Source organism: Prosopis cineraria, unplaced genomic scaffold (genome assembly GCF_029017545.1).
Source record: "Prosopis cineraria cultivar Desert tree isolate PC_DT_omini unplaced genomic scaffold, ASM2901754v1 PC9, whole genome shotgun sequence".
NCBI lineage: Eukaryota > Viridiplantae > Streptophyta > Magnoliopsida > Fabales > Fabaceae > Prosopis > Prosopis cineraria.
In genome coordinates, this window is record NW_026555340.1 from 30,076,302 (window position 1) to 30,184,507 (window position 108,206).

Here is a 108,206-nt window from a genome sequence, read left to right on the forward strand (position 1 = left end):
CTTTGACTCTCTCAGTTAATCAAATACATACATTTATATATTCGTATGCTCTTCATAACGAGCTAGTATGGCAATATAATGTTTCCATAACTCCTAAACTGATCTGGGCAGACTGAAAAAGCTAATTCGGAATCTAAACATTTTGTTTAGATAACAAAATTTTAGAAAAAGCTTTTGACCAAAAAGCAAGCTAGGTTAGGTTTGAAGCCGTTAACCTCGAAGCCGCTAAACCTCTCCTCTCTTCACTTCTGTTTTCTGGTGCATGCAAGCAAGTCGTGGTGTCTCTGAAATCGCTCCGTCACCGTCCAGGGGTTCCATCGTCTTTTCTTTTTCATTGCCAGAGTTCTTTTGTTCGTTGAGCTTGCTGGTTCTCTTTCATCCACAGAACCAAACAATCGCTGCATCTCTCCGTTCTGTGGCCTTCTTTGGTTCTGGTCTCTCCCTCACCCTTCCTCACTCTCCTCTCTTCATTCGTCCTCTCGTTGCTGTCGTCCACTAATGGTTATTCTTTCTTCCGGCAAAAGATTAATGGTTATTCTTCGGTTGTTGCTTTGCTTGTCAAACATCTAACTTTCTGTTTATTTACCGAGGGGCCAAGCATGACTATTTTAAGGATATAGAAATTGACCACTGGCCTAAAATCTTGCATTTAAAAAATATAAATTAAATTTTTAAAAATTTATAAAAGATTTATCATTGATATATAACGATATATCATTAATAAATATAATAATCAATTATAATATAAATATAGTAAATATTAGGCTATTTTTTGATTTAGTCCTATATCGTGCATGGGTCACATTTGCAAAAGCCTAAATCCTAAACCCTGGTTTTAATTGTAGATATACTTTTTTTGGGCTGTTTTGCAAATATGATTTTTTTGGACAAAATTTCAAATATTATTTTAACATATATCTATGGGATAAGATTTTGTTTTAGGATAAGACTAGGTAAGAATTTTTTTAAATATGTTTTTCTTGATTTTTTATGTTAATAAATAGATTTTTGATGATGAAAAATTATTTTTCTCTTGCTAAAAAATTAATTTAATTATAATCATGTTTCAGTCATTATAATTTATCATTTCACTTTACCTTTCTAAAAAACGATTTTTAATTTATCAAAAAAAGTTATATTTTTAATTATTACCTTTTAAAAATTTTAAAAAATTCAATTTAAATTTTATTATTTTTTCCTAAAAATATTAAATGAATCACAAAATTTTTTATTTTCATTATATGTCTAAAGTAATTTTTGAATCAAATTATTTAAATAAATTTTAATTTATCCAACTGACTTTTTAAAAAAAGTATATAAACATAAATCACATTAAAATTACATACTTATATTTTTTCCTAACTTTAATTTATAAAACCTTTATTCATTTTAATCTCAGTTAGAAATATTTATAAATGAACGAAATTTTTTATATGCCGTGTCACTGTCACCATAACCCAGTATTTAGACTGCTCTCTTGCCACGTATAACATGTAAATATTGATTCATGTCCACCAAGTTACAACGGTTTTCCCCCCAATCATTTCACCAAAAAATAGTAGTATATATGATTACATCTAAATGTTCATATATATATATATTGATGCTGATTTATTTGTCATTCATAAAGATGTATTGTTAGTTAAAGTAAAATAGTATTTATGATATGAGATATTAAGGTTTAAATAAATATATACCATAATTTTTTCGGGTACAAAAATACCATGATATTTAAGGCATCAACATTTGGAACTATAATATTTGAAAATTTGCACCGGAAGAAAAGCTAATTAATGTAATTTAATGAAAAGTAGACGGAGTTAAAAAAAAAAAAGTTGTAATTTTGGAAACACTCATCATTTTTAGACGATACCCTACGAGGATGGTCTTCCTAGCGAGATATTGATTTTAGACCACTGGGTCCAGGATTCAAATGCTAGTACCGTTATGTTGTGTTCAAATAATCTTTTTTGGATGAAAAGTTGATGTTCAAAAAACAAATTATATAACATGTATACGAGAACCATTCATCAAGATAATTTTATATTAAGATATTTTGATACATATCTTGGATAGCACTCGCACCTTAAAGTTTAAACATCAAATACCAAAATACTAATATCTTGAATGCATGTCTGCTAGAATGAAAGATGTCAAGTTCAAAATAACGATACGGGGGAAAATGATTTACGTAGCCCGAAGCTAAAATGATTTACATATATATGTTGTAGGTGACAAAATTCAAATGTGGAGGATTTACTTTGGGGCTGTGCATGAACCACTGTATGAAAGATGGACTGTGTGCTATGGAATTTGTAAACGCATGGAGCGACACTGCAAGAGGCTTGGAATTAAAGATCCCTCCATTTCTTGACCGAACCATACTCAAAGCACGCGAGCCTCCTATTATAGAGTTTCCACACCATGAATTTGCAGAGATTGAAGACGTATCAGATACCACAAAACTATACGAGGAACAAGACATACTCTACAAGTGCTTCTGTTTCGATCCCGAGAAGCTGAAGCTCCTCAAGAAAAAGGCCATGGAAGATCGCGTTCTTCAAAGGTGCTCTACTTTTGAAGCCCTTTCTGCTTTTGTATGGAGATCTCGAACTGAAGCCTTGAGGATGAAACCTGATCAACAAACCAAGCTTCTCTTCGCTGTTGATGGACGGTCCAGATTCGTCCCTCCAATACCAGAAGGCTACTTCGGAAACGCCATGGTGTTGACAAATTCACTGTGTGAGGCGGGTGAGTTATTGACGAATCCTCTATCATTCACTGTTGGGTTGGTTCAGCAGGCCATTGATATGGTTACAGATCGGTACATGAGATCAGCTATAGACTATTTTGAAACGACGAGAGCTAGGCCCTCCTTAGCAGCGACGCTTCTGATCACAACTTGGACTAGGTTGTCTTTCCACACCACAGATTTTGGATGGGGACAACCTCTGTGTTCTGGGCCTGTGACCTTGCCTGAGAAAGAGGTCATCTTGTTCCTGTCTCATGGGGGAGAGAGGAAGAACGTAAATGTTCTTCTGGGTTTGCCTGCTTCTGCCATGGAAACCTTTGAAGCACTGATGCAGTTATGAAAATCTGCGAACCGTTATTCTTGATTGATTTTCATTATAAATGTTACACGTGCGTCCAATGAAAGGCATCTGCTAGTTTAGTTAAGCCCATGTTTGCGTCTGCTATAAATTAATGTTCTGTTGTTCATAATTGTGCTGTTGTTAATTATTGGGGAATAATCCTGTTCTCGTGGATCTAATTGTTAAACTTGGAATATGAAGTATAATATATAGAAGTGGTGTTCACTTCACTTGAATTACCATATTTGTATTTAGTCCAAAAAAAAAAAAGGAATTACCGTATTTAATTTGTATTTCTGACCTAGTCCATCATTTTTAATAAACGTTAAATTAAACTAATCTTAACTCTCTCGGACGATTTAAAATCCTCTAGAATTATTCAATTTTAAAAAATCATATCTAGGAAATAAAAAATGAACAGAATAGTGACATTTATTTCATTTTTATGCAATATATTGATTAAATTAACATTTCGTTTTCTCTGATTTGAGGTTTTTTATTAATTAATTTGAAACATATCAGAATATTTATTCATTTATCTCGTTTAAGAAATACACTAAATTGTCATGTCCAGTGTCCGCAGTCCATTTACTCAGATATTCAGATTGACACATGGAGCAATGTTTTTATTTTTTAATAGACCTTTCCATCCGAACGGGAAAAAAAATCTATTTTAGAGAAATAAGTCCTTGTAAGATAAATAAAATTATTAGATTTTAATTTCTGGTCACATCGAAGTTCAATTGATAATTAAGCGTGAGTTAAAAAATTTTAAAATTATGTTTATCGACGTTCAAATTTTGTTTGGAAAAACCTTATTTTATCGATATAATTAATTGCAAGAAAATTTGGAACAATTGAGATACAGAAGAATGTTTGAACAATGTCATCGATATTAAAGTGGGGGTGCACGTAGCTAGATTTCCCCTCCATATCTTTGGTGAAGAAAAGCTTTGCTAAGTTCTGCATGAAAAATATCCTTTTTAGACCAATTATCTATATTAACATTATCAATATGTATAATAAAATGTCTAATAAATTATACTGTTTATAAATACATAAATTAGCTTGATTATCTTAAATTTTAAAAATTGAACTATTATATGTGATTACTCAAAAATTTGAAGAAGGATACACACATGCACTAACTAATCAGTATATCCTATATAAACTTCTTTTTTTTTTTTTGCCAAAATATCCTGCAATAATTTGAAAGGAGAAAAAAAGGTAACGAATCAAACCAATATGTACGAACTTTAAAAAAGCAGATATAGAATTGTCTTGGTAACAAATTAAATTGAAAAATTAAACATTTAATTAGAACTCTATGCCAGAGAGAACTCGGAGAAGGAATTAAAAAAAAATCAACTAAGAAAGACTTGGCTTCCTATCAATGACTGAATTAATGAAAACTTAGATCTTATTACTTTTAATCATACACCTTCAGAATACAAATCCCTCATAAAATTTGATATGATCTGATTTTCATTCATCTATCACGTGGTTTTCCGTGCACTAATATTCAAAAAGAAAAAAGAAAAAACAAAGAAAATCACCTTGCAGACCCAAGAATCGTCAATGTCAATCTAAAATGCCAAAAATATAAAGAAATCGAACCTTCAAAGTATAGAATCATTAGCCAGTCACTCATGAAATATGAAAAAGAAAATCGATTTCTCCAACGTATCTACAAGGACATCTAAGCGCCGCGTTTGAGGTTAAGCTTAAGAACTCTTTGGAATCTTGAAAAGCCGGCTTTCCCAACTCCGTTTACAAGACCGACAAGATGACGTAGAACTATCGGAAACAGAGGAATCAAAATCAGCAATCATTATCTCAGCCAATGCCTCGCAGAACACATCAACGTCGCAAGGAAGACATATAGGGCCACCATTATTATGGATCGACTTGCCATACTCATTCTCAGCATCTTCGAGCAGAGCCATGAAGCGTGGGTGATTGGCGTGCCCAATCTTGATCGCGAATCTCTGCCTCTCCGGACCGACGCAAACTGCAAAGCAACCGTGTGGAGCCACTCTGCTTTGTTTCGTCTTCGTCGACTGTCTTTCTGGCACTATCATGTTGTGATTACGTAACAAGGTGTAGCCACCGCGCTCATCCTCGACGTGGTGTTGCCGGAAGCAGCAACAGTCACCCCAAATCTTCTGAAACTTTCTTGTCAGAGTCTCCATTGAATATAATATCAAAGAGATAGTGGTGAGGACATGGAAACGTGAGGGCCTTCCATGTGTGTTTTATATACATACATACATACATACATACATACATATATATATATATATATAGGATTTGCGCATTAATCTTCTATTGAGCCTTGGACAATATTATTTAAATTTTATATTTTTAAAAATGACTTTTTTTCTATGAGTTAATAATTCTGTATATTTTGCATTGTTTGGGATAAAATATAAGACTCAGTAGAAAATAATAAATTTTAATTTATTAAATTATCTCACCGTCTGGAAGATTGAAATAGGATATGTACTGTGTATATATCTTTTTGGGCCCCTTTTCCAAGACGTGCTCTAGATTTTCTCCTTTTTTTTTCGTATATTCCAGCAAGTATATGATTCCCGTTGGTGGCTTCTATATATATGTATATATCAGTTTTTTTTTTTTTTAATCACCATGTCCTAGTACGCTATTGGATTTTGAATTGTGAATGATTTTAAGCAACTGTTATGGTGTCGGCACTTCCTATTTTTAGGAGGAAAGGTTAACAGCTGATAGATATATATTATATATCAGGCCAATTGCAAAAAGAAGATCATGGGATATATATATATATATATATAGATAGATCATTGAGCTAATTAATACCTTGTTTCCAAAAAATATTTAGATCAAAAAGAATTAATATTATCCAACAAAAACTGTCCTGTCTGTCTTTATTTTTTAGGGGTAAAAATTATGAATTCATATTATTTTAAATTTTAGATGTTATAGATGTTAATCAATTATCGATACAATATTTGCCAATACAAGAAAGTATGATTAATTATATACTATACAAATAAAATCTATATATAATAATAATAATAGGTCTTGCTATGAAGTAAAATTACATTGGATCATTGGCCGATAATGGAGGCAAAGCGGGTGCTTCCCCCTCCAGGAATCTCAGAATCCTTTATAAAAACATGCAAATTTATTTATTTGAAAAAAATGTTAGTACAAATTTTTGCCCCCAATTTTTTATCATTTAAAATAGGGATGAAAATAGGCTAAGTCAGGTTAAACTTTAACCAAATAGGGTTGAGCTTATGTGAGGCTTGATCCTAGCTTAAAGCTTAAATAAGGCTTTTTTCATGATTTAGGTTTGAATCTATTTAAAACCTAACTTGGCTTAAAAATTTATTTAAAAACTTAATTAAAAGTAAGCTTTTTAAATAGGTTTATATTTTAGTTTTCAATGTTTCAAATATACTTTGAGACTATTATATTATATAATATATAACATATATCAATTACAATATATAATAATTAAAAGTATTTACTAACATTAAAATTAATATGTTAGTCCAATATGATTGAAAATATAATTAAAAATAAAAAAATAGATTAATTAAAAATCAAATTGTGAAATCGATGTGTTAGTAATATACTACATAATAAATGTGTGTGTGTAAATAGGCTGACTTGTTAGGCTCGTAGGCTAGGCCTTAAAAAATAGGCCTGATGTATTTAATTAAACAGGCTTAATTAAAAACCTAATCTTGACTTGAGTTTATTAAGTAAATAGTGTAGGCTGGGCTTGAAGTAGGTCAAGTTGTAGACCCCTATAAAACATATTTTCTCAGCAGATTTGGAAGAAGATTCAGATGAGTTTGACACATAGGCAGAGTTATTAAGCTACAATTTGTGATATTTTCATGCACTATTAATTAATATACTAAAACAGGGCACACAATGCAACCATATATAGCCCATTCAAATTGTTTTGATGCAACCATTGTGGATTAGATCTACCGGAAGGCTAGTTCCGATTAGTCGAATATTTCAGTGCAAAAAGGATATTGTTAAATGATACGTGTGGATAAAAATCAATATTCAACATGCATCATTAACTATATATAAAGAATTTACACGAGCACTGGCAGATAAAAGGGGATCAAGGGGTCAATTCCATTGTTTGTTTTGTTGGTAAACATTGCCTCTCTCGAAAGAAAGAAGAAAAGAAATAATTCTTTTGCTGCTTTTATGCAGTGTTTGCTTTGTTGGTGCATGCCATTCCATTCTATTAAACAATTCCACTTTCATGCAATACTGTTACAGCTTCTAAGTCTCCACACCTCTCTAGCCAGTTTCAATATGTAGTTTTATATAAAGTATAGTTTATTTTTTAGAAAATGGCCCCCTCCCTCCCTTTCCAGGTCCGCCCAGTGATAAAATTCATTCGATATAATTCACTGATTGTTTAATTTATCTCCAAAAAGTTGAACTACTATATATATATATATATAGATAATGATTCCTTAAAAGTTAAATATAATATGAGACTTACATTGAAAAAATGTACAGAATCAGACTGATGAACTAACAAGCTTTAGTTTAACCACAGATTGAACTATTTTAAAGGATAGTTGAACGGCAATACAGAAGACAGTTTAAAAAAGCGATATGTCTAACTATACAGATATTTATGAGTGATGGTTGATCCTAAACTTAAGAGCTGCTGTGAGAATATTGAAAAGCGGGCGAGCCCAACTGCGTTTATCTGGAACAGAGGTCTGAATCTCAGCCAATGTCCGGCAGAACACATCAACGTGGCAGGGAAGGCATATAGGGCCATCGTGATGTACGGAGGAGCACGAACCATATTCATTCTCAGCATCGTCAAGCAGAGTCCTAAAGCGTGGGTGATTGGCGTGCTCGAGCTTCAAGACGAATCTCTGCCTCTGCGGACCGACGCAGATGGTGAAGTAGCCGCGTCGAACCACTCGGCTCTGTCCCCGAATCTTCTGGAACATTCTCCTCGCAGCCTCCATCGAACAACAAGCTAAGCACGAGCACTGACGATAGATTTCGGAGACGACGGTACGTCCATGTATGGGAACTAGCCCGGAAGGGAGGATAAAGCTGGACAGAAAAGCAATCAGAGAGAGCCTTATATCTTCCCATGTGTGTAATTTATATATCTAGCGAGAGAACATGAGGAATTTTGATTCACACTAGTTGACCTATTCTTCCATATTTGGGATTTTCCTTCTCGTATCCTGGATGTTGCTGGTTTTTGAATGGTTGATCCTTCAACTTGCACCTCGTGCGTTTAGATGTATTATGATTGAGTTTATCAATATCGTTTTTTCCTCCCTGATAAAGTTTTTATTTTCAAAACAAGTTAGGATATTGATGTCATTCTTCGTTAGAATCTTTATAATATTTCTTTATCTTTAGGGTAAAAACTATGAATTCAGTTCATTTTAAATTTGATATATATTATTAATTACTTGATGTTAATCAATTGTATTATTATGTAATATGTAACGTTTTCATATTATCAAAGTGAGATGTAAAATATATAGTCATGAATAATGAAAGAAAAATTTATCTAATCTAATTACATAAATAAAATATATACTCCCTCTATTTGATATTATATATAAGTCATTTTTAATGAAATTACACTCCAATGAATTATTTATCTGTCCTTAAAAATGTATTCTCTTTTCATATTTACCTTTTTTTAATATGATGTCTTAATTAGTTAGAAAATCTTATTAATTATAATCCTTAATTAATAATATTTTTTAAAAAAATATATTTTTATTAATATCTTATCTTATAAAAAATGTTTTATATTTTTTAACGAATAGTACGTAGTTTTACTCATCTTTTATCAGAAAGAGGTTTTATAATATATCTTTAGATTTTAAAAATATTTTAAGGCAATTTAAATTTTTAAAACAAAAATATAAAATCATAAGAGTAAGAAATACGTATATAATTTAAACGTCCAAAAATTTTTAGTGACCCCGGGGTTTTACCCCTCATATCCGTGGGGAGTTATGGCACAGCATGATTGAAAATTAAAGTCAAATGCTTGGATGGGATAGGAGAAATATACGTTGGCCGTCAGTGGTCCCGAAGCTGCTGAAGAGGAATAATCAACGAAGAACAAATAATGGCTGACCCACGACGGTTACATTTTGTTAAATTGTGAATGAATATTAAAATACACATGTTTTTTAGTTGGTTGGCTAGTCAGTTTTCTTCACTCCTCTTGTGGTGATGGTCAGCTTCAACTGCTAATTAAAAAAGTAATAGTATTATAAGAAATAAATAAATATTTTTGTTGGCCGAAATTGTAAAATATGCTATATACGCCAAAAAGATGCGATTAAGGACCCTGAATAGTTTCAAAATTTGGATCTTGAAAATGAAAATTAATAAATCCGAATGACCCATTTGTTTTCAATGAGCGGGAATTTGAATTTTCGTTTAACAAGGCATTGAAATTTTCAGTCAATAAAGATAAACATGCTTGTTTTTTATTAACTTTTTCCATGACTTTTTAGTCAAAGAGAGCATGCGTGTTAATTGATCTGGGAAAAAAAAACATGTGCTAACTAATTCCTTTTGCAATTTTTTATACGTTTATCTGCTATCGAGTGCTATTATACCGAATTTTAAGTATCATTGTTGAGCTTAGTTATTGGTGCTTTTTTCAACATATGCTTTTCTTGCTTTTTTTGTTCAAGCCTCCGATCCTACTTATGAGAATTTACTTCTATATTCTATCCAGCTATCATCATTCTTTTTTCCTCCCCAAAAATATCGTCATACTAGGTACTTTGATTACTTGTTTTGAACCAATGTGGATAAATGGAAGAATTAAAAATAACAAACTCTGAAATAAACAATTAGCACATATACCAAACCAAAGAAACGAAAAGCTAAATGCTCATTTCTCAAGCGTTTTTCTTGAAGTTGCACCTGACTTTTCATTTGAAAATGATAGAAGATAACATGTGAGATCGAACATCTCAATAGTATTTCTAATCATTTTTTAATAAAGTTTTAAAAATTGAACTTGTCATTAAACTGGATGAAGTACTAGTTTGAGAGCCAGTGTTGTTAAAATGTGGTTAGATTGATTGTGATTAATTTAACATTTTTAATTTTTTATGTTAAATATGCATTTTTTTGTTAATAATGGATATGTTAAATATTAATTAGAAGCAATATTTTATAAAATATTATTTGACAATATTAAATTTGTAAAATAAGAATAAATTAAAAAATCAAGGAAAAATGAAGAGAAAAGGAAGAAACAAAATATTAGACACTTCGAAGGGGTTGATTGGAACTAAATTAAAAATAAATAAATTTTGAGGCAAAAATATAGGTAAATAATTAGATGTATAAAAATTAAAAATATGTGCTCACATAAAAAATAATGATAAAAGATTTAAGTAAGATACGCGAGCAGATACTCCTGGGAGGAAACCAAACAAAAGAAAGGCGCCAATAAAAGTGAGATTAAATCCCACATCTAATCTAAATTTTGAAAGAGTGGGTGGGCGCATCTCTCCTCTAGAATGCAATGGTATTAGAATAGAGCTGATAATTTAGATAAATTAAATTTATTTAGGTTCAATTTAAAATATGCTCGATCCAAGTACTTTGTAAGGAATTTGAATGATTAAAACTGATATGAATTTATTCAAAATTCGGCTGTATTTTTATTTTTTAAAATTAATTATTTTTATTTTATAAAAATATAAAATATATTTTTTAAATACTTAAATGATGTATAAAACTTTTTTTTTAAATATGGGTCTTAAAATCTAAAAAGTAATATTAAAATTAATTTTAAATATTATTTTGAGATATATTATCGATTAAAAATAATAAAAATATAAATATTTTTAATTTATTTAAAAAATACCTATAGTAATACATTTAAATATATGATATTTTAGTATAAAATTATCTAAATCTTAAAAATTAATTAATATTTTTATATTTTTTATTTGGATATTCTGTTCAAGCTCGAACCCTATCAAGATGGCCTGAACATTAAAAAAATATTAATTTATCAAATCTAATCTTGTTTTATTTTGAATTTATTATTTAAATTTGCACCTTTTTATATTTTAATTTTTTTTTGTAATTTTTGTTACTTAGTCTAGTTTTTAAGTGCAACCGTTTGGCGGCTTGTTGATCTAATTTATTGGTTTTTGACTGATTCTTTTAACATTTGGATTGAACCAAGTGCCAGTTCCCAATTTAAAAAGTTTTTGAAGATCATCAACGCAGGTGGCCAAAAAAGTCATCGAGATATACACTTTTATAGATGCATGTTAGCCCAAACAAGGGCCAGCTTGTATTTGACAATTTTTTAATTAACTTCAAATTCTTAAAAATATATACGCTCTTAATATTTCAAGTGAATAATTAATACTTTTTGGGGTTGTTTAATCTGGGGAAAGCGTATAAAGAACCGTGAAAGTTATATAAAAGTTATAGGTGTTGGTCAAAATATAAAAGTTCCAGGTGAGAATGAGCTCGGCGTAATTAAAAGCAGGAATTATAATTATTATTACATGTATCTAACCTGAATTTACATTATTGATTCTAAGAGGACAACTTGACAGAATAGTCAAATTTTTGCTGGTGGCCACCATTGAATGTACACGGATGCCTTTATTCACATTCACACTGACACGTGTATCAAGTAGATTAAAAAGTCACTACCCGGGGTCCAAATACCACGTGCAATCATCAAATTGAATTGAATATTTGAATTGTATAAAACTTTGAAAAAATGACAATGAAATCCTCCAAATTAAATATATAACAATTTGGTTTCTCAAATGTTATAATTTTATTAAAATCTTTAAAATTTTTGTATCAATATATTTTAAAGTGAAAAAGTTCATTTTACCCTTATTAAAAATAACAAATGCTAATCACAACTTTTAATTAAAAAATAATAACTTTTATTGTGTGAATCATAAGAGTTGAATAGAAAAATCACAACTTGTCAAGTGTAATTTATGCTATTAAAAAAAAAATTTACTTTTGTTTAAGGAATAATAACTTTTATTTAAAGAATCGTAAGAAATAACAACTTATCAATGAAGATAAAATGGTATTTTCAATTCAAAACACAGAAGTCCATAAATACTTGAATGGAATTATGGAATTTCAAAGGATTATATTATCATGTATGCAATTCGAGGAGATTTGGGTGTCATTTTCCCTACAACTTTTTAAATTTTTTTTTATAATATGCTCACCTTTCTTGTATTTTTAAGGGTTAAGGGGCAAAAATGTTCAAATTTTTTTAGTTAGAACAACTTTATCTTAAAATTTTTTAAAAAAGTGCAATGTTTCCCCGACATTAATTTTGATTATAAAATAATTTAGTTTGACTGATAAAGGTGATGTGGCAATTTTTTTTCCTGATGTGGTGAGGTAAATGAGATGGGTGGGGAAAAAAAGTCATATCCACCCTTATCAACCTTCTCTTCTCTATTTTCATTGACCTCCTCCCCTTCATTACCCCATCGTCAATCAAACACAACTAACAAAGCACCTATAACTGTCCTCTTCTTACTCTTATATATTTTCCTTCCTTATCGAAGGAAATTTTATAGAAATCATAAGAAAAAAAATTAAATCTAAAGCAAATCACAAATTGCAAATCAATCAAAGTAAAATAGGGAAAAGAAGAAGGTGCTCAAAACAACAATCTAGAATAAGTCAGGGCTAGAAAATCAACCAAAACTAAATCACAGAAACAAAAAGCATGGAATATTGGAATACTATTAAATAACTAGTAACATTACATTACAAAGATGGAGGCCGAAATGGAACCAATATGAGCAAGTAAACTAGCAACTAGAGGACATGCTAGTCCTAACTATCAAAGCCTTATAAGAACCCAGCTTGACTCTACTAAACTAAAATGAATAGGAAAAGGCATATAATAGATAAGATGAGTCTTTATCCTCTCCTTTTTTGCTATATGCTCTAGGAGTAAGGAGTAAAAGCTGCTCGACATGAGGTTTGAATAGAGAAAATCATGTTGCTAGAAATTGACATAGATCTTACAAATAGGTTGTCGGAGTAGCCTTAAACACTTTCAATATTGAATGAGAAGCACATCATGAATTTATAAGTAGATAATCAAAATGATAGCAAGCAGACGTTAGAGGAAGTGGAAATGGCAGGTTAATGACCATCCCTTCCAGCATCTCCAACTTCTCTTCTATTAGCATTTCTCATAGAAATTCTCCCAAAAAAACTCACGCTTCCTCTAAAAAGAGTAGGATCTAGACCTTCCTCAAAAGAGATAATAGAGAGAGAGAGAGCAAGATTTAGACCTATTCTTAATTATTCACCAATAAGGAAGAGAGAGAAACCTAATTTGAAGCCCTCATGATCCTGTATGATTAAAAGCCCCTATTCTTGATTCTTCATCATTAACCCAAACCTTGACAATAAGGAGCAAGATATGGTTACATTGTGTTCCTCAATATCCAAAAACCCAGTTTGATGAAAGCTTCGTCTTACCTTTAAGAATTTTTTTTTGCCATGTGTGTCTAGCTCATTCCATTTAACTTCTACTTGTATATTTTTTTAGTCAAACTGAATGACTTGACAGTTAAAATGGGTGGCCGTTAAAGGCATGATAGCATTGTACTTTTTTTAAAAGTTACAGGGTAATGTTATTCCAACTAAAAGGCAAAAATACCCAATGTTTTTTTCAAAATTCTTTCAAGATATTTTTGCCCCTTAACTTTATTTCTTTTTATTTTAAAGTTATTTGAAGCCACTTTCACAAAAGAAAATCCTAATAACTTCAGTGAGTTCATATAGTGGCATCAAGGGGAATATACTTAAGTAAGGTTTGGATAGATTGATTTGAATTAAATTTTATCTTGCATTCAGATTAATAGAAATTTGGATTTGAATTTAGTCTAAATCCCTCATTTTGATATACATAAACTTATAAATTTTGATTTGATTCAAATCTAAATCAATTTCTTGTTATAATTTATTTATAAGTTCAAATTCTCTCTGTACTCTAATCATTTGAAAGCCCAGAATCACTTAAATTATTCTATTCTCTTCATTTTCACAATTAATACCTTTATAACTTTTGTATTTTTTCTCATCCCTCATCCCTATCTCTTGTCAATTAAAAAATAAAGATAAACTAGTCATTTTTTATTTTTTTGAAATCTCAACTTATATATCTTCTTCATGTAAAATTGTTTAAATTGTCTAAACAAATAATTTAAAATAGATGAATTTCAAATGTGATATTTCAAATATAAACTTCAAATCCAAATCTATCAATCCCAATACTTCCTTAGATTTTAAATCTTGAAATCTCACATTTAAATTCTATGTATTTAAAATATTTTGGTTGGATAGTGTAAAAAATTTAAAGGTAAAAGAGAGATGAGTCAAGATTTAAATGACAAATAGAAGATTAAAATTGATGAGACCACCTCTATTATTCAATCGAATGAGAAACCAAAACAAGAGATGGTGAGACTAACAGAAGCACCAATAGCAAAAACACAAGGAAAACAAAGTTGGAATAGGTGGAATTTCAAAACTATGTTCTATAGAAAATTTGAATTAAAATATGAATTTAGATCACATCCAAAGACTTTTATATGTCCAAATGGAAGATTATGTTTAAATCAAAATCCAAATTTTCATGCATTTAGATCCAAACCCACCCTTAATTAAGCCCAATGTATGACCATATACACACATATATATGCAACCCTATGTATTCAAAACAAGTATGAATTATTTATTAAGAAAATATATTATAATTATGTCGAAACCAGTTTACTTCAAGGAGTGCGAATCATGGAGAAATTCATGAGCACAATGAGGTTGATCATTATCATCATGACGATCATAATTCATATTGAAAAGACAACAAGAAGGATAGCATAGAGCAAAAAAAGAATAATTCTCCTTTAATAAGCTTTCACTCACTGGACTTTGATCTTTTACCTTGTCCATCTTTGCCATCACCTTGAAGAACAAATCCACATTGAAGGGAAGCCATATAAGGCCATCACTTGTGAACCCAAGCTCTATTTCTACATCATATAGTAGATTCTTGAACAATGGTTGATTCACCAACACAGTTTCAACCTCAAACCTCTGTCTCTCTACCCCAACATACGTTAAGAAATAGCCTTCAAGTAACCCAACGTTGCCATACCTTCACAATCTCCGTTAATATTGATTTTGCTTCCTGCCTTAGTTTGAAATTCTCAGGGATGTACATTAAAAAAATTATTAGAGGAAAAGGGTGACAGTACTGTCAATGTGTAAGAAGTGAATTATACTCTTTAAATAATTAGAGTTTGTATTGTTAAGGGTCTTGACTTTCATCTTAGATTTTATGAAGCCATACCTTTTTGTCTCCCATACATGCATTACTTTTATTGGTTTACCAAAAAGAACATTACTTACTTTCATTAGACAAATCGATAACTAAAGCATGAGATGCATGAAATCATTGGCTCAAGATGTGACGTATGAAGAGAATAAGTAATCAAGCTTGTTAATCATTATATGTTATATAAGACATGTCAAGTTGTAAGATTTTCATCTATGATTAATTAGATAGTCAACTGCATTGAAAAAAAATGTCAAATCATAAAATGTTATTGATCAATGGCTTTGATCACACTTATAACCCCGGGCCATTAGTGCCCATCTTCTAATTAAAAAAATGATGCATTACCAATACATAATATTTAATGAATAATAAAATATAGCTTGGAAAAAACTAGAGAGGCATTGTAGTTATGCTATTACCAGAATGATGCATGTATCACATGAAATATGCTAGATTAGTTGCACATTTAGATGATTCTACCTTTGTCTTTTCAAAATTCCAATAATCTTGAATGTCATTCCTTGTTTTTTAATTATCGATGTTTGTAGGATCTAGAAATACATTTTTGTGAAAGTTAAAAGAAGTTCATTATCAAATTCCTATAGGAAGACTAGGCACACGATCATTTAATGAGCCAACTTGACAAATTGATTTGTCTTACTCCCAAATTTAGGATCTTAACTCCTCACCTAATATGGTTTCACTAATATGGTAATTAATTATATTTTATAAACTTTAATATAAATAATTTTTAACTAGCACAAACCATTTAACTTGCCTATGAGAATGTACTTTAATGCAAGCTTACTTCAATTATCACCAAAACGGGGTAGCTTGCGTAGCTCTTAAGTTACTTGACACTCACATAGAGAAGTAACTATTGGATATAAGGCACAAAAAATGTACTTTATCAGAGAGAGAATGGGAGGGGAGAGTATTATACTATGATATAGCTTTTGACTTGAGACAATCACTTCTATTTATTGTGCAAATGAGTGACTTATTTTATGAAACTATCAACACAAATCATATTACATCATATTTACATTTAAGATGAAAAGATTGTGGTTGATATATTCATTTTTTTTTGCCAAAATAATTCCATTTTTTAATAAAAAAGAAAGTGCAAGCATCAACAGTCAAAGCAAAAAAAAATTAACACTAAAAAAAACCTAGAAATACAACCTAACACACCAAGAAATTCACCAAAAAAGAACAAGAATAAAAACAAACAAACTATTAAAAAAACAAAGGAATGACAAACATGCATCAGAACAAAAACCAATTTAACCAACACCATAATGATTTAATTTTAACATAGACCCAGCAGAAACACAATTTGAAATAGAATTAAAATTCCACAAAACATCATAATCTTGTTAAAAAAGGATTGATCCATATCTATCAATACCACCTCAACTTCACCACTTTTGAAGCAATTCATAGGCCTAATCTCTTTGTATGATTGATATTCTAAGAGGGAAGAAGAAGCCATCATCCAACAACTATAACCCATCCCTTTTTTTTTTGCAGGATTGCTAAATGATCAGCATGTTTATCACCTTGATGAGAAACTAAGGAAAAACTAACATTAGACAAAGAAATTTTTAGCTTTAGTAGCTCATGTACAACATTGATGGTTTAACATTCACAACCCTTCCAAGGAACCCTGCAAATCAAACTAAATAGTTCCTAACAATTGGTCTGAAAATGAATATGAAATATAACAAACTTCAATTGAATCATAGAAGCCTTCTTCGAAGCCAAGCACTTAATCATGAAAGGGTCTTAACATTTTCAATTGAATCATAGAAGCCTTCTTTGAAGCCAAGCACTCAATCATGAAAGGGTCTTAACATTAACCTCCCTGCACAACCCCCTAATAAACTCACCCATATTATTTCTATAAACCACACTAACTCCTGCCATCAAATAAGAGTTACACCAAGCCCATCAATATTGAATTTAATGCTGCCAACTTGAAGAGTTTCCCAAATCACCTTCCTCAAAGCTTTGCTAATACAAGGGGCTTGTCTGGTCCTATCCTCAAACTTCTTGGAATCTTAAAATTCATTTATGAGAGCTGAAACCATCCTAATCAAACCTTGATCATCAATATTGTCATTATTGAACACATATTTACATCAAAAATTCCAAATCTACCAACACATCACTGCTACCGTGGCTTTCTTATATTCGTCAAAATTACCATTATCCAATAACACATCAAGAAGCCAATACTTGCCATTTTAAACATTCTCAGTATTAAAACATAAGCCTAAACTTATATCCACACTTGCTTATGAATTTGTAAATAGACTATGATCCTTAACTTTTTGTAACCAGTCTTTTGTAATATAATACCCAATCTTAATGATGTAAGCACCATCTTTTGCATCCTTCCAAATAGGGCTAGCAGTGATGGCCTAGCTATCAATGGTGGTAAACTCTCACTAGTAACAGAGCTTTTGCTGCTAGCAACAATGGCGCTTGTTTTTTTTTTAAAAGAGATAGACACGGGCTTTTTGATAATTGACATATAAAATCTTATAGGAAATAACTTTTAAATCTAATGAGCTTCAATTGCAATTAAATTTTAATGTGCATTTACTAAAATACCCTTATTCATTCTACCTTTCATTTTCTTCAATTTTCAAGGTCATCTCTATTACCTTTTGGTGCTTCCTTACCACTGAATACTAGCTGGATGTCATGTCTTCCTTGAAGTCATTTACCATTGCATCGTGTTTAAAGGTTCTTACTATCATGTTTGGGGAATATAAGGAAGATCCTGAAGAAGAAAATGAGCATGAAGACTAAAGAGGATGAATATGAGGAAGGAGAATTAGACCTATCAGCATTCAGCAACTTGTGCATTAGCATCTTTCAATCCTTATGAATATTTTTAGAGAGGTAAATCCATGAATCATCCTTAGAACAATTTAACCTTAAAGAACAAAAACAACAGCAAGTATATTGCTTGTAAGGCAATTAATCAAACACATTATGAGCAATAAAAATTGACGATTTTGAGAAGGAAGAGTGGCAATTACTTAGTTTACAATTTGATAGTTGCAAGGACTCTGGAAGATTCTTTCTATTTTGGGAACCCCATTGTATTACCACATCTCGAGTCATACACCATAATTACACAATTAACTATCACAAGCCCTATACGGCTTCATTGCCAATTCACAACACAATCCACTTGCTCTAATTATTAATTTCTCCATTCATTTCTCCTAACCCAGTTCCACTCTTTAGGGAGAAATCATTAAGTGAAAGATATGGAGCAGGAGATAGAGAGAGGGAGTGAGTGAGAGAGAGATCGATACTCTTGATTTGTTAGATCAAATATTTATGAATTCATCTTGCTTCTTTTGATTTTTTTTAGGAAGTGTTGTATTTTTTTGAGCTACTTATAGGAAGACACTCATCTAACAGTGTTCGATGGTGAGGAAGCTTTGAGCACTAGGTCTAAGAGACAGCAAAGGTAACTTTAGAAAATTTAAAGGAGATGAAAGGTAGAATAAAAAAGGGCGTTTTGGTATATGCACACCAAATTTTTTTTGATTACTCATAGGTATCCTCCAATATTTTAAGCATAGTGGGACACTAAATATGAATTTATTTGCAATTAAAACTCATGGGATTTTAGAATTATTTTTGTATGTTGTGGGACTTTGCGGTAATTAGAATTCTTACATAGGATCTTTGTGTGATTTTCTTAAATTTTGTTACATAGAGGATCTTGGGCATGTAATGCATATTTTGAATGCATAAGGCCTTTAATGAACATTGTTACTATTGAGATTTCTGTAATTAGAACAGGGTTGGAGGTTTGCAAGATGCTTAGATTGTCTAAAGTGCATTTATTCTCCAATTTGCTTGGAGCCACAACACATTGATGAGGGACGTAGGTGTCGGGTTTACTAATAGGGAGATTTCAGAGCAGATAAGAAAGATTATTTTTTCTAACTAGAATATTCAAATTTCACATGCCTATAAACAAGTCTTGAACTGGTTGATATGCTTGGTAAGAAAGCTCATGAAGTGGGAGAAGTTACTATCATTAATCATGATATGCCTGCGAACTATAATGGGTTGACGTAAGGTATGTGTCTTGGTTGCTACTTTTGTGTTAGGCTGAGAGTTGTGTCATGCATGCCTCTTGTACTCACAAAAAAAAAAAAAGTTGTATGGGGCCCTAAAAACAAATAAGTTGATTTTGACGGCCTGAGTGAAAATTTCCCAAATTTCTCGGCGCCGCTTTAGTTTCCGGCCCACGTCTGATAAAAGTGAAAAAACAAAATCAAACGAAGCGATTTGAGGTCGAAGGCCGCGAATCGTGCCCCTGTTTCTGGATTCACGATGGATTCCATAATACCCCGGTTTAGGTGCTTTGCTGAAAGCGCTTTTTAGTTTTCTACTTCTTCACTGCCTGCCTATTTTCTGCATCTGCTTCTTCCTTCGTGCTTGCCATTGCAACAATGGACGATTGTATAAAGCAAGAACCTTGTGATACTCCCAATGTGCATAACTCCAGGCCGAAAACCAACGTTGCTTCGACCTTCCCTGACACTGTTATCGAACTCAGCAGCAGCAGCAGCGACTCCGATTCAGACGTCGATTTGGATAGTTTAATCGGCACCAACATCGTCTCAGCTTTTTCAAGAGGGGAAACTGGCACGCGTGGGGCTTCAGTTGCGAACCATGGAGGTATTTTAAAGAAGCGCAAGACGAATGAGGGTGGAATCGTTTTACCCCTCGGATTTCTTAGTCCTCTTCCCTCGGAAACATCGCAGCCGACGCTGAGATTGCCAGCTCCTGAGTTGCCTTCTACTTCGATACATGCCAATGGGAGCCGAGACTTAAATGTGCGGTCCAAAGCCCAGAGCTGCAAGCAGTTCTGGAAGGCCGGAGACTATGAGGGAGCGATTAGTGATGGTTGGGATTCTTCATCCGGTACGGCAGTCTCTGCATATCATGTTCTATTGTAAACGGATTCTTTAGATTTTTTTTTTTTGGCGAGAAACGGCAAGTGACCCGAGGCATCCCCTATTTCAAGCAGCTTGCTTCTACATCACTTTCTCGTTTTCATGTTTGATTTACGTTTCTGTTAAGTTCTTAGATGTTTTGGAAGCACAAGTATTGAAATGGACACATTTTTTTTTGGGGCGGGCCCGGGGGGTTTTAAAAGGAATGGCCGTATCGTTGAATATGTTTTTGTGACATGTTATTAACTTGGCTTTAGTTTGCTTTGTGTCTGGTTTGGGTTTAATGTGTATAGTTATTGACGATTTTATATAGGCTCTGGAACAGGGAAACTTTTGTAGATTAGAAAGGTTGGGAGTCATTCTCATGGGCGAGAGACGGACGTTCATATTTACTGAGGAAATGTTTGCATGCGGGTATTGGATGGCGGGAAAATTGATGGGAAGGGGGCTATTCCCCGCAAGAATTAGAAGATTCGGAGGAGGACTGGGATTTTAGAAGAATCTTTCCCCTTTAGACTCTGCTTTTATTACAGATGGGGTTTAAAACTTTTCCTTATCTAGGTTTAATAATTCTCATGCAGGATCAAGGATTTTGGCCTTGTCACAGTTTGCATTCTAAAGTAGATTTAGGGGGAAGACAATCAGCATCCTTGAGCTTAATGAAGCTGTTGATAAATTAAATTAACATTTAGATGTTTATTTTTTAATTATTTTAGTCACTTTTTGTGTTATTTGACTATTTTAAGGCTGTCAGGCCTGAGGTTCCTGGAATTTCTGTGTTTCTAACCCTGCAATTATAATTTGTTATTTATTATAATTCTACAGTTGGCATGGATCATGTCAGAGTTCATCCAAAGTTTCTACATTCTAATGCCACAAGTCATAAATGGGCTCTTGGAGGTAAACTGGCGTGTTTATATGAATGTTCAATCACAGGAATGACGTGTCTGTGCCTCTCAAAGTGTTGGGTGAAATAAGAGATTTTTGTCCTGGGTTTCAGTATTTTATAGTTAGTAATTTTTATTTATGCTTATATTAATTATTTCTTTGCAGCTTTCGCAGAGCTTTTGGATAACTCATTGGACGAGGTATGTACACTGCTTGCTATAATATTGAGTTGGATGCTGCTTGCTATAATTTCACGTCTTCACTTATTTTGAATCAGGTTTGTAATGGGGCTACTTTTGTTAACGTTGATATGGTTGTCAATAAAAAAGATGATACAAGGATGCTGCTGGTTGAAGGTATTTTCATTCGTTTTTTAAAAACCTGCTATAGCACCTAAATTGTCGATTTTTTTTTTAAATTTATAGAGCTATACAAGGAAAAGAAAAATGTACATGGGTGAATTAGATGAGCTCCTGTGATTAGCTTGCCACTTCTTCCCCTCTGGCTACTTCACACCTCAATTCAAGCTGCCCACTTTTGTCACCATCACTGTTGCCTAGTTCTTACTCCTTTTCATTGAAGTTAAACAGAAACGTATAAGGTGAGCAGAGTGGCACTTTTTGAATTACACATTGGCTAAGTGCACTGCCTATGACTCAAACGAGATTGGAACAGAATAATAGTAGTTATGATTGGTAGCAGTAATAGGAGGGCGGAATGAAGTGGACTGATGGAAGGATCCTTGCTTATATGAGAAATCCCGTGCTAGACTCCATAAAATTATGTGGCTTCTGTGGTTTCAGGGAGGAAAGAATTGCTTATGGTCTGTTCATGAATTTTTGCATAAATGGTTTTAGGTTTGCTGGGTCACAGTCTGGTTTTAAACTTGTAAATGGTGATGAAGATTGGCACCATGCAACTCATTCCTATTCTTTTAGATGTGTTTTCCAACTAAACTTCATCAGTCACCACTAATCTGTTATAGGTCTTTATTTTGATATCTGAAACTTAAGTATGACTAGAACAGCATAACTTATCGTTTAGAAGCTAGAGTACTAATGAGTCCATGGTATTTTATAAAAAAAAACAATGGCACAATAAGCTTACCCCTGGAGACCAATAATTTTGTTGCAGAACCAAATGATTCTGATATTACTTTGCAGGATTAAAGGACCTAAATGTAATTAAAATTTGTTGTGAAAAGACAAAATTACCGCTGATGTATTTTTGTTGTGATGAGGGAATTGATTGTTGTTAAAATGAGAATGAGACTTCTTCTTTCTCAAATGGAGATTTGTTCATCAGATTATAACAATTCCTCTACTAAATTAATTTTTACAGTGGTTCATGAAGGAATTGATTGTTGTTAGAATGAAAATGGGACTTTTTTTCTTGAATGCGAACTTGTTTATCAAATCATAACACTTGTTCCTCTCCACCACCAAGCTAATTTTTAGAATTGTAAATAAGGGAATTGATTGTTGTTAAAATGTGAATAGGACTTGTTTTTTGTTTTTCTTGAATGGGGAGTTGTCATCAAAACAGTATATAATATACACATGAGGGGTGTTTTTGTCTTTTCACGACAAAGTTTGTTACTTTGATCCTGTAGAGTAATATTATATCATTTGGCCTTGTGGCGTAATTAATTGTCTTCAAGGGTCCTTGATTGTGATTTTCCCAAAAGACAATGGCACAATAAACTTATATGGAGAAGGTTCAAGAATTTGATTAGGGATTAGATATGATGATTGCATAGTATTATATAAAAAATATGGCACAAGAAGGTTATCAGGAGAAAGTTTAGGAATTTGATTAGGGATTAAATATGCTTGCAGTCCTGATTGAAGCATTGCTAGCTGCTTGAATCAAGATTTTAGGAAGTTTGTTCAATTTTAAGGCCCTGTTTAGTATGTGGAATTGTTTTTGATAGAATGCGAATGGGATTTAAAAACACACTTGGTATATCAATGAAATGATGATATGACTTTTATTTAATATTTATAATTATGATAGCCAAATACCATTTTACCCTCAGACTAGTTACTAAGGGATCTACTCATGAAAAGTCTAAACCCAAGCATAGCCTTAACCACCAAGCACCACCATGCCTGGCCTCAACCATCATGCACAAATCCTTGCCAACAAGGGAGGGAGGAGATGACTAGAAAAACCATCAAAACATCATTAAAAAAAAAACAGGCACAACAATCAACAATAAAAAAGCGCCAAATCGAAGAATATTGGAGAGAATGACGGCCTTAGGAAGTCAGATTGGAGAAGAAAAATCATTGTCAAGGTGGATTCCATCATTTCCTTTAACACTAGCAACCCAGATTCAAGAAGAACAATGGCCTTAGGAAGTTGTGATGGTCATTGTTGTTGCCTTAGGAAGTCACAATGGTCATTTAGTGACAGAGGAGAATGATGGTAAGACTGTGGACGTTGCGAAAATGGGAGTACGATAGTGGGAGTGCAGGAGTCACGCAAGGGTAGGACTATCCAAAAATTCAAAACCAAGGATAATTTTGTCACTAAAAAGTCATTCCTAGTAATTGATGTGCATTCCTCTGGTCGATTCATGTAATGAGGATGACCTCAAATGGGGTGGTGGGCCATTCCAGTGGGATGGGCTCTCCCAGGCACTAAAAACCCAAAATGGTCATTCTTTCATCCATTCCTTCTTTAAATGAAAACTCATGATCTTTACTGCCAAACAATGGGGAGGGCCTTGCTCCAATCCCATCTTTCCCCCCCTTTTCTTGATTTATTTATTTTTTGACAAATTATACCCTACAAATATATTAAACCCCTATTTCTTTGCAGTTGCCAGTTTTGATATAGTACTCCACTTCAGCTGTATATTTATTTGATTTCGGCCAAATTGTTCTTCCCTCTTTCAAGATATCCCCAATTAGACACCCCCTCTTCTTTGTCCTGAAAAAGGGCGTTCTCCATTTTCTTTGTCATGCTCTATTCCCCTTCCCTGACATGACAAAAATATGCTGTGTTGATTACTCTTTACAACAGAATACTAGTCATAGTTACATTTATCTTGACCAATAACCTGTTATGCAATAAATAAAATGAGAAAGTTAGTTAAAGGGTTTAACGGTCTATATAAAGAGTTTGTTGATTGGATTTAGGAACTATGGTGTGCATAAAGAGCATGGAGGGAGTAATGGCAATCAGGTTTTTGGAATAATAGAATTGAGCCTCTCTCTGTTCCTGTTCCTCTCTTCTCTCTCCTTCCCTCTCTTCTCTTCCCTTGCTCCTGATTATCATGCAGCATAATCTAATATTAATCACATATATAGGATAACAAGTACTTCCTCTTGTCTTTATTGTAAGACACTTTCAACTGTTTCACGTATTTTAAAAAAAGTTAATTTTTTTGTTCTTGATACCATTAAAAAAGAGATATACTTCCATTCTTACCCTTGGTTTTAGATAACGATATAACTATATTAAATACCTTCATACTGATTAAGAAAGGGTTAAATTGAAAAAAGTAGTTTAAATATTACAAGGTGTCCTACATTTAAGGCCAAAAATTATTTTTAGAAGTGTTCTACAAATAGGACTAGAGAGAGTATTAAATAAATATTTAACCAAATAAAGGAGTCACCTTTTCAAATTTAGAATAAATGAAATCTGTACTTCTCAATACGAACTAAATAACATTGAAGTATATTTTTTTAAAAAAATTATTGATAGAAATACATTTTCCAATAAGTTATATTTTTTATTTCATTAAAAAATTTATATTTTTTGTCTTTATTTTGACCTCAAGATTCATAATGGAGAGTAGAGTGAGGGGAGAGTAATTAACCCTGTAATTTTTGTGTGTTTCATAGGATTGATGGATTGGCAACTTTAGATGTTTGATTTGTAGTAATATCGTTGTCCTTATACTTATCCCATCTCATTGTCATTTTACCTTTTCCCTTCCTGTTTAAAATCTACATGGTGATCTTTCTTTTGGCAATCTGTTTTTGTTATGTTTGTTTACTACTTTTCCAGATAATGGAGGTGGAATGGATCCAGATAAAATGCGTCAATGCATGTCACTGGGTTATTCTGTGAAAAGCAAATTAGCAAATACTATTGGGCAATGTAAAGTGTTACGTTCCTTCTCTACATGCAGAAATTTAACTTACTGTCTACATGCAAATATTCTATTGAAGAGGGCATGCTGATCCTTTCCTGTTGATGTGATAGATGGAAATGGTTTCAAAACAAGTACCATGAGACTTGGGGCTGATGTAATTGTGTTCTCACGCTGGCAAGGGAAAGAAGGAAAGAGGTTTGTTCGATTTTCTCATTGTTTCCCCCCCTTACAAATTAAATTGTAAAAATTAGAGAGAGAGAGAGAGAGAGAGAGAGAGAGAGAGAGAAACCCTGTTGAATAAAATGTAATCATTGAATTCTGAATGTATGAGATTTTATATTGTCAGTGTTGGGGGAACACAAGTCTATTAGAACTATTCTGTTGATTGCTTTGTTGCTGGTACAATCATCTCCCTGTTGGTCAGATTACATGTTTATACTTCAAACATCAAATCTTTTCTATCAAAAAAGGGAAGAAAAGAAGAACTTCAGTATTTATTCTTCTTGCCAATTGTTTATACGGTCTATTTTTATTGTCTTCATTATTGATCATGGTGCTTCCGTAACTGTGACATGGTTGTTGCTATTAGCTCTACGCAGAGTATTGGCTTGTTGTCCTACACGTTTTTGAGGGGTACGGGGAAGGAAGACATTGTAGTACCCATGGTAATTTTTCCTCCTTATTCTATATTTTCCATTTAGATAAAGACTTAACCTAAGATATATAATTCATATATGTTGACTTGCGTTTCACTTTAACCTAAGCAACTACTTATTCTTTTTCATTGCATCTAACTATTGTTTTTTTTGCCAACTTAACTGAAAGCTTGACTACGAAAGAGGAGGTCAAGGCTGGAATAGGATGATACGATCTTCGTGGGGTGATTGGAATAAAAATGTTGAAACAATAATTCGGTGGTCACCTTTCTCCAGTGAAGAGGATCTTCTTCGTCAGGTGATCAATTGGTACTTCGGGAAAATGATTAATCATGATACGTATGCAGAGATATTGATGCCTGTGCAAGAATGGACACTAAACCTCTCAGTATCATATTGATCTAACCATTGGATTAGAAGTGATTATCATATTGATCATGTTTATAAAATTTTAGAAAGAAGTTGGTAACAACAAGTTGTTACATTATATATATATATATATATTATTTTCATAGGTTGATAGATGTAAAATTTGTGACTCTGATCTTCATGATTAAAACATCTAATCCAGTTGTGGATTTTGTAAGAAACTTATCCTACAAATTTTATTCAGTGATTTAAAAGTAATTCTAGTTGACATCAGTGTGAATTGATCCTTCATGCATGGGTATACACCTATATGCAGTTACACACACAATGTATGTAACCATGTATTTTATGTGCTTTTTCCCCCTTATTCTATCGGTTCTTTTTCTAGTTTTAAGCAGTCAGTTATTGACAATGGATAACTGTGTTAGCTTTGCTCTTTGCTGTGCATGAAGGATGAATAACTGTGTTAGCTTTGCTCTTTGCAGTTCAATATGATGAAAGCTCAGGGAACACGGATAATTATATACAATCTCTGGGAGGATGACCAAGGTCAACTGGAACTTGATTTTGATGCAGATCCACATGTATGACTATGATATTTGCAATGCAAACCCCCCACCCACCAAAAACAAGGGGAAAACAATCCTTGCATGTCTAAGCAAACTTCATGAAATATTAATATTAATAATTTTATTTTGTTAATTATGTATGGCAGGATATTCAAATCAGAGGTGTGAACCGTGAGGAGAAACACATAGAGATGGCTAGAGAGTTTCCCAACTCAAGGCACTTCCTTACGTACCGACATTCGCTGAGGGTTAGTCAGATTTTTGTTTGAATATATATATGTAGATGATCATATGTTTCTCACTATCTTTCTGTATCCAGAGCTATGCGTCAATTTTATATCTGAGGCTTCCTCCAGGCTTCAGAATTATTCTTCGTGGGAAAGATGTTGTGCATCACAATATTGTGAATGATATGATGATGTCTCAGGAGGTTACGTACAGGCCACAGGCAGGCATAGATGGAGTTCCAAAGGATTTAAATGTAACATGCGTGTTGAACACTGACTTTACTCTTATAACGTGCCATTTGCACAATTTCATTTAGATCTTGTTACAGATGGTTGCTGTTGTGACTATCGGATTTGTCAAGGACGCAGTTCATCATATTGATGTTTCCGGTTTCAATGTTTATCACAAGAATCGACTCATAAAGGTAGTGTTTATCATGGTTGGCAAAGACTGGACAAAATTATGGAGCATTTTATTTTGTCTGTGGCTCTCTTATGTGAAGTTCATTGCCTTCACTTCATGAGTTCCTGTAGTCTAAGCATTTGAGATAGTTTGTTCATTTCCTGGTGGTAGAGTTGTGTCGATGTTGATTCTATGCTATTGTTGGTTGTTTTAAATGGATATTTCAGTTTTATAAACTGGCCAAAGACTACAAATGCTTGCCTATTAATAAGTAATGATGCTAGAATAGTCTTTCCTTGAATTTTTACTTACATTACACATTTCCCATTCATTTAGAATGTACACAAACCTCTTTTCAGACAAAAAGATGCCCTGCACTTTAGTCCCATTCTATTATTATTATTATTTTTTTTTTTTACCAAAACAACTTTCATTTCTTTCTTTCTTTTTTTTTGAAATATATATTTAGGTTAGTGGAGGGTATTTTAGTAAAGAATTTTAAAATCATATGAAAGTTTAGGGCATATTTTTGTTTTAGGGGAGGGCCATGTATATTTTTAACCAGCGGAGAGCTCGGTGTAATTTCAACAAAATGTAGGAGGTTTGTGTAAAACCTTTATATCTTGAAAGATTAGAGCACGTTTATTTATTTACTTTTGTGGGTAAAAATCAAGGCTCCTGATCTCTGTATGGTTTAGAAGTATACGCTGGCTGTTTCATCATCATTCATGATAAATGAACCAATACGGACTGCTTTCTGTAGTGGGTAGTTGGGACTTGAACAGTAGTGGTGTTTCTGTAAAAATTGGTCTTACAGATGGTTTTGATTGCTTTCAGCCCTTCTGGAGGATCTGGAATCCTGCTGGCAGTGGTGGGCGAGGGGTCATAGGTGAGTGTTTTTGCCTTGTTCTTTTTACCCCTGCCAAATTGTCCATGCTCCTTTCTGGTAAGCTTTTCACCATCTAAATGCAGGAGTTTTAGAAGCTAATTTTGTGGAACCAGCTCATGATAAGCAAGGCTTTGAGCGTACGATAGTTCTATCAAGACTAGAGACGCGATTAATACAAATGCAGAGGAGTTATTGGTAATTCTGGATTATTCATGCAATTAGTTTAGATGATTGCTTATATGGTCAGTTCTTGGTTTTTTTTTTTTTGGGTTTAAAAATAATTTAAATAAATCTGTTGCATTCTTCTCTGATTAGGAATTCAAACCGCCATAAAATTGGTTATGCTTCAAATCATAGTAATAATCCACAGGCTGAGAGGGCAAATAGAGGTCAGTTACGAGGTCTTGCTTTGGTTTTATTTATTTGATGCAAGTCTTGGTATTAGTTTTAATTATGTAGTTGTTAATCCTTATCAGTGTTGTGTTGGAAAGGATAAACTTGTGAAGTTTTGCTTCTATACTTTGTTTTGCAGAGACATCTCCTGATTATACTCCAGGATCATCTCAATCAAAAGGAAATACTCTGCTTCAAGCAGCAAAGCCACACGAACTGCATCAGACAAAGAGGAACAGAAAGGAAATATTGGCGTGTTAGCCTCTTCTAAAAGAAGTGGAAAGAAACAAGGTTTATATGAGCTGTCAATTTCCGAAGAGGAAAATAGTGATGAAGATCAAGTTGTTCACCCTAAGAAACTAGCAAGTGAAGAGAAGCAGAAGATATTTCAGGCCGAGAAATCTCTTGATAAAGAGGATAGTTTTCTACAAGATATCACATCAAGTGGAAGAACCTTTAAGTTCCCAAGAGGATCCAAGCCAAAGGTAATGCTTTTCACGCACTTTTTTTCCTATAAAAGTACGAATGCCTTCCTGTTTGCTTAATCTCAAGTCTAATGAGAAGCATTGCTCTCTTTTTTTTTCCCTTAATGTTATTTGTATACAATATGAACATCTGCAGTGTGGTATATGTTGGAAGTGGTTGAATCACCTGTGTCGTGACTATCCTAGATTCATCTTTTTGAATATTTGGGTTTGGGTTGTAAACTCAAAATAGTGCCTGTTGCGGTTGATTTGCAGGGAAAAGATGTCAGTGAATGCCATTACCGAACTTCTGATCCTGATCTATGCACTTTGGAGCAGTTGAAAGAAGAGAATCGGGACTTGAAAGAAAGGTGTCTTGAATTTTTGAAATATGTTTTACTTTTTGCTCACTGTTTTTGGTTACTTTGTTGGACATTAATTGTTGATTCTTCTTATAATTTGCAATTTTTGTGCCATAGATTAAGTAAGATGGAGGAAGAAATTATCGGAGAATTAAGGCGGGATTTGCAGCGCGAAAGGGACAAATGCAAGTCTCTTGAAACTCAGGTTTGAGCTGTGACCACCTATATTCTATTATGGAAAGAAAGAAAATCGATCAGATTGATGATCAGTCTGTTGTAGATTCATGTGATGACGTTGCTCTTCATTTAGCTTATATGTATTTGAACTGGATTGTTCGTCTATAATTTCTGCTTTTATATACTTTATTTACATCTGAATTATCTTTCTTTTGTACTTTCATCATTGGTGTGCTCACGGGGATAGCTGCGGATCTAATTCATGGTTGAAGTGAATTAGAAAGGAAAATATTTCTTTCAAATTGGAATGGAATGAGGATTTGGAATATGTGCCATAATGAATTATCTAACTAGTAAAATTGTAAAATTGCTGGATCCTTTTGTCAAGGATCGCTTAAAATCCAGAAGCGTAAGCTTTTGGGCAAAAACATTGATTTTATTAATATTTGACACATTCTGCATTTTTCTTAACATCTCTTGAATATTACATCACCAGCTCCAGGCTGCAGAGAAGACGATTGAAGAATTGAACAAGGAACAAGAAACTATAATTGATGTATTCACTGAAGAAAGGGATCGACGAGATGCTGAGGAGAAAAAATTGCGAAAGAAGCTACAGGTTTAACTCCCGCATTCATCAAACTGTCCACTCGTCTCTCCAAAATTGAAGTGGAAAAGGAGAATTTGCTATCTGCTTGTTTTTATCCTGTAAAAAGTAAATTCCCAACTCTAAATGATGAGATCTTTTTAACCTCTTTCCACTGTAGGAAGCATCTGATACCATCGAAGAGCTTCGTGACAAGGTAAGGCTGCAAGAAAAGAGGCTTTCAAGTGGTAAGCTAGGACGATGAGATCATGGCTTCTGACTACGAGGCTCCTGACACGATTGGCGGATATTACTAATTTGTTCATCAACTTCATTGGCTGCCTATGGGTTGATCCCCCGTATATAGACTGACTGACCGACCGACCTTGGTTATCAAATGTTGCATAGCTCAGGTCATGGGTGGCCGGTTTTGAACTGGAAAGTTGATGATGCTCACTGGTATAACTTCTGTATATATAGATTGATTTATTGTTTTGCTCCCCTGGCGCTGTGTTCGTTAGCATTCATTTTGCGAAGTAAAAGTAAATGCTGCCTTTTTCTTTAGTGTCTGTATTCATTTGATGGTCCATAGGGAAAGATGTCACAGCCCTTAGCCCACAACATTCTAACGCTTCATTCGACAGGTGGATTCTCCTTTTCCCCCCCTTTTTGTTTGTAGAATGGGGAACTGAAAGCTTCATCAAAAATCAGTTCACACTTCACAGTTGAGTTGAGGCTCATCTTTCATGTTTTTTTAATTACTCTCTTCTCGTCGCTTTTAAATGCAAGAGCTAGTTGGCGAATTTATTTTGATCTTGAGAATAATGCTGAGTCCAATGTAATGACGTATAAAAGGATAGTGTGTGTGTGTGTGTCAAAGGAGAGTTCTAAATTTACATTATTAAATAGGGATTTAATACACTTTCTTTTATATAAATAGCTAAACTAATACATTACTCCTTCCTGTTCTAACTGTTTCGAGTTAAATAGCTAATTTGAATATATTAAAAAAATTAGTTAAATTGGTTACTTGTAAAAATATCATGTTTTTTCAAAGAGTTAAATTGTAATATTTTAATCTATAGGTTTGGGGAGGCTTTAAATTCTGAACTCATTTCATATATTTTAAATTCTGAACAATTAAATTTAAGACCATCTGATATTTACCGTTAATTTTAAGGAAAAGGTCAGTTAACCCAGTCTCTCTCCTCTCTCTCTTCGATTCTCTCTCATCTGTTGCTCCCCCACCCTTTCAAAGATTTTATTCACGAGCTTTTCCTTGAAGTAGTGAATGGGAATTTTTGCAATTTGTCACTTATGAAAGGTGTTTGACTAGAGAGAGAAGTTGTGGGAACTGCATGATGCTGTCGACACACAAGAATTCCTTTCTCTGTGTGTGTGTGTATGGACCCTGTTTGATAGAGTTGAATCTTAAAGATAAAATAAAATTGGAGTAAAAATTTTAATAAAGTGATATTTGATACATAAATAAATTAGGATTCTCATGGATCCAAATTTCATGAAAAAAGTTAAAATTGGATTCTTGCTTAGAGCTATGAAATCTGGATTAATTTCATATAATCCTATTTTTCAAAGCAATTTTATCCTTGTAAAAAATTAAATTCACAACTTTGCCCCATAAGTCAAAAGCGCAAGCCTTGTGTGCTTAAGAAATTTCTGGTCTTTCAAGTGTGGTGGCTGACTTTGCCAAAGGAAAAACAAAAAAAGATGGTGGCTCAGTTTGTTTCTTTAGCTTTTTTTTTTGCCGCCGTTTTTATTTTGTTTCTGTGTTCTTTAGTCTGGTGCTGTCATTATGGAATAGGAGTCTTTATATAAATTATATTTATATATATATATAAATAATATAGCATTATATATAGGTGTATATTATAATATTCTTTTTATAAACTATTTTACTTATATATAATATTTTATTTATATACTAAATACATGAGGACATTAAAACACAATCAAGCTTTTAATATATACTCCTTCCATTAAAAATTATAAGACATTTTTAACTGAATCTCACCCCCAAATAAAATAGTTATCTACTTCAAACTACTCTATATATTTACTCTTATTAAATACCATATGCTAAATATAAAGTCATTTATTAATAAGGACATAAGATTTAAAAAAAAATAACTACATCTCAAAAAATTTAAAATATCTTAAATTTTTTAATATCCAACTTATCAAAAATAACTTACATTTTTTAACGGGGAGAGTAATTATTTTAATTTTAATTTTAAAATTAGGGGTATTTTTGTCTTTTTAAGTATAATTCTATCTTCCATTTCTTACCTGCCAAATAAAAATATTATGAGAATTTCATCTATTTTTTTTAACATATCAAACTCACTTTTAAAACTTAATTTTATTTTAAGTTCAATTTTAAATTATTGAAAATTCTTTTATCATACCAAATCAGGCCGTTTTCCTCCTTTGAGCGTGTCAGTCTCACGTTGTGTTTAGATTAACATCACTCCCATCCCACCGGGCATCAAGAGAGAAAGCGGAAACTAATGGGATCCAATCCAACCCATCTTCAAAGGCACGGCACAATTAATATTCTCAAGAACGAAGCGATAATCCCAACTTAAATGGATCAAGAAACTGCCAAATTAGAATGGACTGAGAAAAAGATCACAAGTTGATGAGCTGTTCATTTAAATCTTATCCAGGCATACATGTTCCGAGAAAATGACGAGGGGATGTGAAAGTCAAAATTTTGATGCCACCACATGCGCTTTGATTCCCAGTTTTGTTCCTTTGAGTACGATTGTTATTTTGTAGATTCTGAGATGTATTTTCGAGTCTCATCGCCCTCGGTGGCACCAACGCAGGTACACATTCTTCAAGCTCTCCCGCTCCCTTGGATCTACGATTGAAAAATGTGGAGATGGATCTTTGTCTTCAGGAGGAAGCAGCAGCCAGAGGAGAGAGAAGCGAAGAGAGAGGGAAGAGAGAGACTGGTTTAGGGCTAGTTCAAAATACATTGAATGCAAGATTTAAACCTTGGGCTTATAATTTAAAGTCCTATTACTATTTTTTTTATCATAAGTTCTATTAGTATTTAACCTTTAAAAAATATAATACAATCAATAAGGTTACAGTTTAGAAAAATCCTTAGGAGAGAGTAATTTATAATTGGCATGAGAAGCTTTTTCTTTTTTCTTTTTTTCTTTTTTTTTTTTTGGTTTTTTTCAAGGTATCTCATAAGAGAGCCATAAAACTAATCTTTTAAAAAAATTGAGCATATTTAAGAGTTTTTTTTTTTTTTTCAAGTAGCGCTCTCCATATATATCTTTAAAAATCAAATTTCTTCAATAATCTTTAAAGAATTCAAACTGCTAATACCTACGCTATATCCACTTAATAATTTGGCATAAGAAGTTGATGATAGCCTTTACACAGCTGCATTTATTTAAACCAGCTTTCGAGTGCCCAGCCGTGACACCACGCTGTTCAAAATGCAATCGTTCAGACATACTGCAACAATTATCTTTTTTCTCTCTTTTATTAATACCTTATACATATAATTTTGGGGTATATGTATGATTATATTAAATTATATTCAATTTTAAGGTCAAACGAGGAGAATTAGTTGTCTTAGTATTTAATTTTTTTTTTTTCAGAGAAGGATTTTGATCTTTTGGAATAATTTTATGGAAAAACAATCGTTAAGTGCAATTTTTCCAACTAATTTTGTGGCCCTCATTAATTTTGGCGGACAGGGCTGGTGGATCAGAATCTGTCACATTAGGTATGCAAGTATGGGACCGTGCGTTCCAATTGCCCTTCATTTTATTGAATGTCCCTTTCTCCAGTTTGCTTTTGAAGGGAAAAATATTAGAATTATTTTTTTCATCAAAAGGAAAAAGTTAGAATTATTTTTTTTAAAAAAATTATATAAAAAATATGATACTCATATTATTCATTTCAAAATTTGGTAACAAATAAAATTTATTAAAATAATGACAATAAAATCATAACAAAGTAGGGGATGAGAAGCGACATAAAATGTCTTATGTATGTATATATAAAGTATGAGAGAAGGCAAGGGAAAAGATTCAAAACCCACGTGTATATATATATATATATAATATAATTTAAACATGTTTTTGGAGATGTTTTTTTTTTTTTTTAAAAAAAAAAAGAGTTAGAGTACCCCACTGGAAGAAGGACAAATTGAGAATCATGGTGCATTTATTCAAGGATCATCCAATTCCAAGCACAGCACGAAGGCTCGATGGCTCATCTCCTAACTGTGAACTAGCGGTGTGGGTGTAACAGCAAAAACATAAAGAGTGCAGTTTTACGTTGGCCTTATAAAATATCGATATCAGTATCCTGTTGAAGCCATTGCTACTTGATTTTGATATTTGTTATCTAAGCCATTCGCCTTCCTCTGTAGACCGTATTAAACAAAAATTGATACTTTGTAGTTCAATTATAATTTAACGTGCCCCATTATCTTCCTCGCACAAAATGCAAGTTTAGCATTTAGTCCAATCATAAATCTAACATTTCAAGTTAGTATTCCTTCACACAGTTTAATAAACATGTAAACATACGATATATTTTTATCAAATTTATTCCTCATTTAATTGCGTTGGAATAGGTGGAAGTTAAATAAACTAGTCACATTGTTAAATTAAATTAGAAAAAAAACAAAAAATATTGTTTTAATTTACTTTGAAATTCTAAATAGACTTATAATATCCAATAAAAAATTATTCTAAAAAAACCAATATAATGAAGGGACTTAGGCAAATTTAACCCACATCATAGGACCAAATGAAAATAATGGCCTAACCTGTCTTTAATTTGAATAAATGGCCTTTAATATTTATTTAAAACTTAATTTACAAAATTGCCTTTTTAATTATAATGTCTGGCTTTTGCAAATGCTTGAACACTCTAAACGCAAGAGAGCAGAGTAGACGGACAGAGACTTAAATTGTTCATAATTTTTTATTTTATTTTATGTATTTAATTCTTCGTTAAGTTAAAAGTTCATAATTTTTATAGATTATGTTTAATTTATTTTGGACAAATGATTATGTATCTTTCATGTTACTAATGTGTGATACTACATTATTGATATATGAATATATATCAATAACAAATAAGTTCATGTCTGATAATCTGGTTATATTAATTTGATATAGGATATCAGTGATATATTATTGTATATCATTTATATATAAGTGATATTTGTAAAAACTTACAAATACCATTTTATCTTATAGATATGAAGATGTTTAATTTCATTATTTCTTGTAATGGAAATATGATTCAAACAACTGTTATATCGATGATTCATATTTTGAAGTGCTTGTGGAAGATACAACTTTATATCTTAATATCACAGAAATTGTCTACGAGAAATTGCGATTGAATGCAAGTCATGAGATTAAATTGATAGTTTCTTTTGATATTGGGACTTCAACATATAATTATTTAAAGGTAAAAAATAACAATGATTTGATATGATATTTTAATTTGTTAAGAAATTCTAACATATTTAACTTTTCATTGATTGTGTTTATTTCTAATGGACCTTTGTCCATATATAAGAAGCGTTTGAATCTTGTCATAAATGAGCTAGTTTTTTAACTCTATGTTTTTATATATTTATCAATAATAAGCATTATAGTAGAGATAATGAGCTTTTGCAAATAGATGATATTGAGGAGGGAGATGTATTTTTTGACAAATTGAATGTTCAAAAAGTTTTGCAACTTTTAGCTATGAAAGAGAATTTTGAATACAAGACTTTCAAATCAAATGGTTAGAGGCCTGTTATTTCTTGCAACGTTGATGGTTATAAATGGTATATGAGGGCCTCGATGGTTTATTTTACTTGGGTTTAGGTCATTAGAGGATATGTTAAGGACCATACTTGTGCTACTAATATTGTGTGTGGTGATCATAAGAAAGCAATAAGTCTTATCATTAATGAATGTGTGAAGTAAAAATCTTCGACAAGCGCTTGAATGTATAAACCACTCACATGATGATTGTTTGAATCTCATTCTCCATTATAAGAAATGACAATATTAAGCATTCTTATATCTACAACATAAAATGGTGTTGGTAAGTTTTCATTGATATGGCTTATTTATTAGTAATATACAATAGTATATCACTGATATACTATCACAAATTAACATAACAAGACAATCAGATATAAATTTATTTATCACCGTATATTAATAATATAGTATCACAGATTAGTAATACAAAAAACGCATAATCATTTGCTTAAAATTGATCAAATGCAATATGTAAAAAATTCTAAACTCTTAACTTATCACAGACAATCAAATACTTAAATTAATAAAATAAAAAATTATGAACAGTGAAAGTAATAATCCAAACAAGGTTTCATAATCAGTGAGAACAAATCACATGTTATGAACAAATGAATAACTATTTGGTGAAGATATTATCAAGAAATATAATGATAGCAAATGATAGATAATAGATTCCAACCTATTGTTCAACTTCCAAAAACCAGAATTTAATGATTAATCCTGCAAATATTGGATAACGCTATTGAAAAATATTTGATAGTGATCCTCTTGGGGCAAAAAAGGAAAGAAATGATTGTAAAATGAGAAAAAATAAGATGATTGTGTGTACGTGAAATCAATTCAATTAGTTGAAGGTTAAATAATTTAGTTGGATATTATAATCATTTAATTACACAAGATATATTCTTGGTCCAATTCATGAGAAAGTTATTATTGCATGTTTTATATGTTTGTTCTGTAAATAGAAAAAAAAATAACTTTCAACTAATTTTATGAATGGAATATATTTTAAAATATTTAAAAAATATATTCATAATTTTTGAAAATTCTATTTTCCACATCCATTGGTCCAATATTCTCTCGTGGGAGTATTGGTTGAGTCGCATGAAAATTTGAGGAAATCTCAATCTGAATGTGTTTAAATAAAAACAAAAACCCGCCGCTTACGCCACTATCACCAGTGCAGTGAAGAGAAGGAGAAGACCGGCAGCATTAAATTCAAAGCGGTGGTTCTGGTGAGATCTGGGTGACACAAAATATGCGGAAAAAGATATACATGGACATAAAGTTGAGCTCTTGGACGAAAACGGAAAGATTTCAAACTGAGACTCTGGTTGTCTATAAAGTGCAGGAAAATTAAAGCAGCAACACCACCAGAAATTATGGCTTTCGAGGAAGAGGTAGACGATAAGAACATCTCTGAGACAGAACTATCTAAGATTCCTCTCATGAGAGCTTTCGTTGAATCCAAGGATCCCTCTGCTAAGGTAATCATTTTCACTGTCTATTTTGCTGCTTCTATTTCCAACAATTTTGCTTCTTTTGATGGCTTCGATTTTTTTCCTCTCCGATGGTTAGATCTCTCTGAGACTTTGTGAAAAGAACAATTTGTTTACTCGGATCTCGAAGTGATTCTTCGGCCCCCTTCTGTTTTTGACAATGCCTGCAGCTTTATTGGACATCTTTAGTAGCCATGATTTCGAAAGATATTGTTCATTTTCTTACGTTGAGGCTAACTGGTAAAGTGGTAATATTTCAGGAATATGATGATTTGACGATCAGAAGATTCTTGCGCGCTCGTGAACTAGATATAGAAAAGGCTTCATCAATGTTCCTGGAGTTCCTGAAATGGAGAAGCTCATTTGTTCCAAATGGTTCTATTTCTCTATCAGAGGTTCCAGATGAACTTGCCCAGAACAAGATGTTCATGCAGGGATTCGATAAGAAAGGACGTCCCATAACAGTTGTCTTTGGAGCAAGACACTTTCAAAACAAAGTTGGTGGTCTGGACGAATTCAAACGTGAGTTTTCAATCACGAAATCCTCTGACAGTTTTGAAATCTGCCACCGGAATTCAATTCTTACGTACAAACTAAATTCGCTTGTACAGGTTTTGTAGTGTACTCTCTTGATAAACTGTGTTCAAGGTAATTCGTCTCCCTTTGTTGTTATGATGCTGAACCTGTACTTAGAACAGTGAAACAGCACAAGTTTGTAACTTTTAAAGTAAAATACCATTTGGTGTTTCTCAGGATGCCAACTGGTGAAGAGAAGTTTGTAGGTATAGGAGATCTTAAAGGATGGGGATACTCAAACTGTGATATCCGTGGTTATCTTGGTGCTCTAAAAATTTTGCAGGTAAAGTTAAAATTATTTCGTCCTGACATACGCAGGATAAGTAGTTCAACAAGACAATAGAATTCTATCAAGAATTTAAGATGGGTATGTTAGTTCATCAACTGCATCTTGATCAAGAATCATATTTTGAATATTTTCATGGTGGGTTTCTTGTGGTTGCAGGATTATTACCCAGAAAGGCTGGGTAAGTTATTCATAGTAAACGCACCCTCCTTATTTATGACGGCTTGGAAGATTGTTTACCCTTTCATTGACAAGAAAACCAAGGAGAAGGTGACATTTTAGAAATCTGCACACACACACACACACACACACACACACACACTCGTGCATGTGATTATTTTATGATTGGACAATGTTTGCACAGATTGTGTTTGTGGAGAACAGTACGTTAAAATCAAGATTGCAGGAAGATATAGAGGAGGATCAGCTTCCGGAGACATACGGGGGAAAGATGCCATTAGTCCCCATCCAGAATTGCTAGTTAATAACAAGCAATCTCAATTAATGTGGGGGAAATCAAAATAATCATATTTTGTTCCTTTGTATTTATGTGGGCTTGCTAATTTCTTCTTCCTTTACATAAATCTGTGTTGTATGGGATGCCATGTGAGGATATGATATACTAGAATTATATAAAAGTGCCGGTTTCTTTTATTATTTGTTAACAATAGACGTTAGAGCCCAATTCATTGAACATGTAATAAACTGTTCGTGCTGAGCATCAACTCGTCTTTTTGTCTGTTGAAGTGTTGATTCAGGCAACCTGACGGAGTAGGAAAAATCAAGTACCTTCCATGACCCGACTTTAAATTCAGAAGTACAAAACGAGAATGCAGAAAATATGCATATTAAAAGGAAAATCAATGCTCTCTTGATTGAGTATTATAAGATTTTTCATGTCAAAAAATATAAAATATTTTAAGTTTTTTAAAATATAATCAATAAAATATTTAATTAAAACACTTTTAAATAAAGATATATTTTAAAATATTATATAATTTTAAAGGAAAATGACAATTACAAATCTCAAGAAGGCATTAATGATAATTTAAAATTAGGGGTGGGAACAGGTCAAGTTACTATTAAAGATTTATCTAAAGCTTGATCTAGCTTATTTATTAAATAAACTCAGGTCAGGTTTGATCATTTAATTAAACTTATTTAGTTAAATAAATCATGTTTAATTTTAAAAAACCTTAAAATGCTCTCATTTCATGTTACTAATTTCAATAATTATAACACTATCAAATCAATTATAGGCCTACGTTTTTAAACCAAAAAAAAAAAATGGATTATAAGATGATCTTCTTAGTCGAAGACCAAGACATGAGTTACAAGACACTCCCCACTTTGTTCGAAGACCAAGATTGAAGGCAAACCGAGCATCTTCGGAGCAATGCAAAGGATTTCCTACTAAAAAAACATAAGACTTTGATAAGCTATTTGTTGCACTTGCTTATGAGGTAATTTCATCGATTTATTAAATTTTTAATTGTAAGTTAAAACCATAATTTTTAAAAGAAATTTCGCTTTTTTGAAGATTTGAAATTGTCATTAATACTTTTTTGGGTTTATAATTGTCATTTTTTCTAATTTTAAATGTTATTGACTAATAATTTATTAGAGAATATAAATTAATTAAAAATGCCAGAAGCATGTCAGTTTAAAACATCCTCATCTATGTCATTTATATGGGAGTTAGAGAATTTATTTTGACTTTATTTATAAAGTATTTTTATTAATTTTGTATCCATTTTTATTTCATTTTATTTTTATCTCTATTAAATGCTGCCGACAATCAAAGCAATTTATTAAATGCATTACCTGCGAAAAAGGAAGGCTCACCTATTGGCTGTTGGCTAGAAGTTGGCTTCACACAGCTATAACTTCAAGGCTCAAAGGCCCCACATCCAAGTACCTTTCTTCTTGTTTTCCAGCAAAAGGAAATTACATATAAGTTTCAAATAATACAACTACATAATTAAAGAAAGAAAAATGACAAGTAATTTTGAACCTCAAAATAATTCTTCCTTCAAAGTACCTTCTTGCAGTTGTTACTTGTCAGAAATACCAAGGGGCATGAATGGATCATGGTTCATAGATACTCTCTCTCAGAACCCCCTGCGTGGTTCTTGCACTTCTCATGGACGCCTTTCGTGTGGATTATTCTTGCACTTCTCTCTCTCTCTCTCTCTCTTCTCAACAAATTTTTTTCGACAGCCTCTTCCGGAGTGCAAACCACCGAAAATTCATCGATTACATTTTTCTCTTGCTTCATTATGGGAGACTTTAACAACTCTACCTGCATGATTTGATATGGCACGGGAATTCAATGGGTCATCCATATTACTGCGCAGTCAGAGACAGCGACTGAACCATGGGGGCTCTCAAGTGGGGCAGATAGTACTGTTTGTGTAATTATTCAGTAGCTAGCATCAATCCAAATCAATTTCTTTGACAACGCCTAAGGTTTTGTTTGTCACGAAGGATTGAAGGAGTGAGACTGGAACTGAGACTAAATAATTTTATGTTTTTATATTTGATAGGTAGGATTAAAAAATTTAATATCAAACCCAATCTTATCTAAATGCGATCACCCACTACCACCTCTCCTTGTATTGGAAAATTAATTTTAAAATTAATTTTTTTTGATTAAATTACCCCGTTCTCTCACTCTCCTCTCTCTCCCTGCCTTCGTCGTCCCTTGCCCTCTGGTCCCTCCCCCCGTCCTCTAGCCATCTCGTCTCTCTCCTAAGTAAATAACCTCCCTTGCACTTATGGCGTCTGACGACTAATGGGTTGGAGCTTGAGTTTGAGTTTTATCCATTCGTCTTCCTCCCTTCCCCTTCTATTTAGATCTAATGTCTTTCCCTAGATTTTTAATTTAAGCTTCATAAATTTTTGGGCGGTGATTATTTGTTTTTTTTTTTACAACTTTTTCAAATTGCAACAAAGTGAAGCATGATGTAGATAATGGAAGGAATAATGGTTCAGGAACGATTGGAAGATTTGGGTGGAAGAAAGAAGACGAGGGCATTTATATTTTTTTTATAATATTTTTGGTTTAATTTCAAACTCATTTTTTTAATCCCTTATTATGCCAAATATTATTTTAAAATTTATTTTCACTCCTAATCTCACTTTCAATCTGGTTCTCATTCCCAATCTTTCAATATGTAATATCCCCTGTCAAATAGGGCCTAAGGCTCTTGTACAAAAAAATAAAATAAAATAATCCACAGATTATTGGTCCAAAACAAAAATTTATCTTATCATAAAATTTGAATAATCACTCAGCCTCAAATTATATAACATTCAAATTGTAAATAAATTAGATGGGTAGACCCGACTCATGTGAACCTAACACTTAAGGGCTCAGGCTCTTAAGTCCAATTTTTTAAAAATATCTCATTTTTAAAGCTTAATTTTATATAAAAGGTTTAAGATTAGGCTCGTAAATTATTATTATTATTATTATTATTTTATTTTTTAAAATTTTTAAAAATTAACATTTTTAATTATAATATTTCATATATATTTAAAAAATACAAATTATAATGTTTAAAAATTAAAAATAAATAATATAAATTTTAATTTTAAAGTATAAACATATATTTTAAAATTTAAATTTAATTTAAAAATTTAAAATATTTTATTTTTTAAGAGAAAAATAAAAATAAACTTAAAAAGACCGCCAATCCGTTTTCTCAAACTCAAAAGTCCAATTTTCTTTAAAAATTTTATATTTTCAAGTTTTTAAATCCTTATAAAAATAGACTTAAACAAATAACTTTTCAAACTTGACTTTTATTATTGACTCTAAAAATAATATGAACAAAATTATACAAATTAATAAAATACAATAATAATACTTTACAAATTTATTTTTTATAATAAAATTATAAACTCATAAAAATATCCTACATCTTTATTCATTACATTATAACATCATTTAATTTTTTCTTTACTTAAAGAGTAATGTTAATAAAATAAACATTTCTTCCAAAATTATTTTATAATTGAGAACAAGTGAGTGTCACATAATCTCCTTTTGTTTTCTCCCAAGTGGATAAAATACAAACACCACCCCCCCCCCCCCCCAAAAGCATATCTAATAATCTACCCTCGGCGTAGTACAAAATTGTGTTCGGCGGGAAGAATGGAAACTTTTGTAATATTAACTTTGGGGGGACCAACCAATCCCAAACCCAAAACACACGAGACGAAATGCGAACCAATACCTCATCATCTTACAGGTGAGATAACAGGTTGGCTATGGTGAAAACCTTTACCCCTTTTCACAAAGATTAACAGAGTGTTTTCAACCCTACAATTCTGAAAAGGACCTTGAAATTGCACAACGATCAATGAATGGAGAATTTTATATGTACAGTCTTTACATGACTAGAAACTAGCTCGGTTGGATATTTCTGGCTCGCACGTAAGTCAAAAATTGCGTAGGTAATTCCGCTAGAAGTGCTTGAACTACCGAAATCTCTCCACCTGCAAGGGGCATATAACATTTAGAGGCGCTTAATCAGCTAGGAATACGCTGCAAACGTTTCTATTGTAATTTGCAAGCTGATACCTACTTTGAACATCCCGAAATGGAACAAATTGGACTATATCGCGCGAAGCAACCCGACCAGATGAACTTTCAAGCCTCTCTCCCTTGTCAGCGTCCAGAACCTGCCCAAGAAACGGAAAGTAACACTGAATATAACAGTGAATTACACTCGATAAATTACATTTGCACCTATATGTTCCAAAAATATCATCTGACTGTTTGACATTTGATTTATCTTCGCAGAAACATTATCTACATTTCGGCCAGTGAAATCAACTTATTGTACGCACTAATGTAATTTTATCCTTAACCGACTTGAAAAGGAAGCTGTTTTGATTTTACACTTCAACATGAGATTATGATGCTATTTTTAACATGAAAATAAGGGTAGCTCCACAATTTCGTTTTTTAAAAGAATACACTTTTTAAAAAAATAACTTCATTGACAACAAAAAACCAGAATAAAAAAGTTTTCGCAATATATATTACATGCCAGGTTGAGCAATATTTTTAAAGAGAAAAGGTATCACGTACGATTTATTTAAACTTCAAGGGAAGTAATGAGATTTATTCAAATATGGCAATATCAACTTTACACGTAATGAGAAGAAAAGTTGGATCTAATACCTCCATTTCTTTGAAATCAGCTCCACCAACTCCAAAAATAAGAATTGACAATGGCAGATCAGATGCTTTAACGAGAGCGTCTTTTGTTTCTTGGAGATCTGTAACTACTCCATCCTGGGATGATATCAATTAAATCTCAGAAGAGAAATTGAAAATCAACGAGGTGGAACAATCGTAAACTTTCTTGTCACTTCTCAGTATAAATTATCTGTAGTGTGGAGGACCGAATATAAGAACCGTCCTTTACCACACCGGGCCCTAGAATAAAATCGATGCATGTAATACATGCAACAAGCAAATAATAAAATAAGCACGGAGTTATAATTAAAGTCACATTAACTTCCACAGATAAATAAGCAAAAATAGTATAGTTCTTACGGTGATAATTAACAAAACAAAATACTTTCGTCCACCATTTGCAAGAGATTGGCTGGCCAAAGAGCAGCAGCGCTTATGACAGGTCCAAAAAGAGTTGGCCCAGCAAGTGAAACATTAAAGAGGGCACTTGTGTATGCTGCCATAATTCCTTGGATCCCTTCCACCTGCAATAGAAAGACATGAATAAATATTGAGGAACTACAACTATCACGTTGTGGTGAAAACCCCCGGGGAGTGGGGAGGATCAGGCTTTGCAGTTCAACCTCACAGTAATGGCTGCTTCCATTCAAGTTGAAACAATGAGAAACAGGACCATCAATTGGTCGTGCTCCAAAACCCCATGTAGGAAACCTCTTGTCCGAATCATAAAACTTAACACGTCCCCAACCTCTAAAATTGCCTGATAAAAAACGTTCATAGCTCATGGATAAGAAAAAAAAAAAAAACAAGTAGAATAATGAATCAAATTTGGAATCAAGAATCATTTCTCACCTTTTGGTATGCATTGGGCCGACCTGAAGGATCTATATAATGTAAAGAATCAGGAAGACGTGGATTTCCATTTGAAGCTGATAAATGAGAGAAGTTAGGCCACTACAACATCTTGACTCTTTGGTATCGCATATATAACCAGAATGTCTAGAGGATATATAATTTTACTTTGAAGAATGGCCATGCAAGGTAAACCCTACACAGCAGCCTCCAAATTATACACATGTAACACATCACAATATTTCCTAATATAAAAGTAATAAAAAAACATTTTTTATTAAAAAAAAAAGATTTAAAAAGCATGTCAAGTTTTACACCAGTGCCATATAATATACATTGAAATTTGACACGTGTATTGGGTTGGCATGTGGAGTACCTGTGAAATCAACAGCCACCATGAAGTTCAATTCAAATCCCGCAGCCAAGTAATCAAGGAAAGTATGTTGGACACTTTGAGTAAGCCTGTCCACATATAGTTGGCTCTTTAATACCTGTATCATACTTGAAACACGTACAAGCATTCAAGATTCAAATAATCCTCACTAATAAAAGACCTTGTTATGATTAACAGAGAGAGGTATTCATGCGGAAATAAGCTTGATTAATATTATAGACCTTGTTATGATAATTTTGTCCACCAGCAGTTGGCAAGAACAAACTTTCTCCTAGACCACCAGAATGAAGCTTTTCCAGCTCCACCAAAGATTTCTGCACTTTTCTGTTATTTAAGAATAATCATAATTACCCTACATTTTGTCTTGGGCATGGAGATAAGAAAAAGAAAAAGGACAGCTATGAAAGAGTTTATTACCCTATTAAATCATGTTTGCCATTGCTATTGAAGTTGTAGCATTCTATTATTAACGGATTATCCTGTGTGTCATAAGAATGGAAAATAATGAGGGGATTTTATGATCAAATCCCAAATTTATTGTCACTATTATGGGTCCCTGTTTTGCATGAAGTCTTAGAAAAAAGTCACACTATTTATGGTTCACGAATAGTACAACTTGTTAAAAGTTTTATATTATATATAGATATGTAGAATAAGTCAAGTGCCAGCATATAATTGTGACAAAGAAACATACCAGCACTATTTTTTTATTAAAAAAAAAACTAGCAGTACTCTTTAATTTAAGCTATGTAAAACAGTTAGTAAGATAAAACAAAAAACTGAACAAAAGGGTATCTACACACACACACACACACACACACACACTTTTTAATGAATAAAGTGCTCATTTTGAACTCAATAGAACATGAAGCAATGACCTTCCAATAAATAATACCTAAAAAAACACAAGGAACATGACATGTCTATTTATTCAAACATGACCAAAATCAGAAATATCTTCACAAAAGTAAGATAATCATGCCAAATGATAATTGTCCTTTGTCATTAGATTTCATACCTTGCTTCCTACTTGCTGAATATTCAAGAACACTGGCTTCCAAATTGGATTGAGATCATTCTTTATAACTTCTGTTTTGCAAATGGGAATTTGGGTACCACCTTCCACAAATTTTGAAATTAATAAAAAGGGATCCTGCATGACAAACAAAATCATGACTGGCACCAAAACTCATGATCCTCACATACTAGCAAAAAAAAGGGGGGGGGGGTATGCCCATACGCTCTTTAAGAAGAGATCTTTATTTTCCAAATCTGAACACCGGAATGTCATCTCCATTGTAGTCTTTGAGCTGACACATTCCTCTGCATGCACCAATAGCTTCCCACAATTTTGAGAGTGGGTTGATCTGGTGGCATGATCTTTGTACAGATCTAATGTCAATGATCGATTGGATTTCATAATTATCTGCACAGGCCGAACTGCTAATGTCAATGGGTTTAATTGTTGGGATGTTAATTTATTATTTTTGTAACAAATAGGGCAGCCTTTGATAGAAAATATGGCAAATATTACTTTAGAAGGAAATAATTTATTACTTCTTATTGCTTTTCATAAGTTTATTAGTTTGTTGCTCTTCATTTAATTTTTGTAAGATTCCTTCTTGTAAAGGAAACCAGGCAGCAAGTGGACATTTCCTTGTTAGGAAGGAATTTTTGTAAGTTTCCTTCTTGTGAAGAAAACCAGGCAGCAAGTGGACATTTCCTTGTTAGGAAGGAAACCTCATGCTTATAAATAGCATGACTTGTGTATTCAGGAGGCAATGAATGTTTGAAGCATTATGATTTTTTGAAAGCTCCATCTCTCTCAGTTCTATGTCTCTCTTCTGTTCTCCCTCTCATATTTTAGTCACTTCTCTCTCTTTTCACCTTTTCTGTTCTCACTTCCCCTCCACCTCCCACTCTCTGTTTCTGTTTCTTCTCCCTTATCCTATTCTGTTCAAATAAATGTGAGCGTGAGTGTTTGTGTTTTACATCAGCCTTATTTCTGTGAGAGCCTCTAGCACCAAATACATTATGCAATGAACAATGGCAAAAGGATAACTGGAGTAATACGGTCAACTCGATTGGGCCCCATGCATTGCATTTAGTTTAAGAAGAGCCGTCCTTGTGAATAATATGGCCTTCTAAGGATTATACACACACACACATGGAAAAATGTGTCTAGTTATTTGTAAATAAGGAAGTAGGCCATCAAAGCTTACATCAGGAATGCTCTTATCCTAATGTTTCCTCCATTTTTTTAAGCGTGTATTATCTATTTCCTTCATAAACCCTGCATGTACACTTTTCTTGGTGCTTAAGAATGGAACAAATGATCAGAAAGATCCAGGTTCATTGACAGAACTTTTCTCCGTCTTGCACATTTCAAGTCACCAAATAGTATAGACTTTTCATCTACTTGCAACACATCACAAGAAAAAAAGTATATTAGTCTTCATGTTACCTCAGATAATGCACAGGTTGCTTCACCCAGAAATTGCTGCTCTTCTAGTTTAAGCATCTGCCCAAGTCAACCAAATTGTTACAATCTGGAGCATCTTAAACTCTTATGCTTTGCCAACTTGATAGGACATTGCCATCTAATTAGTAAGCACATCAAAAGTATCCACTATAGGTACTATTATCTTTTCATGAAAAGAAAAGGAATATAAAAATCATTCATCATATCTTAAGTTATTCAAGGGAATAACTTATAAGCATAAATGCATCATAATACTGTACCTTTACATCTACATTGTGAAATTGAGTATCAACATCATAGACACGAAACCTGTGATGGAAAAATTTTAACAGAGATACACTTGGTCAAACAACAAGATGGTCATATGCTTTATTAGAAGTAAAAATATCAGCATTTAAACTTACACTAAAAACTGAACAACCTCAAAATGATACATGAGATTATGCTTTGTAATCCATGTGGGATTCAAGGAATTTAGAACTACTTCAGTGCGGCCAAGTTCCTCAAGTGCTCCATTTTTCCCTCTTAAATAAAGAATCATCATTGGATCACTCTGCAGCAACAAGAGCTAAATAAATAAAAATAAGACATGAAATGTCAACTTTCTAGATATAGATGCAAGAGATGACTAAATGTTGAGAATATTAAGCATAAAAATTATGACATGTTTTTATAATAATGTTATCAAGCAGCACAACTGTTAAAAATTAATCTGCAACAATGAAATATGACAGTCTCCCTTGATCCATATGGCATATAAGCTGAACTACATTAATGAAGCCCAGCTTAAATTCCTTCATCTCTCACTTGAGAGTAAAAATTGAACACATAAATACTCCTATCTTGCATGGAACAATACACAGTCACTGAATTTTGTGGGTTAATGATATTTTCAATTTATATTTTCCCCCACTCTCTTCAAAAAGATCATCCAGAAAAATATATTTGATATATCAACGGACCATTGAAGAACCAATTGTCTAGAATAATATTATGCCTGCAATTGCCCTGAATTCTCCTTACTAGAAATAGTCGATTTCCAATTACCAATGTGATTTGACATAAGACATATCTGGGATTATCTTATACCAGAAAGTCCTCTGCCCATATGAATGCTCCAGCAGTTAAGATGGAAGTGCCAATGACAGGAGGGAACAACTAAACTGTTGTATGTGTGTCAAAAGTGTGTGTGTGTCAAAGTCCCACATTGATTAAAAGAAAGACTCTCCTAGTGTATATATACTAAGGAATGAAGTGGGCTAGTAAAATGGGTTTGGAAGAGAAGTGGCCTCGCGCACATGAGACAGGCCAACTCAGGGCAATCGCAGTTGAAATCAGCCGATTCGCCCCCCCTGCGCGCGAGTTCAAGAGGTAGTAGGTTCCTTTTACCGGATTATTTTTACAAATAAATAATTATTTTGGCTTGTCGGAGAAACCCAAATTTTGGCTGTTTGGAGTTTGAAGTCAAACCAAGAACGTTTAGACAAATTAATTTTTTCTAAACGTTTGTCTTCCCAACGTTCCCAACGTTTCCAGACAGGAGGTTGAATGCGTTTTGTGTAACTCCAACGTTTCCAGACAAGCTTTTAAATAATTTTTATGAGACTGTAACCGAGCTTTTAAACCGGTGGTAACCCCCCAACGTTCATGTCCACCTTCGGGCTATATATAGCCATGGGTTCAGACAGAGCGAAATACAGAAAGCCTCTTGAGTCCTCGCGGTTCTCTCTTCCTCCCTTGTGAATTTGTCTGTGCACGTTTGTGATTACGTTTGGTCTCCGTTGTTCTGTTCCCTCATTCCACCGAGGAGGTGCTTGTTTAATCCTGGGGAACTGCCGGCCGTCAGACGGTGTGCCGAAATAGTTCTTAAGGACAGTGTCCTTCCGAGCACGACTCAAACAACCAATCAGGTGTCGCTGTCCACGCCTGCCGCCTGTGTGGCCAACAATCTTAAGAACTATTCAACCCAATGGCGACCAACAGTGCTAAGAATATCACTCCCGAGGGTGTGCCGAGTGGTTCGGCCGGAGGTCAGTACGTCCCTGCCGCTGTTGCCGTCCCTTTACCGAGGCCGTTTCCAGACATATCGAAGATAGAAGTCTTTGATGGCCGGAACTTCAAACGCTGGCAAGAATGTGTCTTCACCGTCCTTGGCATGCATGGTGTGGCTGCTGCTCTTGCTCAATCCGAGCCTCCTGCTGATACTGATCAAGCCCAGCGAGTTGCATGGACTCATGCAAACAAGGTATGCCGACACACTATATTAGCACTTTATCTAATGATTTGTTCGATGTCTACTATGTCTACAAGGAAGCTTGTAAGATATGGGAGTCCCTGGTTACAAAGTACATGCTGAGGATGCCGGTAAACAAAAGTTCGTTATGGGCAACTACTATAAATGGGAGATGACCGAAAACAAGGATGTGAAGGAGCAAATCAATGAATATCATAAGCTGCTGGAGGAGCTTCGTGCTGAAAACATCAACCTTCTAGACGAGTTCGTTGCTGGGATACTGATTGAGAAGCTGCCAGAATCATGGTCTGACTACAAACAGCAGCTGAAACACAAACAGAAGCAGCTATCCTTGACTGACTTGATTATTCACATCATCATCGAAGACACCAACCGCAAGGCAATACATGCAGCTCGAACTAGAGAAATGACATCCAAAGCCAACTTAGTGGAGACAAAGCCTCACAGCAAGAGGTATGATTCTAAAACTAAAGACAAGAGGAATAAAAATCTGATTACAAACCCAATGCTTCTAACCCCTCTTTCAAAAAGAAAGGAGACTGTTTTGTCTGTAGCAAACCAGGACACTATGCAACACAGTGTAGGAAGAGAGCAACCCGTGATAAGCCTTGAAAGCCAAATGTAAATTTGGTACAACGAGATGGTGACAGTGATGATGACATCATTGCTGCAGTGGTGTCACAAGCTCTCTTGATTTCTGATGTGAAGAAATGGGTGGTAGACTCCGGGGCTACCAGGCACATATGTGCTAGCCAAGAGATGTTTACCACCTATAATCCTGTAAAGGAAGGGGAAGACCATGTTTACCTTGCTGATTCCCGAACTGCTAAGGTTCAAGGAAAAGGGAAAGTGGTCTTAAAACTCACATCAGGAAAGACTCTGGCTCTGAACGATGTTCTGCATGTGCCTGAAGTTAGAGTTAACTTAGTGTCAGTTGTTCTTTTAGGGAAAGCTGGGGTTAAAGTGTCATTTGAATCTGATAAGATTGTAATGACAAAAAATAATGTGTTTGTAGGCAAAGGGTATTATAATCAGGGACTGTTTGTTTTGAATGTTGATGAAATGAATAAGATTGAATCTTCTGAGTATATGCCTGTTTATATGGTTGATTCCCTTGACCTGTGGCATGCTAGACTAGGTCACGCTAGTAAAGGTTATATAAATAGGATGCGACAACTTGGATTACTTTCTGAAATTAAAAACAATGTTTTTGAAAAATGTGAAGTATGTGCAGAAACTAAACAAAGTAAAAAACCTCATTTTTCTAGTCAAAGAAAATCTGAATTACTATCTTTAATTCACACAAATTTAGGTGACTTAAAACAAACCATGACTAGAGGTGGTAAAAAATATTATATCACTTTTATTGATGATTTTTCAAGATATACTAAAGTATACTTGTTAAGAAACAAAGATGAGGCTTTTGAAAAATTTCTATTATATAAAGCAGAGGTTAAGAATCAATTAAACAAAAGAATTAAAAGGGTTAGATCGAATAGAGGAGGAGAATATATTTTGTTAAATGATTTTTGTGAAAAAAAAGAAATTATACATGAGATAACACCTCCTTATTCTCCCGAGTCTAATGTGTTGCAGAAAGGAAAAATAGAACATTAAAAGAAATGATGAATGCTTTACTTGTGAGTTCTTCTGCCCCTGATAACTTGTGGGGAGAAGCTATTTTGTCTGCATGTTTTTTACAAAATAGGATACCACATAAGAAATCAAAGAAAATACCTTATGAGTTATGGAAAGGGTTTACCCCAAACTTAAAATATTTGAAAGTGTGGGGGTGTCTTGCAAAAGTTTTATTGCCTGATCCTAAAAAGAGGAAAATTGGCTCTAAAACTTCTGATTGTATGTTTATTGGATATGCTGAACAAAGTGCAGCGTATCGTTTTTTAGTTTTAAAAAGTGATGTTTTAGACCAAAACACAATTGTTGAGACTAAGATGCTGAATTTTTTGAACATATTTTTCCCTTGAAAATTAAGCATGTTTCTAAACCTGTTGAGAATTTAGAGTTTGAACAAAATTTAAATGAGAATTTGGTTTTAAGGAGAAGTAAAAGACAAAGGAAAGAAACAAGTTTTGGAGATGATTTTTACACTTATTTAGTACAAGATGAACCGTTAAATTTTTATGAAGCTATTTCTTCTCCTGATGCCAAATTTTGGAAAAAAGCAATTGAAATTGAAATGATTCTTTAAGGAAAAATAAAACTTGGGTTTTATCAAATTTGCCCCAAGGAGCTAAGGCTATTGGGTGTAAATGGATTTTTAAGAAAAAATATTTTCCAGACGGTTCAATTGATAAGTATAAAGCAAGGCTTGTGGCCAAAGGTTTTACTCAAAAAAAATATAGAGTATTTTAACACATTTTCTCCTGTGACTAGAATCTTTTCTATAAGAGTTCTTATTGCTTTGGCTTCAATTTACAAATTTTTTGTTCACCAAATGGATGTTAAAACCGCTTTTTTAAATGATGATTTAGAAGAAGAAATATACATGGTACAGCCTGAAGGATGTGTGATTCCTGGGCAAGAAAATAAAGTTTGTAAACTTGTGAAGTCTTTATATGGTTTAAAACAAGCGCCTAAGCAATGGCATAAGAAACTTGATCAAGTTTTGACAACTAATGAATTTTCTACTGTTGAAGTAGAAAGATGTGTTTATACAAAGTTTGTAAATAATGATTGTGTGATTATATGCTTGTATATGGATGATATGCTAATTTTTGGCTCTAGTATGTGTATTGTTAATGAAACAAAAAATTTTCTTTCTTCAAATTTTGACATGAAAGATATGGGTGAAGCCAAGGTAATTTTGGGTGTAAAAATCATAAGGAATGAAAATGGAATCTTGCTTTCCCAAGAACATTATGTTGAGAAAATCCTCAAAAGTTTGGACATCTTGAAGATGCTCCTTTAAGTACTCCTTATGATTCGAGTGTGCAATTAAAAAAGCACAAGGGTGACCCAGTTGCTCAATCTGAGTATGCACAGATTATTGGGAGTCTGTTGCATTTGATGAACTTTAATAGGCCTGATATAGCTTATGCTGTAGGCAGATTGAGTAGATATACTCACTGTCCAGGCAGTAAACACTAGGAGGCTCTGGTGAGAGTCTTGAGATATTTGAGAGGTACCATGAATTATGGTATATTGTATAGTGGATTTCCCGCTGTATTGGAAGAATACAGTGATGCTAACTGGATTTGGATTCAGAAGAGACAAAATCCACTAGTGGTTATATATTCACTCTTAGTGGTGGTGCAATAACCTGGAAGTCTGCAAAACAGACGATCAACACAAAATCCTCAAGGGATTCTGAGTTTATTGCAATGGAGCTGGCTGGGACTGAAGCTGAGTGGTTGAAAAACTTCTTAGCAAGTATTCCAATAGGTGAAAAGCCCACACCATCAGTGTCTTTACATTGTGATAGCCAATCTGCAATAGCAACGGCTAAAAATAAGACCTTCAATGGCAAAAGTAGACATATTCGATTGAGACATAATATTATAAGGCAGCTGCTTAAAGACGGGGTCATCTCAATCGATTATGTGAGATCAGAGTTAAATCTGGCGGATCCGTTAACTAAACCCCTAAGGAAGAAATTTATTATTGAAACGTTGAGGGGAATGGGACTTAAGCCTGTTTGAAACTAACGGTGATGGCAACCCAACCTTTGTGATTGAAGATCCCATGAAGAAGGTTCAATGGGTAAGAACAAGTCACTTGTTAGTTCTGCTAGCATTGAATTTTGTCCCTTCCTATGGCTTGAGAAAGTGCTAGAATGCATTGAACGAGGCTGAGCGATAGCTCTTAATGTTTTCATAGTCCTTACGGATGGTGTATTCATTGCAGATACACTTGATGAAAACACCTATACAAATGTGAAGTGAGGCCGCTCCTATGAGATCGTGGCAAAATCTCTAGAGCATTTGTTAAAACCAGGCAAGCGCATGGCCGATAACGTGCAAAACCATCGTTAACAGCAAGACTGTGGGGGTATAATCCGATTAATAAGACTTCTAGCACATGCTCAAGATCTGTTGGTTCAATAACGAAGTTACACCGACTTTTCTATGTACTAAGTTTTATTAGTCTAGGATTGGTTCAAGTCGACAGACACCAAATTCAAAGTGATTATCCTCCGTGTGAATAACTCAGACGAACATAGATTCTTTTGACACATGTGGGGAATTGTTGTATGTGTGTCAAAAGTGTGTGTGTGTCAAAGTCCCACATTGATTAAAAGAAAGACTCTCCTAGTGTATATATACTAAGGAATGAAGTGGGCTAGTAAAATGGGTTTGGAAGAGAAGTGGCCTCGCGCACATGAGACAGGCCAACTCAGGGCAATCGCAGTTGAAATCAGCCGATTCGCCCCCCCTGCGCGCGAGTTCAAGAGGTAGTGGGTTCCTTTTACCGGATTATTTTTACAAATAAATAATTATTTTGGCTTGCCGGAGAAACTCAAATTTTGGCTGTCTGGAGTTTGAAGTCAAACCAAGAACGTTTAGACAAATTAATTTTTTCTAAACGTTTGTCTTCCCAACGTTCCCAACGTTTCCAGACAGGAGGTTGAATGCGTTTTGTGTAACTCCAACGTTTCCAGACAAGCTTTTAAATAATTTTTATGAGACTGTAACCGAGCTTTTAAACCGGTGGTAACCCCCCAACGTTCATGTCCACCTTCGGGCTATATATAGCCATGGGTTCAGACAGAGCGAAATACAGAAAGCCTCTTGAGTCCTCGCGGTTCTCTCTTCCTCCCTCTGTGAATGTCTGTGTACGTCTGTGATTACGTTTGGTCTCCGTTGTTCTGTTCCCTCGTTCCACCGAGGAGGTGCTTGTTTAATCCTGGGGAACTGCCGGCCGTCAGACGGTGTGCCGGAATAGTTCTTAAGAACACGTCCTTCCGGGCACGACTCAAGCAACCAATCAGGTGTCGCTGTCCACGCCTACCGCCTGTGTGGCCAACATAAACTGCATGTCCTTTTACTCGTTTAGTGTTCACCATGGCCATCCCTTCACCTATATTTTAAATCTCAGCAAATTGGTATAAATTACACCAGAAGCAATACTGCAGCTGCAAGAATTTGCTCAATACTTTTATATCAAACAAACTTCAGATTCTGCATCATCATCTGCACTGACATCTTACACCAACTGAAGGGTGAGCTTTGTCATAAGTTATCAGCTAGAGATTGCAGGTCATGATTTCATGATCTATATAGCTACACAATCCTGATCACATTAAGTCGAATGTCACCTTAAGAGTTTTCCTTAACTTTATTATTCCGGAATATGCATAATGAAGTGCTTATCAAAACAATAGGTCCCAAATTATAGTTGAGCTGGAATAAAACCGAAATTAAAATGATAAATAGAAAAATAAGCCAGAATTTCTAAAGTGGATATTTTAACGCCAAAACCGGAGCTAACTTCTATCGAAATTAAATGGATTTGAACAAGGTTTTAAACATTAGCGACCGTGAAAAGTTACGAGATTCTACTTAGAGAGGTAGATTAACGAAATGCTTAATCAGCAAACCTTGGAGAGTACATCTCGGTCACGCAAGCCTGAAGCGGAATATGATAACTGCATCACGAAAGAGAACACAATAACACCTCCAAAATTCCAATTAAATCAGGCATGAATTAAAGCTCTGTCAGTGTAACCGATTCACGAGGTCACAGAAAAGGAATGTACAAAAAATACAGAGAAACATATTTCCACCAAACGGAGAACCTCGATCTGAGAGAAGAGGCCATTGTAGCCTCGAGACCTGAGGAACCTATCAACGGCATCATTGGGAGCATCGGCCGGACTGTGAGTACGGCCGGCCGTGCCGCCGATGGCCGCACTACCGCCGGCAACGTCGGAGCAGCAGTTGCCCATTCGAAGGTGAGCGTTGAAACCAGTGCGAGTAGCTTGACCTTAGAGGGCCCAGCGACCACAGCAGGCAACAAGCTGAGAACTCCAAAATAACGTCAATTTTAAAAAGAAACGATACCAAGTGCTGGCAATTAAAAACTTGATTTAAAAAAAAAAAAAAGAATTCGAGACCTCAAACCTCCATAAGGAAATAGAGGAAAGATCATTAAATTAAATTCGGTGATTTAAATTTCACAGTTTTTAAAAATATAAATTTAATTTGAAATATTCAAATTTCACATTAAAGAAGTAGTGGAAGGAGAAATTCATCAAGAAATACCCCTCCTATCTATGTCGCAATTTGGCAATTATTTATTAACCATCTCTTTCGCGGATTCTTCTTTATAAGTTGCAATTTATTCCTCCAAAAGAAACGCGTTTTACCCATGCTTTTATAAAGTCAATTTATTTTTTTGAAATATTTTTTAAATTTATATCTTAAAATATCATTTTTGGCCAAAAAAAATTCTTAAAATATCATTATTTTAATTTTGTTTCACTCAAATAATAAAATAATCATTTCATTAAACAAATTTGAGTTAGGTTTGGCCGTCGTCGGCCACAACTAGTGTAGTTGAGAGCAAGCTTGCCTGGAAGTTTCCTCTTCAATCACTTGACCTTGCCAAGGAAATGGGAATATGTGGATTGCGGGAGTCTGAGTCATAATTATTGGCAACGTCTTCATCCTCAGATAGGATGTCAAAGGAAAAATTAAGCAAAGCCAAACTTCTTGTCGATTCAATTCATCAATTCACTTGACCAGTTTCTCTTTGTATTTCAGTGCATGGAATGGAAAGGTATGTCGTTTTACTATGCACAGAAAATGTGTCAACTATTAATGAAATTGCAAAGAACAGAACCTAAAACAAATGAAAATAATAGCACACAAGTTGGTGTTCATAGTTTTTTTTAACGTATTATATTCATTACGAGGACAAGGACGCTTCTTTCATTATAAGGCATGATCTGATATCATGATGAGGGATTATTTGGTTACAACAGGTATACCTGCTAGTCATGGACAGCACATTATGAAGTTGTTAAAAGCTTAAAAAAGCAAATGCCACTAGCCAATAACTCTCCTTTAATCTCACACTTTCTCTCCTCAATGACGAGGCCCCTTTTACATATCAATATACTTTATCTGTTTGCCACAAATAAAATATGTTATATTACTTTATCAATACTGGTTTAAGAAAACTTAACCAGAAACTATTAGATTGCATAATTGTCTCCTTTCTTTCTATTTCCTCTCACATTTACACAGTATAGAGTGAGCATTTGAGGTATACCAGAGTGTGAAGCGTGCAATAGGTGTGCAGTGAAGGAGGAAGATTTCAAATTTTCAATCCCCTCGATTGATTAAGAAGGTTCAAACACAAATCGGAGAGAATTCAAATTCATAGAATAGTATAAATTAAAAGTGCAATACACGATAATGATGATGCATGAGTAGAATATACGTTAGAATCTATTGCAGTGGAGGAGAAGGAGGACACTTGATTTGCTCCTTCTTGACCACCTAAAAGTGCAGCAGCATCACTTTCAATTCATCATTCCTAATTTCTTTTCTTTTTCCCACCCTCTCTATGTTCATTAACGTGCACCAAAGCAGTTTGATTAGTATTTTGCACTACAAGAAAGGTCAAGTGCATTGTCTCGACAATTTTCTGCACTAACGTTGAATCTTCAAGTAGTCATTCTGTAGAAAGGAGCAAATTAAAAGACCATGAAAACTTGGTGACTATAAGAACCCTAAGTCAATCAACAATAGGGACCACCAAGTCCACCACTTAAGCGAGAGATGTTTGGCTCCATATAATTTCTTGAATGGGCAGTTTATACCTAAAATTATAATTTTTCTTAGCAGCTCAAGTTGTTGCCCCAAGTAAATGGTCAAGTGTAAGTAACATTGTTGATGTAAAAAAATCTCTTAAAAAAAGCTTCCTTTAAAAACATTGCTTTATGTAAAATATTATTTGGAAAATGTAATCGAAGTAGACCAAAATTCGTTTATTGATGTAAAGATTTATAAAGGTACACTGCGTTGGTTGGTAAACTAGTGGCAATATCAGTCAATGGTAACAGTAATTTTAAGATATATTTACATTATTCTCATGTTCCTGACTCCAAAAGAAAACTGTAGGTTTAGATGGCACATGCATATGTACAAAAGGCTGCACTGTAACATCCCAAACTGCCAGATCAATATTCCAATGAAAACATGTGATGGAACCCGAATACTTCCCTGCCAACATGAAGATCATCCTAGAAAGGTGGAAATATAGCCTTAATACATGAATGAATCAGAGGGAGCAACTTTTTTATCAAAGTAATGCCCACTCATTTCCCAGCTTCTGTAGAATGTTATGCATAATCTGAGAGATTAAAGCGTGACTGTGTTATAGGATTGGCATGGCCCATATCCACCACAGCCGAGGAGGAACGAAAACCAAATTGCGGATTCAGGTTATTCTGAAGAATGTTGAGAATGTGACAATGGATGAGGCGTGAGCTTCAACCAGAAGGATCTGGCTATGATGAAGCACGGCCGTGCCCCAAAAGTCAGGTTGTGAGTTTAAGATATTCTGACGTGCATGTTGAGCATCTGACAGTGATTAGCCAAGTAATACTCATATTAGACATGGAATTATATCATCATAACCATCCACCTTGACAGATTTTCCCCCCGAGGGAGTTCTGCCATTACAGAACATAACTCGCAAGTGAATAGCTAATAATATTAAGCTATAATGAATAATCAACTTTTTAACTTCTATATGAGGCTCAGATTCAAGGTTCCGAGACTTGGAAATTTTTTTGAGCCAAGGTGAGGTGAAATACGTAAGCCGAACAGCCAAGGAAACTAGATTTTAATAGTCAGATTCACCATCGACTAAATGGAAGATGATTATGCCCTTTCTTAAATTTCTTGAAGCCATTGTCCCATCAAATCCTCCGCGATCTAGTGCAAGCCCATAAATTAAATGCTCTCCGATGGGAAACAAAATAAAAGCTTACATTTCCGTGGAAATACAATTGAATCGGCAATCAGCACCAACAAAATAGAGGAGCTTCCTAGGCATGACTAGTCATTGGCTAGATGTTCTACATAACTTTGTGTAAACCAATGTTGAGATCAGATGACATGGAAACGAGAAGTGGAATAGACTGAAGCCACACAGCTTTGAAGACTCGTTTCTGATGAGCTCTTACGGATTGGGGGGGTTTGTGAGCATTATATCTAATATCAAAGATGTGAATCACGGGATCTGCTGAACCAGATGTTATATACAGGCCGTCAGGAGACCAAGCCTGATTTATCAGAGCTGACTGAGATTCACTGCTTTCTTGCTTCCATCCAAAAGTATGAAGTTCCGTCTGCCTCAATCTGATATCATATAGTCGAAGCTGCCTCTCTGGTGTCCTGAAAAAATTAACAATTAACAATATCCTTCAATTTTCCAAGCAGCAGAAACAAGAAACTCCCAACCAAAATCATTCTCTCCTAGATAACGACCATAAATCATCATGACCACCTAAAAATAACAGAAGAGGAAAAGTATTTAGTTTTTGTTCCTCATAAATTTATGAGACCACTTAATCTTAACACTCGATGAAAAATATGAGGAAGGCAGCAAGTTTTGACTCGATAATTACATTCTCATCTTCGTTCACAAAGCAGAAAGAAGGAACACAAAAACGCCGCCTTGATTAATTAAAAGGCCATTGCATCTTATAAATATTAATCATATTTCATGTCTATAATGATCCTCTTAGACCAACGAGCAATCACCAAAATTAATCAGTTTCATTGGACAATCCACCTGTTATACATAACAACAACTTTTTATCACCGCTTTGTTGTAGTAAGCAAAACACTATTTTCCTCCTTCCATAAACATAGTAGTAGCATAGATTAAAATATTACCAGAGGCGCAATCTCATAAGTTGGTGGTTGTGTACAGAATAGGAAAGCCAAAAACCACAATAACTTGGATCACCATTTTGCTGGTTAGAAGAATCAAACTAAATTCCAATAGTTCCTATTCCGTAAAGTACAGAACATGATGTGAGCTTATTTGGTTATATATCATTTCATCTATTACAAAAAACCGTGTGACTGTTAGAATGGGTCTTATGACACTTCAGCATCATTTAATGGGGTAATAAACTTCATCTAGTGTTCTAAGTCTTCAAACAACCATTACATTTCCATTTTGAAATAAATTTATTTTCCAAAAAAAAGAATCCAAAAATGTAAGGATTCAAGGAAAGAAAAAAAAAATTGAAAATGAACCGTATAAGAATTATAGATTCTCAGTGGAACATAGTAGAGCCTGTGAAAACAAAAGGGAACACACAATCTTATGTACTAAATTCAACGAAGCGAACTCTAGAGACAACGGAAAGAATAATATCTTACCCAGTTTGTACCATGAATAAATTAAAATCACATGGATTTGGCAGTACGCTCATGCATTTACTATCAACCTGATGCCTGTAATCTGCTCTCCCTATATGAGCATCATACCCAAAAATTCTCTTGTCTGCACCAACAGACAACACAACCTGCTTCTGCTGCAAACCAGCAACCCCCATAACAGCAGAAGAATGGAGATTTCTGTGCAATGCTTTTGGCTTCCATTTGTTCTCACCATCCTTCTCACTCCAAAGCATAACAGCGTGGTCACTTCCCCCAGTCACAAAACAGATGTTTTCCCAAGGCATGAAAACAATGTTATTGATAATACCCTTAACATGAGGCCTCTCCTCTAAGTAATTTACACGGTCTTTCTGTAATGACAAACAAAAATATATTATAATGTCAATCAATTAGAAAAGAGACCCGATCCAAATTGTAACTTTCATGACAGTATGTTTGTGGTGATGAGCCCTACCCCTTGTTTTTTATTCAGATCCAAAACTGAAATTTGCGAGTCCCCACCATCAGCACTGTAAACTGAAAATATGCTATTTCCCTCAGGGTGCCAAGCTATATCTTCTGGCCATCTCCTCTGCTTCGAGGATGCACAATTAGTTGAACTAAGCACAGAGGCTCCTGAACTACAGTTAAAGATGGAGACAAAAACACCAGAAAATAACGTGATTGAGAAATAATTGATGTGTTTTGAAGTTCAAAATTATGAACTTGTGATCAACAAAATTTCCAGAGATTTGGTTGTTGATAAAGCACAATGATACCATGCAATTCACGTAGCAACTCCACCCAGTAAGGTAAACAAAGAAAGATTAATAAAAATAATCAAGGCATACCCTCTTGCTTGAACTTGCCACAAATTGACCACTCCATCCAAAGAACTGCAAGAATTTAAAAAAAAAAAAAAAAACAGCAAATCAGAGCCAGAAGAACAAATTTATCTTACATAAGGAGGGGGGGAGAAGGTGCCCCTCGTGTGTTGGAGGATGGAAACAATGCCACAAATTCAATGTTGTTATATCATCAATTTTGAATTTTCAAATTCCTATAAAGCTTAATCAAATTAAGATCGTTGCTGTAAAAATACAAAAGAACTAATATTTAACTGGAATGATAGAGCTATGCTGACACCAAATTCACGCTTCTATGTAAGGCTAGAAAAGACAGTGCATTCCCTGAGCCGGACTCCACACGTGCTTTCCTAGATAATATTTCTTTATCACTTTATTTCAGGATAATTGATTTCTAGAACTCGTTATTGATAAGAAGAGGAAGAATTGTTGCAGAAGTCCAATCATTACTGAAATGTAAGTTTAAAGACCAAAAAGCACAAAATGATAATCTGAGTTTATAGATGAACATCAAAACTGTCCATCCTTTTGACCTACACTTCAATCTTGGCAAGATCAAAGTCTAAGTTGACCTACACCGTATACACACTTGAAAACTACAAGTCTAGAACCTAGCAAGCAATCTATCAGCGCGCAATATTTTTGTTGACTTGTTTTCTATAGAAAAAGGAAAAAGGGTACAAGTTAACATTAGGAAAAAAAAAACGGAAAATTAAAATGATCAGTGACCTTCAAAAAAATTGCTGACACATATTTTCTTGGAAATACCTAGTCACAAAAAGCTGATCGTTCACTGGACACAAAGCAAGACTCCGCAATTTCCTCTTGTGCTGACTTGAGATATGGGTGCTTGCTTGACAGTGTATTAAACACGGTGAAGAATTTGTACGGATTGAAGGAATCAACTCCTTGTGTTCTTTTTGTTCTGGAAAAATAAAATGCAATTCTGATGAAACTTTATTACAACAACAGATAATTTTGGAATGAAAATATGAAAAGATGGGCAATAACAACCACAAAAATTCAGATACAAATATATGACCTTAAATATGCGCTAACAACAAATATGAGAAGTATTAACGAAGGTTACACTAGTGATCAATGTCTTACCAAACTTCCTTTTCGTCCCTTTTTCCTTGCTCTTAACATCTTCCTGTTTAGTAGAAAGTCGTTGAGACTCATTAGTTTTTACTCTAGAAGCAATAACTGAATGTGTAGATACTGACGGACTGGCTTGAAAATTGGAACTTATTGAAGCTTTTGCAGAAGACCCTGGCAACAATTTAGGTTGTGAAATTTTCGGAGTAACAGCAGGAACAAGAAGTTCTGGCTTAGACTGATGCTGGTTTTTGGACAAAATTTCATTTCTATGAATGGGACTGTTTGACCTGTGCTCCATCTTCACAGATTTAGTTCCTCCACCTAAGGAACTTGTACCTGATACCACATCAGGATGGCCTTGAAGGCGGGCCAATTTGGATTCAGAATCTTGCAACCTCTTCTCTGCTTCCTCAAGCTGCGCGTCTTTCCCAAACATGAAATCAGCTATTCATTCATGTTGTAAGGATGTAAAAAAGATTGTAAAATGTGATCTGCCATGACAAAATAATTGAAACCACAGCGTATCTCATTTTCAGAGCAAATCCTATATTATTACTCACTGAAGCACCCAAAAAAAAGTATAAATATCATCTCAAAATCAGGTATCATTTAATTAATAAGGAAATTTACTAAGTTTTGAATAACAGGTTCTACCATGCACCACAATTTGAAAGCCGCCAAATTACAGTCTCCATCACTTGATGGAAAACATGCGACGCTCTGACATTAAATACCAGAAACACATATTGCCATCAATGAAGGCAGTGCGCGTCAGGATTTTAAATGTGAAAATAAATTGATACTCAATGCGAAAGAAAATTTAACGTGAAGTCATCAGAATATCACAAATACTAAGACCCAATTTGACAACTCCGGAGGTAATCACGGAGTTAAATGAGCCGAATGGAAGCTTAAAACTTATAAGCTTCAGAAAAAGAAACCTAAATCGTCAAGTTCTGGAGGCATTTGAGAATGAATAACTATAAAGAATCGACACTGAGCACAACATCGTCATGTCAGACACCACAGTGGCAGCATATGAATGAATAATAAGACCAGTATTAATCAAAATATGCCCTTTAACGTCCACAAAAAGTGGACAGCTAGAGAAAGAGGTTGAGAAAAGGATGAAGCAGAAACCTGAGATGTGTAATAGGCGATGCGTTGACGGAGATTTTTAACTTCACGGGTACGATGATCAATCAGAGCAACCAAAGCCTCCTCCTGTTCTTCCCTGCTATTGCTGCCGCCATTGACGTTGTGCGCACCGTTTTGTTCCATTTGCTCTCGATGCCTACCACTGATACTGCTAAATCAATAATCATCAACTTCTTCTAATCGGAGGATGCGCCCTTATATGGAACTCCAAGAACTTCAGAAATCTGCTTCCATTATTCTTCACAGGCTGATAGGAGCCCAGACTTCCCTAGTTCCCTTGGCCCTATGTGTTTGCACGGAACAGGGAATGCGGAGCGCGTCACGGTTAACACTCACCCCAGAAATTATAAATATAATACAGCGGTTTTTTTTTAATAAAATAAATTACATGATGTTAAAGTATGATTTAAATCAAATTATCATAGTAAACCATATAAGTTATAGTATATGATTTCATTCATATTTTTTGTAATAAAAAAATGTGTCTGCTTTTTTTTAAAAAAAATGCAGTGACTCCAAAGTATCCGTAAAAATATTAATCATAATGGTTATTTTGGTCGAAACTAATCATAAGGATTGTTGATAATGAATACATGTTATTAAAAGTTTGGAGAATTAGGTATAACAAATTTTTGCCGGGTAAAATAAATGCCAATTTCCAAAAAAGGCAAAATAACAAGTGTGTATTCATTCTCTCGCCAGGAAATAGCTAGCGCTTCATTCTAAATGCGTTGTCAAATCACACTCCCACGTAGATGCATTATGGGCTTTGCATCTTATTCTCTTATTTAAAAAAAGAAAAGAAAAAAAAAAAGAAAACTAATTCATGCAAGATTAAAAACATATTGCAGATGGAGAAAGTGAAAATTTAATCTCATGAGTAAAATTGGGTCGGATCGAAGTCCTTCCAGTTGGAGAATTATATATATAAATGAAATTTGATATACATACATATACTCCCTCTTGTCTGCTACAGTGTCTCTCTTATTGCTATATCACACCGTGTAATCTAGAATCTGTGGGCACAACATGCGAACTTTCTCTTCTCATAATACCTTTTCCCCTTTTGATTTTGAGTGTCTTGCAGTATTACCTTTAGATTGACGGCTAAAGAGCTTGCAATCCAAATAGCATTTGGAAGTTAGAACTATCTGAAGATCCAGACAGCTAACACTTTTCAGACGTTTGATATCTGACAGAGCGAGCAAGCAGCGCATCAATTATCAAAAAGGTAGTCTGTGTTGAATTTTTTCCCCCTCCATTTTTTTCATCTTGGCCTTTCCTCATGTCGTCCTTGCTTCTTCGGCAAAAACTTGCACCCCTTCCATTCATTTTATTTATGAGGTTCTATTGGCCAGTTTTAATATAAAATCATTTTAATAAAATATTTATAACTAATATTTAAAAATGTTCTTACCTTTTTATAAAATAACATAATTTTTGGTCCTTATAATTTTATCAAGTTTTATTTTTAGTCCATATTAATTTTTTTAATATTTTTAATTCCCATAGTTTCAAAAAAATTGGATAATTTTTATTTTTTGGATTCCTATAGTTTTCACTTCAATAATTTTAGTCTCTATAGAGAGTGAAAACATTTAAAAAAAACTACAAAAATTAAAAGCAAAACCTAATAAAATTATAAGGACTAAAAATTATGTTTTTTTTGTTATCTTTTTATAATAGCTTTTTCTATCCTTTCCTTCTAATAAATTATATCAATTAAATGGTAATTTTGAAAAGTAATAATTTTTAAATATTTAAATTTTTTTTTTATCTTCAAAAAAGTAATTAACAAGGTATTACAAGAATAACCGGAGCAACGAATCGAATTCAAGGTAATATCGCTCAAGAGGGGTAAACGTCTAAACGACAACGTTGTAAGTTTTCTTCTTTTTTATCAAGGCGTATCAAGTATCAACATAGAATGCTAGCCCAAAAGAGAAAGCACTCACCAACATGAAATCGCACCATTTGACCACTAACTATTCTTTAAGGAATATTAGGTTGTCTTTATTGTGAGATGGCATAAAATAAATTTTTAAATTTGAAAAACGAAACATTTTGTAGTCTTTGTTAATTTTCGAGGAGCACTACTCAATTTTTTCTATTAAAAACGCACCATCTAATAAATTTTCATCAATTTTAACTAAATATTATTTATTTTTAAATTTATAAAATCCACGTCGTGTTGATTTTTTAATTTTCTTGCATTTATTTTTAATCTTAACTCAAAAATAAGATGTTCAAAAGATTCTTATATGATGACATTCATGAGGATGACGTTAATAAAATAAAACAAGAAGAGGAAGAATTAAGTTTGGAGAAATTGACACGTTATGGGTTTCATAAATTTGTGGGTTTGAAAATAAACAACATTTAGTTCTATGAGAAAGTGCTAGATGGTCTGTTTTTATAGTAAAACCTACCAAATGCTTCTTCAAAAATAATTCATTATTAAATTTGCATTTTTAGTTGCTGAAGTAGAGTGTCATAAGTCATTTCAATCAAAAATTTGTGAGCCTCATATGAAAGTTAACATCCATTAAATGGAAATTAATGGAGGCTACTAGATACTCTTATTTTAAAGATTAAGAATTTATTTTGGATCACATCATAATATACTCCCCTGATTTTATTTATAAATCACTTTCAACATATTTCATCAGTATTAAGGAAAACCTTAAAACTCGTTAACTTTATTTTAAAATTTAATAAATTTTTAATTTTATCTCTATTAAATATACACATTTCAATCACATTTTTTTTCAATATTAAATGAAAGGTAAAAAAATTATGATAAAAATTTAATAACATGACTTATAAATTAGAACAAAAAAATTTCTCTCTCTCTCTATCTTATAAATAAAACCAAAGTAAGTTATCTAGTACTCCAAAAAAGATAGTTGGTTATCAAATTTGTACCTTTGCCTTATATTTTTTATGTTTTAGCCTTCTTGGCACTTCCGAGAACATCAAAATTCCTTGCTCGTCAAATTTATCATGGAACAACGCATGCTCCTCAAAATTTTATAATCAAACGATATTTTTGTTTCGTATTGATTATTACCCCTCTTGAGCTCATTCATAATTCATTTTCGACAGTTTTTTTTTTTAACTCATCTCAACTAAAAAACATTATACTTTATCCATAATGGATACATACTTAAAAAATTTCCTACTTTGTTGCGCCAAATTTAATAAGACTAAAAGAGAAAAACTATAATAAATAGTCAATATCGTATATTATAAAAAAGACCACAAAACCCTTCCTCCAAGTTGTTTGTAAATGGATCGGAGGGGTGCATGACAATTCCACTGGCTTTCCGCAAACCGTTTTGCGAAAGAGATTACCACTGAGCATCAGCAGAAGTGGCAACGCACAGAAGATATACACAAAAGCAATAACGGAATTTGAAGAGAGATAAGTAAATCAGAAAGAGTATAGCAGCACCGAATTAAATATAGCAATTTAAATCTCCCTCAGGAATCGTCCTAAAGACCATTAACTGAGGGTATAACAAGAAATTTACATGAGAACAGAGACAAAATGACAAAAACAAAATCAGCAAATTCCCCTTGAAACCCACGTCGACCGTGGTCTCAAAAGAACTACTGCGAACTGTGACACTGTCTCTTCACAGCTAGCCAAAATTTTGAGCTTCAATTAAGCCAATCATTTTTCTAAACTCATAAGATGGCAGCAGAACTCCATGCAAAAATTTAAAAGAAAGAAAATGTAACTACGATCAGTCACTTCATTCTTGTTATGTACCCCAGCCTCTGAAAACTTGTGCAAGGCTTCCTCTCTATAGGCAAAATTTGTGAGCCCCCTTACTTCCTGGTCTAACTCTCCCTCCAACAAAAAGAAAAAGGCAATATACAGATTCATGTTGAATTTCATGGCGCAAGCGGCAAGATCGAATGCCTAGTGCCCGAGGCAAAGTCAGTCAGAGTTCCGCGAAGAGCTCAATGAAGAATCTATTCCATTAGTGGTTGATCCCTCTACGCTTGCCAAAGTTGAAGGACTCCCCTGGCTGCGATTCTCCTCATTATTAGTACTACAGCGAGATTTTCCTGGCCTCATTCTAACATTAGTACCCATGGGAAAAGGCTCCTGCAGATACAAAATAAAGTCAAATTTGTTACAGCGCAGGATATTTAAGAAACCAGATATTGGACGTGTTTAGTTAGCAGAAATTGAAATTTAAGATATTTATTTTATAACAAAATTCATTCCTCAAGAGGAACTAAAATTGGGAAGCCTCATGGAAAACTCGATCTGTTGTTTAAATGCACACTACCAGATCAAGAAGCATCTCATTGCCATCAAAATTCAAAACAAGCTGAAGGTAGAACCATTATCCCTAAAACAAGTCGTTAGGTGCGTACCATATTCATATAAAGAGTATCCCTACAGAAAACTAGGGCCAAAAGATTATTGAATGAAATGAGAAACTTAAAGATATGACCTCGATATTACTACTAACAGCATGAGCATCATTGAATGATTAACCATATCTAAGAAGCAGGCATCAACAGGAAGCTGTTAAGTAATCTAGTTTATTCTTAAAAATGGGAAACAATAACACAACAAACTGATTTTATGTCATACCGGATCACCAGCATTTGGGCCATCTGTGTGAAATAGAATAGGACGGCAACGCTTGTCTTCATTCATCAGGCTTGAATTCTGGAAATGAGCGATAAGTGCAGCTTTACCCTGAATTCGGGCATATGCAAGTGAGGCTACCTTTTCACTATTAAATTTCTCCCATTTTTTCCCATTAAAAGCCTGCATATGATGGTTCTTGTGTATTAGCTTCATTAACTCAGATTCCATCTAGCACAGTTAAACAAGTCAAATTACTGTTTAACTAAGATTTACCTGGTGGAATGGAATAATCTGAGCAGGATCAATCATATTAATAAATGCATAGCCAACATTACATTTGTTCTGCAATTATTCGCATGATTGAATTAGAAATACATCAAGGATGTCACTAGAGGAAAGAAGCAACTGAACACAAATAAATGCTTGCCTTAAAGTCAATAGGCAAATATAGAAAATCATAAGTTCCCCGACATTGCTCATCTATAGCAGCTAGAAGCATCTTGGAAGTATACCTGTCAAAAAAACAAAAGAAGAAGAAGAAAAGAAATCAATAAGCTAGAGCCAAAAGTTTCAATGCTTCACTAATCAGCCAATGCGAACAGTATATGTTCTATATGCATAGGAGCAAGCAAACACTCATGCGTGCACGTGATTGTTGGACACAGATTTTGTAGCTTTATACCTGAAAGCACCATGCCATGCTGTGATTTGAAGAAGCAAAGATAACAGTGCAAGCAATAATAAAAAGAAGTCAGGAAGACGAATGACATACTTGTTGGGAATATTTTTTATCATTAGAGTTGTACGGCTGTCTTCCCCACGCATTATGCAGCCTAGGTCAAGTTCATATTGCTTTTTATCAGCATTATTAATGTTAGCTTCACTTTTCCGGAGGGGATACAGATTCCTCATTCGTTCATTGCAATCAAGTTTGGACATAGAAGCCATGGGATGTCTCCCAGGAAAAGCATGTGACAACTGATTAGGAGAGTTTTGCCCAGCAGTTGATGTCAATTCTGCACCATTCCCACCAATATGAGGGAACATGTTGTGAGAAGAAAACTCCGGAGGATGCAATTGCCAACTACCAGGTAAACCAGCACTTCCTAGAGAACCCATACGAAAACCAGAAGTTTCAGGAGACACTCCTAGATAAGAGTGTTGCCTGTCCCAGGGTGAGGCAGTAACAACAGGAGCTGACCCAACATGGTGGTCTATGTGTGATGCTCTTAGCATGTGAGGCTGTGTTCTAGGAAAGCTGGGCATTTGCGGAAGGCCAGGAGCACAAGCACCATTAACAAATGATGGTGTTTTCTGCCAAAGCATGGGACCTGGTGAAGGCTCCTGGTGCAAATTGGAGCTGTTCCACACATGATAAAGTCCATGACGTTGATGGTTCCCATTTCCTGCAGATCCAAAACAGAAGAAGGATTTCAAACCAAGATTTATATGTAAATCTATACCCGCATCACAAACAAGAGTATCTTCTGCAAATATTTCCCATCTTAACAATTAATAACCATTCAAAATTTGATAGAAATGTTAATTTGGAGACCCATATTTATTTCATCATCCACGATCATATATGATCAGACAGAGGTGTTTCACTTTTTGGCCTACATCAGACAAAAGTCTATATTTATCAAAATCAATATTCATTAAAAAGTCATTTTAATTTCTTGTATACTGGTAGAGTTATTTCTTTTTCTAAAAAATTACAAAACGAAGAAGAACTTGAGCACTCCATACCTCATCAATAGTCAAGACTCAAACCCATCATTATTGTAAAAAAACCAGGCTGTCATTTTAAGAAAACAGTAGATTAACCCTTGCAATACTTTTGAACAAATTAATATTGTAAGCACCAGGATGCCATTTTCAATAGATAGGAAACCATTTTAAAACTGTTGCAACAATAAAGGTTGTGCATGAAGCTGCTTGTATATATGCACATCAACTTTACATTTCCACGAACCTGCTCCTGCAAATTCCATCATATTCCCAGTTGATCCCATTCCCTGATTGGGCCTGCTATCTGAGTTGTCTGCCACTCCACTACCAATATTGCCAGCCACATTGCCAACAATGCTTGAAAAGTTGTAAGCACTACCATTAGCAAAACTATCATGATAATCAGGAAGGGAATGAGGATGGAATCTTGGAACAGAGGAAAACTTCATTGCATCAAGGAAGTTACTGGAATCGCAAACACCAGGCACTTTTCCAGAAGTTGGCCCTCTCACTGATTTGTGAATGCTAGAATTCACAGGAGAGAAAGCATTATCAATTAATGCATTAATAGGTTGCTGTATTGCAGGGCGAAATCCAGGATTAGATCCATTTTCTAGGCAGCCAGGTGCAATTACTCCAGAAGACATCGTTGCTGTAAATGATGTCTAGTGAGACCAAGAAAAGCAGTGGCTTCCTAAGGAGAAATATTGATAACAAGTTGAAACAGAGTCAAGCATACCCTTGTGTCTTAGTGATGAGTTGTCACAGAGACTTTGACCAAAATCAGGTTCATCTTGGCCATTGTGAGACTCAAGCGTCAGACTACGAAAACATAGCATCCATGATTATTTACAAAGAAAGAGAATTACCAGAATAAAGGGGTAAGTGTTTGTTTCTATTTAAGAACAGAAATCAAAGTGATCTATCACAATTCTGCACTTCATAAACCACTTAGAAATGAAAAGTCTGCTAACAGATAAAAGGCAGCATACTAAAAAGCAGAAAATAGTTTTAAAGCTACTAAAGAAAGAAAAGAAAAGGGAAAAGTCACCATGTCGTTCCCCGAGGATGACCAGGTTCAAGCTTGATCTGCTTACCAGCAATGTCACTCCTGTTTAATGCACGAAGAGCAGCTTCTGCAGCTCGCACATCATAAAATTCAATATTTTTTTTATAATTTACTTCTGGAGATTCATAGATCTGCAAACAAAAACAAATGCTTCCAGCTACCTCAACTATCTTCATAACACACAAGCAACAAAAAATGGCTGAAAATCTGATAATGAATATCTTACTTCCTTTATTTCTCCATAAAATCCAAAAATCTGTTGAAGCTCATCATTCGAAACAGAAGAATCAAGACCAGAAAGCACAAGTGTACCATGGCTTATATCCTTCTCAGGAGCATTGCCCTAATGCGTCGGAAAGTTAAGATAATTTTATGAGCAAAGCATCAAAAATAGAAGACAGAACCAATTGAACAAGAAAAGCACAAATAAGATTAAGCGATACAATTATACTAAATGCAATTAATAACAAGACCTGCTTTATTTATCCAAATGATAAAGAAGGAAAAGGAATCATGCATGCAGCAAAACTGACAAAAAAAATCATACCTTTGGAATTGAATAATGAATGTCAAGTTTCCGAGACCTCAATGACCTATTCTGAAGTGCTTGCATTGCATTTTGTGCTGCCCTTAGGTCATAGTAAGAAATCATCACAAACCCACGATGCTTGCAGGCTGTATAAATGGTTCGGATGTCTCCATATTTCTGCACCCAAAAAAAAAAAAAACATAATAGACCATTTACTTCTGATTAGTGGTATGAAATGCTTCCTGAGATTGCATCTAGTAACATGAAAGAAAAAAGATTCACCTCAAAAAGAGCCTTTATCTCAGAATCTTCAACATTGCTATTGATGTTTCTAACAAAAAGTGTCCTAGAAGGTTGTTCGCCAAAAGGAAGTTTTCCTTTAAAACCTCCAAAATAACCGGAATCTACATCCAGACAGCTGATTTTCTTTCCCAAACTTAGATGTTCATCTCCCTCTAATTCCATGCCTCCACCACTGCTAAACAAATCAAACTCTTCAAAGTCATCAGTTGTTCTGGCATTAGCAGTGTATCCTAACTCATTAGTAACACCAGAAAACAGATCATCTTCATCAGGAAGGAGATTCCCAATAGTGTCAGCCTCAATTTCTTCAAGAGATTTGTATGGTTCTTCCTCAGGAAAGGAACCAATGGTAACAGGCTGATGAGACAGAATATCATTCCGAGATAACCTCACTGCACCAAGATATGCATATCAATTTAGCAACGCATGTACAAGAATATCAGTTTATCTTGCACTAGAGTCATAGTTTTAAGAGAATAAGATAATTTTTTTCAATAGGGTGGTGAGAGGTTGGAGGAAAAAAGGTCTCCACTGCCCAATATTTTAAGGACAACAATGGGTACTTAAAAAGGTGGTGCCAATGCTGATGAATTGAGTTTCCAGCATTTCTCATTATACATGCTTGAAAGTGATGCATGAAATAGGGTCTTACATTTTTGGCCAAAGACCTCAGACAGTGAGCTAGAGAATAGGCTGCTCTCATGGGAAGCAGTATCAGTGAGAATCTTTTTTCCAGTTAAACTATAAGATGTAGGTTCTGGCTGCATATGCACAGTAGACCATGATCTGGGGTGATGAGTCATTGAATCCTTGGTAGAGTTCAACACGTCAATAATGCCTCCTCCACCAACTTGCGGCTTTTCTGTAACTTCTCCCAACAGACTTGTTTGTGAAATTGGCAAGCCAGAGTTGGCATTCATTTCTAGAGATGACGATGTACTTGAAATGCTCTGTGGCGATGCTCCTATTTTCCCTATAAAATACAGTACAGCTTAATTTGTCTGAACAATTCATCACAAGTACAGCAAACACACTTGTTATTTATAGAAAATATGCAAAAGCGTGCACTCACCAGGTGACCATTGTGTACACAGATATGTCACAAAAGAAGTTACCTCGTTCAAAATTAAAATAAGACACAAACAAGTTTGGGATTAAATGAATCCCAAAAAAGCACATCCCAACTTCAAACCAACAATGTGTAGCAATTGAATTAATCAGATAACCATCAATAGTCACAGCTGTACCAGGGTTCAAATTTATGATAACATAATGGTGTCTTATACTGCGAGTAGAGGCGTATGTCAGTATTGATTGCATCAATAAAGAACTCACCACAAACTGATTCAATATCCTTACTCATATTAAATGTACTTATTCAATGTGCATCAAACATTTACAAACAGTTAAAAGAGAAGAGTCGAATATTGACCAAAGGATCCCAATACGGCAACTAATTACCAATCCACAACTGAGATCTGACATTTAACAGATAACGACTGAATATATAGGAAACTTTCTTTTTTCAATCAGCAAGGCCATCGAATTGCGACTCGTCAATATCTAGAGTAAATATTTGTTTGATTATAACCATCTGTATCTCTTGCATAGATAGTTCATAAAATTCAGGGCATTAATTGTGAACTAAAACATGACTACATAAGCAAACAACTTACATATGATTATTTTAACGAGGGGGGAAAAGAAGAGAGAGTTGATGGGTACTCACTTTGTAAATAATGGTCATGAAAGGATTTTGGCTTCTGCAATCCAACACTCTTCTGTCCAATATAAAAGTTCAAGACAGCTTCAGAAACCCACGAGATCAAAAGATAATAACATTCATGCCATAGAGGTCATTAACATTTTGACAAAAGAAGGCTGAAGTCTTGAAAAGTTGCAAAGAACATTTCAAGTCTTAAACCACGACATGTACTATGGATCAACTAGTTATCAAATGATAGAAGTTGGTGAAAGAAATATGAAGTGTGTGGAACAACAAATACCTCAGGAAAAAAGGAATTGTCATCAAAAAGGTGGGACGAGGCAGATATGCCCCTCTGGTTCATTATTTCAAAAGGCATCGCGCAGCTCAGAGTCCAGAACTCTGGAATGGAACAATTACCGAAAAGCTCCTCACTTGCTGGCTTTGATGGACCCTATACCTCGTCGTCTGTTGGAAATTTAAGGTCATTTGCTTGATAAAGAGGGAACAGACGAAAATAAACAAGGTACTGCACGATGAACCTGCTATTGGCGGAAAGAAAATTCGAGGCAACTGAGATTCAAAAAGTATCATTTATTCATCTATCTCAACAAATACAAATACATCACCACTGACATTATTCCCCAACCCCGCCCCAACCCAAAACAAAAAACGGAGGGGAAAGGGCAGCTTGAAATTATGACAAAGCTGCTTCCTCGATTCTAACAAGCAATAGCATATTTAGAACACAAAAGTGTTAGGTTAAGCTGAAAATAGCAATAATTTCAACTAAATACCACCAGAACCACGAATGACACAGGAAAATTTTGTGAAAAGAAGAAAAATTGTTTCTTACCTACCAGCGACCTAGCACAGTTGGGTCATTTAGCAACCAAGAAATTTAAGAAAATGAAACAAAACCAACAACAGAGCGAAAGATTTTTGTTTTATTTTATTTCACAAAAGAGGTAATCGCATCTAGATTGAGCCTATAATCCTTCTCCTTTGATTCTGTCAGCAACAAGAACAGATGAAAGGGGAACTTCAGAGGTAAAACCTCAAACAAGGACAGATCAAGTTCAGAAACCCAAATTTTCAGAGAAGACGGAGCTGTGATTTACATAAAGAGGCTATAAATTGAATATTACCTTAGAATCAGTGACGCCAACAGAAAATTATTCACCAAAAAAAAAAGTTTTCAAACAAACAAACTCGCACCTTCAAATTTGGACACCATTCGCCAACACACAGAACTCAAAATTTTTTTCTCCCCAGCTTCCTCCACGAAATTCAGCAACTGCTCGTTCCGAAACTTGTTGATAAATGAATCGTATCCGCGGTCCACGCTTAAAGAATTCAGAAATGATGGGATCTCAGCATATTTGCTGCAAAATCTCCTTTCTTCTCTCGGTACATTGCCTTCCCGGCGATCTCCAGCTACACAAGAGAACAAAAGAATATTCTTTTTTCTTTCTGTTTGTTTGTATTTCCCCAAACACCACTCTATCCAGAAAAAAGGAAAACAAGGGAAGAACAATTCATCATTCGCAGCTCAAATCATGAAACAAACTGCTCTGGCGAGCAAGGGCGAATCTCCGGCGATTGCGGTCGCCGGTCGCCCTCTGATTTGGAGAGAGAATCAGACCACACAACAATAGAGTTTGAGATGGTGCGGAGAGAGAGGGGGGACAGGACGGAGAAGAAAGTGTGCTTTAAAATACAAAAACAAAAACAAAGGGGAGAAAATAAGAGGAAAAATAGGAGAGAATATAGGCCAAGGTTGTGTGGGTTTGTGTATTTGGCTGTAAAAAAAGATAACTTTTTGGAGACAAATCAGACCATTCCCTATATATACGACGAGCGAATTTTGTGTGTTTTAAGTTTTAGCATGAAAGCATGACGACTGCGTGTTACTATTTTCAGCCTTCTTCTGCAGCCTGATTTATTTCAGACTTTGGATTTATTTAGATTTAATTTTATAGCTTAATTTGGCGATTCTGCTGGCTGCTTCCATTCATATGGTTTCCCGTTATTTTCTCTGTTTCTTATTACCAATGAAATACTTACTGATTCTTTCCTTGGTCCTTATTCGCTGTGCTTTCTTCATGCACGCATTATTTTCTCCATTGCTGATAGTCTGATACTAAGAGGAGCTCCATATTTTTTGTTGTATGTGTGTCAGAAGTGTGTGTGTGTCAAAATTAAAAATTAACTAAAAGAAGGACTCTCCTAGTATTTATATACTAAGAAATAAAGTGGGTTAGTGAAATGGACTCAGAAGAGAAGTGGCCTTGCACATATGAGACAAGGCAATCGCAGTTGAAATCAACTGATTCACCCTCCTGCGCGCAAGTTCAAGAGGGAATGGGTTCCTTTTATCGGGTTATTTTTACAAAAATAATTAAATAAATAAATATTTTTAGCTTACACAAAAAACCTCTCATTTTGCTGTTTCAAATTTAAACTTGAAGTCTTGGCAATTTTTTCAGTATTAAACCTCTTTTGAAAATTGATTTTGTGAGTTAATGTTCTAAACGTTTTTGTCTGCCAACATCTCCAAATTAACTAATTTTGTGAAGTTAATATTTTAAACTTTTTGTCTGCCAACATTTCCAGACAGAAGTTTAATTGTGATTTACGTTTGCATAACCCCCTAGACAAGTGTTTAAACGTGATTTATAAGAGTGTAATCGAAGTTTTAATTTGGTGATTATGAGCCAACGTTTATGTCTATATTTTTGAGCTATATATAGCCATGGGTATGGATAGAACAGGGGACCCAACCTCTTGAGTTTTCCGGGCAATTCTTTCCTCCCTCTGCCTTCTGCTTTCGTGTTCGTCTGTTTGTCTGTATTTGTTTTTTAGTCTCTATTGTTCTGTTTTCTTACTCCGCAGGAAGTGCTCATTTAATCTTGCGGAACTGTCAATCCATCATTCCTGTGTGTCGAAATAGTTTTTACGGACAGTGTTCTTCTAGGCATGACTCAAGTAATTTGTCCTTCGCCGTTCACGTCTGCTGCCGGTGCCACTAACATTCTCTAAATAATATCCTTTATCTTGAATTCATATCAGTGAGCTATGTGTGGTACAAAATTTAAAGAGAGAGTTTATCTTAAAAAATTAATTTGATAAGAGTACCTTCAAACCTATAATTCCCATAACTCATGCTTCATGACGCTTCATTCAATTGTCCTTTCTGAGACCACAAATACAAAAAAAAAAAAAAACAATATCACTGTCCAACATACTAACTTGTGAGGTGAAATAGTCTCGTAAATTTATAAATCCTGCAACATTTGTAAAATTTTTCAGTGTGGGGCAAATAATAATGTGCCACATCAATATATTATAAGATAACAAATTGGAGCCGATTGTGATAAGTGGTGACATCTTTCCTTTTCACGCACACACGCACATGGTAATTTCTTTTTCCTAGTTAGCTATGCAAGCTCTTGTATATTTTTAAGAAGTCTAGATTAATCATTGAACTTGTTTTTTTTTCTTCCCCTGTTTTTTTTTTCCTACCAAACTTTTCGTCCTCTGTTATTTTGCCAAATTTCGTTCAATTTTTTTTTCGCATCTATTGCAAATCTTCGATTATTTGTGTATGTAAATACAATAAATGGTTATTACTGCATTGCACTGCATGACTAACAATAGTTTAAGATATGCCTATTAGACAATAATTTCCTTTCATTTGCGAAGTAGATCATCATACGTTTAATTATGGAAGCGCGCTAATGAATTTTTTATGCATACTTCTCGTACGAAATTATAAACAATCCATCTAGAAGGAACTTGTTTTTGTTATCAGCGAAGAATCTCGCAAACTTACCACACAAAAAAAATTACATAATTTTAAATCTAAGAAAATGGGGGAAATTTGAGTAAAGACGGAGGTGAGGTTCAAAGAGGAAATCGCTTAAAAAAAAAAAAAGGAGAGAAGACTGCATTATTTTAGTGATAAAACTAAATTTAAAAAGAAAAAGACGAAAACATATAAAGCGTGTTTGGATAACCAAATTAATTAATTTTAAAAGTTAAACTCTGATTTTATGAACATATATTCAAACATCTCTCCTACACGTTAAAATTAATAATAAATTTAAAATTATGATTTTTTTTAAGTTATTCAAACACTCATTATACATAGCAGAATCAATTATAAATTTAAAAATAATTTTTTTAAAAAATTATTCAAACACTTTTATTTTATACATGTCAAAATTAATTATAAACCTAAAAATGTTATTTGCAAAACAATTTATATGATTTTTAGATTAATTTTTAAAAAATTATAATTAAAAAATTGAATTGAAAAATATGCACTAATAGATTGATTTTAACATGTATCCAGGTGTTTGGACATTTTCAAGAAAATCACAATTTTTGGTTTATAATTAATTTTGACATGTATTGTTGTGTTTGAATATTTTAAGAAAAAGATGGTTTTAAATTCATAATTAATTTTAATATGTAATATGAGTTTTTAAATATATTTTTATAAAATCATAATTTTACATGATTTTTAATTTTACCTTTCAATTTTGATTAAAATCATTGTCATTGATCAATTTTATAAATCAATTATATACCATGTAAAACATGGTTATGAAATTTTCGAGTTGACTTTTTAAGTTTAATGTTTTTATGTTATAACTTATAAAATTAAACTCATTCGTAAACTCAAATTAAATACAAATTTGATCAAAATTAAAATTATTATAAAGACCCAAAGAAAACAGGACTCGGCTTCTCTCCTTTGAGAGAAGCCTTATCTGCCTCTCTTTTAAGGTAGAAGCTTAATTTAGACGACATAAATTTAATATTTTTATTTACATTTTTAAAATAAAAAATATATAAAAATTGTAAAAAAATTGTAATAAATATACTTATTAATTTGATAAACCAAATTTAATATAAATGATCTAAAATTAATATTAAATTTTTTAATAAATTTATTATTCTATTCAAAATATATTTACACTATTTAGAATATATGTGAAAAGTTATTTTAAATTTTTTATATTAAATTTAAATCATTTATATTAAATCAGAAATTTTAAATTGATAAATATATTTATTAAAAAAATTTATAATTTTTATATATTTTTTATTTTAAAAATATAAATAAAACATAAAAAATAAAACTATTAAATCTGTACCGTCCAAATCTGGACGGTCCAGATTCTCCTCTGCCTCAAAGGAGAGGCAGAGGAGGCTTCTCTCCTCCAAGAAAACGTAAGCGTTGCCTGGTGGTCAATAGTAACGAACACAAATTTCGGAGCTTCCACGACACAAATGAAACAGTAACTCCATTCGAAGACCACGTTACCTGTCTCTACTTCTGTTTCGTGTTCGGTTTGAGTACGGTGCTAATCTGTCGTATCCGATCTTCTTTCCTTATTTCTTTATCATTATTTTTTTATTTTTTGGAAATTAAAGCATATCAAAATGCTTGGGGTAGTACAGAAGGCAGCCGGAAGCCCGGTTTTAATAACGGAAGTTGTCAGCTCTACAACGAATCAACGTCCATATTTAAAATCATGTTAGAAAAATATTAATATTTAATATTCAATTATATTTTAAACATTACTCCTAATAAAAAAATATTTATGCACAATAAAAAAATATATCTTAAATTGTGAATTTTTTTAAAAAATGATAATAAATTTATTTTAAATTATATAAATAATAATTTAATCTCTTAAAATATCATAATTTTATTGAAATATTTAAAGACTTCTCTATCATTAATAAATTTATATACATGATCAAAATGCTCTTATTAAAAATAAAATGATCATAATTTTTATTTAAATAATTAATTTTTTTTATATTCACAACAATACAATAACAAATTACACTTTGCATATCAAATTCTAAATCTGTTATTGCATTATTGTAAATATAAGAAAAAAAGTTATGATTATTTAAATAAAATTTGTTATCATTTTATTTTTAACAAGGGCTATTTTGTCATTTATATAACTTTATTAATGATAAAAAAATTCTTAAAAATTATAATAAAATCATGACATTTTAAAATATTAAATTATCATTTATATAATTTAAAAAAATTTTATTATCTTTTTTCCTTTCTTTCGTTTGCTGTATTAATTACTCCCCACTTTTTTAATATAGGAAAAACCAATATGCGCTTTTGTTTTATGTATAAATAAACTTGTAAACTTTAAAAAGTATTTATCATATTTTTTAAATTGCTTCTTGAAGTTAATATTTATTTTTATTAGGCACATTTTTTTCTTTAATTATACAGATAATTTAGTTTAAATTTTTTAATTTCAAATATAATTTTATTGAGAATTAGTCATTAATCAATTATTTTATATATATTGAAGGTACGATCCTTCTCGTGTTCACTCCAACATGGGCATTTATCCGCCTCGCGCTCCAAGAATAATTGATTTTGAGGCAATTCTATCAGTTCATTTGTTAATTCAGCTATTAATTACTTTTTTTTTTTGAGCAAAAACAACTATTAATTACTTGACAGTGTTGATTTATTGAGGATGGATGATTCGGCGGACAAACTTGAAGCATTGCCGGTTTACTGTTCATTTCTACCTTTGCACGCTGAATTTTTACAAGAACACTAATATTTATGTATTGTTTACTGATTTTATTTATAAATAATTTTTAATATGTTTCATTAATATTAAAAAAATTTAAAATTTATTAACTTTATTTTAAAATTTAATAAGTTTTTAACTTTATTCGTATTAGATATACATACTTCAAAAACATATTTTTTCTCTCCAGTATTTAATGGAGGGTAAAAAATTATAATAAAAATTTAATAATATGACTTATAGATAAGATCAAAAAAATTATTCTCTTTTTACTCTATAGATAGAATCAGAGAAAATATCACAAAATTAATCGTATAATAGCTCACAAAATAGATGGTGACACGGTGGAAAAACAAAAATAACTTGTAAAACTAGAAATTATAATACTTCAATGAAAATATGTATAAGGATCAATTATCTTTAAATGACAGCACATGCACCTGCTCCCATAAGATGCCACCATCCAGCAGCCACTTTTAATTTATATCGCCAATCATTTATTCTGAACATCTCGTTCGTTATGTTCTGATTATTTTATTTTAAATTTAATTATTATATTATATTATATGAATTTATTTTATTTTACTTTTTAAAGCCTTGCTGTTTGATTGTATGCCACTCGACAACTAATTCAGATTATAATAGTATTATCGCCTGTCATTGAGGATCAGTTGCCTTTTGTTGCTGTCTCCTTGGCGTGCTTTCTGCTTTAGTTCTTGCTCTTAACACCCACAATTATTGGCGAGGTTTTTTTTTTTTTTAAGACATAGTAATTAATTGCCAGATTTTAAAACTTTTTACAAGTTTATAACTGAGGAAAAAATGAGTCTTGGGATTTATTCTATTTGAGAGTTTACTAATACTTCCTTTTTATTGTTTAATTTAGAACCTCTTAATTCTGCAATACAGGAGACGATGTTTAAAAAAAAAGAATGTCTAATTTATTTTTTCATTTTTTTACTTATAGACTGCTTCTAAAATGGGAGAAATTATTAAAAAAAGGTATTTAAAACGAGAACAGCTTCCTTCCCATCATGTTAAAAAATATAATATATTTTTAATTAAAAATATTATCTCTAATAAATGAGTTAATTATCTTTAAACATCGCCTTTTCATATTTTTCATTATTTAATAGAAGATGTTTTGCTAAAAATAAATATAAAATAATTTATTTATTAATGATATTTAAAAAAACTTAAATATATTTTAAAATATTAAAAATAACTTATATTTTTAAATAAAGAGAGTGTATACAATCTCACTTGTTTTTTGGAAAAAATTAATGTCACCTTGATGAGTTATTTGAAATAAGCTGGGTAAATATTTATAGACACGAATGAGATGTCGATTTTTCCAGGGCATTTGGGTTTCCAGTGCTTATTTCTCAGGATTGGAATATTATTTGCGTAGCTTTTAAATAAGACATGAAGGGATTAGAGTTTGGAAAACAAGGATTAAAGTTACGGATTTGTGAATTTAATTTTATCATTTAAATCTCTTTCTCTCTCCCATTCCCACTCTGTGTGGTGAAATCCCGCTCCATCTTTATTCGGCCAAAAGGTATCAGCGTCTTTAAATATTCGATATCCGCACACCCTACTCATTGGCCCTCGTTAAATTAACGATGTAGTCTGTATTAAAAAGAAAATTGAACTATTTAATATCGCTTCTGTTAACTAAAAAGATATCCTCCTGACTTTTTCAATGTGCTTGACATGCTCATGAATTGAGCCGCTAATTTGGGCGGATCAAGTGTATTCTGACAGGTCCAAATAAGTCAGGGCTTAAAGAAAAGCTCAATAATCAAACTTGGCTTAAATTTTGAATTTATTTGAAACGTCCAAGTACCCGTTCTAATTTTTAAAATTAATTATTTTTATTTATAAAAATATGAAATATATTTTTTGGGATGCTTAAAATTAATTATTTATTTTGCTATGTTTGTCTTTAAATCTTTTCAGATTTATTTGAGCTGATCTCATCAGATTTGACTCAAGCTGGAGGCGCTGCTTACAAAACAGAGTAAGATAAGGTCCTAATTATTAAATGATTACTTGGATCACGTAACAGGAAAAAAAAAAGTATAGAATGATACTCCCTAAAAATAATAAATACTTAAAGGAGTAATATTTAAAAAATATCATTACTAAAAATTTATTTTTATTAAAATATTTTATATTATTTTAAAATGTTGAATTGTTTTTAAAAGTATTTAATAATTTAGAACGGATGAAATAATAAATACTTGGAGGGTTTTTTTTTCCCTGTGCAGAATACCTGAAAGGAACTCTCTTTTTTCCCCCGTACAGGGTGCCTGAAAAGGGTTCATTACGAAGCAGCAAGATTGGCAGGGGATGGTCCAAACTCCGAAGTCCAAACGTACAATAGCGCAGGATTTGAGTGGATGAGAGAACAGAGTACACACGTGGCGTGATGTTATTAGTGGAGGCATTAATGATTGGGACTGCTTCCATTCATTATGAAAATTCATTCTAGGCTAGTGATATTAAAGTGAAGTTAAAATATAAGATAAAATTATTTTATTATCTCCCATCTCCTCAAATTTTCTGTTAAAATTATTTATTTTTTTACATAAAGTTATTTATTAATCTATAAAATTTATTTATATTATAATTAAATTTTAATTTTATTATGAGCATTTTAATCATGATAAAATAAATTATTTATTGACCTATATAAAATTATTCATTGATATATGATAGTTATTTTTATTATTATGAATCTTACTTTTATTTTAAGTATTGTAATCATAAGATGAATTGTTTACTTCTTTATATTAATTTATTCATTTATTTATAAGAGTTAGTTGTGTTATTAGTAAACAATTTTGTAGGGAAACCAACAACTTTTTATATGTCAATAAACAGCTTTTCGTGAGGAAATAAACAACTTAAGTGGAAAATCAAAGGAAATGAGAAATGATAAGGTAATTTTACTGTATATTTCAATGTTATTTCAAAACCCTTGCTTTGAAATGACTTTTCATAATTTAAATGACAATTTTTTATTAAATATAATGAAAGAGTCCCCACATGTTTTGTTTTGTCCTCGAGGTGGGGGAACATGGGACTCCTAGGATTGGGTAGAGGGGATCTTTCATTTTTGTGAGTTTCAAACCAATGCGGTCCCCCCACCCTATCGGTTTAGCTAATCCATCCGCGTGAAGTTGTGAACATAGCGCCGTGGGTAGGAAACCACAGCATTCAATTCGCTCTAATTCAAAAATTACAATCTTATCAACACAAATTAAGCTCAGATCATTGTATGGTTGACAAAAAATAAACTAATGATATGGAACTTTTATTTATAAAGGAAAAATTATAACATGTTTAACTTATTTTTAAATTGAAAAAAAAGACAAAATGAGCCCATTTTTGACAATAACTTCTTCATTGTGAACATTTTTAATGCTCAAGAGGCTGGCAATTAAACATTAAGGGTATTGCAAAATTTTATTTCACGGACAAAGTTTGCCATGTCAACTTGAATCCTTCATTTTTTCTTTTCAATAAAACAAAGAGTAAGCTGCACTATAATAGAAATTATCTCCTTCGAAGTACTCAAAATATTAATGATAAAAGACAAATATTTTTAAATTAAGTTGTTACATATATATAAGGATTGAGATTTGAACCTCAATCACTTATTTGAATAATAAAAGTTTTTATCATTCATGCTGACTTCAATTAGTGGCAAACTTGGATTGTAGTGAGGGATGAAAGTTGCGTTTGAAATAGGTAAAATGTGGGGGTAACAAAATAAACGGAGAATTAAGGGAGGAGGGAGAGTATTTGAGTTGATAGAGAAGATGTGATGGCGAAATAGCAACAGCATGGAGATTTTTGGGAAGCAAAGGATTCTTCCACCCTCACGTCACATGCAATGATGGAAGTTGCGTTTGCGTTTATACCGTAATTGTAAATGTCGAGGCTCGAATCCAACACAGATAAAGATATCTCGAAATATTTTGAAAAACTAATATCAATGACCAATATTATAACTCTGGCCAAAAAGAATTATCAATGTCATAAAAAGCGAGATGAAGTATTGGTCTTTGAAGTCTAGTTTCAAATCATGAAAACGATACCACTAATTCCTTAAAACGTGGAAGTGGAGGAAGTTTTTATGAAAAAAATCATTTTGTGGGCTTTTATGGTTTTGGTTTAAATTTTTTAAAATAATTAGAATAAAAAATTATATTTTTAATCATTTTAAAAAATTACTTTAAATAGCTTTTAAAAATAATTTAATGTGGCATACAAGGGATAGTATTTTAAAAAATGATGGATGCAAAAATATATCATAAAATAAAAAATCAAAGGATATATTATAAAATTTAAAATAACTTATTAATAGTGACTTTTTTAATTAATGTAATCAAACATAAAACAATCTCTGTTTTTTTATACAATTTATAGAAATTAAACATCTTCTTATAAAACATCTTAAATTATCTAAAAATTATTTATTTTTAAATTTTAAATAAACAAACCCAAAATGAGAAGGCGGTTATTTCTAAAAAAAAATTAAAAAAATATGGAGCTCGAAGAGTTAGTGGAGTGGCTTGGGACTAAGTGAAGCTTGTTTACAATAGGGGAGAGGAGAGATCTGATAACTCAAGGCACCGTTGGAATCACCGTCACAATTAAAAGACGAATCAAAACAAGCATCTTTAGATAATTCTTCAGCAGTTCCTTGTTTCCTCGCTACACATTGTTTGAGTGTCTTTAGAGTGCTGTCTTCATTTACATGTGTTGGCTATAGCTGGTAAAATCTAGTCTGAGTCGTGTCTAAGGACACTGTCCTTAAGAGCTATTCCGCCACATTGGATTGATCGCACAGCAGCTCCTCAAAATTAAACAGACTCTTTCTATTAAAAGTAGGGACACAGAATAACAGAAACTCACAGAATATGCTCAGGTGTATAATAGAAGAGGAGAAAAAGGCTAAGAGTACTAAAACTCTCTGAACTTGTGGCAAGCATTTCCTTTATAGGCAGACCTCATAACGCTGGGCAATAAAACCACCTTAATCACAATTAAAAAAAGATTTCAAATAATAATGTTGTTTAAATTATATGTTATAAATTAATAAATAAACTTAAATAAATAATTAATATTATTAATTTATAATAATTTCTTTTAAAATACTAAAAAATATTTATAATATCCAACAACATGCGAGGTCATGCATGGTACCGTCGATCTCTCCAATTCATCCAAAGTTCACTTTCCATCCACTTGCAATGTCTTGCTCCTTTCGATTTCATACAGTGATGGACCTAGAAAATTTATATTTTTTAAATGTTAGTTGGGGGAATTTATATCAAGCAATATTAATACCTTTTAAATGTAGTTATAAATATTTATTATTTAATAAAAATAAATATTTAAAAATTAATTGCACAAGAAATAATAAAAAAAACTATAAAATTATAATAAATTTAAAAATAAATTATTTTGATATAAGAAAAAATTATATTGAAAATGATAGAATAAGTGGTTGTTATTGATATTTAATGTCATACTCTGATAATCTTTTTTAATGAAAAGAATCATGCTTTTTTAAAATAAATATTTTCAATACAAACCATTAAAAAAAATTTCTATTTTATTAAAAAGTGTTATCTTCACAATGAATGAGTATGCATTAAAAATTAAGGAATCTGGCCTCGCAAGTTATATTTTAGAAAATAAATATTAATATTTTATTTGAAAGGTTGAAAAAATATTTAATAATATTTTATTATATTCTTATATTTATAATACGAACCAACATTCTTTTTAGTTTCTCATATTGATACCTTTATCCACTACAAAATCAATGATCAAAATAATATTATCTTTTTCGGTTGAACGAGTAAGAAAATGTTCGAGTAATAAAAAGTGAAGACTTGAATTTGTTTTTTTAAGAAGTCAAGGGATGCAAGGGCAATATTTTTTTGGGAGAGGACCCAAAGTGGGTTTTCCCCTATAACAATTATGACATGACATTGGTATTCGTGGGGACAACTGCCCCATTTGCTCAGACGTGGGTTCGTCCTCGGTTTCATATGCACGTCACACTTTAGGAGAAATTCGTGGTTTATTTTATTTTATTTTTATTAGCCACTATGCAAAAAAGATTGATTCTTGATTACTTTTTTTTTTTCTAATTAGATAGTAATTTAAAAGTTACTTTAGGAGAAGGAAATTGTTTTTAAATATTTTGCATTTAATAAGATTTTTTAACAATATCAATAATTTAATAACCTCTTAAAACTCTAATGATATAATTAGAAGTGACTGATGTCAAATAAATAAATTATTATTTATTACAATTCATGAACATGTACATTGACCAGCGTAGTTCTTCACAAGCGCGCACACACATCAATAAATGTAGTGTACACATGTAAAAAATACATGTAATTAAATACAGAAATTGAAAAGAAATGCTACAATACAATATGTATTTATTTTACCTATCTTTTCATTTTCAACTACAATACTGTTCTTTTTTCCAAGGAAAAAGAAAAAAAGAGGAGAGGGAATACTTGACTGGGATAAAACGCAAGAACTGAACTAAACTGAAACACAAAAAATTGAAACTGCTCATCAGTGGGCCCCGCTATTACAGCCCCATTGATAACATGTACTCCTCGCCTCAACTGCCCCTCGTAACAATGTGCCTTCGCTGTCGCTCCGCAACCTCTTTTGTTTCTTTCTTATTCAAAAGCCAGCTCCCACGTAGCTTATCACTTCTCCACGTTTTCCTTTCTCCAAAAAATGCCCTTCTTACCCTGCACTCTGTTTTTTCTATGAACTATATTTCACTTCACATTATCCAAACACTTCAGCTCAAGGCTTTGCCTCTTGGGAACTCATGATCTATTTTTTTAAAGTCTACATGGTATAAAAACTTGTCTTATTTTTTCCCTAGGAGTGAAACGCACGTTGACTGGTCTAACGAAACGTACAAAGCGACCGAGAGGATAGGGAGCGGATTATTTTTGAAAAGGACGTTATATGGAAGCGATTGAGAGGAAACGGATGAGGATCACATTTCCATGCACCCAAGCCCCAAGGGAGGATAAGGATATGAGGAGGTCAAAGCGGCAAGGATGGGCTGTTACTGAAATCGAAAGAGCTCAGAAACGCTGCGTTTTCCAATGGCTGATCTCTCAAGTTTTGAGCTTTCTCAGCTCTGACCAGCTTTTAACTCGCTGAGTCTGCTTTGTCTCTGAGATAAGAACCTGCCAAAATCAGCTTCAACAGTTTCTGCTTTCTCCCCATTTCAACCTGCTTGCTTTTTTGATTGAGTGCATCGTACTTCACTTTTCAAATTTAAAGATTCCTGCTACATTGATTCACTCCCTCCAAAAAAAAATTCCCGCCTTTTCTCCTTTCACCGTAGATAAACAAAGACCACATTATCAGGAGTGCTTTGCAGTTGCACATGAAAACGACAGTATTTTATCTATCATCGATTCATCATATCAAAGGTCCCGATTATTAGTCACCATAACTTGGAACATATAAATTTCAATGTCACAAGTGTAATTTGGGTAGAGGAATTAGTTGGAGTGTAAGAGCATTAATTAATAAAAAAAATTACGTATAAATTTCATAGAATAGACTTATTTATCAACATATCTTGTGAAATTTGAAACTATAATCAAGTCTTAAGGACTTAGGTGTAATTTAAAATTAATCTACAAAGATAATAATATTCTTACTTAATATATATTGTATCAATTAAATAATTAATTTATAACTATTTCTTCGACAATTAGCAACTATAATTTTAATTTTTTACAACTGTAATTTCATATATTTAATAGTTAAGTAATCATGTGTCATTAATAAAGTGTAATATTAATTATTTATAATTATTTTATTAAAAATTTATAACTATAATTTTAATTTTTGTAATTATAGCTTCACACATTTAATAATTAAACTAATAAATTTAACTATCGAATATATAAAGTTATAGTTATAAACAGTTAAAGTTATAATTATAAAATACTGATAAACTAATTATAAATTATTTGATCAATATAATATATATATTTTAATAGGAGCATTATTATCTTTTTATTTTAATTTTAAATTACACTTAATTTTTAAGAGACTTAATTGCAATTTTTTAATTTCATAAACTTTATTTGTAAATAAATTTGTTTCACAAAATCTATATATAATTTTTTCAAAATTAATATACTCTCCTAATCTTTATTATAAGATACCTTCTGAAATAATTTGTTAGTCTTTGATACAATGCAAATAAAAGGTTATTTATAACTATTTTTTAATTTTATTCTTTAAATTTAATTTTATAACTCCTCATATACCGTGTATTTTATTTCTATTTTTAATAAGAGTAAAATTTAAAAAATTATTTCAAGACATTTAATAAACTAATTACTCCTTCGTCTTAAATTATAGGACACTTTTGAAAAAGTTTTTCTATCCCAAAATATAAAACACTTTAAAAAAATTAAAATTTTATGAAATACACTAATTTAGATATTATCCTTTTTTTTTCTATAATTAATTTTCATTTCTTCTCTTTTTAATGTATTAAATGATTGACATTTTAAAAAATTTATATTTTTATTTTAAAAATATAAGATTGTTAAATCTATTAAATAAAGTTTATTACTATGCAAAATTTTATCTAAAAATGTCTTATGATTTAAAACAGAGGGAGTATTATTTTTTGATTTTAGTGAAGTTAAGCATAATTTGTAATACAGACTAAATAGAATATTGTATTATCATGCTAATATTAAAAAGGGCCTTTTCACTTCTGGGGCGGCGTTTTTCATCACCCTGAAGAATTTAAGTGTTTCATCCAAAACTAGAAGAATTTAAGTGCCTCGTGAACAATAACAACGGTTCTCATCGTGGAGAGACTGGGAATAATACTCTGCTCACCTCGTTAGTTTAAATATTAAAATCTTACTCTGGGATCTCCGTTACGCGCAACTCGCGAGAATAATACTCGTACGCCTGTCAGCTCTACCCAATGGCCTGAGCGTATCCGCTATGTAGGGGTCCAGGCAAAAAGAAAAGGGGGTGAAATTATTTACATCAAACCATTAACATTCATTTTTATCCGGAGCGCCAAAAGGCTTGCATATAATAATAGGTCTATCATGTGGTCGCACCGTGCCTTAGGCACGAGGCAGGAAGAGGCATCCACCATATAGCCCGTGACTGTTTCTTCGTTGCGATGCAGCGATGGGTTTCTGAGGCAAAGGGGAATCACGAAACACAAAGTACTTCCTTGACAACTACAACAGAATAATAACTTTGTGGTGACAGATACCTGGCTAATGTATTGGATAGCAGAATGCAAGAACATTCCAAGGCCCGAATGTTTATCTGGCGTACGTACATTAAGTTGTTGCTTGCTCTTGCTTCTTGGCTGCTTTCTTTCTCTTCCTCTCAGATTGCGGCTCTTTAGTTTTTAAGTCAATGGAGAAGGTCCTCAATAAGGTAGATAGATGCTCATTTCGATGAGCTGAAACCAAAATACTAATGGTATGTAATTGAATAGTATAGACCAGTTGGCAGTAGAGTGATAATTTGGCAGTCGTAATTTTATGATTCCAGGAAAATGATGAAAGTAAAAAAAAAGTGATTATCCCTGAGAACTGAGTAAAACGAAACTCACCTGAAAGTATGACATCTTCCATGTTTACAGATTTACGATTTGCATGCTGAGCGAATAGTTCAGTATCCTTAGCCAGCTGCTCTGCTTGCAAGACAGTAACTGAGTTCAGTCGACGTTGCCTACGAATGACTAAAGCTCACTGGCATTCAAAGGTATGCAACGAGTTCACTTTGAAGTTTTATGCCTTCGGACAACAAGCATAAAGGTCGGTTATAGCCTACTGATAAACAGTACTACAGATTCCTTGCTCTGAAATGAGAAGTCTACTTCACAGGCTTCTATTCCAAGCAAATCACTGTGCCTTTGGTTCTAGAAGGCATCAATTTGATAATGGACAACGAGCAGTGATGGGGGCAGCTTCACTCAGTAATAATTTGCTATATTTCTAATTGTAATTGGCACTGAAGAATACAGCTTTATCATATATGCTATAAATACATTTTCCCCCCGAGTCATGGTATAAAATACTATTATCAATTCATCTTGACAATGACAGCAACAAAATCCAGACATACATATTATCCAAATAAGAGACATGATATATCATTAATTTTGAAACTAAAACTCGTCAGCATGGAAAGTCTGCAGTAATAAATATACAAGAAAATGGTTTATTCATTTTATTCCCCGAATAAATGTACAGATTACATTCGATCAGTGGCTTGCCTCCTGTAACTTGCATGAAACATGCAAGTGATATCAGTAATAATGACCTTCTGAATGTAAACACACTCTACATTCTACAGAAGCCAACCATTGCTTGTTTCATGCCTCGTTATACATTAATTCGATAAATCCAAATGGGCTAGACGCTTGTGCCAATGATACGTACAAGTCACCGTAAGAAGAATAAAATTTTAAAAATATTTTAAGCCCGCAAACTGAAGCTACACCAGTATGCCTAATCATCCTGTTTTGTATATTAGATATTATAATCACCCATGGAAAGAATGTGGATAACGTTTTTGTCGTATCGCGGACTTCCATTAAAGTTTCACCCATCCCAAATCAATAATTATTTTACATGCACTTTAGTAAGCAACTAATTAGAACAATGCAGAACACGGCATTAATACACTACTTAATTTTCATCACGAGCACAGTTAGATGGCATGAAATTGCATGAAGAATTAAGCGTCGTTTCTTAATTCCGTAATATAGAGTACGATAAAGTTAGCAGGCGAGTCTATTACTAAATTACAAATTTTAATTCTGCATCCACATAGGAGCAGATAAGGCTTGTTGTCGTTGTTGTATCCACAGAGTAGCGGATAACACAAGAATCGCAGAAAGAAATAGGAGGGAAGTAGAGTAATACCGGCATACTTGAAAGCCAAATCAGCAACGCAGGCCACCACGACTTCCGAAGCATCCATGCCGTTCCTCTTAGCTGCGCAATGTTTTCTCGAATTAAACAAAAAAAAAATCCGACGTGAAATTAGAGAATCTCCAATGTCGTTGACAGAAAGTTCGTGTTCCTTTGGCATTTAGTATTGGCAGTTAGTTGGATAAACGGAAGGAAAAACAGTGAGCGAAAGAATTGAACCTTCAGTTTCGGCGATGGAGATGGCGGAGAGCCTAAACCTATCTTTCAGGACTTGGGTCTTCGAGTCGATTCCTCCTCTTTCCACTTCTTCGACTCCAGCAACACCTTCCATTGCGATCGATCTGATCTTCCCTTCCCTTCGGTTTTGGTGCCCTTTTTCCCCAGTCTCTTGTTGGAGGGAAATACAATTGAAATGGCGGTGGTTTATAATGGAGAAAAGTGGAAGACGTTCGGGCCCCAATTTTAAATGGGCCGTATCCCATTTGGGCTGGGTCTTGCACCTGTCGCGTATCAAGCCCACCAAATAACAACTGTAACAAATTATGCAATGGCAGACCAAACAGTGAACATTATTCTTAAAAAAGGTAAAAATATTCCTTTGGCAAAAAAAGTAAAAATATTAAATAAATTAATTGAATTAAATATAGTCTTAAAATTAAGGTTGCACAATTAAGTCTCTTAACTGCGTATAATTCCAATAAATGTCATGAATTTGGAAGAAATAATGCAGCTTAATATCTATCATGAAATTAATGTATGCTTAACTTTCTTTCATTTTTAATGAAACGCTATTTTATTTCTACCACTTTAGTAAGATAATACTTGAAGAAATGATATTAAAGTATCAGACTCTATTGGAATGTCAATATTCTCAAAGTAGATTTTTTTTTATTTTGGTGTTGTGAATCCTTACGTTTGATATTTGTATTGTGTGCACAGGCAATATATATGATATAAAATTGAAAGTTGATTTGCGAAACATTTCTTTTTTTTTTTTAAACGATAGGTCAATGATCAAATGAATCATCCAATACTTTCATTCTTTTTGGGTTAAGAAATTAAACATGCTTTTGATTTCTTACCGAAAAAGTATACAGATATACATGATAAAATAGACCAAAACAAACCAATCGGAGTTAAGTCCGAACAAAAGAGGCTATTTCCTCGCATCATGGAAAACCAAGACTCTATTTTCATTGGAAAATGTGCATTGCATCAAACATAACTGCTACTGATAAAAATAAAATATTTAAAATTAAATTTATTATTTAATATTAAAAATTAAATTTATTATTTAATCGGTCAAGACATTGTTTCAAAAGATAATAATTAAAACTGTAATAGAATTGTTATTAAATTAGTTATAAACAAATATTTTATTAAACTTGACAAGAGACTAGTTTATCAATTCAAACCGGCGTTAACCTGAATTTCCACATAAAGGGTATATGCAATTTCAAAAAATATAATAAAACAAAAGATGGATTAACAGGAGTAAAAAAACTATATATATATATATATTTATTTATTTATTTATAAATTATAAAAATCTAGCAAATATTCTAAACAAGGGTGTTCAAAGTCTGCTCCTGACTTCCAGTTCCTTCCATCTTGCTTCCAATATGTGATTCATGTGATTCAATCTGGTAATAGCCTGCCAACCGTTACTTCCTTCTTTTTCTTGTACAATTCTCATACCTCGAGTCTTGAGACACTTGTCAACTCTTTTTGGGTTTTGCCTTTCAACCGCACCCAGGCAGCCAATGAGCCGTTGAATATCCAAAGGAAGTTATAAATGGAGATATCTATATCAATGGCAGTAAATCAAATTTTTTTAAATTATTGGATAGAGTAAATCGCTGCTTATTAGGAAGAGAGAGAGCACCTTTTTTCGAGCCTTCAAATTCTACACATGAACAAGTGAATCAGATTAGAAAGGAAAGGTAAGTTACCTTACGAATAACATCAAATCCAACTTAATTAGGAACAGTATAAGAGAGATGAAGTGGCATTGACCTACAACAGAAGCTCCCTGCACTTTGCTATTTGCATGTCAGCCTAATTCCCAAATTTGATCATTCAAAGACATCATCAGCTCATGGAACAGGAACAAGAGAAAACATGCGAAGATGTCGACGCTTCGCCTGCTCCAGCTGAAACCCTTCAAACAGAGACTTGTGCTCCCAACAATGAAAGAACCAAAACGACAAGACACCCTCGATGGAGCAGACAGGAAACAATCATCCTCATAGGAGCCAAGAAGGTGGTTGAGAATGGAGGGACAACGGTTTGCCGGCTCACCCAGTCTGAACCGAAATGGGATATGGTCTCATCGTTCTGTCAAAAACATGGCGTGAACAGAGGGCCTGTTCAGTGTCGAAAGAGATGGAGCAATCTTCTAAGCGACTTCAAGAAGATTAAGAAGTGGGAGGCGAATATAAAGAAAGGTTCGGAGTCATTCTGGATGATGAGGAACGATGAACGGAGGGAGAAAAAATTGCCAGGTTTCTTCGACGGAGAAGTGTACAACGTATTAGATGGAGAAGCATGCACGGCTTTGGCATTTCCGTTGAAGCTGATTAAGGTGTCAAAAGCGGAGAATGGTGATGGAGTTGCAGCAATGACGTCGGAGCAATGCGAGGAGAATGAGGAGGAGGAGGAGGCAGAGGCCATCGTTGACAGTGAGAAGACGGTTTGGAGCACAGAGGACGAAGCCTTTGAGATCATCACTAGTGGGAAGAAAGTCACTGGTCCGTTAAATGCTTCAGGTGTTGAGGACACAATCACGATAGGGAATCCCCAAAACACGCCCTCTCATCCTAGGCTTAGTTCAGGTACGGTACAAAGTCCCATAGAAATCGCCTCGGTTTGGATTTTTGTTTATTTCATACCAAATTCAGTTTTTAATTACATCGCGTAAATATTGTCATCTGAAACTCAATTTATTAGATAAAAGGGAAAAAAATATCTGGATGAAGTAATTCTTGCTACAAAATGGATTGGCAAACCAGTAATTAGCAATGATATGTTTATTCATGGGTACTTCATCCGACAGAACCAGCACCAAAACGGCATGTCCTGAGCAATAGATAATCTAAAACATGATATTTTATTACCAAAAAGGCATTCATGGCATTTTTTATACATTTTTTTGACTCAACGCTTACGAATCATAAGTATTAACAATGAAGAAGCTTTCCTGATCCTACTTTTGATTATCCACCATAATTAGTTTCATGACTGTAGTAACTCCCACGTCTATGCACATCTTTGTTGTTTGATAAATGATTCAACAGTACATAGAGAACCCAAGCATCCACTTCTATGGAAATCTGAAGCGAATTACACAGGCCCCGGCGAAAGAATAGAGACTATGCCCCAAGAGGAGTCCAAGAGAAGGCGAGTGTCACCAGACAGTCATGAGGACACCACAGCTTGCAGGAATCCGTTGATGAAAATACTGAGAAGGAATGGAAACATACTGAAAGCTCATCTTAGCGATCAAAATATGAGTTATCAGTTAGCCAGGGATCAGCAGAAGGAGCAAACAAGCAACATAGTTGCTGCACTTGGCAAGCTTACGGACGCGCTAACAAAAATTGCTGAAAAGCTATAAAAGAAATCAGAATAACAAGAAATGTCTTTCAGGAGCACCAGGAGTACGGGCATCTTCCAATTATGTTGATTTTGCCCTAGACTTCATGGTTATCTCTTATATGTTTTCCTTTTAAACAGGCATCTATATTTATTCCTCAAATCATCTGTCAGCATGATTTCCATTTAGTCTTGCCATGCTACTTACAGTGTTCTCTCCCTCTTCCTCGTAGAGTAATTTCCTTTCCTTTACTCGATCATGTAATCAATAAAGGAATACGTAATGAAAGATCAAGCGCATTAGCATTTTATCCAAGATCGTGTTTACTGTTTTCTGTAATAACATTTTGCATTTTTCCAATGCTTAGAGCAATCATCAGAATAAAATATCTTGAGATTTCAAGAACACATGCCGGAACCACGCCTCCTGATGACAAAAGAAGGAATGTCGCTAACAAGCCTTTGGGGCAAACTAGTTGAAATGGAAAAAGAAATAAAGGAGATGCAACGAATCGGTTACTGTTCAATTTCAAATTGGTTTTTCTTCCTTTGAGAACAAGATGCATGGTTGCATCCATCAACACCTTCTACGCTGTGAAGAAATCTGTAATTACATGCAGAGAATGGTAGCATACATAGCAGAAAAAAGGCCTTAAAATCTACATTAGGATTCCCCTCTAAATTATACAAGTAGAATAATCAAAATTTACCTTTCATCATCACTACACAGGAACAGCCTCAACAAGCCTGGCAAAGTAAAATTGCGTTGTGATTAAACCTCTCTTCCGTATTTTCCAGCCAACCTTCCGCAACGCCTTCTCTACATCAGCCTCTGAGTGGAGATAGGCCCTTGTTGCCTTTGAAGGCCCTGGGAACAACTCTCCAACCCTCTTCAATAAATCATAATAAAATGTCTTTGGTGCAAAACTCAGAATCAATCTGCTCTTGGCCAATGATGCAAGGTGTGAAATCATCCCATCAGCCTTGCTTTGGGGATAATGAATCAAAACATCTAGGCAGATCACCGTATCATACTTGCCATCTAAGCTCTCCAGATCCTTAACTTCAAATTTCGGCATCACTGGCGCTGAACCATCTTCACTGTCTAGAAGTTGTTCTTTTGCCTGCATATACAAGGATAGATGAAGTGAGGTCCCAGGCTACTGTATAAAGCAAAAGAGTCAAAAACATTAGTGGACTCTTACTTGACTTTGTTAATTCGCATAGCTACGAATGAGTTCTTTCTCCATTGCAATGCAAGCCAAAGGACAGATGACAGAATATCTCGTTTGTTTAACTTTACCAATGAATTATGAGAAAGACCGTAACTCTGTACAAATTAACCTTTTAATTTATGTTCTTTTCCGCCTTGTTGCTCGAAGTACACACATCAGCGGTAATTTGACATTTTTTGAAACCGTTGACAGTTAAGAAAGGTCGGTATCCACTACACAGAAAGCTAACCTGTTTCTCGGCTTCAGCAACCATAGCAGCGGAGATATCAGCCGCGGATACAATGGCGCCCTCTTTTGCGAGAGGAATAGTGAGAGAGCCAGTACCACAGCCAGCGTCGCAAATTGTAACCCCTTGAAGCGGACCTTGGTCTTTCAACATCAGCAAGGTGTTCTCAACAGTCTTAGCGTGGCCAAGCCTAATATCTCGCTGAACCCTGTTAACATCATCGGTATCTCCATAAATTTTCTTCCACCTCTGGAAGCCGGAGTTATTGAAGTAATCCTTCACAACTTCTTTGTCATCACCGCCAACCTCCTCCGCCTGAAGCCGTCGACGCCTCTCGGGGTCAGTAAACGAAAGTACCGCAGCAAGTGCCGCGACGGAGCCGCCGCTAATCATTGCAATGGTGGTTCCGTCGATTGCTCCGGAGATATCGGTGGCGGCGGCGGTTGAGAGAGGCGGAATGGCGAATGCTGTTGCTAATTTTAGAGGTTTTTGATTGGTGCGTGAGAAACTGGGGAAGCGATTGATTGTTTTGGGAAGATTTAGTGGAGACGACAAGGTCGATGAGAACGCCATCTTTTGGTGGAAGTTTTTCTTCCTCTCACCGGCCGGTGAGAGTAGTGGGAGTAGGAATACGTGTAAACTTGTGGATCGGGAGAAAATCCAGGATAAGATAGCATTTGAGCATTGGCTGATTCTCGTGGGTCCCAGTTCTTGCCACTATACAAATCCGTTTTCCCATCTCTCTCCTCTTCTCTTCACTTTCCCATCCCTGTCTTAAGGCGAAGACGGAGGAAGTGGAAAGAAAAGAAGAAAAAGAAAAGGAGAGTCCTTTCAGGAGAGAGGAGTTTCTTCATTTATTTTTTTCCTTTTTTTTTTTTCGCTTCTCTAATCCTTACCCTTCATTGTATTCTATAATTTAAAAAAATTATTTAATGAAATGATAATAAATAATAAAGATTTAAAAAATGAAGAGAAAAGGAGAGAAGAAAAAGGAGGGGCCTCCCCCCAGTGCCTCCGCCCATGGATTTTTTTTTTCCCCTCTCTTTTGGGAGCAAGCACTTAACAACAGGGATGCTTTTCGGGTAACCAAAACTATTAGAAGCGGCCCCACTATTAGTCGATGTGCTATTTGCCAAATTCACAGTTCAAAAGTTAAACCTGAGTTGAATCATTTATAATTAAATTAATATGGTTTAAATATTATATATTAAAATTTATAGTTAAACTGATGAACTCAAGAAAAAATTACTAGTCAATCCCCATACATTTCAATTTTTAAAGTCATACAAACACAATACATGAAAGTTCAATTACATAATCAAGTACACACTTACACTAATAGTCTGATACAACCAACAAAGGATCAAAAGCAACTTTAAAGAGTCTAATGCACGCACCAAATCTTCATACTGTTCAATATTCATGAATCTACATTCAATTAAAAAATAACGTTCGATTGCAATATAAATCTTTTAAATTAAAATTTTTAGAATTATGCTGACTATAAGAAGTATCTCTTTCAACTCTTATAGCATCCACTGAATTCAAAATAGGAGACTGTGAAATGTTCACGTCTTCACCAACAGCTAAATACATGTTGAAACAAAAAATTAATAATTATATATGATAATGAAGGAATAAATTATAAACCAACCAACGCTTCAATGTAAAAGAAGAAGAGTTGGGATAAATTATAAAAACTTTTAGCTTGCCTTAATTTAGATTCAAGACCAGCATCGATTCCAAGGGTAGGAAGCATGAGTTGGAGTTTCCACATTCATAAAATATGATAAGTTTAATTAAAATTTATAGGATCATAATTAGCATTTAGCACCCAAAAGGCTAAAACCATTAAATAATAGATGTTATTTGTGATATATGAAGTATCAAATATGAACTATGAAGGTTGAAGGGAGCTCTAACCTATCAACGAAGACTAAAGAAGCAAACAACACACACTTGATAGATAAATGAGGAAGATGGAGTTGCGAGATGGAGGAAGATGGAACATAGTTGATGAGGACAAGTAAGCAATCGAACAGGGCTAAGAATCTAGTGGAATGACTTGAAGGAACTCAAACAATATGAAAATGAATGACATGGATAGAAGAAACTTAAAGGTCGAAATGGAACACGATTGCGACTCACGAGTAGTGGAGCATGATGATACTAATAAAGGATTGAGGAACACGAGAGAGGAGTGCAATTAGATTGATTGAAGAAGGTGGAAGACAACCAAAAGAACAAGATGAGGGTTTAGAGTTTTTGTTCAACCATGGGAGTAAAAAGTGAAGGAAGTTTAAGTTTAGAAATTAGGATCCCATGTGCATTTTGTGCATGCTATAATGAAAAAAAAAAGACATCGTCTTGCAAGGTTGGAGAAGAGAAAAAAATATAAGGGAACTGCGTGGATCATGTAAACAATGATCATCCCAATTCAATCCGATTTACATTCAATTCAAGTAGTTTGAGGCCTGTCCCCTCCTACTCTTCTATATATTGTTTTTTGACTTATTGCCTAGCCAGTTCTCGATTAAATTGGCCAATTAGTCAGTCCAATCCCATCTTGATAATATACCTGCTAACATTGTTTGATTTGCCATTCTTGTTTGTTTTTGTGTGTCAAAAAAATTTAGCTTCATTTTATGTTTTTCGACATTGTAGATGGACCAAAAGTTCAAATTGGTTTTCCCACAAGCCAAGACTAGCATTATTATTTTTTTGAAATGCATAATCTCTATCTGTAAATTCATGCATTTGACGGGAAAATTGTGAATTTTCTCATGTGCTGCTAGCCATAAATGACTCGAATCCTGTTTTTTTTAGGCCATAAAAGGCTGGAAAGTCCTTCGACTATACTCTATTTTTCAATCATATTTCACTTAAAAGGAGTAAGGAAACTTGATCTTTTTTTTTTCTAAGAGTTATTGGTATTTTTTTTCCTTGCAATTCACAAATAACATGTTCTTGTTGACAAGTTGGTTTTTTTTTTAAAACTATATCATAATAGAAATTGACAATGCAGACATAAATAACCATATTAAGCGTTTTCCTTGACTGATTATTAAAGATATTAATTACTATAAATAAAGTATATGTTTGTATAATATAAAAGAAGATAAATTACGCCCATATCTAATATCTAACCGTGCTTTAAATAAAATCACCTGCAATAATAAGATATATGTGAACAAAAAAAAAAAGCAAATACATTGTTGATAATTTATAAATAGGGCTACTAGTTGTAGATGACCAGATACTATACTTATTTTTTTTTTTTGGGTCTGGGTAGTCTTATACTAGAGACAAATTTATTCAAGGTATATTAAAACAGAGGGAAGAATAACCTGCAAGTTCTTATAGTTTTCATCAACTTTGAATTAAGCCCATATAGTTTAGTTTGCTTTATTCAGGTTCTTATAATCCAATCAATTGAATAAATTAATTCTTAGAAATTAAATTTAGTAAGGAATAATTAACTTTTCAAAAACAAAAGCACTCTTCAAATTTATTGAAAAATTGATTTAATACTTTTAGCCCAAAAAAATTGATTTAATACAATATTTATATTTTCATTAATTTTTTATAAAAATTATATCTATAATTTTTTCATAAAATATTACATATTTATATAAATTTTGATTTAAAAAAATTATGTAATTAATTATAAAGTTTTATAATTTTTAATAAAAATATAAAAATTTTGAATTTCATTTTTTAAAAGAAAAAAATTAAATATTTTAATTCTAATGGATTAATATATTTCATTGATTAAAATATAAGGGCCTGATTTGGCTAAAAAATCATAAGTCCTGATTAAAATAAAGTAAGTTATAAAAATTTAATTTAAAATTAAAAAACATTAAAAGAACATACAAATTAACTTTCCTTTAAAATGAATCAGATTAGCCCAATTTGTACTGTGACTTGTGTTGGCAAAAATTGAAAAGCCCAATTTGCAGGGAAGAAGTGCCCGAGAATGGACCCCAAAAAAACAAAAAAAGCAAAAAAACAAAAAAACAAAACAAAACAAAAAACGCACCCAGGTTCGTGTAACTGGGGGCTGGTGTTCGGTGGCCGTCATCTTCAATTCGTTTTCCGCGACGAACTTCAGCAAATAATCGATAGATTAATCGTTAGCAGCTGCCTCGTCAGGCCTACAACATCCATCACCACGCGTCGCCTCTTATTGGATTAGGTTCGTCTCTAGTCCTTTCCTCTCATATCTTAGTTCCGAGATCTATCTATAGAGGATATTTGGTTGCCGAGAAGATGATGTGTTAATTTTAATCTCTCACCAACCAAAACGCATTTTGGCGGCTTCCTAATTTTCATCTACTGTGATTGCATTGTTTGAAATTACGAAGACTTGATGGGCAAGGAGAGCGAAGTTTCGTCTATGGAAGTCGACCATTCAAAATCGAATTCTGATCAGATCGTTCCCAAATTCTCTATAAACGGTTTGCCTTTTGAAATTTATCTTCTCCTTCACTACATGTACTCCTTCATTAATACAATCCTCTTTGAATCGGCTCCACCCTGTGCGCAGCTGAGTGTTCGTTAATTTTCAAAATCATCAATGTTTTTATCTCGACATTGTCTGGCGAATAAATTTCTAAGCATTAGCTCATGACGAGACTCTGGTCACTCAGTTTGATTCTTTATTTTGTCTTCCAGTATTGCAGCTCTTAAAATCCGCGCAAATGCAGCATGGCTTGCGGCACGGAGATTACACTCGTTATAGGTGCGCATTTTTTTTTAATCATTGTTGATATGATTTCAATTAGGAATTTGTTTATCCGTGTTTAGATGTGCTTTCGTCCCGGAGAATAACACAGGAGAGACACCTTACTGAACTACAATGTGCTACTTCTACCACCATATTGCCACACGCCAGTTTTGCTTTTACTCTCCTCCTGTATTAATTTACGCTTTATAACTTTGTGTACCTTACTGAGCCACGGTGAACTTTGAGTCTTACAGTACAGCATTTGTTTGACGTAGATGGGAAATGATTTTATGGTCTAACTAATCATTGCGACTTATAGAATCAAGCAATTGCTTTATATTAGGACCTATCAATAGATTGCTAATGGATGGAATTATCATCTTCAATACTGTAGGAGATATTGCACAGCTCGTTTGAGGAGGTTATATAAATCTTTGAAGTTTACACATGGTCGTGGCAAATACGCAAAAAGAACCATTACTGAATCTACTGTTACTGAAGTAAGGTATGCTTAACTGTATCTTTCCGTTTTGATATAAATTCTGCTACTCTTTCGGTTTTTCTGTTTTGATATCATGTTTTTTGGATGGATGCTTAATTGTGCTAGTTATTTCGTTTCAATTCAGGTTTCTTCATATAGTTCTCTATTCAGCAGAGAGAGCTTGGAGTCATGCCATGGAGAAAAGACAACTTCCAGATGGTCCAAATGCACGGCAACGGATTTACTTGATTGGCAGGTTGCGGAAAGCAGTGAAATGGGCAGCTTTGTTTTCACAACTTTGCACAGCCAAGGCAGATTCTAGAACATCTTTGGAAGCTGAGGTGCGTCTTTTAGTCACTGTTTCAGTAAATTTATCTGGTGACTTTTTGGTTTTCTAATTTATGCATTTCATGGGGTTATGGTTTATACGCTAAAGTACTTTATTTTGCTTTTTGTCGTTTGTTTCTTTTTATTTTTTCTTACATTGCTTTCCTGTCCACATTTGCTGAGCAGATCAATTTAGCATTTCAAATGTTTTCCTTCTTCATTTCAATTCAGCCACTTGCTATTTTTTCCCCTAATTCATTGATTAAGAGTGAAATGCCATCACTTTTCTGTCCTCCCCCCCCCCCGGGGAATTGTAGGCTTATGCATCCTATATGAAGGGGAGCTTATTGTTTGAACAAGATCAGAATTGGGATGTGGCTTTAATGCACTTCAAAAGTGCAAGGTAGATCCTCAACTCTTATTATTCGGTTTGTGTGCCCTCACATGCTATATTTTTGGATTCTTTTTCCTCTTTGTTTTGTTTGTCTGGGTTTTTAACCATCTCTTTATTTTATAGGGCTGTATATGAAGAATTAGGGAAATATGGAGATTTGGATAATCAAATTTTATGCCGTGAACGAGTTGAGGAATTAGAACCTAGTATCAGATACTGTCTTCACAAAATTGGCCAGTCAAATCTACAAGCTTCCGAGCTTTTACATATTGGTGATATGGAAGGTCCTGCCCTAGACCTTTTCAAAGCTAAATTAGAGGTTGGTCTTGATGATTTTTTAATCAATGATTTAAGTTTGGTACTATGCTTGATTTTTGCAAAGCAGCATATTCATACATTTTTTTCGTGTACTTGTGCTATTAGTTTGGATACATTTCTTTGTTTCCTTAACTATTAGTGGTTTCATGTATGGTTCTAATTCAATGTATTCTACAATTTTCATGAGAGTTTTAATTGAAGCTCATTAGCTCTTTGTTGGAAAGATAATAAGTGTAATTCATACAACTTCTATTTTGAAAATACAAAATTAAATTGTGGTCATTCCAGGCTGTTATGGCAGAGGCAAGATCTCAACAAGCTGCTTCCATGACAGAGTTTCATTGGCTTGGTCATAGATTTCCAATATCAAATGCGAAAACAAGGGTTGCCATTTTAAAAGGTTGGTAGTTTTTCTCTCTCCCATAACTCAGAAGGGTGCTGAATTGAAAATTAGCCCAGTTTATAGTCATCCTTCTCAAGTGTGAATTCAGCTAGTTGGTCTCACTAATTTGAATGTCATTTGCTAGTCCAATTTTGATCCCCTCCTCTCTTTGTTTACTTTTTCCTGGAGTATGCTGTAGTTGAGTTATTGCAGTGCAGTCCAAATGGCATGTAACGTGACATTTTTACCTTGTGTGGATGGCGATTTGCATATTCTCGACTATTTTTCAGTCATGTAAAATAAATGCTGATAATGTTGGTTTGAAGAACTTTTTTGGTATGTTTTCTACTGTTTGATTCATATATTTGAGTTTGATTGTGACAGATGTGCAGGAAGCAGCTCATTTATTCTTTATTGTAAAATAATCGGGCCAGTGAAAGTGTATTCGTGCTCCATGAATTTTGTTACTTCATTGTAAAATACAGACATTCCATTGACGTCCTTAATGCTCCCTGTGGTGCTCTTCTTTGAAAATTTTACATAGCTCATCTGTTCATGAATCGTGAAACAATTATGCTTTATATATATATATATATAATTATGTGTGTGATATCATTAACATTTGATAATTTCCTTTTAATTTTTTTCTTTGGTTTAGCTTAGTTTAAACTGTCTTAAGCAATGTCTATATTTGACTTATTTTCTCAGCTCTGGAGATGGAGAAAGATTTACATGGTCCCTCTGCGGATTCAATCCCAGCAGATAAAAGGCTTGCTACTTTTGACAAAATATTTTCAGCATATCATGAAGCCAGAGGCTATATTCGGGCTGACCTGGTAATGGAACACTTGTATGTTCAATTATAACTATGTTGAATCCAGCACAGGTGGGGGTGGGGATTTGACCAAAGGATTTCTAGTTATGCCCTTTCGTATAATTTATGTCCTTTTGTTTTATTTCCATGTCATGTAATTTATTATCAATTTTTATGTATTTTGCATGTTTTAGGCCACTGCAGGAAGTGCAGAAAGCGTGAAAGATGAATTATATGGTCTTGATAAGGCTGTCAGTGCTGTCTTAGGGGAAAGAACTATTGAGCGCAACCTCTTGTTGGTTAAGGTTGCAAAAAGTAAACTCTCTAGGCGCCGTGATGAAAAAAATGAGAAAGTCACGAAACCTGAAGAGCTTGTTCGCTTGTATGATTTATTGCTGCAGGTTGACATCAATGTTGTTTTTCTATTTTTGTCCTTATGTTGAATCATTGCTCTCTCTCTCTCTCTCTCTCAATTTAAAGACCCTCCAGCCTGTTGTGTGCTTTAAATGTTACATATCTCGTATTGATTGACAAGGGTTGTATTAACCATGTATGTGGCAGAATACTGCTGATCTTTCTGATTTAGTCAGTTCTGGAAGGGATAAAAAACCAGAAGAATTGAGCTTTGCAGAAGAGTGTGCAAGCAAAACCTTGGCTTTTCGAGCAGAAAGGTTAGCTTCCTTGAACCGTTTACTTTTTGCACTTGTCAAATTATCCTGTTTTAGTTGATTGCTTTTCTATTTGTGTATATCCTTCAGTTGCTCGCCCCCATTTTATAAAGGTGTTTCTTAGTACTACTTACTAGCAACTTTATCAAGTTCCCTTTCTAATTTTGTTGTAAACTAATTAGAAATAAGAGATTCTTTCCTTATTTTATTTGGCAACTTATTATTCACATTAATATGAATCGTACTTATTACTGTTCCTTCCTAGAGCTTTGCTGTTCTTCTGTTGAATACCCTTTGATAGGGATATATCTTCTTAATGCTTCTAGAACTGCCTCAATATTTCAAATGCCATGGAGAAATTCCACCACTTATGTAAATTAGCATTATTATTTTTTCCTCCTATTATGTATTTATGAGCACAACTGAGTCTAGAATGGAAGTTATGCGTTTTGTTTTTGTTTTGGCTGTTTAAGGCTAACTGTTTCGGTTTAATTTGGTCTTTATTAAAATTTATCATGCAGTTTTATATTCTTCCATCCCCAGCCAAATTTTCATCTGGCTCTTAAGAAGCAATTATATTTTCTATCACTGGTTGTTAAGCTTAGAGGGATCTTGCCACCTGATCTAAATTGAGGTGTCTCCAACTGAATGTGCAGGTGTTTTTATGTGGCAAAGTCATACAGCATGGCCGGAAAAAGGGCTGAAGCATATGCTTTGTATTGTCGTGCTTGTGATTTGGCAGAGGATGCCCTAGGAAAACTTAAAATGTTAGATATCAACAATCAGGTAAAATTAATCATTTTTTAGGATCCGTCTGCTGCTCGCCTTCTTTGGCTCACTATGTTGTGGTCTGCCTGATCACCTTTACAGCACAGAGGACTTGGTTTTTCAAGTGGCAAATTCTGTTGATGTTTTTCATTTCTATGCAAAGTTGGTTTGGATTCAGACTATGCTGATGTTTGGAGAAACTTGTGATGATAAACTGTTGAGTTTTTTAATTGTTGTCTTGTTGTCATATTTAAATTTTGTACAACGTATTTTCTAAAAAAAAGAAATATTTACAAGATGTAGTTGTGAAGTGCTGTGATTTGATTGTTTTCTTATGTTCTCTCTTCACCATTTGTACTACAGATTATGATGAAGGATTTGGAGGGCTTGTGCAATGAATGCAGATCTAACAGTTGCATAGAGCATGCCATGGGGATCATTGAGGAGAAGAGAGCTCCAGATAATCTATCTGAAAGGATATCCAACATCTCTTTGACCGGAGATAAGCAGGTAGTATTTAGCATTCATTGATTCCCTCGTTGCAAGTTCCTCTACTTCTCTTATTATTGATCCTTCGTTTGTCTAGTTCTAGTGGAAACATAATTCAGTTGCCACAAACTGCTTACCTTTCACTACCCGAAATTCACTTGCTACACTTCAGGAGACATACCACTGTTTGCATGAACCTTGATTTATATATCCTTATGACACGTCATTGCCTGTTTCAGCTGGAAAAGTTCCTCACAGAGAAACTTGATGTCTATGAGTCGGCCGTGGGTGATCCTAATGTAAAAAGTGCTCCCCGCATTGTAGCTTTCCCCCCGGCTTTCACTGCAATTCCGCGCAATCCTATTGTGCTGGACCTAGCGTTTGATTTGATAGACTTCCCAGCCATCGAAAATAGGATGAAGAAGGATAGAAAAGGTTTCATCAGTAGAATCTTTGGATGAGTATCCGAGAGTTTCTTTGATGGTTAGATTTAAAATTCTTGACAACTAATTTGTCGGTTACCCTTGTTTTATTAATTGTTAAGAATTTTGAGATGTTGGTATGAAAATTTTGGTCAAATCTATGGATAATTTGGGCCTGATGATTGTATTATCGCTGTTTCATTAAAATACTATATTGGATTATAATCTGCAAGGTCGGGTTTCTCCATGATCACAAGAGTTTACATATATCCAAATGTTAAAAATCCTGCATGAAAGTATGGTGAAAGAATCTTGTACAATATCTGGAGCCAATACAGCTCCTGGAACATGGTGCTTGATGGATTCCATTAAGGGGTCAAGATTATGGTAATGATGTCTAACATTCGAACAGTACCTGAGGGAAAATACCAGATCAATGATGCGGTAAAATACTCATCATTTGATGGACCGACACTGGCAGTGACTAGTAGGCATACGTTGTTAAAGCTTAGCGTCATGATTTTTTACAACGGCTCACTTGGCGCCACTAACCCCCATTTTCTGATAGAAATATAGAATTAGCTCATGCTAGAGTCTATACTTTGTTTTAGGATGTAGAATAATGTCAACTTACTCATCAATATTAATATAAACTTTTAATAAAAGCAAATTATATTATTCACAAGCAACGAAGATTTTGTCACTTATGTTTACGTTTAATTTAGGATATAACAATCATCGAAAGATGTGCTGATTAGTGGATCATCGTACTGAGTCACACTACTTGAAGTAATCTAGCGGAAACTCCTTTTAAGACCCCACCCACCCTGATAATTCGGTAGATGGATGAAAATAAAACAAGTGATGGGACGAAAATGATAAAAAAAAAATCAATAAATATTGGTTCAATTGATAATGAATTAGTTTATAACCTTAAAGATTTAAACCAAGGTTTAAATCGATGTGATAATTTTGTTAGTAGATAATATATATAAGAATCTTTATAAATTGTTTTTTGAGTTCGGAAGCATATTTTAATTTGGATGAGCTCTTAGATCCAAATCACTTAAATTTTTTTATTCCAAGAAAAAATTGATGAAAGAAGGAAATGGAAGTAAGGATTTTAAAAAATGAGGGTTGCTGAAAAAAGTTATTGTACAGACTTGGGCATTAGTGACCCATTCCACTTCTGTAGTTACAAGTTTGTGCAATGTGAATTAGAAGGGGAAAAAGAAAGATCACCACGCGCCATCTCTTGGAATGAGACAAAAGGAAAAAGAAAAGTTACTTGCAACTATGAGCAGCATCTGTGACTTTTTGCTTTTCTTTAATCTTTTCCTTTTTGAGTGTAAACGTTTTTCTTTAATTGAAATATGCGTGTTTGCAACTAAAATTTTCGTGTTGTTTGAATTTGAAAATTGACGCTCGTTTAAATTTGACAAAAAGAGAACTGAAATAAGAAATATCATAAAGCACCGCTACTCGAAATATGTTTCCAGTTTCCACGTGCAGGAAATATATTGGTTTAGATTTTTTTTTCCTTAAAAAAATTGTCAAGTAGGAGCAAAATCCTAAGCTTAAGCTTGAAAGGGCAGAAATAGTGTGCGGGCAAAAAAGGAAAAGCAGAGGGGTTGGGGCTGTTGGGGGGTAAACTAAACAACAAAAGCCTGAAAGCTGAGACGAGGACTGCTTTGGATGGGTTCAGCCCTATGTTGTGAAGGCAACAATCGCAGAGGCAGAGAACGATGGATGCTTCTTCCATTATTCAACAACTTTTGTTCTGAGAGTGAGAGTTGTCTGTGTACTCACAATTACCTCAACACCGCAGCAGAACATGCCCAGCTCTCCCTCTCCTTTCTAACTCCGTCCCTTATGGTCAAACATCTCATGCCAATTAAGCCAAAAACAAAAAACAAAAAAACAAGGAACCCAAATCTTTTAATGTTGATAAATTTTTTTTGGCTAATTGTGTTAATTTCTCTGTAATCGCTCGTTTTCTTCATATTAGAAACTACTAAAATTATACACGCTGACACACTTCTATTAAAAACAATTTTAATGGTTTCCGAATAAATTCTATTTATAAAAATGTTTGTGAATAAATTAATAAAATTTTAACCTAACAATTGACTCCTCGAAGGCTTGCTTCCTAGATGGAAATGCAAGACACGGAAATTTTTCTCCAACAATGACCGTTAACCCTGTTTATTTCATAATCCATTATTGCCGTAAATTGAATAATATAACGATTACAACAATCTCTGAATTCTTCTGACACGTAATTTCTTTTTGTTTATTTTATTTTTGTCGCTTTCTTAGAATTAATTAAAAAATATGT

General features: G+C 33.6%; 10 protein-coding genes and 1 pseudogene across 21 annotated transcripts; 5 read left to right on the plus strand and 6 right to left on the minus strand.

Annotated features, from left to right (window-relative positions):
• Positions 1-3,331, plus strand: part of LOC129319754 (omega-hydroxypalmitate O-feruloyl transferase-like) — a 6,029-nt pseudogene extending 2,698 nt beyond the window's left edge.
• Positions 3,332-7,753: 4,422 nt separating this feature from the next.
• On the minus strand, positions 7,754-8,101 carry LOC129319755 (auxin-induced protein X15-like). Its single transcript, XM_054964827.1, has one exon. It carries the CDS (start codon positions 8,099-8,101, stop codon positions 7,754-7,756), a length of 348 nt encoding a protein of 115 aa, XP_054820802.1.
• Positions 8,102-19,797: 11,696 nt separating this feature from the next.
• Positions 19,798-31,350, plus strand: LOC129320427 (protein MICRORCHIDIA 7-like). The gene is given in 21 exon segments (XM_054965885.1): positions 19,798-20,466; positions 21,324-21,398; positions 21,552-21,586; positions 21,664-21,742; positions 25,410-25,502; positions 25,608-25,692; positions 26,087-26,162; positions 26,323-26,451; positions 27,008-27,106; positions 27,238-27,339; positions 27,411-27,572; positions 27,648-27,743; positions 28,559-28,610; positions 28,694-28,805; positions 28,926-28,999; positions 29,143-29,212; positions 29,215-29,488; positions 29,744-29,838; positions 29,947-30,034; positions 30,503-30,625; positions 30,774-31,350. Coding segments are annotated over 21 exon segments (2,478 nt in total). The 5' UTR covers positions 19,798-19,991; the 3' UTR covers positions 30,858-31,350.
• Positions 31,351-37,570: 6,220 nt separating this feature from the next.
• On the plus strand, positions 37,571-39,432 carry LOC129320988 (uncharacterized). 2 transcript variants are annotated; one of them, XM_054966705.1, is made up of 6 exons: positions 37,586-37,904; positions 38,177-38,438; positions 38,528-38,564; positions 38,670-38,775; positions 38,938-39,048; positions 39,143-39,432. In XM_054966705.1, the coding sequence occupies exons 1-6, from the start codon at positions 37,800-37,802 to the stop codon at positions 39,257-39,259; spliced, it is 738 nt and encodes a 245-aa protein (XP_054822680.1). In that variant the 5' UTR covers positions 37,586-37,799; the 3' UTR covers positions 39,260-39,432. The 2 variants fall into 2 exon arrangements, with proteins under 2 accessions (XP_054822681.1, XP_054822680.1); XM_054966706.1 differs by lacking the exon at positions 38,938-39,048 and having other exon boundaries at positions 37,571-37,904.
• A 3,503-nt stretch (positions 39,433-42,935) lies between these two features.
• On the minus strand, positions 42,936-55,965 carry LOC129320389 (protein BONZAI 1-like). Its single transcript, XM_054965817.1, is given in 18 exon segments — positions 42,936-43,281; positions 43,371-43,467; positions 43,973-44,086; positions 44,351-44,412; positions 44,415-44,514; positions 44,614-44,723; positions 44,726-44,750; positions 44,843-44,919; positions 45,219-45,333; positions 45,458-45,560; positions 45,654-45,715; positions 46,255-46,389; positions 46,477-46,662; positions 47,701-47,757; positions 47,979-48,027; positions 48,123-48,271; positions 55,530-55,577; positions 55,728-55,965. Coding segments are annotated over 18 exon segments (1,731 nt in total). The 5' UTR covers positions 55,878-55,965; the 3' UTR covers positions 42,936-43,189.
• A 2,845-nt stretch (positions 55,966-58,810) lies between these two features.
• LOC129320889 (uncharacterized) lies at positions 58,811-63,791 on the minus strand. 4 transcript variants are annotated; one of them, XM_054966552.1, is made up of 7 exons: positions 63,447-63,790; positions 62,316-62,721; positions 61,974-62,130; positions 61,191-61,235; positions 60,815-60,980; positions 60,340-60,710; positions 58,811-59,340 (listed from the first exon to the last, which is right to left on the minus strand). In XM_054966552.1, exons 1-7 carry the CDS (start codon positions 63,585-63,587, stop codon positions 59,022-59,024), a joined length of 1,605 nt encoding a protein of 534 aa, XP_054822527.1. In that variant the 5' UTR covers positions 63,588-63,790; the 3' UTR covers positions 58,811-59,021. The 4 variants fall into 4 exon arrangements, with proteins under 4 accessions (XP_054822527.1, XP_054822530.1, XP_054822528.1 ...); XM_054966555.1 differs by having other exon boundaries at positions 62,316-62,729; positions 63,447-63,587; XM_054966553.1 differs by having other exon boundaries at positions 62,316-62,797; positions 63,447-63,584.
• A 3,102-nt stretch (positions 63,792-66,893) lies between these two features.
• Positions 66,894-75,190, minus strand: LOC129320173 (protein MEI2-like 1). 4 transcript variants are annotated; one of them, XM_054965428.1, is made up of 15 exons: positions 74,635-75,190; positions 73,718-73,958; positions 73,441-73,489; positions 72,364-72,684; positions 71,691-72,103; positions 71,427-71,585; positions 71,106-71,222; positions 70,862-71,010; positions 70,550-70,632; positions 70,055-70,462; positions 68,852-69,485; positions 68,507-68,591; positions 68,353-68,421; positions 68,080-68,259; positions 66,894-67,581 (listed from the first exon to the last, which is right to left on the minus strand). In XM_054965428.1, exons 2-15 carry the CDS (start codon positions 73,793-73,795, stop codon positions 67,411-67,413), a joined length of 2,916 nt encoding a protein of 971 aa, XP_054821403.1. In that variant the 5' UTR covers positions 73,796-73,958; positions 74,635-75,190; the 3' UTR covers positions 66,894-67,410. The 4 variants fall into 4 exon arrangements, with proteins under 4 accessions (XP_054821403.1, XP_054821401.1, XP_054821400.1 ...); XM_054965426.1 differs by having other exon boundaries at positions 73,441-73,492; positions 73,718-73,884; positions 74,635-75,189; XM_054965425.1 differs by having other exon boundaries at positions 73,441-73,492; positions 74,635-75,189.
• A 13,909-nt stretch (positions 75,191-89,099) lies between these two features.
• LOC129320957 (protein MHF1 homolog) lies at positions 89,100-91,513 on the minus strand. 2 transcript variants are annotated; one of them, XM_054966652.1, is made up of 4 exons: positions 91,241-91,513; positions 91,013-91,084; positions 89,695-89,778; positions 89,100-89,541 (listed from the first exon to the last, which is right to left on the minus strand). In XM_054966652.1, the coding sequence occupies exons 1-4, from the start codon at positions 91,350-91,352 to the stop codon at positions 89,417-89,419; spliced, it is 393 nt and encodes a 130-aa protein (XP_054822627.1). In that variant the 5' UTR covers positions 91,353-91,513; the 3' UTR covers positions 89,100-89,416. The 2 variants fall into 2 exon arrangements, with proteins under 2 accessions (XP_054822627.1, XP_054822628.1); XM_054966653.1 differs by having other exon boundaries at positions 89,695-89,775; positions 91,241-91,502.
• A 1,420-nt stretch (positions 91,514-92,933) lies between these two features.
• On the plus strand, positions 92,934-94,637 carry LOC129319756 (trihelix transcription factor ASR3-like). The gene is made up of 2 exons (XM_054964828.1): positions 92,934-93,855; positions 94,318-94,637. Exons 1-2 carry the CDS (start codon positions 93,120-93,122, stop codon positions 94,635-94,637), a joined length of 1,056 nt encoding a protein of 351 aa, XP_054820803.1. The 5' UTR covers positions 92,934-93,119.
• LOC129320899 (magnesium protoporphyrin IX methyltransferase, chloroplastic) lies at positions 94,112-96,830 on the minus strand. Of its 4 annotated transcripts, none has more exons than XM_054966574.1 (3): positions 96,080-96,830; positions 95,326-95,739; positions 94,112-94,481 (listed from the first exon to the last, which is right to left on the minus strand). In XM_054966574.1, exons 1-2 carry the CDS (start codon positions 96,647-96,649, stop codon positions 95,338-95,340), a joined length of 972 nt encoding a protein of 323 aa, XP_054822549.1. In that variant the 5' UTR covers positions 96,650-96,830; the 3' UTR covers positions 94,112-94,481; positions 95,326-95,337. The 4 variants fall into 4 exon arrangements, with proteins under 4 accessions (XP_054822549.1, XP_054822550.1, XP_054822548.1 ...); XM_054966575.1 differs by having other exon boundaries at positions 94,112-94,502; XM_054966573.1 differs by lacking the exon at positions 94,112-94,481 and adding an exon at positions 95,119-95,219 and having other exon boundaries at positions 96,080-96,829.
• Positions 96,831-100,113: 3,283 nt separating this feature from the next.
• Positions 100,114-106,100, plus strand: LOC129321110 (uncharacterized). Its single transcript, XM_054966843.1, has 14 exons — positions 100,114-100,274; positions 100,444-100,536; positions 100,754-100,820; positions 101,200-101,310; positions 101,432-101,627; positions 101,931-102,016; positions 102,131-102,326; positions 102,614-102,725; positions 103,416-103,543; positions 103,716-103,922; positions 104,083-104,192; positions 104,846-104,975; positions 105,321-105,467; positions 105,686-106,100. Exons 2-14 carry the CDS (start codon positions 100,449-100,451, stop codon positions 105,905-105,907), a joined length of 1,800 nt encoding a protein of 599 aa, XP_054822818.1. The 5' UTR covers positions 100,114-100,274; positions 100,444-100,448; the 3' UTR covers positions 105,908-106,100.
• The last annotated feature ends 2,106 nt before the right edge of the window (positions 106,101-108,206 follow it).

What these genes read in the sequence shown, in the direction of transcription:
- LOC129319755 (XM_054964827.1), bottom strand. Translation starts at nt 8,101, where the DNA reads ATGGAGGCTGCGAGGAGAATGTTCCAGAAGATTCGGGGACAGAGCCGA.
- LOC129320988 (XM_054966705.1), top strand. Translation starts at nt 37,800, where the DNA reads ATGGCTTTCGAGGAAGAGGTAGACGATAAGAACATCTCTGAGACAGAA. An exon ending in TGGTCTGGACGAATTCAAAC is followed by an intron (nt 38,439 to 38,527) that starts GTGAGTTTTCAA and finishes TCGCTTGTACAG; the next exon opens with GTTTTGTAGTGTACTCTCTT. An exon ending in GTGCTCTAAAAATTTTGCAG is followed by an intron (nt 38,776 to 38,937) that starts GTAAAGTTAAAA and finishes TTGTGGTTGCAG; the next exon opens with GATTATTACCCAGAAAGGCT.
- LOC129320889 (XM_054966552.1), bottom strand. Translation starts at nt 63,587, where the DNA reads ATGGAACAAAACGGTGCGCACAACGTCAATGGCGGCAGCAATAGCAGG. An exon ending in ATCTGAATAAAAAACAAGGG is followed by an intron (nt 60,711 to 60,814) that starts GTAGGGCTCATC and finishes TTGTCATTACAG; the next exon opens with AAAGACCGTGTAAATTACTT. An exon ending in TTATTCATGGTACAAACTGG is followed by an intron (nt 59,341 to 60,339) that starts GTAAGATATTAT and finishes TAATTTTTTCAG; the next exon opens with GACACCAGAGAGGCAGCTTC.
- LOC129320173 (XM_054965426.1), bottom strand. Translation starts at nt 73,795, where the DNA reads ATGCCTTTTGAAATAATGAACCAGAGGGGCATATCTGCCTCGTCCCAC. An exon ending in TCATGACCATTATTTACAAA is followed by an intron (nt 72,685 to 73,440) that starts GTGAGTACCCAT and finishes TGTATTTTATAG; the next exon opens with GGAAAATAGGAGCATCGCCA. An exon ending in ATAAAAAATATTCCCAACAA is followed by an intron (nt 68,592 to 68,851) that starts GTATGTCATTCG and finishes TTTTTTTGACAG; the next exon opens with GTATACTTCCAAGATGCTTC.
- LOC129320957 (XM_054966652.1), bottom strand. Translation starts at nt 91,352, where the DNA reads ATGGAAGGTGTTGCTGGAGTCGAAGAAGTGGAAAGAGGAGGAATCGAC. An exon ending in CTCCATCGCCGAAACTGAAG is followed by an intron (nt 91,085 to 91,240) that starts GTTCAATTCTTT and finishes AACATTGCGCAG; the next exon opens with CTAAGAGGAACGGCATGGAT. An exon ending in GGAAGATGTCATACTTTCAG is followed by an intron (nt 89,542 to 89,694) that starts GTGAGTTTCGTT and finishes TTTTGGTTTCAG; the next exon opens with CTCATCGAAATGAGCATCTA.
- LOC129319756 (XM_054964828.1), top strand. Translation starts at nt 93,120, where the DNA reads ATGGAACAGGAACAAGAGAAAACATGCGAAGATGTCGACGCTTCGCCT. An exon ending in TCATCCTAGGCTTAGTTCAG is followed by an intron (nt 93,856 to 94,317) that starts GTACGGTACAAA and finishes ATGATTCAACAG; the next exon opens with TACATAGAGAACCCAAGCAT.
- LOC129320899 (XM_054966574.1), bottom strand. Translation starts at nt 96,649, where the DNA reads ATGGCGTTCTCATCGACCTTGTCGTCTCCACTAAATCTTCCCAAAACA. An exon ending in TTGCTGAAGCCGAGAAACAG is followed by an intron (nt 95,740 to 96,079) that starts GTTAGCTTTCTG and finishes TTGTATATGCAG; the next exon opens with GCAAAAGAACAACTTCTAGA.
- LOC129321110 (XM_054966843.1), top strand. Translation starts at nt 100,449, where the DNA reads ATGGGCAAGGAGAGCGAAGTTTCGTCTATGGAAGTCGACCATTCAAAA. An exon ending in TCTACTGTTACTGAAGTAAG is followed by an intron (nt 101,311 to 101,431) that starts GTATGCTTAACT and finishes GTTTCAATTCAG; the next exon opens with GTTTCTTCATATAGTTCTCT. An exon ending in CTTTGACCGGAGATAAGCAG is followed by an intron (nt 105,468 to 105,685) that starts GTAGTATTTAGC and finishes TGCCTGTTTCAG; the next exon opens with CTGGAAAAGTTCCTCACAGA.